Below are 144,179 nucleotides of genomic sequence, written 5' to 3'. Positions count from 1 at the left end.
CCGTGAGTCTTAATGCTTTTAGACCATGGAAGCTCAGTGTCCATACATGCAGATCTCCAGATCTGCATTAATCTGCTCTCATTATCCAGGCTTCCTTTCTGATTAGCCAGAGGTCAAAGAATCTGGACATGTATATGCTGACTATCTGGCCTACTTGACATGGTGGCAGGGCAGGGCAGCCTTCAGACCTAAGTTAGAGAAAGTCCCTCTCAATGTCCTCATGAACTTTGATCTTAGTGACAAATTTCAGGGTTCAGATCTACTAATTGGAGTGAGGTGGGATTCTTTAAAAAAGTCTCCCAGAGCAAATGAGTTTGCAGGAGAATCTGACACAACCACTCACATACAGAAAGACACAGAGAGATGGGCTGGAGTGGAGTGTGTGTGTGTGTGTGTGTGTGTGTGTGTGTGTATGTGTGTGTTGGGATTGGAGGGATAGCCTGGTGAAAGATACTTTCTCAGAGAAAGAAACATTTGTACAAGCATCAGAGGGATGACAAAGATGATGCAGCTTTTGTTTCTGAAAGATAAATGAGTCCTATGCATCCATAGGAGTGTTGTTCTTAAAAAAAAAAATGTGAAACTGAGAGGATATAAACTTCTAAATATCTGACATTGTTCCAAACATAGTTTGAATGCTCTTTTGAATGTTTCATTCTGAGCTGATGATGTATTCTTTTCAAATAGTCCTTATTATAACCAAGTTACAAGTTTTTTTAAAAGGAAAAATTAGATGCAAAAGCCTATGCTTGTCCTGTTTCTGTCTCTTAAGATTGGGATGAATTTGACCAAGTCACTTCCTTCTGTGTGCTTCAATTTCCCCATCTGTAAAGTTAGAATAAAATAGTATCAACCTCCTAGAGTCACTGGAAGAATTAAATAAATTAATATATTTAAAACTTTAAAGGCTTCAAACAGTGCTCATGATATAGTAAAATCAACAAACAAACCTCTGTAAAAAGTTAGCTAATATTAGAATTGAGATGGGGACTGCTGAAAAAATATGGGTAATTAAATTGAGCAGTACATTTTTTTGGTGCAAAACAATTAATGAGACATATGTCAGGAGTCACAGGCTGTTAGCATTTATGTGTCTGGGATTATCATCTACCACTTTCCCCACTATTTTCATCCAGAGCCTCTTCTCTTGCCAGACTTATAACATCATCTCAAGGGGTGAAAAAAGTTCTTGGGGGAAAGCACCTCCCAACTTTGTGAACTTACACTGAATACCCTTTTCAGAGTCATTCAGGAAACAGCGTTATGAGGTGTCCAGACATTTTTCCATTCTCCATAGATAATTAAATGATAACCTTAAAACTTAGCAGAAAACAAAATGTTTTTGTTTGTTTGTTTTTGTTGTTTTTTTTTTTTTTTTTGCTTTTCTTTAAGAGCTACTGCCAGTTAAATGACCCAATATTTTAAAGCCTATTTACTATGTAAAGAGGAGCCAAAGTCACAGTGCTCATTTTGTGTAGGGAAGGCAACAGAGTGTCTCTAAATTTAACAAAGCTTTGCTAGGACAAGGACTAATTCACAGATTTTTGGCTATCCAGGCTACTAAACACTCTTAGCAAATAAGAGCAATTTAAAACCAATGTAAAATCTCATATGCAGTCAGCTATTTTGTATATATGTACATACATATTTTAAAGAGAGAAGTAAAAATAAACAACTTAGATGAAATTTGGCTGGCGTTATAGTATACTCTAACTCAATCTCCTGCAGTAACAACTTCAAATCCAACCTATTAGAATAACATAAACAACAGCATTTTAACCCAATCAACTCAACTTGTCAATGAATGAGCTTGAGTCTCTTCTAGAAAATTTTAAGTACTTTCTCTTGCCCACCTGTACACATTCCCATGATTTGCATTTATTTGATTTTAATGTTTTTGTTTTGTTTCACTTCACTTTATATTTTTACTTTCTAATAGAGAAAGATGAGAAGTATGGAATGGGAAATTGCTCCAAATATGGCCCAAATCTCACTCCTTTTGCATAGCTCTACTCATAGATATACACAGTGGGAGAAACAATTGTTGAGGTCTACAGAAATTGATTCATGTTTTTGCTAAACCTTCCTCTTCCCTTCTTAAAAACTAATATGCAAAAATTTGGCAAAACAGTCTCTCACAAAATTTTTTTAAAATGCAATTTGGGCTCAAAACTACTGGGATCCAGATCGCTAAATTTAATGGTCTGTAGTATCCTTCATGAGAAGCGAAGTCAGTATCCTAGAGCCAAGCAAGGAAACAAGCTGTATAAATCAACACAGAAAGTAATTGCACTAATGACTTTTTCCAATTTAAAGGAATGTCAAAGGCAAACATATAAATGGGATGCAATCAATATGAATAATAATAAATAACTATCATGGGTACTGAACTTTTCATCAAGATTTTATTTTCATGTTCTGGCATATTCTAACATTTAAATAACTCTAAAACTTTTAAAATGTGTAAATATGGATGAATTAAAGTGCTTCTTTTTTGAAGGGGCAGGTGTTTAAAAGCTGAAAGAAGCACACACACACAAAGCACTAATTTGTCATGGCAGTTGATAAATTTTCCAAAAATAATTTCTTTAACAGTACTTGAAGATTGCACTTGTTTAATAAAGATATTAACCCTTGGGAAACTGATTCATTGAATTCGTATCTAGCCTGTCACTGTTTGAAGGAAGATGATAAAAAAGAAAAAAAAAATCCAGTATGCTATTAAGATGATGTCTTTCCAAAGTTTTATTATATTAACAAATAATATTTACAGAGAGTTATCAAAGACCGAAGATGCCACCTAAACACAGCATTTACATATCTGATGTTTACATTTACCCTTGTAAAATTCTAGGAGTTTAATATTGTTTCTGTGAGTTAGTTTCTTATAGAGTAGCTCAACATGGAGAAAATAGGAAAATAAATAGAGAACAAAGAATAAAATACTCTATTGCCTCCATGTTTCTTTCTTCCCTATGAAAATAAAGCAATGGAATTCAGTGCAAAAGAAGTAAACATAAGGAGGCCTGAATCTAAGTCTTGACTCTGCATTAATTGGTTATATAATTCTGAATGAGTAATGTAGTTTCTCTGGGTCTTATTTTAATTCTGTTCAATATGTGGGTTTGGAACATAACAATTATCTTTTCACGTTTTAATTATGAAATATTGTAAGAATATAGAAAAGTGTACCAAATGATATTACAATCATATATCTACTACATATATTTAACAAATGCTAATATTTTGTCATATGATTTGTACATCATAAAATTGATTTTTACCTTTACAATGTAAAGATTTTTAATAAATTTACAGAGTTGTATAACCATCACCAAAATCTGAGTTTCAAGTTCAGAGCGTTAAATCACCCCCTGACCCAAAATCTCTTAAATGACTTTCACAGCCAATCCCCCTTCCGAGATGTGCCAATTCTGGACATCTCATATAAAGAATCATACAGTAAGCAGTCTTTTGCATCTGTTTTTTTCCCCTTAGCACAGAAATCAGAAAACTGCAGCCCACAGGACAATCCTGCCTAACCCCCTTTTTTTATAAATAAAGTTGTGTTGACTACAGCCTTACCCATTCATTTATATAATATCTATGGCTATTTTCCCACTACAAGGTCAGAGTTGAATAGTTGTACCAGAAATTTTATGGACTCCAAAATTTAAAGACTTTATGATCTGTCCTTTTAGAGAAAAAGTCTATCCTAGGCTTAGCATGTCTTCAAGGTTCATCACTTTGTATCATATTTCAGTACTCCCTACCTTTTTGGTACTGAATAGCATTCTGTTGTATGCAAATAACACGTTTCCTTTATCCAGTCACCAGTTGATAGAATTGTTTCCAGTTCTTGGCTATTATAAATAATGCTGCTGTAAATATTTGAATATAAGGGGTTTTTTTTGGTGGATGTATGTTTTCACTTCCTTGAAAGATACCTAGGAGTGGAACTTATAGTCACATGATAAGTTTATATTTAACTTTTAGAGAAAAATCTCATACTGTCTTCCAAAGTAGGTAAACACTATTTTACTTCCTACCAGGGATATCTGAGGGTTACAATTTCTCCAGACCCTCACCAATACATGATGCTCCCTGTCTTTTTGATTTCAGCTATTCCAGTGAGTGTGAAGCGTTATATCATTGTAATTTTAATTTGTACTTCCTAATGACAAATAATGTGTAACATTTATTCATCAGCTTATTGACATTTTGTCTATCTTCCTCTGTGAAGTATTTACTCAATTGCCTATTCAAATTCAAATTCTGGACACAGTCTTTTATTGGATTAATGATTTGTAAATACTTTTTCCAGGTCTGGCTTATCTTTTTAACTCCTTAATGATGTCTTTTGAAGTGCAATTTTGAATTTTCATAGAGTTTAATTAATCTTTTTTTTAACGGATTGTGTTTAGGTCTTGTAGTTAAGAAATTTTTGCCTAACCCAAGGTCATGAAGATATTTTTCCAATATATTCTTCTAAGGTATTCATAGTGCTAGCTCTTGCATTAATTCTATTATTCACTATAATTTATATTTTGTGTATTATGTATTATATGTGTGTATTTTAGCATGCAAATATATAATTTACTCAGCAAAACTTGTTGAAAAGACTATCCTTTCTCCATTGAATTGCCTTGGTATCTATGTCAACTGTTAGTGTAAGAATTAATTTCTAGACTTTCTAGAATTCTAGACAAATAGAGGCTTTGTAGACATATAGAGAGGGATCTGCATATACATATATATATATATATATATATATATATATATATTATATATATATGTATATGCAGATGACACACTATCATGATTACTGTACCTTTATAGTAAGTTTTGAAATTGAGAAGTATAAGTCCTTCAAATCTGTTCTGTATGGTTTTAGCTACTTGGGGTCCTTTGTATTTACATGTAAATTTTAGGATCAACTTATCTATATATAAAGATAGCTAGATTAATTTTGGAAGACTCCTTATCTTGATAATGAGTCTTCAAATACATGAATATATTTGAAATCCATTCAAATCCATGAATGTGTTTCCATCCATTTAGACTTTAATTTCAATCAGCAAAAATTTATAGTTTTCAGAGTACAAGTCATACACTTCTTTCATTAAATTTATTCCTAAAGTTTTTAGTCTGATGTAATTGAAAATGGAATAACTTACTTTTGTTTTCTGATTGTTAATTGATTGAATATAGAAATACAATGTTGTATCATGTATTATGCATCCTTGCTAAACTTGGTTACTAGTTCTAATAGTTTTTTTTTTTTTTTTTTTTTGGCAGGGGGGTGATTGTTTCTGTGGATTGTCTAGGATTCTCAACATACTGAATAATGTCATCTGCATATAAAGACAGTTTTACTCCTTTCTGATCTAAATGCTCTTTATTTCTTTTTGTCTCCTGACTTTACAGCTAGAATTCTAGTACAGTGTTGAATAGAAGTGTCAAAAGTGAACATCTTTGCCTTGTTCCTATGTCACATGGAAAACATTCAGTCTTTCATTATTAACTGTGATGTTAGGTCTCCTATAGATGTCCTTTACCATGTTGAGAAAGTTCACTTCTATTTCTAATTCGTTGAGTTTTTTTATGACATTGTCAAATACTTTTCCTCTATCTATTGAGGTGATCTTGTTATTTTTTTTTTCTTTTTCTGTTAATATAATTCATTACATTAAATGATTTCCAGATGTTAAAAAAAAAACCTTTGTATTGTTTGAATAAATTCTTCTTGGCCATGGTATATAATCTTTTAGTATGTTGCTGCACTCAGTTTTCTATTATCATGTTGAAGATTTTCATGCCTGTATTGATGAGAGATATAGATCTGAGGTTCTTTTTTTAATACTTTGCCTGACTTTAGTATCAGTGTAATACTGACCTCATAGAATGAGATGTGAAGTGTTTTCTCATATTATATTTCTGGAAGAGTTTGAGAAAGGTTGTTATTATTTCATTTAAAAATATTTGGCAGAACTCATTACTGAAGCCAGCTGGGCCTGAGCTTTTATTTCTGAGAACATTTTAAATTATTATTTTATTTCATTACTTCAGACCATTCAGATTTTCTAATTCTTTTTCAGTTTTTGTTAATCTGTTTCTTTCTAGGAATTTGTTCATTTCATCTAAACTGTCTACTGTGTTGACATAAAACTGTCCATAGTATTCCTTTATAACCCTTTTAGTTTCTGTAGGGTTTGTAGCGATGTCCTCTTTTCATTCCTAATTTGGCAGTTTATTTTTTTTCCTTGTTCTGTCTGCTTAAATGTTATCACAATTTGTTTGATCTTCTCAAAAAACCAATATACAAAGTGTCCATTTTCCTACAGCCTTGTAAATAAGGATTGTTTCCCAATCTTTTAGATTTTGATATTTTAGATAATGTGAAAGTATTATCAATATGATTCAATATGCTTTTTTCTTACTATACATGAGGTTGAATATTTCACATGATTAAGAAATTTTCTTTCTTGTTCAGTGAACGGATTATATTGATATGTTTTCTCCACTTTATATTAGATTGTTGGCCACATTTTCCTTAATGTGTAGAAGTTTTGACATATAAAGATATAAGGCCTTTATTTGTAATAAACGTTGCAAATATTTTCTGCTTGTTTGTCCTTTTTCTTTGGACTTTGCATGGAGTGTTTTTCCATACAAAAGTTTTCCATTTAAAATATAAACAAATCTCTCTTTTTTATCTTCCTGTTTGACTCCTGTTTTCCTCTGTCTCAGATAATGATGTAATTCTCTCATTTTTTTTTCTAAAACTCCTATATTTTCATTTTTACATTTAAACTTCCAATTTATTTGAAATTTACATTGGTATATGGTGTGATATTTGACCATGATTTTACATATTATTCTAGGTAAGTATTCAATTTCCTTTTTTTATTTTTTTGGCTTTTTATTAGAGTATAATGACAGAATATTATATGTTTCAGATATACAACATAGTGATTTGATATTACTATGCATTACAAAATGATCACTATGATAACTTTAGTTACATCTGTCACCATACAAGGTTGATACATTATTATTGACTATATTCCCTATGCTGGACATTATATTCCCATGACTTATTTTATAACTGGAAGTTTGTACCTCTTAATCTCTCTCACCTATCATACTAAACTCCCCCATCCCTCCCCACCCCCGGCAACCATCAGTTTGTCCTCTGTACCTATGAGTATGTGTATGCTTCTATTTTGTTAGGTTTGCTCATTTGTTTTGTTTATTGTTTCCACATATAAGTGAAATAATATGGTATTTGTCTTTCTCTGTCTGTCTTATATCATTTAGTGTAATAACCTCTAGTTTCATTCATGTTGTCACAAATGGCAAGATTTCATTTTTTATGGGTAATATTCCATTGTGTGTGTGTGTGTGTGTGTGTGTGTCTGTGTGTGTGTATCTCACATCTTTATTCACTTACCTAGTGATGGGCACTTAGGTTTCTTCCATATCTTAGCTATTATAAATAATGTACTATGAACATTGGGGTGCACATAACTTTTTGGATTCGTGTTTCTGTTTTCTTCATAAAAATACTCCCCAGTGGAATTGCTGTATCACAAAGTAGTTTTATTTTTAATTTTCTGAGGAAATGTCATACTATTTTTCACAGTGACCATACCAATTTACATTCCCACTAACAGCACATGACTGTCTCCTTTCCCCCACATCCTTACTAACACATGTTATAGTTTTCTTTTTGGTAATAGCCACTCTGACAGGTGTGAGGTGATATAGCATTGTGATTTTGACTTGCATTTCTTTGATGATTAGCAATGTGGAATGTCTTTTCACATGTCTGTGGTCTCTGTGTGTCTTCTATGGAAAAATGTCTATTTAGGTCCTATGCCCACTTTTTTATCAGGTTGTATTTTTTTTAGATGTCAGTTTGTTGTATATTTTGGATATTAACCCCTTATGGGATAGATCATTGCAAACATTTTCTCCCTTTCAGTAGGCTGCTTCTGTATTTGTTAAGTTTCTTTTGCTATTCAAAGTTTTTATTTTGCTATGGTTCCATTTGTTTATTTTTGCTTGTTTTCCTTGCTTAAGGAGACAGATCCAAAAAAAAACTGCTAAGATTTTTGTCAGACAGTGTACTGCATAAGATTTCTTCTAGTTTTATGATTTCACATTATAGAGTTAAGTCTTTAATCCATTTTGAATTTATTTTTGTATATAGTGTGAGAAAATAGTCCAGATTGATTACTTTTCATGAAGATGTCTAGTTTTCCCAACACCATTTATTGAAGAAGCTGTCTTTTACCCTTTGTATATTCTTGCCCTGTTTGTCATAGGTTAACTGGACATATAAGTGTGGGTTTATTTCTGAGATTACTATTTGGTTCCATTGATCTATGTGTCGGTATCATACTGCATTTATTACTATAGTTTCGTGGTTTATTTTGAAATCAGACCACATGATACCCCCAGCTTTTTTCTTATTTCTTGAGATAGTTTTAATTATTCAGTGTCTTTTGTGTTTCATACAAATTTTATGTTTATTTGTTCTAGGTCTCAAAAAAATTCCAGTAGTATTTTGATATAGATTGCCTTAGGTGGAATGGTCATTTTAACATTATTAATTTTTCCAGTCCATGAATATAGTATCTTTTCATCTGTGTCATCTTCTATTTTTTTTTATCAGCGTCTTACAGTTTCAGAGTCTTTTATTTAGTTAGGTTTATTTCTAGGTATTTTATTCTTTTTGCTGTGATTGTAACTGGGATTGTTTCCTTAATTTCTCTTTCTGATAGTTTGTTGTTAATGTATAGAAGTGCAGATTTCTGTGTATTAATTTTGAACCCTGCATTGATGAGTTCTAATAGTTTTTTAGTTACGTCTTTAAGATACACTCTTATCATGTCATCTGCAAATAGAGACAGATTTATTTCTTCCTTTCCAATATGGGTTTCTCTTACTGTTTTTCTTGTCTATTTGCTGTGACTAGGGCTTCCAATACTGTGTTGAATAAAAATGATGAAAGTGGGCATCTTTGTCTTGTTCCTGATCTTAAAAGAATTGCTTTCAACTTTTTACTGTTGAGTATACTGTTGGCTCTGGGTTTGTCATATATGGCCTATATTATATTGAAGGATATTCCCTCTATACCCACTTTATTGAGAATTTGTTATAAACGGATGTTGCATTTTGTTGAAGAATTTTTTTCTGCATCTGTTAAGATGAGCATATGATTTTTATTCTTCAATTTGTTAATGTGGGGTATCACACTGATTGACCTGTGGATATTAAATGATCCTTGCATCCCTGAAACAAATCCCACTTTGATAATGGTGTATGATGCCTTCAATATATTGTTGAATTCAGTTTGCTAATATTATGTTGAAGATTTTTGTATATTTTATCATCAGTGATATTGACCTGTAATTTTTGTGTGTGTGATATCTTTGTCTGATGTTTTCACAGAATGAATTTGGAAGAGTTTCTTTCTTTTCATTTTATTTAAATTGTTTGAGAAGTATAGGAGTTAAATCTTCTTTAAATATTTTGTATAATTCACCAGCAAAGACACATGATCTTGGACGTTTATTGTTTTTTTGTTTTTATTACTGATTTTGTTTTTTTTTCTTTTTTTTTGCGGTATGCAGGCCTCTCACTGTTGTGGCCTCTCCTGTTGCAGAGCACAGGCTCTGGACGCGCAGGCCCTGCGGCCATGGCTCAGCTGCTCCGCGGCATGTGGGATCTTCCCAGACCAGGGCACGAACCTGTGTTCCCTGCATCGACAAGTGGACTTTCAACCACTGCGCCACCAGGGAAGCCCATTCTAGTATTTTTTTTTATTTAATTTATTGTATTCTTCAGCCCTGTTTGGTTCTTCTTTATATTTTCTCTTTGTTAAAAATTTCACTGTGGGCTTCCCTGGTGGCTCAGTGGTTGGGAGTCTGCCTGCCGATGCAAGGGACACAGGTTCGTGCCCCGGTCCGGGAGGATCCCACGTGCCACGGAGTGGCTCGGCCCATGAGCCATGGCCGCAGGGCCTGCGCATCCAGAGCCTGTGCTCTGCAACAGGAGTGTGGCAGTGAGAGGCCCATGTACTGCAAAAAAAAAAAAAAAAAAAATTCACTGTGTTAATCTATTCTTCTGTATCTTCATTGAACATCTTTATAATCACTACCTTGAATTGTTTATTGGGTAGATTGCTTATCTCCATGTTGCTTAGTTTTTCTTCTGGGTTTTGCCTTATTTCTTTATTTGGAACATATTCCTCTGTGTCCTAATTTTGCCTAATTTTCTGTGTTTATTTCTGTGTACTAGGTATGTTGGTTACATGTCCTGACTGTGAGGAAGTCGCCTCATGTAGGACATGTGCTGTTGAGCCCAGTTGCACACACTCCACCATGGTCACCAGAGCTCTATATTCCCCCTATGTGTGGACCCTCTGTTGAGGCAGCACCAATCCTATGGGGAAGCTGGTAGGTGGGGCTAACCCCCTGCTTAGTTGAAACTTCATCACATACAAAATTATTAAATTCACTCAAGTCTATTTCTATACATGGACTTTTTCTACTTCGCTGGCCTGGCTAATGATAGATGCATAATATTGCATCTTTGTGTATAATAGGGGCTCTATAATATATTTTAATTTTTAGCTGAACATATTGCTTTTTTAAGGAATTTTCTGACTATTCTGAGATTTATATCTATAAAGATAAATACAAATTTATATATGACCTTTATAATCAAGTTCTCTAATTGCAAAATAAATATTGGTATTTTTGTAGAGCTCAATCAAGGTTAACTCAAAAAGTAATTCAAAAAGAATTGACTTTTTGTGGTACTGTTGAGTCACAATATACAAAAACAAGCTTTTTTTCCATTTTTCTTAAATATAGTTTTGTTCGTTTCAACAGTGGTTTAAATTTTCCTTATATAAATGATGCACATTTTTTGTTAACTTTTTTTCCTAAATATTTTACTAAAATACTTTGGTGCTAAAATCTATAAGTGTATTGAACTTTGTCAAGTACTTTGTAAGAATTTATGGTAATCATTGATACTTTTTCTTCATAGATCTATTAATATGACACATTGTATTTTGGGGTTTCATAATATTTTAAAAATCTTAATATTTTTAATATTTAAAATATATTAATTTTTATTTTAATGTATTAATATTAAATTAATATTTTAATATTTAAAATTAATATTTAAAAATCTTAATATTAAAAATCATAATATTTAAAAATATTTTAAAAATCTCTATAATCAATATCAGTCTGTTAAAGTATATTATTTTTGTTGCATTATGTTTGCTTCTATTTTATTTAATATTTAAGAGAAAATATTGATATTTGAGATTTTTCATCAATTTTATTTTGTGTTCATTCTCAATGATATTTTTGTAACCATAGTATATTTGCTGTATATGAGAATTTTGAAGTTTTTATTATTTTTCTCCTCTTTGGATTATGTGACATTTATGGAATTGACAGAACTTCCCTGTAAAACTTTATATGCATCTTATTTATAGAAATACCATTCATAATATAGTTTCTCAAATCCTTTTCTGGTGTTTTTTTCCGTTTAGATTATCTCCACTGATGTTAATTTTGGTTAATTACATATTCCTAAAATAATTCATTTCATACAGATTTTCAAATGTATAAGTTGAATTGTGCAAAAGAGCTACAGAATTTTTTTGTAAAGAGTTCCCCTTTTGTATTTTATTCAAAATTTCTCTACTTTAATTTCAGTATTTTCTTTTTTATAACTTAAAGTAAAATTTTGTATTTTGTTGATTTTTAACAGTCAGCTTTTTATTTACTTATTAAATTTAAGTTTATATTTTTTTAGCTCATAATTTCTGCTTTTTTTTTTTTTTTTTTGCGGTATGCGGGCCTCTCACTGTTGTGGCCTCTCCCGGTGCAGAGGAACAGGCTCTGGACGTGCAGGCTCAACAGCCATGGCTCATAGGCGCAGCCGCTCTGCAGCACGTGGGATCTTCCTGGACTGGGGCACAAACCCGTGTCCCCTGCATTGGCAGGCAGACTCTCAACCACTGCACCACCAGGGAAACCCTCTGCTTTTGTTTTTATTGGCATATTTTTATTCTGCTTCCTTTGGTTATTTTGTTTCTTTTTTCCAGATATTTGAATTGGATATTTAATTTTCTTTTATTCATTGATACAGATATTTAATGTGAGGAATTTTCTTCTAAGCATTTTTTTAAGCAATATCCTGTAGATTGTAACATGGCCATTTTATTATCATTAGTTTCTAGAAATTCTGATCTGTTTTTATTTTCATTTTTATATAGTTCTAGAAAAAGATTGCTATCAATTACTATTTTTTTCTGATTACTATTTTTATTGTTTCAATTTTTCTGCTTTTTTGATGTTTTCCTTGTGCTCAAATATGTGGAGAAAAGTATTTGTGAATGTTTTTATACATAACACAGCAGAGGTGTACTTTCTATTTTGGGATTTCTATGTTTGATATATATTTAAAAGTTAACAGAGGATTTAATTAAATGGAAAATGATTTACTATAAGAAAAAAGATTGATATAATCCAAAACACTAAACAATTAGAGGCAAATAATCATAAAATGGTTTCAAGAGATACAGAAAATCCATTTGATAAAATTCAAATACTTTCATGTAAAGCAACACGTATCCCCCAACATAGCAGAAAACAAATTCTTGACATGGGAAACTATATTTACTGTTTTCAACCATTCCAGATAAAACTTGTTTAATCACTCCCATTTTTCTTTGTAATAAAAGAAAGCTGTAATAAAAGAAGCTGCACTCTATATTTTTGCATTTAATAGTATATATTTGATATAATGCCTTCATTAGTAAAAATGCTTAATGTCACTCTTACCTTTTACTTTGATCATTTAGATATAAAATTCATAATGGGAAGGTCACACAATTTTGAAGATTGATTCTAATGCAAATTATCTTGTCATTTAATTGTTATTCCTTTGTAAATAGTATATTTCTCTATCTGATACATAATACATTTTCAGGATTTCTTTTTTCTTTCTTGCTGTTTTTTTTTTTTTCCTTTGCAATTTTTATTTTATAATACCAATAATGGTGCATGAGGCAAAAACCCTTGGTATCTACCAAAATCTATTCTTCCTACTTTTAGAGAAATAATATGATAGCCAGGTACATGGATAGTCCATATTTCACAGCCATCCTTGTGGTTAAGTATGGCCAAGGGACAAATTTCTCTAGAATGGAGCAGATTTTAATAAAGTAGTCATGGTAGTGTACTTCATGGTGGTCATAGTTAATAATACTGTGTTGCATATTTGAAAGTTGCTAAAAGAATAGATCATAAAAATCCTCATCACAAGAGGAAAAAAATGTAATTATGTATGGGGACAGATGTTAACTAGACATTGTTGTAGGAAAAAAGAAAGAAAGAAAGAAAGGAAGGAAGGAAGGAAGGAAGGAAGGAAGGAAGGAAGGAAGGAAAGAAGGAAGAAAGGAAGGAAGGAAGAAAAAGAAAGAGAAGAAAAGAGAATACATATGTATTCATTACCTTTCCCATTCTACTATCTAGCTTTGGATGACAACAAGTTCAAGCAAACGTAGATCTACAGAATGGTAGGATTAAGAGTACATAAACTGCCACATAGAAGAGAGCCACTCATAAACCAAGATCACTCCCCTGGATGACTTTGTGAGGAAGAAATAAGTCTCAAAGAGTTTGAGCCATTGTATTTTAGGATATATTTATTGAACAATTTAATGTACCCTAACTAATAAATCATACTTTAAAGGAATTGTTTTCATTCATCCTAGTCAGAATTCAGTGTAATCCTTAATCTGTAATTCATGTTGTTCTACAATTTTCAAAAGTTGTAAACTACTATATTTTCAAATACCTCTCCATTATTCTCTCTAGTCTAATAAGCAAACATTTTTCGATAGTGCTGTGACAGTCTTAGCTTGACCATGTAGGGACAAGAAAACTCCCCTGCCCAACCTGGAGGAGGAGCTGATGATGGAAGTATGATGTCTATTCAAGAATGAGGAAGAAAGTGGTCTTTTCCTCCTTCAGTTATAAAGCAGTCAACCACTAAGTTCTTGGGGCTCAGCACCCTCCTGACAGCCTACTTTTAAACCTCACAAGCATCCTATTCTAATAAGTCAATTATCTATCACTTTGTTTCTCACTGAATGTTTTCTGCACTGAGACATAAAGGACTGGGCTCCTCAGAGCCCCCCTGAAATGACACCTATCAGTTTCAAACGTTCTGTGGACAGAATTGTCTCCCCTCAAATTTCTCTGTTGAAGTCCTGAACCTAGTACCTCAGAATGTGACTTTATTTGGAGATACAGCCTTTAAAGAGGTAATTAAGGTAAAATGAGGTCATATAGATGGCCCTAATCCAATATGGGACTGATGTCATTATAAGAAGAAGGATCAGGACACAGTCACTGTACTATATTTTTACTAAAGCTGTCATAACAAAATACTGCCAACTAGGGGGCTTAAACAATAGAAATTTATTTTTTTACAATTCTGGGGGTTAGAATTCCAAGATCAAGTTGTGGGCAGGTTTGGTTTATCCAGAGACCTCTCTTTTAGGCTTTCAGATAACCTCCTCTTTATGTCTGCATATGGTCTTCCCTCTGTGTACAAGGATCCTTGGTGTCCAAATTACCTCTTCTTAAAGGGACATCTCAGATTGGATTAGGACACTCTAATGGCCATATTTTAACTTAATAATCTTTTAAGCAATCTATCTTAAAAATGTCATCACATTCTAAAGTACTGGAGATTAGGACTTCACATATGGATTTTGGGGGGCTGCAATTCAACCAATAACAGTCATACACAGAGAGAAGACCATGTGAAAAAAATGAAGTAGATGGCCGCCTACACGCCAAAGAGAGAGACCTTAGATAAAACCAGCCCTAGCAACACCTTGATATTGGACTTCTAGCCTCCATACTGAGAAAATAAATATCTGTTGTCTAAGCCACCTAGTCTGTGTCACATTGTTATGGCAGCCACGACAGACTAATACAGGAAGGAAGTCAATACTGAGTGAAATCATAAGCAGATTACCATTATGAACAACTAGAGTTCAATATTACTGGGACCTCCCACCAACTGCCATAAAACATTTATTGAAGCTGCTCCCGTGTACTTTAGTCTCTTCATATATGTAGTATTTTCTGTGTGTGGTCTAGAGTCTGGATGCTGGAGTCAGGGAATGCCCTCAGGCAAAGAGCCACAAAGATTGCAATAAAAAATCATTCACATACAAATGAGTAGGAGGAGTGAGTGGAGAAGTGACAATGTAGGCTTCACCACTCTCCAAAAGTTTCATTAGTTTACCTGTCTGATGCACTGAGGTAAATAGTTAACAACTGCAAATCTGTCCTATAATTCTCACTTTATCTGTTTTTTTTTTTTTTATTTTGTTCATTACAAAAATAATGCAACTGACAAAGAAATTTGCTTCTTTCTGTGCCATGTAGAACTTTTATTAAAGTCAATAAAAAAAAAAATATATATATATATATATAATGTAAATATAATGATTAACCTTATTTTCATAAAAGAATGGATATGGTATCTAAATTTTAAAAATGGATAAACAAATTTACAATAAAAAAAATTCAAATATAACATAAAATAATCATGAGACATAGTATACCATGCATAGTATACTATGCATACCAATATACCAAGAATACACCTAGAATATATACAAAATATTAAGGGGCTCATTTTTTTTTTTACATCTTTAATGGGGTATAATTGCTTTACAATGGTGTGTTAGTTTCTGCTTTATAACAAAGTGAATCAGTTATACATATACATATGTTCCCATATGTCTTCCCTCTTGAATCTCCCTCCCTCGCACTCTCCCTATCCCACCTCTCCAGACTGTCACAAAGCACCAAGCTAATATCCCTGTGCCATGCGGATGCTTCCCACTAGCTATCTACCTTACTATGTTTGTTAGTGTGTATATGTCCATAACTCTCTCTCTCCCTGTCAAAGCTCACCCTTCCCCCTCTCCATATCCTCAAGTCCGTTCTCCAGTAGATCTGCGTCTTTATTCCTGTCTTACCCCTAGTTTCTTCATGACATTTTTTTTTCTCTTAAATTCCATATATATGTGTTAGCATACGGTATTTGTCTTTCTCTTTCTGACTTACTTCACTCTGTATGACAGACTCTAGGTCTATCCATCTCATTAAAAATAGCTCAATTCCGTTTCTTTTTAAGGCTGAGTAATATTCCATTGTATATATGTGCCACACCTTCTTTATCCATTCATCCGATGATGAGCACTTAGGTTGTTTCCATCTCCAGGCTATTGTAAATAGAGCTGCAATGAATATTTTGGTACATGACTCTTCTTGAATTTTGGTTTTCTCAGGGTATATGCCAAGTAGTGGGATTGCTGGGTCATAATGGTAATTCTATTTGTAGTTTTTTAAGGAACCTCCATACTGCTCTCCATAGTGGCTGAACCAATTCACATTCCCACCAGCATTGCAAGTGTCCCCTTTTCTCCACACCCTCTCCAGCATTTAGTGTTTCTAGATTTTATGATGATGGCCATTCTGACTAGTGTGAGATGATATCTCATTGTAGTTTTGATTTGCATTTCTCTAATGATTAATGATGTTGAGCATTCTTTCATGTGTTTGTTGGCATTCTGTATATCTTCTTTGGAGAAATCTCTATTTAGGTATTCTGCTCATTTTTGGATTGGGCTATTTGTTTTTTTGTTATTGAGCTGCATGAGCTGCTTGTAAATTTTGAAAATTAATCCTTTGTCAGTTGCTTCATTTGAAAATATTTTCTCCCATTCTGAGAGGTGTCTTTTGGTCTTGTTTATGATTTCCTTTGCTGTGCAAAAGCTTTGAAGTTTCATTAGGTCCCATTTGTTTATTTTTGTTTTTATTTCCATTACTCTAGGAGGTGGGTCAGAAAGGATCTTGCTGTGATTTATGTCATAGAGTGTTCTGCCTATGTTTTCCTCTAAGAGTTTGATAGTTTCTGGCCTTACATTTAGGTCTTTAATCCATTTTGAGCTTATTTTTGTGTATGGTGTTAGGGAGTGATCTAATCTTATACTTTCACAGGTACCTGTCCAGTTTTCCCAGCACCATTTATTGAAGAGGCTGTCCTTTCTCCACTGTACATTCCTGCCACCTTTATCAAAGATAAGGTGTCCATATGTGCGTGGGTTTATCTCTGGGCTTTCTATCCTGTTCCATTGATCTGTCTTTCTGTTTTTGTGCCAGTACCATACTGTCTTGATTACTGTTGCTTTGTAGTATAGTCTGAAGTCAGGGAACCTGATTCCTCCAGCTCCTTTTTTCGTTCTCAACATTGCTTTGGCTATTCGGGGTCTTTTGTGTTTCCTTACAAATTGCGAAAATTTTTGTTCTAGTTCTGTGAAAAATGACAGTGGTAGTTTGATAGGGATTGCATTGAATCTGTAGATTGCTTTGGATAGTAGAGTCATTTTCACAATGTTGATTCTTCCCATCCAAGAACATGGTATATCTCTCCATCTATTTGTATCATCTTTAATTTCTTTTATCAGTGTCTTATAATTTTCTGCATATAGGTCTTTCGTCTCCTTAGGTAGGTTTATTCCTAGATATTTTATTCTTTTTGTTGCAATGGTAAATGGGAGTGTTGTTTTGATTTCACTTTCAGATTTTTCATCATTAGTATATAGGAATGCCAGAGATTTCTGTGCATTAATTTTGTATCCTGCTACTTTACCAAATTCATTGATTAGCTCTAGTAGTTTTCTGGTAGCATCTTTAGGATTCTCTATGTATAGTATCATGTCATCTGCAAACAGTGACAGCTTTACTTCTTCTTTTCCAATTTGGATTCCTTTTATTTCCTTTTCTTCTCTGATTGCTGTGGCTAAAACTTCCAAAACTATGTTGAATAAGAGTGGTGAGAGTGGGCAACCTTGTCTTGTTCCTGATCTTAGTGGAAATGCTCTCAGTTTTTCACCATTGAGGGCAAAGTTGCTGTTTGTTTGTCATATATGGCCTTTATTATGTTGAGGAAAGTTCCCTCTATGCCTACTTTCTGGAGGGTTTTTTATCATAAATGGGTGTTGAATTTTGTCGAAAGCTTTCTCTGCATCTATTGAGATGATAATATGGTTTTTATCCTTCAATTTGTTAATATGGTTTATAACATTGATAGATTTGCGTATATTGAAGAATCCTTGCATTCCTGGAATAAACCCCACTTGATCATGATGTATGATCCTTTTAATGTGCTTTTGGATTCTGTTTGCTAGTATTTTGTTGAGGATTTTTGCATGTATGCTCATCAGTGATATTGGCCTGTAGTTTTCTTTCTTTGTGACATCCTTGTCTGGTTTTGGTATCAAGATGATGGTGGCCTCGTAGAAGGAATTTGGGAGTGTTTCCTCCCTCTGCTATATTTTGGAAGAGTTCGAGAATGTTAGGTGTTAGCTCTTCTCTAAACGTTTGATAGAATTCACCTGTGAAGCCATCTGGTCCTAGGCTTTTCTTTCTTGGATGATTTTGTTTCTAGGTATTTTTTTAAATTTCCTCTTTCTTTTCTTCAGTGGTCGCTTCCTTATTAAATAGCGTACTTTTTAGCCTCCATGTGTTTGTATATTTTACAGATCTTCCCCTGTAATTGATATCTAGTCTCATGGCGTTGTGGTCAGAAAAGATACTTGATACAATTACAATTTTCTTAAATTTACCAAGGCTTGATTTGTGACCCAAGATATGATCTATCCTGGAGAATGTTCCATGAGCACTTGAGAAAAATGTGTATTCTGTTATTTTTTGATGGAGTGTCCTATAAATATCAGTTAAGTCCATCTTGTTTAATGTATCATTTAAAGCTTGTGTTTCCTTATTTATTTTCAGTTTGGATGATCTCTCCATGGGTGAAAGCGGGGTGTTAAAGTCCCCTACTATGAATGTGTTACTGTCAATCTCCCCTTTTATGGCTGTTAGTATTTGCCTTATGTATTCAGGTGCTCCTATGTTGGGTGCATAAATATTTACAATTGTTATATTTTCTTCTTGGATCGATCCCTGGATCATTATGTAGTGACCTTCTTTGTCTCTTTTAATAGTCTTTATTTTAAAGTCTATTTTGTCTGATATGAGAATTGCTACTCCAGCTTTCTTTTGGTTTCCATTTGCATGGAATATCTTTTTCCATCCCCTTACTTTCAGTCTGTATGTGTCTCTAGGTCTGAAGTGGGTCTCGTAGACAGCATATATAAGGGTCTTGTTTTTGTATCCATTCAGCTAATCTGTGTCTTTTGGTGGGAGCATTTAGTCCATTTACATTTAAGGTAATTATCAATATGTATGTTCCTCTTCCCATTTTCTAAATTGTTTTGGGTTCGTTATTATAGGTCTTTTCCTTCTCTTGTGTTTCTTGTCTAGAGAAGTTCCTTTAGTATTTGTTGTAAAGCTGGTTTGGTGGTGCTGAACTCTCTCAGCTTTTGCTTGTCTGTAAAGGTTTTAATTTCTCCATCAAATCTGAATGAGATCCTTGCTGGGTAGAGTAGTCTTGGTTGCAGGTTTTTCTCCTTCATCACTTTCAGTATGTCCTGCCACTCCCTTCTGGCTTGTAGGGTTCTGCTGAGAGATCAGCTGTTAACCTCATGGGGATTCCCTTGTGTGTTATTTGTTGTTTTTCCCTTGCTGCTTTTAATATGCTTTCTTTGTATTTAATTTTTGATAGTTTGATTAATATGTGTCTTGGCGTATTTCTCCTTGTACTTATCCTGTATGGGACTCTCTGTGCTTCCTGGACTTGATTAACTATTTCCTTTCCCATATTAGGGAAGTTTTCAACTATAATCTCTTCAAATATTTTCTCAGTCCCTTTCTTTTGCTCTTCTTCTTCTGGAACCCCTATAATTCGAATGTTGGTGCATTTAATGTTGTCCCAGAGGTCTCTGAGACTGTCCTCAGTTCTTTTCATTCTTTTTTCTTTATTCTGCTCTGCAGTAGTTATTTCCACTATTTTATCTTCCAGGTCACTTATCCGTTCTTCTGTCTCAGTTATTCTGCTATTGATCCCATCTAGAGTACTTTTAATTTCATTTATTGCATTGTTCATCGTTGCTTGTTTCATCTTTATTTCTTCTAGGTCCTTGTTAACTGATTCTTGCATTTTGTCCATTCTATTTCCAAGATTTCGGATCATCCTTACTATCATTATTCTGAATTCTTTTTCAGGTAGACTGCCTATTTCCTCTTCATTTGTTAGGTCTCGTGCATTTTTATATTGCTCCTTCATCTGCTGTGTTTTTCTGTCTTCTCATTTTGCTTATCTTACTGTGTTTGGGGTCTCCTTTTTGCAGGCTGCAGGTTCGTAGCTCCCGTTGTTTTTGATGTCTGTCTCCAGTGGCTAAGGTTGTTTCAGGGGGTTGTGTAGGCTTCCTGGTGGAGGGGACTAGTGCCTGTGTTGTGGTGGATGAGGCTGGATCTTGTCTCTCTAGTGGGCAGGTTCACATCTGATGGTGTGTTTTGGGGTGTCTGTGGCCTTATTATGATTTTAGGCAGCCTCTCTGCTAATAGGTGGGGTTGTGTTCCTGTTTTGCTAGTTGTTTGGCATAGGTTGTCCAGCACTGTGGCTTGCTGGTCGTTGAGTGAAGCTGGGTGCTGGTGTTAAGATGGAGGTCTCTGGGAGATTTCGGCCGTTTAATATTATGTGGAGCTGGAAGGTCTCTTGTTGACCAGTGTCCTGAAGTTGGCTCTCCTACCTCAGAGGCAGAGCTCTGACTCCTGGCTGGAGCACGAAGAGCCTTTCATCCACACGGCTCAGAGTAAAAGGGAGAAAAAGTAGAGAGAATTAGTAGAAATATGAGGAAACAAAGAAGGAAAGGAGGAAAGGAAGGAAGGAAGAAAGAAGGAAAGAAAGGAGGGAGGGAGGGAGGAAGGAAGGAAGGAGGGAGGGAAAGAAGGAAAAAAGACAGAAAGAAAGAAGATACAGTAAAAATAAAATATAATATAATTATTGAATTAAGAAATATTTAGAAAAAAAAAAAGGGATGGATAGAACCTTAGGAGAAATGCTGGAAACAAAGCTATACAGAGAAAATCTTACACAGAAGCATACACATACACCCTCAGAAAAAGAGGTAAGGGGGAAAAATCATAAATCTTGCTCTCGGAGACCACCTCCTCAATTTGGGGTGATTCGTTGTCTAAAGGAGGGAAGGAAGGAAGGAAAGAAAGAAAGAACGAAGGTAAAGTATAATAAAGTTACTACAATTAAAATTAATTTTTAAGAAAAAAAATTATAAAAAAAACCCCATGGACGGATAGAGCCCTAGGACAAATGGTGGAAGCAAGACTCCAGACAAGATTTCACACAGAAGCATACATGTACACATTCACAAAAAGAGGAAAAGGGAAGAAAATCATAGATCTCTTTCCTAAAGTCCACCTCTTCAATTTGGGATCATTCTTTGTCTATTCAGCTATTCCACAGATGCAGGGTATATCAAGTTGATTGTGGAGCTTTAATCCGCTGCGTCTGAGGCTGCTGGGAGAGATTTCCCTTTCTCTTCTTTGTTCTCACAGCTCACAGGAGCTCAGCTTTGGATTTGGCCCTGCCTCTGCGTGTAGGTTGCTGGAGGGCGTCTGTTTTTTGCTCAGACAGGACGGGGTTAAAGGAGCCGCTGATTCGGGGGCTCCGGCTCACTGAGGCCGGGGGTGGGGGTGGGGGTGGGGGTGAGGGAGGGGCACTGCGTGCGGGGCGGGCCTGTGGCGGCAGAGGCCAGCGTGACGTTGCTCCAGCCTGAGGCCCACCGTGCGTTCTCCCGGGGAAGTTGTCCCTGGATCCCAGGAAACTGGCAGTGGCGGGCTGCACAGGCTCCGCGGAAGAGGGGTGTGGAGAGTGACCTGTGCTCGCACACAGGCCCCTTGGTGGCGGCAGCAGCAGCCTTAGCGTCTCCCGCCTGTCTCTGGGGTCCGCGCTTTTAGCCGCGGCTCGCGCCCGTCTCTGGAGTTCCTTTAAGCAGCGCTCTTAAACCCCTCTCCTCGCGCACCAGGAAACAAAGAGGGAAGAAAAAGTCTCTTGCCTCTTCGGCAGGTGCAGACTTTTCCCCAGACTCCCTCCCGGCTCGCCTTGGTGCACTAGTGCACTAACCCTTTCAGGCTATGTTCAAGCCGCCAACCCCAGTCCTCTCCCTGCGCTCCGTCCAAAATCGAAACCCGAGCCTCAGCTCGCAGCCCCTCCTCTCGGGCTGGTGAGTGTCGGTCGGCACCGATCCTCTGTGCGGGAATCTCCCCGGTTTGCCCTCCGCACCCGTCGCTGTGCACTCCTCTGTGGTCCCGAAGCTCCCCTCTCCACCTCCCGCAGTCTCCGCCCGCAAAGGGGCTTCCTAGTGTGTGTGGAAACTTTTCCTCCTTCACAGCTCCCTCCCGCTGGTGCAGGTGCCGTCCTTATTCTTTTGTCTCTGTTTTTTCTTTTTTTCTTTTGCCCTACCCAGGTACGTGGGGAGTTTCTTGCCTTTTGGGAGGTCTGAGGTCTTCTGCCAGCCTTCGGTAGGTGTTCTGTAGGAGTTGTTCCACGTGTAGATGTATTTCTGGTGTATCTGTGGGGAGGAATATGATCTCCGCGTCTTACTCTTCCGCCATCTTCAAGGTCCCCCCTGTGAGGGGCTCATTTAAAAATAACTGAACTCCTAAACATCTATTTAATAATAAAATAAAAAAAAAAATAGGTGACTGATGTGAATCCTCAATTGTAAGATTATAAGTATCTAGAAGATACTAGATTCATATTAATAAAATATATGACTAGAAACAGAATAGATACATGTATATATATAACTGGGTCACTTAGCTGTACACTTGAAACTAAGACAACATTGTTAATCAACTATATATTAATATAAAATAAAAAGTTAAAAAAGATATGACTAACCACATTTTTAAAAATAACTGAAGTTATGATTGACAATTTATACAGTTGTTGTCCAATATCAGGCAACATAACATCACAAATGATAAATAGAGACTGGTAAGGGCATTGACAAATCTCTAGGTACTTCCCATACAGTATACAATTTATGAACTATTTGTATTAATGTCATTTTACCCATGTAAATTTAACCTAGGGAAGGTTAAGCATATCTTTTAATTTGACAAATCCTTCTACTTAATTCATTAATAGTAACATATCAAATATTATTATTTTTAGCACCTCACTTTTTTTTTAAGATGCAAGAACATATTTTGTGATTATCCAGGAATACTCTGGAATCTCTAAAGGACAGTTTCAGATGCAAAGATATCTTTTAGGATTTTATTTGCAGGAGACAAAGTACCAAACATTGTCATGAGATTTGAACACTTGATTAATATAGGATCATGGGTTGCTGTGCAATACTACCCATTTAACCAAAGAGAGATAAGAAAATACTTACAAAAAAAAAAAAAAAAAAAGATGTAACTTTATTTTTAAAGAACCTTAATATTTCCTAAGTGAGAAAACTCTGTTTACTTAAATAATCAAGGATATAATAAAATAATTATAAAGCATAGAAAATTATTCTGTTAAGGCAGAGTCTTTGTTATCTAGGCAGATTACACAGAAGGTAAAGTACATCTTTTCAGTCTCTTTAAAGGGCAGACCAATATCCAAAATTATTTATTTATTTTAACAGAGAGAAAACCAAATTCTAGTTTTACTTAGTATAATATTTAATACTAATGGTCTTTTGCAAAGACTTATAAATAAACCCAGCAAATCCTAGCCAGTTTTGACCATAATAAGTAAAATTGTCTTTTCACAAACATGTATGCCTTTCTGTGTCTCTATACCTCCCTTACAATACAAAATTTCAAGGTGGCAAAACGTACATATTCTTCATCAAATAAAAATGTGCCCAAAATATATGTAAATTTCAACTTATGCTTAGCAATTAATGTTTCATTATTCTATTTTATCATACTTCTAAGTATTAACTGAATATCCATTAACTAACTCAATTTAGTATAAGTTCTTCAGTTGCCTAAAGATCTTCAAAACTATATTCAAGCTGACATATTATAAAACGTATTTGCTATTGAAATAAAATTTATCAGAATAATGATTCAATTTGCTCTCCAAATTTACAGCTTCAGTAATCTTAAACATTTAATAGAAGTAATATTAGCTTATTCAATCAGTAAACCTATATAAGTTTAGAGAGAATAAGCCAAAGCAGAAGAAATATCTTCTTGTATATTATACTGACAAATCAGAAAAGATACAGCTGCTTTTATTAAACCAAACATATTGGAGTAGTATCATTTGTCAAAAATTTGCCTAAATTATATAAACTTGAATTCTTAAACTAATATTTAGATATAAGAATAATTTCCATTTTTTACCTTAAAAGTAGTAGAGATTTAAGTTTTTCTGAAAAGTTTACAAATATTCAGTTATCATTAGTGCATATTTATTTCTACACTAATTACAATAGAACTCCTATAAAAAGTTATATAATTAAATTTGAGAATACCTTTACAGGTAGGAAAAATATTATATACTCACATGACAGGTAGAGGCCTTTCTGAGTTACAGACATAAATATACAGAGATATAAAAAGAAAGACCTATTATTTCTTTATTTTTTTATTTATTTTTATACAGTGGGTTCTTATTAGTCATCCATTTTATACACATCAGTGCATACATGTCAATCCCAATCACACCAACCCTCCCACCTCCCACTGCTTTTCCGCCTTGGTGTCCATACGTTTGTTCTCTACATCTCTGTCTCAATTTCTGCCTGTCAATCTGGTTCATCTGTACCATTTTTCTACATTCTACATATATACATTAATATATATTTGTTTTTCTTTTTCTGACTTATTTCACTCTGTATGACAGTCTCTAGATCCATCCATGTCTCTACAAATGAACAAATTTCATTCCTTTTTATGGCTGAGTAACACTCCATTATATATATGTACCACAACTTCTTTATCCATTCGACTGTTGATGGACATTTAGGTTGTTTCCATGAGCTGGCTATTGTAAATAGTGCTGCAATGAACATTACGGTGCATGTGACTTTTTGAATTATGGTTTTCTCTGGGTATATGCCCAGTAGTGGGATTGCTGGGCCATGTGGTAATTATATTTTTAGTTTTTTAAGGAACCTCCATACTATTCTCCATAGTGGCTGTAACAATTTACATTCCCACCAACAGTGCTAGAGGGTTCCCTTTTCTCCACATCCTCTCCAACATTTGTTGTTTGTATATTTTCTGATGATGCCCATTCTAACTGGTATGAGGTAATATCTCATTGTAGTTTTGATTTGCATTTCTCTAATAATTAGTGATGTTGAGCAGCTTTTCATGTGCTTCTTGTCCATCTGCATGTCTTCTGTGAAGAAAAGTCTATTTAGGTCTTTTGCCCATTTTTTGCTTGGGTTGTTTGTTTTTTTGATATTGAGCTGCATGAGCTGTTTATATATTTTGGAGATTAATTTTTTGTCCACTGATTCATTAGCAAATATTTTCTCCCATTCTGAGGGATGTCTTTTCAACTTCTTTATAGATTCCTTTGCTGTGCAAAAGCTTTTAAGTTTCATTAAGTCCTATTTGTTTATTTTTGTTTTTATTTCCATTACTATAGGAGGAGGGTCATAAAAGATATTGCTGTGATTTATGTCAAAGAGTGTTCTTCCTATGTTTTCCCCTAAGAGTTTGATAATGTCCTGTCTTACATTTAGGTCTCTAGTCTATTTTGAGTTTATTTTTTGTGTATGGTGTTAGGGAGTGTTCTAATTTCATTATTTTACATGTAGCTGTCCAGTTTTCCCAGCACCACTATTGAAGAGACTGTCTTTTCTCCATTGTATATCTTGTCTCCTTTGTCAAAGATTAGTTGACAATAGGTGTGTGGGTTTATATCTGGGCTCTCTATCTCGTTCCATTGATCTATAGATCTGTTTTTGTGCCAGTACCATATTGCCTTGATTACTGTAGCTTTGTAGTACAGTCTGAAGTTGGGGATTCTGATTCCTCCAGCTCCATTTTTTTCCCTTAAGGCTGCTTTGGCTATCCGGGGTCTTTTGTGTCTCCATACAGATTTTGAGATTTTTTGTACTAGTTCTGTAAAAGATGCCATTGGTAATTTGATAGGGATTGCATTGAATCTGTAGATTGCTTTGGGTAGTATAGCCATTTTCACAATATTGATTCTTACAATCCAAGAACATGGTATATCTCTCCATCTGTTGGTATCATCTTTAATTTCTTTCATCAGTATCTTATAGTTTGCTGCATAAAGGTCTTTTGTCTCCTGAGGTAGGTTTATTCCTAGGTATTTTCTTCTTTTTGTTGCAGTGGTAAATGCAAGTGTTTCCTTAATTTCTCTATCAGAATTTTCATTATTAATGTATAGGAATGCAAGAGATTTCTGTGCATTAATTTTGTATCCTGCAACTTTGCCAAATTCATTGAGTAGCTCTAGTAGTTTTGGTGTGGCATCTTTAGGATTATCTATGTATAGTATCATGTCATCTGCAGACAGTGACAGTTTTACTTATTCTTTTCCAATTTGTAGTACTTTTATTTCTTTTTCTTCTCTGATTGCTGTGGCTAGGACTTCCGAAACTATGTTGAATAATAGTGGTGAAAGTGGACATCCTTGTCTTGTTCCTGATCTTAGAGGAAATGCTTTCAGTTTTTCACCATTGAGAATGATGTCTGCTCTGGGTTTGTTGTATATGGCCTTTATTATGTTGAGGTACATTTGCTCTGTGTCCACTTTCTGGAGAGTATTTGCCATAAATGTTGAATTTTATCAGCAGCTTTTTCTGCATCTACTGAGATGATCACATGGTTTTTATTCTTCAGTTTGTTAATATGGTGTATCACATTGATTGATTTGCCTATATTGAAGAATCCTTGCATCCTTGGGATAAATCCCACTTGAGTATGGCGTATGATCCTTTTAGTGTGCTGTTGGATTCTGTTTGCTAGCATTTTGTTGAGGATTTTTGCATCTATATTCATCAGTGATATTGGTCTGTAATATTCTTTTTTTGTAGTATCTTTGTGTGGTTTTGGTATAAGGGTGATGGTGGCTTCACAGAATGAATTTGGGAGTGTTCCTTCCTCTGCAATTTTTTGGAGGAGTTTGAGAAGGATGGGTGTTAGCTCTTGAAGTGTTTCATAGAATTCACCTGTAAAGCCAACTGGTCCTGAACTTTCTTTGTTGGAAGATTTTTAATCACAGTTTTAATTTCATTAGTTGTGATTGATATGTTAATATTTTCTATTTATTCCTGGTTCAGTCTTGGAAGGTTATACTTCTCTAAGAATTTGTCTATTTCTTCCAGGTTGTCCATTTTATTGGCATAGAGTTGCTTGTAGTCATCTCTTAGGACGCTTTGTATTTCTGCAGTATCTGTTGTAACTTCTCCTTTTTCATTTCTAATTTTATGATTTGAGTCCTCTCCCTCTTTTTCTTGATGAGTGTGGCCAACGGTTTATCAATTTTGTGTATCTTCTCAAAGAACCAGCTTTTGGTTTTATTGATCTTTCCTATTGCTTTCTTTGTTTGTATTTCATTTATTTCTTCTCTGACCTTTATGATTTCTTTCTTTCTGCTAACTTTGGGTTTTGTTAGTTCTTCTTCTCTAATTGCTTTAGGTGCAAGTTTAAGTTGTTGATTTGAGATTTTTCTTGTTTCTTGAGGTAGACTTGCATAGCTAAAAACTTCCCTCTTAGAACTGCTTTTTCTGCATCACATATGTTTTGAATCATCGTGTTTTCATTGTCATTTTTCTCTAGGTATTTTTTTGATTTCCTCTTTGATTTCTTCAGTGATCTCTTGGTTATTTAGTATTGTTTAGCCTCCATATGTTTATGTTTTTACTTTTTTTTTTTCCCTGTAATTGATTTCTAATCTCATAGTGCTGTGGTCAGAGAAGATGCTTGATATGATTTCAATTTTCTTAAATTTATTGAGGTCACAAATCATTTGTGACCCAAGATGTGAACTATCCTGGAGAATGTCCCATGCACAGTTGAGAAGAAAGTGTAATCTGCTGCTTTTGGATGGATGTCCTATAAATATCAATTAAATCTATCTGGTCTATTGTGTCATCAAAAGCTTGTGTTTCCTTTTTACTTTTGTTTGGATGATCTGTCCATTGGTGCAAACAAAGTGTTAAAGTCCCCCACTATTATTGTGTTACTGTCGTTTTCCTCTTTTATAGCTGTTAGTAGTTGCCTTATGTATTGTTGTGCTCCTATGCTTGTTGCATATATATTTATAATTGTTATATCTTCTTCTTCGATTGATCCTTTGATCATTATGTAGTGTCCTTCCTTATCTCTTGTAACATTCTTTATTTTAAAGTCTATTTTATCTGATATGAATATCACTATTCCAGCTTTCTTTTGATTTCCATTTTCATGGAATATCTTTTTCCATCCCCTCCATTTCAGTCTGTATGTGTCCTTAGGTCTGAAGTTGACCTCTTGTAGACAGCATATATATGGCTTTGTTTTTGTATCCATTCAGCAAGCCTGTCTCTTTTGGTTGGGCATTAAATCCATTCATGTTTAAGGAAAGTATTGATATGAATGTTCCTATAACCATTTTCTTAATTGTTTTGGGTTTGGTTTTTAGAACCTTTTCTTCTCTTGTTTTTCCCACTTAGAGAAGTTCCTTTAGCATTTGTTGTAGAGCTGGTTCAGTGATGCTGAATTTTCTTAGCTTTTGCTTGTCTGTAATGCTTTTGATTTCTCTATTGTATCTGAATGAGATCCTTGCTGGGTAGAGTAATCTTGGTTGTAGATTCTTCCTTTTCATTACCTTAAGTATATCATGTCACTCCCTTCTGGCTTGTACATTTCCTGCTGAGAAATCAGCTGTCAACCTTATGAGAGTTCCTTGTATGTTATTTGTCATTTTTTCCTTGCTGCTTTCAACAATTTTTCTTTGTCTTTAATTTTTGCCAGTTTGGTTATTATGTGTCTTGGTGTGCTTCTCCTTGGGTTTATCCTGTATGGGACTCTCTGTGCTTCCTGGACTTGGGTGGCTATTTCCTTTCCCATGTTAAGGGAAGTTTTCATCTATAATCTCTTCAAATATTTCCTCGGGACCTTCTCTCTCTTTTCTCCTTCTGGGACCCCTATAATGCAAATGTTGTTGCATTTAATGTTGTCCCAGTGGTCTCTTAGGCTGTCTTCATTTATTTTCATTATTTTTTCTTTATTCCGTTCCACAGAAGTGAATTCCACCATTCTACTTCCTAGGTCACTTATCCTTTCTTCTGCCTCAGTTATTCTGCTACTGATTCCTTCTAGTGTAGTTTTGATTTCAGTCTTTGTATTGTTCATCTCTCTTTGTTTTTTGTTTAATTCTTCTAGATTTTTATTATACATTTCTTGTGTCTTCTCAGTCTTTGCCTCCATTCGTTTTCAAGGTCCTGGATCATCTTCACTATCATTATTCTGAATACTTTTTCTGGAAAGTTGCCTATCTCCACTTCCTTTAGTTGTTTCTCTGGGGGTTTATCTTGTTCCTTCATCTGGTACCTAGCCCTCTGTCTTTTCATCTTGTCTATACTTCTGTGAATGTGGTTATTGTTCCACAAACTGCAGGATTGTAGTTCTTGTTTCTGCTGTCTGCCCTCTGGTGGATGAGGCTGTCTAAGAGCTTTGTGAAAGTTTCCTGGTGGGAGGGACTGGTGGTGGGTAGAACTGGCTGTTTCTCTTGTGAGCAGAGTTCAGTAAAACTTTAATCTGCTTGTCTGCTGATGGGTGCGGCTGTGTTCCCTCCCTGTTGCTTGTTTGGCTTGATCCAACACTGGAGCCTACATGGACTCTTTGGTAGGGCTAATTGAGGACTCTAGGAGGGCTCACACCAAGGAGTACTTCCCAGAACTTCTACAGCCAGTGTCCTTGTCCTCACAGTGACACACACCCACCCCCCACCTCTGCAGGAGATCCTCCAACACCAGCAGGTAGGTCTGGTTCAGTCTCCTATGGGATCTCTGCTCCTTCCCCTGTGTCCCAATGAGCACACTACTTTGTGTGTGCCCTCCAAGAGAGGAGTCTCTGTTTCTCCCAGTCCTGTTGAAATCCTGTAATCAAACCCTGCTATCCTTCAAGGTCTGATTCTCTAGGAATTCCTCCTCCTGTTGCTGGACCCCCAGGTTCAGTAGTCTGACATGGGGCTCAGAACCTTCACTTCAGTAGGTGGATTTCTGTGGTATAAGTGTTCTCCAGTTTGTGAGTCACCCACCCAGAAGTTATGGGATTTCATTTTATTGTGATTGTGCCCCTCCTACCATACCATTGTGGCTTCTCCTTTGTCTTTGGAGGTGGGGTATCTTTTTTGTTGAGTTCCAGTGTCTTCCTGTCGATGATTGTTCAGCAGTTAGTTGTGATTCTGGTGTTCTCACAAGTAGGAGTGAGAGCTCACCATTCTACTCCACCATCTTGAACCAGTCTCCAAAGGCCTATTATTTTAATTCTAAAATTTAGCCATGGGTCAAACCTAAACACACAAAATCAGTTTTATCCATCCATATATACACTTCCGGATGGACATGAAATTCTTCATTTGTTTTAGCTCAAAATAAATATATAAACAAAAATATAACACTAAGAAACCAGATTCTCTGTCTTTCTCCCAACAAGTAGAATAATCTCTATAAACCAACAATCTATTTACAGATAGTGCAAAATGATTAGACAACAACAAGAAAAAGTACTGGTACTTGAAGGCAAGTGAGTAGTCGGAATCAAAATCAATTCCTCAACATGAAGCAGATGAAAGAAAATGTGAGGAACACAGGGTGCACAGCTGGATTCACAGTTGGATTCCCAGATCACCAGTCAAGAGACAAAGTAAAGGGACTCCAAGATGGCTCCTTACATGTGCTGAGTAAATAGTGATCTGAAGCCAAGTATCAAGGCTACCTGAATCATGCCACCAAATCAATGAGAGACAGATTACAGCAGACAATTAAGGAGATAATTTTATTCAGGCTATTACAATAGAGAGGATATTCATTCATTAGAAACTTTTCAAAGCAAAAGAAAATGGTCTTTATGAGATTCAGGAGGAAGAATAGAGATAGGTCTGATCTTTGAACATGTAAGAACAGGGCAGTCCTTTGCAGTTAGCCATTTCTTAGAGCACAAAATAGTGGAAGTACTCCTTAACTATTTTGCAGGTGTTTTCTCCTGGGGAAAAAAATGTTTATTAAGGAGTGCTCTTGAAATCAGCACCAGTTTCAGGGAAGAGAAGAATTCAGGATTAAGCGGAAAACTTGGCTCCTCCAATGAGAAGTTCTGAGGGTGTGATGCCCCCACAGATTTGTCTTGAGCTGGGTTGAGAAGCCAGGTCTATATGGCCCTATGTCCAGCCACTGGACATGGATCAGCCCAGGAAGGGAACATGAGTTCCCTTCCCAGAAGGATCTCAATAGTGCAGTGCAGTGTCAACAAGTATTTTCTCAAAATAACAGGTAGAATTTGGAGTCCTAGGATTTATTCAAGAGGTTCTAATGTAATCACTCTGTTCAGGTTCAAACTCTTATTTCCTTTGCCTGGTTTCTGAGTGTTGGAAACTGTAACTCTGAAGACTTGTCTATAGCTTATTGTAAATATTAGGCGTTCAGCTACTCTTTAATGTTTTTGCCTTGATTTCTCTCTTAAATTTTATCACCTTGGTATTTCTCTTTCTTTAGAGTTCAGCTTTAAGTTTGTGTTTCATTCATATTTATTTTATAGTGTCTTTCAGATCATTTTATTATGTTCCATTTATAGGGTTCTAAAACTCCTGGTTTCTGTACAGGTGCCATTAACACTTTTTGTATAGATGTGTATTTGTTGCCTGTGACTCATTTCCTGTATGGTCAGGAAGGTCTTTTCTTCATCAGTTCAGTCTACCAGGGTGATCAGTATTTCCTTAATTTAATAATTATCTTTGATATGTTATGATTTTAATTGTGAAATGCTGCTCAGATTTCCTTTTTTCAAAGGATTTCTTCAGAAGCAATGTGCCCTATAAATTTTAGGAGACACAGTATTTTTAGAGATTTTATTGATAAAGCCAGTATTAGAAACTGGTATGTTTGACCTTGACACATGCCTTTACTGCTAAATAGGAAATCTCTATAACATCAACATCAATTTTAAGTAAAAATCAGGGCAATATTTATCCCAAAACTTAGTCCCAAGTCATAATCACATTTATTATAATTTATTCTCTGTGTATACTGTTATGTGTGACACCTGTCTTTGCCAATAAAATCCATAATCCTGGAGAGCAGATAATGTACTTTCAATCTTCTTTGGCCTCAGCAAAACCCAAAAATATATGAGTATTTAGTCCTTATACAGTTACAGAAAGATATAGAGAGGAGAGTGGGAGAATGCCAGAGTAAGAGGTTGCCAGATTCATTGGCAAGCATCTTGGCAATGTCTTATCTGGGAAGGCAGCATGACACAGTATATTTTTAATCAAAGGGACGTGGGTTTTCATCTCAGCTCTCTTGTGTACTAGCTGTGTAACCTTGGGCAAGTACTTAAAGTTCCTTAACATTACTTTTTTTTTTTCACCTGATACATACAGTTAATAATAACACAACTCACAGAGGTTTTGTGAGTATTAAATGAGGTAATGAATATAAATCATTTTATACCATCCTGACAAAATTAAACTTTGTAAAAAATATTTTTAAAATGTTTCCTTCCCTTAAAGCATTTTTGCTCCATATCTGAATCAACTCAAATAATTTTTAAAATGCAGATTCTTTGACACTTCCCCATTTTGTATCAAAGTCTTTGTGGATTCAGCCTGGGGAATGTGCCACCCACCCAGCAAAGTTAAACCCCAGTTGTTTCAAAAACAGTGAGATCTAGAATAAAAGTTTTTCTTTTTCGGTTAAAAAGAAGAAAAAATAAAAAGCTGAAGAGAGAGACACAGAGAGAGAGAGAGAGAGAGATTGTGAGACAGTGTAAGCAGACACAGCAGAGGTCAGCAGGAAGCCCTTGACCAGTGATCATCCCCTGGGACTTGAAAGGATGATTAGCCTGATGAGCCCCTGCTGTTGCACGGCCCACTTGTTCAACAGCCCTGCCCAAGGCTGATGTGAGACCTCCAACAATCCCAGGATCAATTTGGAAATTAATATGATGGGTGCTCCAATGGACTTTAAACAATTGTGTTCCATTGTGCTATTTGGCCTTTTTAAAGAAATTATTTAGTGGGAAAAAAATATCTATGGATGAAAGACAGGAATAAATGACAGAAACTGCTTCAGAAAGAAAACCTAATTCTTTTCTGGAAGAAAAGAGAAGGAAGTTTTTATTTTTTTTTCTCCTTTGCAAATAATGGGAAACTGTCCAACACATTCTGTCTGGAAGTGATGTTGCTCTATGTGTCTGGCTTTTATAATATCCAGGGCAACATTTTCCATTATAGAATATCATTCTTTCTGAGCTCACCTCTTCCACAACTACTGCTTTCTAAATACTTGAGACTACAATATACCTAGCCCCATGGCTTTCCTTCAGGCTATAGTTGGTCAAAAAAATACAATACTTATATTAGGGTGCTACAGTCAAGCTGGGTCCCCAACCGTGTCTCTACAACAAAGGATAATGATTCCTAAAATCCAACATGAAAAGAAAAAGATTTCCAATTTCTAACACGTTAATGGCTGGTTCATAGATATTAAATAATTAAGTAACAAAGAATCGGATAACTTACTCAACACAAGGTTGCATCCAATGTTATTAAAAACTAGCTGACCTTCTTACTCTGAACAGAACTCAAGACAGGTGCAAATGAAAACTCAAAATGAACACAAAGAACCAGCTCTGTTCCTCGGGGCTCTGTCTTGCCTGATTAATCAGTGGGGGTCTGGCTTTCACTGACAGCTGCCAACAACCAGATAGCAGCACAAATCAGCCCGTTGCAAAGCAGAACAAGGGACAATGAGACTTCGGAGGCCAATTTCTTCTGAGCCAGTGGGCAGTGACAGTAAGTGTAGTTTTGACGCGCTGAGAGAAAAACAATTGTTTGCCCACCACCTACTCTACTCTCCAAATGTGTTTAGATAACTAATGAAAATGAGTCCAGAGGCTTCCCAAGGGCCAACATTTTGCACATCAGAGAAACACTATACAATTCAGATTGAAGTGACAAGTCCCCTCAGATGCACACAGCACTGCTGGAATAGGAGTAGAAGCTTACAGGTCAAGAGTAGCATGAATTCTTAATGCCCCAGGAGTCCAAGGACAGAATAACAGGGGCAGTTACATATTCAATTATTTATCAAGTTCATTTATAAAAATAAACCAAATATCTAGACTAGTTGGTGTATATGAGAGAGTAGCATGTATATCAATAAATAATATGAACAATTTAGCTCTCCACAAAGTTTTCCTCCCCTTATATCTTACAAATAAATCCTGACTCATCTGGCAACATACAATATCTGGTACCATATATTTCTGTTTTATGAATAGTGCCCTAAGACACAAATATAAGTAGAACAAAAACTCACCACCTATGAAGAAAACTTCTTTATTCTTCTAAATAAATTTTTAAATAACAATAACATGATAGCAGCTGCAATTTAATAGGTTCCCATCGACTATATTTCAAGTAATATAAAGAGAAAATATACCAATTCTATTATTTGCACATAATACACCCTTTCACACCCACTCACATATATTTTTAATCCTGATGATAATATTGTAAAGTAGGATTTAGTATCCTCATTTTACAGGTGGGGATTAAGAGATAAAATATTATGTCTAAAATCAAACATTAAGTAAGTAGCAAAGCTGAGATTAGATCCTACTTTATATTATTTAACCCAGTTTGGTTATCTTCAAATGTATGGGTCAAGAGAAGTGGGTCTTATAAAATTCTCTTAAATGTCCAATTTCTGAATCAAACATTATTCATCTTCTTTATTTAAAAATTATATATAAAAAATAATCTCTTTGCCTTTGGTTATGCAATCTATGAGATTTAACACTTGATCTGTTTTCTATTTTTGTTTGGCCTTTTCCAGAACATGATAGAAATAGAATCATGCAGTATGTAACATTTTGATACTGGATTCTTTTAGTCAACATAATGCCTTTGAGATTCATTCATGTTGTTACATGTATCAATGTCTCATTCCTTTTTTTTTTTTTTTATGGAACAGATTTATTGAGTTTCAAATACTATAAATTCCTTCATTTAACATATACAATTCAGTGATTTTTTATACAAGTTTTTGCATGAACATGAGTTTTAATTTCAGTTGGATATACACCTAAGTGTAGAATCCTGGGTCAAATCGTAAATGTTAAGTAAAACATTAAAAGAAACAACCAAACTGTTTTCCAAAGTGAATACACCATTTTTTTATTCCCACCAGCAATGTATGAGAATCCCAGTTACTTCTCATCCTTGTCAACATTTATATTGTCAGGGTTTCTTAACGCCATTCTAAAAGTGGCACAACATTGTGTTTCTTATTTGCAATTCCATAATGATAAATGTTGACCAACTTTTCATAGGTCCACTTGCCATTTTTATATATTTTTGGGTAAATGTCTTTCCAAACACTTTGCCCATTATTTTTACTTGGGCTGTTTATTTTTGTATTGTTGAGCTTTTTAAATATTTTGTATATTCTGAGTACAAGTCCATTGTCTGATATGAGATTTGCAAATATTTTCATCCGGTGTGTAGATGGTCTTTTCGTTCTCTTAACAAGATATTTGGCAAATGAAATTTTGTCTACTTTTAGTTTTAGAGAAGTTATTTTTTTCATTAATTTTTTAATGAATATTTATTCCTGTTTCATTGAGAGCTATTTATCTAACCCAAAGTTAGAAAGATTTTCTTGTTTCCTTAGAGTTTTATGTTTTATCTTTATATGTTTTTTCTATTATGACCTATTTTGAGCTGATTTTTTCATGAGTTTTGCATTATAATTTTTTTTTTTTATTTTTTGTATGGATGTCTGATTGTCCCAAAACAATAATCTTAAAAAGTCTTTCCTTCTCCATCAAATTGCCTCTGTGTTTGTCAAAAAAAAATTGACCATATTTGTGTGGGTGTAATTTTAGACGTCATTCTGTTTCATTGATTTATGTGTCTTGTTGCCAAAATGTTGCACTGTCTTGATTATAGAAGCTTTACAGAATAAAAATAGATAGTGTGAGTGCTCCTATTTTTTTTTTTAATATTTGGACTATTCTAATTCTTTTGCTTTACATAAAAAAATTTAATATGAGTTATGTATATCTGCAAAAATAGTCCTTATTATCTTCTTATCATCACCCACACCATCCTTTTAGATAACAGAATTAGAAACATCTGGAAACAACACTTTTCCTATTTTCTTTACTTATCAGTTGTAATATATCAGAAAAATATAATGTCCACTTTACTGTATTTCCCTCACTTAAACTACCTCATTCTTCCCTAGATCTAAATACTGTTGTCAATTTTCTATATATAATTTAGATTATTAATTGTCTATGCATTTATATACAGATGTATGTAGCATACACACACATACATAATCACACACTATCACATATATAAGTGTATTGTATTCTTCAGTACATTCTATGACATGGAGATCAAACCACATGAATAGACACACACATACACACCCACATATATACACTATATATATATATGTGTGTGTGTAAGTAGTATTTCTAAGTGTTTTAATCTGTTCTTTTTTGGTATTAAATAGAGAACATATTAAAAGAGAACATACTGGAGTTTCTATCTTCAGCCCCAGTAGGTAGAGACAGGAAAGAGAGTGACTCCCACCCTTACAGCAGAATGGAACCACAGTAAGTTCAAATTAAGACTTTTCCCCAAACCACTGAAAAACAACCATCCGTGTCCAAGATAAAAGGAGAGATCCTTCCTGAGGGTACTGAAGAGAGTCGAGGACTTCCTCATTTAGAGTAGATGTAGCCTAACACTAGTAAGAAAATTTTAGATAATAGATTTGAAAACTTGTGAAAGCACAATGTGGGTGAGCAGGAGAATGTAAAATATCTGGGGCCTATAAAGTGGGAGGGTCACACTGTCTTGCAGGCTTTTTCTGTAGGAACCCAACAGGGTCTGCAAAGAAAGGATCACAAAGAGCCCTAATGTGTTTATATGTCACAGACCTGGGGAAAGCAAAAGGCAATCAGGCTATAGGAGCAAGAAACTACACTTGGATTATTCTCAATATGCCCTACTGAACACAAGTTGCCATGTGCAGAGGAAAGGACACTGCTGTGATTAAGGCATTGGTAAATATTCTTTGCAGCTTGGAAAAGGCAACAGATGGAATATTTTCACTCCATTTGGGAGAAGGAAGGTTTTATACACTGTGTTCACTAGAAATATTCCTGCTAAAGCAGGCAACATGCTCACAATACCCACTATTCTTTAAAATTTTAGTAGATGCATTAATCAAATATAAAATAATTATAAACTAATAAATTGAGAAGGAAGAAATATAACCAGTTGGTATATGGGAGCTTGACCATACCAAGTCATACTGGTTGGCTAGAACCAAAGGTTAAATTTTTGGGAATTGTCTGAGCTGGTTGTTAAACACATGGGTAGCATGAAATTAACTGTGATGAGAATTGCATCATGGAATTTGACAAATCCTACAAATCAGGATTCTGTGTTTTCTTTTTTTTTTAATTTTCCTTACAGTCAATTGATAAAGTTTTGCCAGCATACCATGAGTAGAACTATCTTCATTTACAGATAATATAATAGTATAGTTAGAAAATCTAAGAAAATAAATGATAAATATACAGATGATAAGTGAATTAAGTTAGATAGCAAAATATAGAATTACCCTACAAAAATCAATAACCTTAATATGTAAGAACAATAATGAACTTAAAAATATGATGGAAGACAAAATGCCATTTACACCTACAAGAGTAAATGAAATATTTAGGAATAATAAAAACTGAAAAGTGAAGTAAAGTCTATATGAGGAAAACAAAACTACAGAAAGATGGAAATACAAACTTGAACAGAAGAAACCCATGCTCTTTCCTTGGATAGATTTTTCATTCTCCCAACCTTAATATCTACATTTAACACAAATTTAATAAAAATATCAAAACATTGTTTGTGTTTGGAGCTAGACAGAATGATTCTAGAGATTATATCAAAACATAAATCTGGAAGAATATCTAGGAAAGACCTGAAAAAGTACAGCAAGGAATAGAGGCTAACCTTGTTATATATTAACATATATTAAAAATTTCCTATAATTAAACCAGTGTGTTCCTGGAACATGAATTGACAGGCCAGTGGAACAGAACTACCAGTAGGTTCAAATATATATGAATTATTTGGTATGTACTAAAGTTTCAAATAAATTGGAGAAACATGTTTTTAGATAGTAGTATTGGAACAATTCTATAACCATTAAAAATTAATAAAATAAGATACACACCTCACACCGTACACAAGAATAAACTACACATGTATGTATAATTAAGGTTAAAAATAAAATGTGTAAATACCAGGAGAAAACATAGGGGAACTGTTTATAACCAAGATGTGGGGAAAGGCCTTTTAATTAAAAATCCACATTTAATTATTTTAATCATGAATTTAAGTACAAATCATTAAAAAATAATTTACCTGGAAATAAAACAATGTGAGTAAAGTGAAAAGATAAATGATAAACTGAGAGAAAATATTTACAATTTATATAATGAGTAAAGGGATAATATCTATAATACATAAAGAGTTAATAAAACCACAAGCCCTATAAAATAATGAGAAACAGGCATGCATATTTCACAGAAAAAAGATATACAAATTACCCTTAAACTTAGGAAAATACTGCACTCAAAAATAAAAGAAATATATACATATTATTAATAACATATGTAATATATAATGTAAAATATAATATGTATTATTAATTATTTCATTTATTGAATTGGCAGAAAGTAAAGAGCTTCAGAATATACTTTATCAAAAAGCTTATGGAGGGACTTCCCTGGTGGCACAGCAGTTAAGAATCTGCCTGCTAATGCAGGGGACATGGGTTTGAGCACTGGTCGGGGAACATCCCACATGCCGTGGAGCAACTAAGCCTGTGTGCCACACTACTGAGCCTGCACTATAGAGTCTGCGAGCCACAACTACTGAAGCCCAAGTGCCTGGAGCCCGTGATCTACAACAAGAGAAGCCACCACAGTGAGAAGCCTGCACACCGCAACAAAAGGTAGTCCCCATAGCCGCAACTAGAGAAAGACAGCGCATAGCAACAAAAACCAACGCAGCCAAAAAAAAAAAAAAAAAAAGCTTATGGAAAAAGAATCAGGCACTCAAATATTATTGGTAGAAGTACAAAATACTACAACTTTTATGGAGGGGGATTTTCAATATTTTAAAAAAACAACCTACGCATTTATATACTTATTTACCATTTGCCCCTACAAACTCATTTCTAGGAAATTATCTTGAGTATATAACTTAACAAATACAAAACAATGTAAGCACAAGTTTACTCATTGCTTAATATTATAACTTTTTCTATACTATAAATGTCCATTAATAAGTGTCCATTTAAATAAACTTTCATAATGGATACTAAAGAACTGTAACGTAGAATGGGAATGTTCCCTATGAAGTGATATGAAGTGATTTCCAGGTACATATGAATATATATAGAGAATACTACCTTCTTGTGTAAGAAAGAAAGGGAATTACATCAACAAAGATTATTTGGAGATAATATTGTATACTTGGTTATTTTTTGAAAAATAAATACAAAAAGAACAAAAAGTAGTTACCTATAAGAGGTAAGTAGTAACACAGTGGAAATAACATAGATGAAAGTAAATTTTTCTGAACATTCATTTTTGTAAAATTATGAATTTTACATAGTTATTTTATAGTTTTAAAAATATTATATAAAAAGGAAAAGAAATGCAAATTAAAACTAAATATAAACAGCACAAATGAAGAAAACAGTATTTCAGTTTCATAATATCTCCATACAGAAATAAAAATAATTCAAGTAATTAGTGAACACTGTCCTGTGATTATATGATTTCCTTTATATATTTTAAGGACAAAGAAATCTATGAAGAAATCTTCAATTTTACAAAAGTGCTTACTCTTGGTATTGGTAGTAAATTGAAACTATTTTGTGATTATTGTAGAAAAGATCAAATGAAAAAATAATATTATGAGGGATGATATTTTCACTATGATTGAAAAGAGAACTATGGCAAGAGGTAAGTGAGGAAGAGATCTGTGCTGATAGATTTGAATCAGTGATCTTGATATGAAATTACGATTTCAAAAATATCTACTTCTATTCACTAAAAGAGTCTACCAAGAGCAAGCCTAGCATCTATAGGTTCATTTCTAAGTGCCATTCTTCCCTAGAAGAAACCAGGGCTTCTTGGAAAAATGTCTGCTTCTATGTAAGAACTGGAAAAGTGTCAGAAAGCAGGGAAGTGCTCAGAAAATAGTGGGGACTTATCAAGAGAGGCAAACACTTCCTACATTTGTGACACTTGAACATTAAAAATAGTAATATTTATAACACAAAAAATATATCTAAAAAGGGATGTATGCATATGTATAACATCAAAAAGAAGGGATAAAAATAAGGAAAAATAAAGGAGGAGAGCTCTAATTTTCAAAAACTGACAATTAATATAAAGCAAAGGACCAACCAGAAAAATAATTGGGCAACACTTACCATCCCCTTGACCCATAAAATAATTGTTTCAGGCCTGACATATAGATACACACTAAAAACCAGTGGTTGTTTGGGAAGAGAACTTTAACACAGTCTCAAAGTATGACTCCACAGACCACTTTTAAATGACAAAGAACAATGGTATCATTACTCTAAGGTTGTCTGCCAGAAGCCACATTATAAGAACAGTCAATTTAAGTATCATCAGTATTTGGAAAAAACTGACATTACAGGCCTCCTAATGAGAAGGAAAGGGAAGTGTGTAACATCTATAAGGACTTTGTTTTAAAAATGTTTAACCTGATGTCAGCATGAAGAAACAATCATTTCAAACAAGTTAAGAATGTAGGACATTTTACTAGATAGTGGTCAGAATTCTTCAATAGATAGCAATATTTTGAAAAACAAAAATGGTTGGGGTACTGGTTGAGATATTGTGCACCTGGCAAATATATTCACCTTCCTAAATATACCAATCTCCCTAAGTAATCTATAAATTTAACTTAAGCCCAACTAAAACCAAATAACACAGAAACTATCAGGAAAAGTAGATAAAAATAAAAGAAAAACAATGCAGAATATATTAAAGGATTAACACCCAGGGAAAAAAATCTGAAAGTAGAGAATAATGAGTAGTGACTCTCTCATGTAATATTATAACATCTTAAAAATTAATTATTGTAACATAATTAAAATCAGTTGGTATTAGCAGAATAGGTAACAAAGAAAGAGATTAGAACACCTGAAAATATATAGACAACTATACACATACCTTCAAATACATATACACTTATCTGGTGGTACTGAATTCTCTTAACTTTTGCTTGTCTGTTAAGGTCTTAATTTCTCTGTCAAATCTGAATGAGATCCTTGCTGCATAGAATAATCTTGGTTGTAGGTGTTTCCCTTTCATCACTTTAAACCTGTCCTGCCACTCCCTTCTGGTTTGCAGAGTTTCTGCTGAAAGATCAGCTGTTAACCTTATAGGGATTCCCTTGTATGTTTTTTGTTGCTTTTCCCTTGCTGCTTTTAATAGTTTTTCTTTGTATTTAATTTTTGATAGTTTGATTAATATGTGTCTTGTTCTGTTTATCCTTAGATTTATCCTGTATGGGACTCTCTGTGCTTCCTGGACTTCATTGAATATTTCCTTTCGCATGTTAGGGGAGTTTTCAATTATAATCTCTTCAAATATTTTCTCACACTCTTTCTTTTTCTCTTCTTCTGGGACCCCTATAATTCGAATGTTGGTATGTTTAATGTTGTCCCAGAGTTTACTGAGATTTTACTCAATTCTTTTCAATCTCTATCTGCTCTGTGGTAGTTATTTCCACTATTTTATCTTACAGGTCACATCCATTTTTCTGCATCAGTTATTCTGCTACTGATGCATTCTAGAGAATTTTTAGTTTCATTTATTGTGTTGGTTATGATTGTTTGTTTGCACTTTAGTTCTTCTATGTCTTTGTTATATGTTTCCTGCATTTTCTCTCTTCTGTTTCCAAGATTTTAGATCATCTTTACTATCATTACTCTGAATTATTTTTCAGGTAGACTGCCTATTTCCTCTTCATTTGTTTGGTCTGGTGTGTTTTTACCTTGCTCCTTCATCTGCTGCATATTTCTTTGTCTTCCCATTTTACTTAACTATCTGTGTTCAGGTGTCTTCCTTTCACAGGCTGCAGGTTCATAGTTCTCATTGTTTTTGGTGTCTGCCCTCAGTGGGTAATGTTGTTTCAGTGGCTTATGCAGGCTTCTTGATTGAGGAGACTGGTGCTTGTGCTCTGGTGTGTGGGGCTGGATCTTGTCTTTCTGGTGGGCAGAAACATATTATGTGAACTTATTATGATTTTAGGCAACCTCTCTGCTAATGCGTAGGGTTGCATACCTGTCTTGCTAGTTGTTTGGCATGAGGCCTCCCGCACTGGAGTTTTCTGGCTGTTTGGTGGATCTAGGTCTTAGCTTTGAGACAGAGATCTCTGGGAGAGCTCTTGCTGATTGATATTACATAGCACCAGGAGGTCTCTGGTGGTCCAATGTCCTGAATTCTGCTTTCCTACCTCAGAGGCTCAGGCCTTACACCAGGCTGGATCCCCAAGATCCTGTCAGTCACACAGCTGCCTTGAGTCATGTGTACTCTGTCCAGATGATCTCAACCTCACACTCCTCTCTCAGGGCTGCCTCCTTGAAGTAGCACTCACTGTGGAAACTGGGCAAAATGCACAGCCCAAAGATGAAGGAGGAGCTGAGTACCTATGGAATTTTATAATGCTAATTAACCTCAATAAAATACAATTTTTTTTCTAATCTGGGTTTCAATTCCTAAGAGAGAATATTTATGCTTCACGTTCAATTTTCCCACAACCCCTCACTCCACAGTGTGAGGCACCGAGCTCTAGTTTTGAAACCTGAGCCCTTTTTGACCCATCAAAGATTGTGTTTAATTTCTCAGCCTTTCAATTTCCTTCCTTAGATATTGGACAATATTAAGAATCAGTGGTTTTAAGCACTTGTTTCTCCTTTCTAGATTTTCTTCATCTCCTAGATCTTGACCCTGTAATTCTTCACTATTTTGATAATTCTCCTGTGCCTTTAAATGTATCAATATATTTTAAAAAGCTATTTCATCATAGTTTTATGATTCTTAGTAAAAAGAGTGGTCCAGATTACTTATCCTACCATTACTGGAAACAGAATTTGACATACACAGTGTTAAAACATACATAATGTTATTTTTCTTCCTAAAGTGCTATTTGAGCGTTTCATTAACTAACTTTATCCTTTATCATATAATGCAACAACTCAAGTTTATCTCTATCTTGCCCCTCTCTTCTTCCATTTTAATCTAATGTTAATATTATCAGAAATTTTAGATGCAGACTTTATGGAAAAAATAATGGCAAAAGTGCTAATACTGTGCCAATTTTTCCCTATCTTCTTATAGTCAGTGTTACTGATAGAAAAATTAGTTGTGAATCCCTGTAACTTTATGGTAATACATTTTGTTTTTACTCTAATTATATATATATATATATATATATATATATATATATATATATATATTGTTTCTCTTTGAGCTTGAAGTTTTAAAATGTCACTATGATATAACTGTATGTGTTTTTCCTTATTATCACATGCTACTTGGAGGTCCCTGTTATTCTACTCACATCTTGATGAATTTCTTGGTAGTTTTCAGTTATTATTTCCTTCTTTTATTTCCTTGTGTATGTCTATTAGGTTAATGTTGGCATTGGAATATATATCCTTAGCCTTTTTTCATACTTTCCATTTCTCTATTTCTACTTGATTTATTTTTGTGGTGTCCTTTGATCTTGTCTTCTAGTTATTTAATTTGGACTTTGTTTTTTGTTCTTCTGTGCTACTCATTCATCAACTGAACAAGCCCATTGAGGTTTGTGTGTTGTGCTCCTCAACCCATCTATTCATTTTTTTCATAAGCAATAGTATCTTTGAATTATAAGGTATTAAGCTGTTTTTTTAATTACTTATTCTTGACTTGTATATCGTTTTCCCTATTCTTCCCTTTCTTACCACTCTATATCTTGTGTATCTGCCACACCTCATACTTAATTTTAATCATTTTATCTCCTTGCATGGTTGTTCATTTAGATCTTTTTCTTGGGCATAAACTTTTCTCTTTGAATGCACTGGTTGTTTTTAGATATCTTTTGATTCCTCTACAAGAGCTCATACATACACTTAAGGAATTCTTTAAGGATGTCATCATCCTCCTTTTGTGCAGTCCACTGGGGATATGGAACAAAATCCACTGTCAGGGCAAATGGTCCTAGCTGAGTTCTAGAACATTGGGGAAGGGATTGAATATGGTATCATGTAGATGCCTCCATTGACGGTATTTTAAGGTCAACTGTTTCTCATTTCTTCCAAGGAATCCCGTAACATAAGGCATAGCCCCAATGTTGTATCCCTAGCTCCTGCCAGACATCATGAAATCTTGTTGAAATTGATTTCTTTCAGGAATCAACTATACTTGGGGCCTGGTCAGCCTGATTGCAACCACTATGGGAATCCCTACCTCTGTTAATTGACCATCAGGCCAGTCATATCCATGACCTCTATTTCCTGTAGACATGAAATCTTTAGCTATGTTCCTGTCTTTACAACTCTTACTCTCCTGAAATGGCTTCAAGTGTCTAGGCTGTTCTATTTAACCAAATCCTGCCAGCTCAGTTTCTGTGTCTCTGATATTTCCAATCTTGTTCTGTTTCGACACATGATCCTTTCTTTGCCAAAATGCTTTTTGTCTTTTCCAGTATATAGGGAAAACATATAGCAGGTATTTAGCATGCTGTCTTGTACCTGAACTCAAACACCTAGGCTTTTCTGCTATGCATAGCTTAATTTATTCCCAAAAAGTTCTACATATTGCATATAAAATCCTGCACCTTCTTATTTATTATGAAATTGTGCCATTAGGCATATTCATATTTTTATGTAGTAAATATTTATAAAATGTCTGCCTGGTTTTCAATTTAGGGGCTGTATCCTGATTAATCTGACAAGTTCTTAATATACCAGTTAATAATTTCATTTTTCAGAAATGTAAAGAAATGATGGGAGAACTATGGTTCTAGCCCTAATTATGTATAATAAGGAGAAATAAGTTGGTGGAGTGGAGATGATAAGAACCTTGGGAGAAAGTTATGAAATCTTTTAGTCTCTGATAGCCAGACAGGAAATATAGATTTTACCCTAGACTTATGAAGATAAATTGCAAATCATTCAAATAAAAGGTAGGTAGTTTTACATGTATTTAATTTTAAAAACTCAAAAGAGTAACAAAATTCTCATAAAGAGATTTATACTTATGAGTATAAATTAAAAAAAAACATTTTTTAAATGACACTGGTAAGAAGAATTAATTGGGAGTAGCCTATGAGGACAATGAAGTTCCCCTGGCAAAAAAAAAAAAAAAAAAAAAAAAAAAAGGCTGATTTTTAAAGAGCAAGTGTTTCACATGACAAGAAGAAAAAGAGCAAAATAACTTTATAAGCAGGTATCATGTATCTGTCTGACATGTGCTGATATATGTCTGAATGATGTCCAAAGGGTTCAGTGAATAGTGTTGGATTAAACTCAAAATGAGATAAAGTTTGGAATAAAAACTCTTGGATCTTTAAAATTTGATCTTAAAGATATGCTCAGAACAAGAACATTTAAAATGTTCAGCAATCAAGAAAACACATAAAAGTATAAAATTAGTCAGAAAGATAAATATAAACTTAATTGCATAGGGTGAGATAAAAATTTCATTGAACATTTTTCTAAACATAGCTTTCAAATCACATTTTTAAAGCATATCTTTCTAAACTATATCTTACTTTGATCTCTATCCTTGATTTGTTTTGCATTTTATTTTTCACCTGAATTAGAATTTTTTTAATCTGGTGTATTTATTGAGAGATGACCTATTCATCTCTACGTATATTATAATATATTAGTTAGTATTTGATTATTCATATGTTTTTGTTAAAGTTTTCTTTTTGGAGAGGGCTCAGTGCTGAGAGATAGCGGGTGCACTTACAGAACAAGGGTGCTTTGATGATCATCAAAACTTGATGCTTATCAATGCATTGCCTCTACCTTTCCATTTTCACCTCTTCTTAATACAATGAATACTGAGATTTTTTTTTAACATCTTTATTGGGATATAATTGCTTTAAACTTGTGTGTTACTTTCTGCTTTATAACAAAGTGAATCAGTTATACATATACATATGTTCCCATATGTCTTCCCTCTTGCATCTCCCTCCCTCCCACTCTCCCTATCCCACCCCTCCAGGCTGTCACAAAGCACTGAGCTAACATCCCTGTGCCATGGGGCTGCTTCCCACTAGCTATCTACCTTACTACGTTTGTTAGTGTGTATATGTCCATGACTCTCTCTCGCCCTGTCAAAGCTCACCCTTCCCCCTCCCCATATCCTCAAGTCTGTTCTCCAGTAGGTCTGTGTCTTTATTCCTGTCTTACCCCTAGGTTCTTCATGACATTTTTTTTTCTTAAATTCCATATATATGTGTTAGCACATGGTATTTGTCTTTTTCTTTCTGACTTACTTCACTCTGTATGACAGACTCTAGGTCTATCCATCTCATTACAAATAGCTCAATTTCGTCTCTTTTAAGGCTGAGTAATATTCCATTGTATATATGTGCCACATCTTTTTTATCCATTCATCCGATGATGGGCACTTAGGTTGTTTCCATCTCTGGGCTATTGTAAATAGAGCTGCAATGAACATTTTGGTACATGACTCTTCTTGAATTTTGGTTTTCTCAGGGTATATGCCCAGTAGTGGGATTGCTGGGTCATAATGGTAATTCTATTTGTAGTTTTTTAAGGAACCTTCATACTGTTCTCCATAGTGGCTGAACCAATTCACATTCCCACCAGCAGTGCAAGAGTGTTCCCTTTTCTCCACACCCTCTCCAGCATTTATTGTTTCTAGATTTTTGATGATGGCCATTCTGACTGGTGTGAGATGATATCTCATTGTAGTTTTGATTTGCATTTCTCTAATGATTAATGATGTTGAGCATTCTTTCATGTGTTTGTTGGCATTCTGTATATCTTCTTTGGAGAAATGTCTATTTAGGTATTCTGCCCATTTTTGGATTGGGTTGTTTTTTTGTTATTGAGCTGCTTGTAAATTTTGGAGATTAATCCTTTGTCAGTTGCTTCATTTACAAATATTTTCTCCCATTCTGAGGGTTGTTTTTTGGTCTTGTTTATGGTTTCCTTTGCTTTACAAAGGCTTTGAAGTTTCATTAGGTCCTATTTGTTTATTTTTGTTTTTATTTCCATTACTCCAGGAGGTGGGTCAGAAAGGATCTTGCTGTGATTTATGTCATAGAGTGTTCTTCCTATGTTTTCCTCTAAGAGTTTGATAGTTTCTGGCCTTACATTTAGGTCTTTAATCCATTTTGAGCTTATTTTTGTGTATGGTGTTAGGGAGTGATCTAATCTCATACTTTTACATGTACCTGTCCAGTTTTCCCAGCACCATTTATTGAAGAGGCTGTCCTTTCTCCACTGTACATTCCTGCCACCTTTATCAAAGATAAGGTGTCCATATGTGTGTGGGTTTATCTCTGGGCTTTCTATCCTGTTCCATTGATCTATCTTTCTGTTTTTGTGCCAGTACCATACTGTCTTGATTACTGTAGCTTTGTAGTATAGTCTGAAGTCAGGGAGCCTGCTTCTTCCAGCTCCATTTTTTGTTCTCAAGATTGCTTTGGCTATTCGGGGTCTTTTGTGTTTCCGTACAAATTGCGAAATTTTTTGTTCTAGTTCTGTGAAAAATGCCAGTGGTAGTTTCATAGGGATTGCACTGAATCTGTAGATTGCTTTGGGTAGTAGAGTAATTTTCACAATGTTGATTCTTCCAATTCAAGAACATGGTATATCTCTCCATCTACTTGTATCATCTTTAATTTCTTTCATCAGTGTCTTATAATTTTCTGCATACAGGTCTTTTGTCTCCTTAGGTAGGTTTATTCCTAGATATTTTATTCTTTTTGTTGCAATGGTAAATGGGAGTGTTTTCTTGATTTCACTTTCAGATTTTTCATCATTAGTATATTGGAATGCCAGAGATTTCTGTGCATTAATTTTGTATCCTGCTACTTTACCAAATTCATTGATTAGGTCTAGTAGTTTTCTGGTAGCATCTTTAGGATTCTCTATGCATAGTATCATGTCATCTGCAAACAATGACAGCTTTATTTCTTCTTTTCTGATTTGGATTCCTTTTATTTCCTTTTCTTCTCTGATTGCTGTGGCTAAAACTTCCAAAACTATGTTGAATAAGAGTGGTGAGAGTGAACAACCTTGTCTTGTTCCTGATCTTAGTGGAAATGCTTTCAGATTTTCACCATTGAGGATGATGTTTGCTGTGGGCTTGTCATATATGGCCTTTATTATGTTGAGGAAAGTTCCCTCTATGCCTACTTTCTGGAGGGTTTTTTATCATAAATGGGTGTTGAATTTTGTCGAAAGCTTTCTCTGCATCTATTGAGATGATCATATGGTTTTTCTCCTTCAATTTGTTAATATGGTTTATCACATTGATAGATTTGCGTGTATTGAAGAATCCTTGCATTCCTGGAATAAACCCCACTTGATCATGATGTATGATCCTTTAAATTTGCTGTTGGATTCTGTTTGCTAGTATTTTGTTGACGATTTTTGCATGTATGCTCATCAGTGATATTGGCCTGTCGTTTTCTTTCTTTGTGACATCCTTGTCTGGTTTTGGTATCAGGGTGATGGCGGCCTCGTAGAAGGAATTTGGGAGTGGTCTTCCGTCTTCTATATTTTGGAAGAGTTTGAGAAAGATAGGTGTTAGCTCTTCTCTAAAAGTCTGATAGAATTCACCTGTGAAGCCATCTGGTCCTGGGCTTTTGTTTGTTGGAAGATTTTTAATCACAGTTTCAATTTCAGTGCTTGTGATTGTTCTGTTCATATTTTCTGTTTCTTCCTGGTTCAGTCTTGGCAGGTTGTGCATTTCTAAGAATTTGTCCATTTCTTCCAGATTGTCCCTTTTATTGGCATAGTGTTGCTTGTAGTAATCTCTCATGATTTTTTTTATTTCTGCAGTGTCAGTTGTTACTTCTGTTTTTTCATTTCTAGTTCTATTGATTTGAGTCTTCTCCCTTTTTTTCTTGATGAGTCTGGGTAGTGGTTTATCTATTTTGTTTATCTTCTCAAAGAACCAGCTTTTAGTTTTATTTATCTTTGCTATCGTTTCCTTCATTTCTTTTTCATTTATTTCTGATCTGATTTTTATGATTTCTTTCCTTCTGCTAGCTTTGGGGTATTTTTGTTCTTCTTTCTCTAATTGCTTGATGTGCAAGGTTAGGTTGTTTATTCGAGATGTTTCCTGCTTCTTAAGGTGGGCTTGTATTCCTATAAACGTCCCCCTTAGAACTGCTTTTGCTGCATCCCATAGGTTTTGGGTCGTTGTGTCTCCACTGTCATTTGTTTCTAGGTATTTTTTAATTTCCTCTTTGATTTCTTCAGTGATCACTTCATTATTAAGTAGTGTATTGTTTAGCCTCCATGTGTTTGCATTTTTTACAGATCTTTTCCTGTAACTGATATCTAGTCTCATGGCGTTGTGGTCAGAAAAGATACTTGATACAATTTCAATTTTCTTAAATGTAGAAAGGCATGATTTGTGACCCAAGATATGATCTATCCTGGAGAATGTTCCATGAGCACTTGAGAAAAATGTGTATTCTGTTGTTTTTGGATGGAGTGTCCTATAAATATCAATTAAGTCCATCTTGTTTACTGTATCATTTAAAGCTTGTGTTTCCTTATTTATTTTCAGTTTGGATGATCTCTCCATGGGTGAAAGCGGGGTGTTAAAGTCCCCTACTATGAATGTGTTACTGTCGATCTCCCCTTTTATAGCTGTTAGTATTTGCCTTATGTATTGAGGTGCTCCTATGTTGGGTGCATAAACATTTACAATTGTTATATCTTCTTCTTGGATCGATCCCTTGATCATTACGTAGTGTCCTTGTTTGTCTCTTCTAATAGTCCTTATTTTAAAGTCTACTTTTTCTGATATGAGACTTGCTATTCCAGCTTTCTTTTGGTTTCCATTTGCATGGAATATCTTTTTCCATCCCCTTACTTTCAGTCTGTATGTGTCTCTAGGTCTGAAGTGGGTCTCTTGTAGACAGCATATATAAGGGTCTTGTTTTTGTATCCTTCAGCCAATCTGTGTCTTTTGGTGGGAGCATTTATTCCATTTACATTTAAGGTAATTATCAATATGTATGTTCCTCTTCCCATTTTCTAAATTGTTTTGGGTTCGTTATTATAGGTCTTTTCCTTCTCTTGTGTTTCTTCTCTAGAGAAGTTCCTTTAGCATATGTTGTAAAGCTGTTTTGGTGGTGCTGAACTCTCTCAGCTTTAGCTTGTCTGTAAAGATTTTAATTTCTCCATCAAATATGAATGAAATCCTTGCTGGGTAGAGTAGGCTTGGTTGCAGGTTTTTCTCCTTCATCATTTTCAGTATGTCCTGCCACTCCCTTCTGGCTTGTAGTGTTTCTGCTGAGAGATCAGCTGTTAACCTTATGGGAATTCCCTTATGTGTTATTTGTTGTTTTTCCCTTGCTGCTTTTAATATGCTTTCTTTTTATTTAATTTTTGACAGTTTGATTAATATGTGTCTTGGCGTATTTCTCCTTGTACTTATCCTGTATGGGACTCTCTGTGCTTCCTGGACTTGATTAACTATTTCCTTTCCCATATTAGGGAAGTTTTCAACTTCCTAATCTCTTCAAATATTTTCTCAGTCCCTTTCTTTTTGTCTTCTTCTTCTGGAACCCCTATAATTCGAATGTTGGTGCGTTTAATGTTGTCCTAGAGGTCTCTGAGACTGCCCTCTGTTCTTTTCATTCTTTTTTCTTTATTCTGCTCTGCAGTAGTTATTACCACTACTTTATCTTCCAGGTCACTTATCCGTTCTTCTGCCTCAGTTATTCTGCTATTCATCCCTTCTAGGGTATTTTAAATTTCATGTATTGCGTTGTTCATCGTTGCTTGTTTCATCTTTATTTCCTCTAGGTCCTTGTTAACTGTTTCTTGCATTTTGTCCATTCTATTTCCAAGATTTTGGATCATCCTTACTGTCATCATTCTGAATTCTTTTTCAGGTAGACTGCCTATTTCCTCTTCATTTGTTAGGTCTGGTGCATTTTTATCTTGCTCCTTCATCTGCTGTGTGTTTTTCTGTCTTCTCATTTTGCTTATCTTACTGTGTTTGGGGTCTCCTTTTTTCAAGCTGCAGGTTCGTAGCTCCCGTTGTTTTTGATGTCTGTCTCCAGTGGCTAAGGTTGTTTCAGTGGGTTGTGTAGGCTTCCTGGTGGAGGGGACTAGTGCCTGTGTTGTGCTGGATGAGGCTGGATCTTGTCTCTCTAGTGGGCAGGTTCACGTCTGGTGGTGTGTTTTGTGGTGTCTGTGGCCTTATGATTTTAGGCCGCCTCTCTGCTAATGGGTGGGGTTGTGTTCCTGTTTTGCTAGTTGTTTGGCATAGATTGTCCAGCACTGTGGCTTGCTGGTCGTTGAGTGAAGCTGGGTGCTGGTGTTCAGATGGAGGTCTCTGGGAGATTTCCACCGTTTAATATTATGTGGAGCTGGGAGGTCTCTTGTTGACCAGTGACCTGAAGTTGGCTCTCCTACCTCAGAGGCAGAGCCCTGACTCCTGGCTGGAGCACCAAGAGCCTTTCATCCACACGGCTCAGAGTAAAAGGGAGAAAAAGTAGAGAGAATTAGTAGAAGTATGCGGAAAGAAAGAAGGAAAGGAGGAAAGGAAGGAAGGAAGAAAGAAGCAAAGAAGGAAATAAAGGAGGGAGGGAGGGAGGGAGGAAAGAAGGAAGGAAGGAGGGAAAGAAGGAAAAAAGAAAGAAGATACAGTAAAAATAAAATAAAGTATAATATAGTTATTGAATTAAAAAATATTTAGAAAAAAAAAAAAAGGGACGGATAGAACCTTAGGACAAATGTTGGAAGCAAAGCTATACAGAGAAAATCTTACACAGAAGCATACACATACACGTTCACAAAAAGAGGTAAAGGGGGAAAAATCATAAATCTTGCTCTCAGAGACCACCTCCTCAATTTGGGGTGATTCGTTGTCTAAAGGAGGGTAGGAAGGAAGGAAATAAAGAAAGAAAGAACGCAGGTAAAATATAATAAAGTTATTACAATTAAAATTAATTATTAAGAAAAAAAAAAAAACAAAACCATGGACGGATAGAGCCCTAGGACAAATGGTGGAAGCAAGACTATACAGACAAGATCTCACACAGAAGCATACACGTACACATTCACAAAAAGGGGAAAAGGGAAAAAAAATCATAGATCTTGCTCCTAAATTCTACCTCTTCAATTTGGGATCATTCCTTGTCTATTCAGGTATTCCACAGATGCAGGGTATATCAAGTTGATTGAGGATGTTTAATCCGCTGCCTCTGAGGCTGCTGGGAGAGATTTCCCCCTCTCTTCTTCGCTCTCACAGCTCACAGGAGCCCAGCCTTGGACTTGGCCCCGCCTTTGCGTGCAGGTCGCTGGAGGGCGTCGGCTCCTCGCCCAGACAGGACAGGGTTAAAGGAGCCACTGATTCGGGGGCTCCGGCTCACTCAGGCCGGGGGTGGGTGGGGGAGGGAGGGGCACTGCATGCGGGGCGGGCCTGTGGGGGCAGAGGCCGGTGTGACGTTGCTCCAGCCTGAGGCCCGCCGTGCGTTCTCCCGGGGAAGTTGTCCCTGGATCCCAGGAACCTGGCAGTGGCGGGCTGCACAGGCTCCGCGGAAGAGGGGTGTGGAGAGTGACCTGTGCTCGCACACAGGCCCCTTGGTGGCGGCAGCAGCAGCCTTAGCGTCTCCCGCCCACCTCTGGGGTCCGCGCCTTCAGACGCGGCTCGCACCCGTCTCTGGGGTTCGCGCTTTTAGCCGCGGCTCGCGGCCGTCTCTGGGGTTCACGCTTTTAGCCGCGGCTCGCGGCCGTCTCTGGGGTTCGCGCTTTTAGCCGCGGCTCGCGGCCGCCTCTGGGGTTCGCGCTTTTAGCCACGGCTCGCGCCTGTCTCTGGAGTTCCTTTAAGCAGTGCTCTTAAACCCCTCTCCTCGCTCACCAGGAAACAAAGAGGGAAGAAAAAGTCTCTTGCCTCTTCGGCAGGTGCAGACTTTTCCCCGGACTCCCTCCCGGCTAGCCGTGGTGCACTAATCCCTTCAGGCTATATTCAAGCCGCCAACCCCAGTCCTCTCCCTGCGCTCTGTCGGAAACCAAAACCCGAGCCTCAGCTCGCAGCCCCGCCCGCCCCGGCGGGTGAGCAGACAAGCCTCTCGGGCTGGTAAGTGCATGTCGGCACCGATCCTCTGTATGGGAATCTCCCCACTTTGCCCTCCGCACCCGTCGCTGTGCACTCCTCCGCGGTCCCGAAGCTCCCCCTCCGCCTCCCGCAGTCTCCGCCCGCAAAGGGGCTTCCTAGTGTGTGGAAACTTTTCCTCCTTCACAGCTCCCTCCCGCTGGTGCAGGTGCCGTCCTTATTCTTTTGTCTCTGTTTTTTCTTTTGCCCTACCCAGGTACGTGGAGAGTTTCTTGCCTTTTGGGAGGTCTGAGATCTTCTGCCAGCCTTCAGTAGGTGTTCTGTAGGAGTTGTTCCACGTGTAGATGTTTTTCTGGTATATCCGTGGGGAGAAAGGCGATCTCCGCGTCTTACTCTTCCGCCATCTTCAAGCCGTCCCCCAATACTGAGATTTTTAAGGGGCTGCGTCTTTACAACTGTAACAATGTATTTATGGTTTCACAGAATTCTATTTGGTCACATACTTGAGGAGCATTTATAACTTGGGACTGGAGACACAACCAATACATTTGGCTTTTCAATGTATTATAGAAAGAAATGTGCACAAAACTATTCCATAAGTTTGGTCGACTGGGCTCTCATTTAGGATTACTACAAGAAAAACTTTGCCATTAGTTAGGTGATCTGGTCAGAGCTTAGTTGAGATGTCTCTATAAGCAGAATCTTTATCCTCTCTTCCACCACATTATGGACATCTGGGAAAGCCAAACTTCAGGAAAGGTCTATTTCGTCAGTGATTCTTGCTCATAAAATATGAAATAAAATTTCCTTTCATGTCATCTTTTACCAAAAGTTCTGGAAACTTCCATGAGTCAAGGATTTGAAGAAAGGCATGTTAGGCTTCATGCATGACAATATTCTTTCTCTCTTGCCTGATTAAAATGAGAGAAAGAGAGAACCCTGAGGAATATATTTAATACATTTTACCTGACACTGCATAAATCTAGGAATATTTATATGCTAATCAAATCAGAATAGGAATTATTAGTGACTGGAGAGCCTCAACATGGCTGTTATTTTCCCATCAACATATGATAACAGCTCTGACGCTGAATTAAGGAGCTGAATATTATATAAGCCCCCAAAGGTTATAGTACATGACAGGTTTAAGCAATATTGAAATCTGAAAACACTGCCCCACCTATTACATATTTATTCGGTATTACAAATTGTAAATATTTAAAAATACACAAAGATACAGTGTGGGTAAATTCTTAATGTTTAATGAAATTATTCATGATATACAAAGAGTCGAATAGCTCAACAAATACCATGAAGGTTAATGCATGCAAATAAATCTGAAGAGTCCAGCAAAGAGAATAACACACTATGTCCTTTCCTAGGATGATCATGAAATGGAGTTAAAATAGCCTGATATTCATGGTTATAGGATATCTCTGGGGATAAAAGGAAGCAACTTTCACTGAAGACCTACTAGCAGCTAATTGAGATCCAATATCAGATCTCCATCTCACAGGCCGGAACTCATTGATTATTTGTACACTTCTCATTTTAATACCTTTTAAAGGTAGAAAACTGTTCCTGGTTAAAAATACATATATTTAGCTTGTCTTTTGGCAGTTTATCTTATCACCTATTAAGAGGTCAGCAGCTGGTCAGAAAGAGCTATGCTATGTAATATCAGATGAGCAAATAATGAGAAATTCAAGAAAAAGAGAACAAAAAGAGCTCATGTAATAGGCCCAGTAGGGACATTTTTATTTTGATATCCAGGGTTTCTAGTGTTATTATTTATAATGATCACAGATCATAATATCAGAGGTATAAATTTACACTTCCCATTTTTAACCCTGTAATACCCACACAAGAAAAGCTTGTCCACAGTGAATGGGTAAGCAGAAGAATTTCCTTATCAGACTCAATTTGCATCTACATTTAAAATGCATTTTTCAAGTTCCTATTGTCAGTATCAATAGCAGAATTGTTCTGATGTCTACAGAGCTTTAAAGAACTGAGACAGAAAAGAGGTGTAAATAAGGTTTCAGCTAATGTCCTATGAAAAGTACACAATTTATAACACAAAATGAAGATTATTAGAAAAAGTATCTGTTAATAGTAGAATGTTGCAACTATCTTTGGATAGTTTAATGGCTAGGATTTCATCTTTTCAATATCTATTCATCTATCCATCCACCTGTGTATTCTGACTATATATATATATAGTCAGAATTCTTATTTTTTTAATTGAAAAAGGAAACTAGATGCTTGTGTGAAACTCCACTTTCTTTCTAGAAGCAAAACAGTTACATTGGATTTGCATGCATTTTTCATGCTTTCTAAGAAGAAACATTCCATCGTATAATTTTTCAGTTAGGTGTTATGTTGCTTTTTAGTATATTGATTTTATTAAATAAATATCTTTGCTCTTAAAAGAAACATTATTGATTAGCAAAATTTTTCACTTAATTGGAGTAATAAGATTAATTTTTGAGTGTTAATTAGAAGGACTTACTTAGATTACATCAAATGGGTAAGATTTTATGATTTTTTTTTTTTTTTTTTTTTTTTTTTTTTTTTTTTGCAGTACACAGCCCTCTCACTGTTGTGGCCTCTCCTGTTGCAGAGCACAGGCTCCAGACGTGCAGGCTCAGCGACCATGGCTCATGGGCCCAGCCGCTCCACGGCATGTGGGATCTTCCCGGACCGGGTCACGAACCCGTGTCCCCTGCATCGGCAGGCGGACTCTCAACCACTGCGCCACCAGGGAAGCCCTTTATGAATCATTTGAGGCACAATTTTCTTATTAAAAGAGAGATAGAGACCTGGTTTTATGTAACAGATTTGATTGGTTTGGGAAAAATTATCTGTCATTTCCTGAAAAAACAATAAATTATTACATCACTTAGATTCTATTTAATATTTTTGAAATATTCTATTCATATTTTTGAGGTGGATTAGTGGGTGTTTAATTCAGATTTAATGGTTATTTGATTACTAGTACTTGTGTAGATATAAGTAGAAAGACCTATTTCCATCCTGTTCAATGATTTATTCTTCTCCCTATGTAACATGCAAACAAATAAACAGACACAAATAAATATATGCATAAAACTTTAAGGTTTGGTCTTAGGATCCAGGCAAATTTGAGTTTTAATTTACTTGCAGAAGTTACCGACAACAAGGAAGTCAATTTATGTAATCACTCAGAACCTTAGGTTACAGGTGAACAAAGTAGAGGTGACAATACTACCCAACTTATAAGGTCATCTTAACTCATTTCTAAAAAGTACAGGGCCTGGGTTCTAATAGTCATGCAATAAATGGTAGGCAACTATATGTGCTAATCTTCTGGTAATAATCAATACCTCTATTGACCAACCGATTTTGAAAATTCATCATACTGCTTGTTGACTCAGCAGCAATAAGTTGGTTTCACACATGCCAAGTGGAATGAATGAAGCAAGCAAGAATAAAAATCATTTTTGAAAAATCTCAAAGCCTTTTCTAAATCCTAAATATTCAAGCTAAAACCATTCTCTATAGTTAGATAAATACTCAGAATAAAGTTTTTATTAATGTTCCAAAGAGTAATCCTGTCATGTCCCAAACCTTTTCTGTACTGCTTCCCACTATACCTCATTACCAAGCATAATCTGAGGTAGAGAGGAAAAACTTTAAAACAATTTGTAGTATAAATTAATTGAACAGAGGATTTTTATTCAAGACTTACTCAACCAAGGATATGTTACATTTTTACTTAATATTCAGAATATATCAGAAAGAGATTAACGTCTAATTTTTTGTAGGACTCATAAATAAACAAGGAGAATGATTTAAAATTTCCAACTGGGACAACAACACCTATTAGAGAAATTTCTGCAAAGCTACCCCAGCATTCAAAATTCTTCACAATTTATATTTTACAAAATTTTTAATCCTTATCTCCTACCATTGTAGAAAAGCCACTGCATGTTATTTTATCAGAGCAACATACATTTCTTCTGTGACTTTTAGCCATATTTCACTTAATATTCAGAACACCATTCTTAACTCACATATATAAAAAAATGCTTTCATAATTCAAAGTCCAGATAAAATATCATTAGTTCTATAAAGACTTTCTAAGTTCCTGCTGAAAATTAATCACTTCCTCTTCTGTTATCCCATAGTCATTGGGTACCTATCACTAATGTGTCTATTTTGTGATCAGTTTGTTATAAACAGTTTTATTTATAATTTTCTTGGGACACAGCATGAACTCCTTTAAGATAGGACTTTGTTGATAAGTTCATGTTTGTACACCTTGTACTTAGCTGGTATTTAATTTTGGTTAATAAAGTCTGTTGATTTATTGAATTAGATTTAGAAAGAGTAGGCAAGCAGAAAAGAACAAAATATGAGATAATAGTTTAACATTTCACACTTCTAAGTACTGAACTCAAATTCTGGTTGCTTGCAGGATGTTTCAAATTCAACACTTTTCAATTAAATTGTGAGAGTTTTAGTGGGTAAATAACCATTCTATCATAATTTTCAGCAACAATCTGATGGGATTAAAATGTAAATCAGGGCATTCATCACACTTCCTCCTGTCGATGTCAAATATTCTACATCTCTAGATTTCTCAGAGTAATGGACATGTCCTTGTTGTCTTTCTCTTTACTGGAGACAAGTGTAGCTTTGCTCTGAAGAATATCCTCAGCAGTTGAATATCATTTAAATTAAAAACAGTGATGAAAGAAATGAGCAGAAATAAACAATGAGCATTTCATACACTAAAAACAGTGACATAAGGTGGAGAATAATGGAAAATGAAAAAAAAATAATGATAACTGGTTGACAGATTGCCATCACTTTACTCTCTGGGGTTTTGTCACAACCTTCAGTAGGGAGATAATATTGAACATCTGGTGGACAACCAGTGCGGAACCTCAATGAAGCTGAGCATGTGCAGTAGAAAAGGGATGAGTGTGGGGCTGTGGCTCGTCTCCTCACACATACCTAAGAAAATAGAATGAGCCAAGAAGAGCATTGAAATAAAAATAGTTGACTTCTAGGAAAACATTTGAGTTGTAATATACATAATATCCTCTGACCCCAAATAATATAAAAATCAACTGAAAAATATTACTCTTGTTTATGTCATATACCAGCTATCTGACCTTGGGCAACATTTAACCTTAATGAACCTAAGATTTCTCCCCTGTAAAATATGGAAAATAATAACTTTCAGTATGATTAGTTCTACTGTTGTAACAATTAAGATGATATTCATATCTGTACTCTGCAAACTGCTATATGAGGATATAGGTGCAATGTAAAGATAAGCATTGCTTTTTCTCTTATAACTATGTAATTAGCCACAGTTTTGTTTGAATTTATTTATTTATATGTTTATTGGTGTTCGAAGTATAGTCTCCTACATTAAACATTTTTTAGATTATTTACTGGCCTGACATGTCTTTGAATCAGTGACCTCAATTTGACTGCAGGTTTTGGTGATTGACATATCTGATCCCTTCTAGCTGCCATCTACCATCAGTTGTACACTGATAAACATTTAAAACTGACTCTCTGTCTCTTGGGGGGAAATACTGATATGTAGCATTTCCCAGTCTCTTTGGTGTGAATACTCTCACTGTGGCCTTCAAGCTGCCAACATGTATCACGTTGCAAAGTTGGAAGAGTTGTGCATAATCATCTCTCACCACTCTGCATAGTCAATATAAACTAATTTCTTCTAAGAGTCTGTGAAAATTTGAGAATATTTCTAGTTGCTTTATTAACTTGCTATCTTTCTCTGAACCAAACAGGGTTTTACTAGTAAATACTGAAAAGAGCAGTGGAAATTGGTAAAATAATAAATAATTCAATAGTACTGGTGCCAAGTTCCAAGAAATATGAAGATAGTTGTGTCTGGATTTCATTCAAACATAAACTGGGCTGAAGTTTGCTGAAACACCTAGAGCCAGATTTCCTGCTAAGAGCCCCAGTGAATAAAGACCCTTTGCTTTTGCTGCCCTGATTACTGTGTATCTCACCTTTCCTAATTAGAACAACCTGCCCAATGAGAAATCTGTTTCCAGGGCAAAAAACCCCAACCCTAATATTAACGTTGAGTGGTCCAAAAAGGACAGAGTTCTGTTTCATAGCTCAGCTGTTTTTCTCTGAGGTCCTCAGGAAACAGAACCTGGAGAGAGGGGCACCCTTCTCACCGAAGACAGGTCCTCCTGTACTGGAGCAGTGATGATCCTCATCTCTAGGCTGTTCTGTCTTGTAGGGTTCATTTTGTTTTCTGCCCAGTAACTCCCCCAAAATTAAATCTGACTCCCAGATGAAGATGAGAGTTTCCTATCCAGACTCCAAATATGTCTACTCCAGAACTTAGGCAGTGTCACCTTTGACTTCTATCATGGTCTCTTTTTACTATAAACCATGGAGTTCTTTCCTTCGTTCCCATTTGATATCTTTTTGCTCCATTTTCTTTTAAATCTTGGAAAAAATTTTTCATGAAATATATTCAAAAGACAATTGTTAAGGTTGATTCTAGCCTGGGTATATTCTCCCCAGTGCCTTCTTTCTGTGGTTCCTGTGCATTATATCATTTTCCCTGGAAGATGCCAGTACCTTAAATTCTTGAAGATACTGTGCTTTTGGAAGCTCCCCTTGTGATTGTTTTTCCTTTATAATCAGGGCAAATATAACTGAAATAACATGCATCCAGTGAGTATCTAGAACTTTCTTGATCTGACTTTTGAGTTCCTTCCTTTCCCAAGCTGAGCAACTCCACCTCTCCCACCATGAGCTCCTCTTAAATGCTGCATTGTGTTAGACACAGCAGAAAACAACACTAGACTACATTTCCCCCCTCAAGAGCAATTGAAAATTTGCTTTATGCAAGTAACATTTTGTGTTTAGGACTAATTGGCAAATGTATTCCCCAAATGATAACGCTAGTTCAGACTCTAGAGACTGGAGCAGAGGAATGGTATACCTTCTCCTGATTCCCAAATACTAAATGGCAATAGGCTTTACTGAAATAATTCTGCTCCATAGAAACTCTTCATTCTCACCTCCCAGAGAACAGAAATTGGAGATGAGTCATGCATGATCCAGCTCTGCCAAGAACACAACATACCACATCTTCTTTTATGGTTCTGAAATGAAACTAACACCTTGGTGGCAGATGCTAAAAATCATAACAGATGTAACTTGCATAGAAAAGTATCAATATCCCATTGAATTTACCCATCTCATGCTGAGAGATATGAAAGAAGATTGTGTTTTATTAGAACAACCAAGAATAAATATGACAGTTAAAGCTGCCAACTTTTAACTCCTTGTGTGTCTGCTTATTACCATAGATATGATGGAAAGATTTTACATCACTTTTCCTTCTAACTTATGCTCCCATGATTTTGCTTTAATCATTCAATACTTAATCATGTCTAACATATATTTAAGTTCTGAGACTTTGCAGCTTTATGATGTTTTCTCATTGGAACCTTGCAATAAGCCCTGTGGAGAAATTTGGCCAGGCACTAATATGGTCACTGTTTAACACAAAAGGGAGCCTAGGCTCATAATCCACCAATGGTAAATTTAAATTTTAAGCTTCTTTCTAGATGTTCAAATTATAAAATTTTTAGGTGCTTTAGGTGCTTACTTCTCTTTCTAACATATTCATCTTTCTTTCCACCCCCATGTTCAAGGTTTTTTTAAGCTATCTAGTATTGACTTAATTATTCTCCTACATGAAATTTTGCACATTCATTTGACTTTAACTCTGAGGCAATTTTATTCTCTGAAAACTGGTAAAATCCACGATATACACATCAAATGAAGAGGGCTCATGGGACAGCGAAAGTTGATGAGCTCTCAGAGAATCATGGGAAACTTGTAGTCATAAGAGTAGTGAGTCTTATGGGGGCATCTGGTCTTTCTTGACCAGATCTAATGAAAACCTAGAGTATGGGAAAAATAACAAGAAATGGAGAAGGATGTGTTTTCTCTAAAATACAATCATAAAATGTAATGTTTGTCTCCTCTATGGAGTAGAATGGAGAATAATGATAAATATTATTGAGAGGATGAACATTAAAAATGTTCATCCTCTCAATAATCAAAAAAAGAAAATTAAAACACCAATAAAATAACATTTATACCTTTCAAACTGATGATCTTTGGAGAAAAAGACTATGTCTAGTACCCCTCAGGCTGTGAAGAAAATTCACTACTAAAGAATCATGCATTTATTGATATAGATAAGAATTCTGACAAGAAAACATCTTCTACCTAGTAATTTCATATAGTAGATTTTTCAGTAAATATTTCCTGATTGGTTAATTATAGTACATTTCTATTTGTTGGCCATTTAGTCATTTCAGAAATATTTGTTGTTTGTGTGTCTTTGGGAAGATGATGCATACTCAAAACCATCAAATAATTATACAAAGTTATAAATATTAATGACATATACATAATATGTGTGATAGTATTCTAGGTTTTTAGAAGAGAAAAATAATCCCACAAGAACAAGTAGCCAGAACAGGCCTCTCAGAGTTTAGTGACATTTGCTGTGTCTTATGGATAAAACTTAAGGATATAGAGAGCAAGAAAGATGGAATTCTAGATGGAACATAGCTACTGGAGAAGGAATGTGGGAATATTTGATACCCAGTACACATTAATTTGAGTGACTGGACCATACAAATATGACACTGGATAGGAGATACAGAACCATTTCCTTCCGACTTACTCACGTACCATCACTATCCTACGTCTAACGTGTTTTTTATGAGATTTTTTAAAAAAACATGATAAAAACATGAGCATCTAGATTCTTCTAGTTTAGTTGATTTAGATCAGGACCTTGAGTAGTTTCATAAATAGAAAACTAATTCATTTTATTTTCAGTAATTGAATCTTATGTTCTAAATTAACTGAGTACCTTTTCATTCCATCTATTCTTAAACTAAAGATATACAGCAATTTCAGTGAGAGACTATTTGCATGGCCTGTTATTCCTAAAAGAGCTCAATGAGTTCAAAGTGACTATTGCCAACACATGTCATTTGTGTTTACGTTTACTTTCCATACTGGAATTGATTGTATTTAAACACAATCTTACGTAAAGTATGTCCCTTAATTCTCCCTTCAAATACACTTCAGATTAAGTGATAAATAAAATCCAGCTGCCCAATAGAATTAACCTTAGCTGGGGATAATACAGGACATGTCTGCTCCCCGGAAGAATGTGGCTATGAAGAGACATGCATTCTTCTCTGAAATTCTATTACCATAATTATCAGGGAGAAGCTTTTTGTTTCAAAGATTCAGAATTTTTAAATCAATATAGTTATATTTGTAGTTCATTTTGTTCTCTTATACTTTCTTAATCCTCCAAGTGACAGCCTCAGAAAATAATGGCAGAAGCTATATTGTATATAAAATAAGTCTATTCTTTACACTCCTAGGTACAGTATATTTTATGTTATCCTGGGATACAGACCCAATTCACTTTCATTTTTCATGAATTTCAAAAGCCTCCAGCTTGTTTACTAGTAGATTTTATATAATTTCTTCTCCTAGATAATTTCTTATCATCTGTCTAAGGAAATGGTATTCTTCAAGACAAGAGTGATCTCCTCCACCTACAACCAAATGCATTTTGGCCCCAGGATTGCTTAAAATACCTTTCCTTCTTGGACATTCTTTTTCCCCCCTTTATTTTAGTAAGGACTATCCATTCTCAGCTTAGACGTTTCTCTACTCTGCTGCATCCAATATTGATAGAATCTATTGTCTACAAATACTCAGATCTTCAGAGATATATGAGAACCATTTAATGTAGTAGTTTCAACTTTGCCATAGTAATGCCTTTTATCTATAATGTTATGAAACTTCTGAATTATCTTATATCTATTATATCTTGTTCTTGTATTCATGGGTAACTGTCATGTTATCTGCACTGATATCAAGACCTCACTTATTTCCCTTACTTCCTCAACTGCATGTCTGTGTTGTTTATGTGGAGATCTATCCATTTTTATGGCTTTCTTTCTTGTCCTGTCTGCTTATAATCCTGGAGACAGTAGATTTGTTCTCTTCTCTACCTGAGAAAACTCTGCAGGTTATTTATTGTTATATGACAAACTCAATGGCTTAATATTATGCCAGTACATTGTTTTATTAATGAATCTTATATTTGGGCAGGGTTCGGTGGAGATGGCTCATCTCTGCTTTACAGGACATCAGCTGTGCAGTTTGACTGAGGCTGAAGTATCAATTTCCAAATGGTTTACATGCATGCCTAGAAAGTTGGTGTTGGCTGTCAGCTGACATCTAGAATGGTGGTCTTTGTTCTTCTACAAAAGAGCTTCCCCAAGGGGCTGCTGAGCTTCCATGCAGCATAGAAGTTGTACTCCAAGTCTCATGATTTTAAAGAAAAGTTATCTGACCCTACATTCATAACATATCATGTGAGAGAGGATAACTACAGCAGACCCTTCCATTGAGTAAAGGAAGTATTAGGATATACATAAAAGTCATTGGCTTACAGCATTTTTGAATCATAGCTAGGTACATGCTGTCTGTTCATTGATTAGTTCTCAGTCTTATTCCCTGGAAATGATTCACCATGGCTTTGGCTTTTCATTCTGAATCACCCTTTACTTTCCATCAGAAATACTTCATTTTGGCAGCTAAGTGGTTTTATTAAGTTTCTTTTGTTGTAGAGAATTAGGCGCTCAAAAGATTTTTTTGTTCATTTCATCCTATTTCTGTACTTTTTAGTGCATGTTAGCTAATTACTTTAAAAAAATTAAGAGAGTTTCTATGAATCAAATAAAATCTATTCAAAGCTAATATTATCAAGATGGGCTCTTTTGGGCCCCAATTAGGCTACAGTGGAACAACTCCTTTAATATTCTTAGAAAACCTATTGCTTAACTACAAAACATGCCCTTACGAATATTAGATGTCCTATTAGTCATACCTTTAAATCTTTCTGAGGTCTAAAACAATAAGGTCTCATAGTCAATTCAGGGAAACCTTGAATGGCATTAGGCCATTCTATTCTGATAGTCCACTGTATTTGGTATTTGCCTAAAGCCATTTCTTACTTTGAGAATCTATTTTCTGGTAGAGACCAGAAATGAGAAACATTCTTATTTCCAACCCATCAACTCTTGGGTTCTTTATATTTCCTCTAAATTCTGCTCAATAACTTAATGAGTACTTAAATTCTTTTCTCATATTTTTATCTTAGGCAGCTGGAAAAATTCAGTTGGCAATTTCTTTGTCTTTTCCTGAAAATCTATCCAGTGAAATCTATCCATGACTTCATCAGGGCTCTCTGTTTCCTATGTTGCCATAGGCAATTGCCATGACAATCTTTTGACCACTTCAGAAAGGGGGACCTCTTTTCTCAAGCCTGCAGTGCACATAGTTTAGATTTGTGTACAGTGGCACTCTGTTTCCAGAAACAAAGTTTGTTTTAGTTGTCTATTGCTGAGTAAGAAGTAACCTCCAAACGTGATGACTTCAAATAATGATTTTATTTCATCTTATCATTCTGTGCCTCAGGAACATGTCAAGGCTCAGCTGATGTTAAACGGACAGCCAGGCTTAGCGCCAGAGCAGGGATGGCTGGAAAATTGGCTCATATGAGCCTCTCTCCTGCATGGAATCTCAGGGCTTTTCTCAGTATTCTGTTCAACTGAGTAGTTGGGTTTTACACTTGGTGGCTCAGGACTCTAAGATCAAGGAACAGGAAATTGAAGCTACCTGCTACTTAAAGACCGGACCCAGAAACTGACACAACATCACTTCTCTGTATTCTCTTGGTGAAACAGTCACAGAAACTGCCCAGATTCAAAAGCACAGACCGTCCATTTCTTAATGGGAGCAGTATCAAATAATGCATGGCTATCTTTAATCTACCACGGGGAATGTTCAAATAACAATATGATTTCTAGCACAGCCTTTTCAAATTGGATTGATTTAGCTTGTACAATCAGCCACAAACCTATAAATAAAGGTGGTGATCTGGGTTATACATTTACATATTGTTTATTGGAGAAGACTTGGAACATATTTTGATCCTTTGTTTTCTGTTTTTTCAAAAGATTGATATGATTTTGAGGAAAAGAAACATAACTCCTAGGTGGTACACTTGGATGTTTCTAATTTATTTGATTCTTGGATGTTTGCCAAAACATTTATCCTTAATACAACTTTTATTCTTTGTATGTTTCTCTTTGTAGCTGTCCATTAACTACAGGAAAATTTTCCCAAGAGCAGGAAGCTACTCTGAAGGTCCACGTTCATTTTCTCTGATCATTTCATTTTTTCGCTTTCACCTTCTATTAGTTTCTGCTAAAGCTGACAAACTTCATATGCTATTCTTCGTTGCAAGCTAAGATATCTTTCTATCTCTCCCTGAAAATTTTATCTGCTATCTCTTGCCTTGAAACCATCAAGCCTGCTGTTTTTATATCTTACTTGGTTTTCTTAATTTACCCATATTTATTCCCTAAAAGATAGCAGGATAAATTTTTCAATTTCCTCCAACTCTTTACAGATTTCACAACATTTACATTTGCAGTATACTAAAAAAACATATAGTTTTTCACTTCTAATGTCTTCTGATAAGGCTCCATTAACATTTACTCTCTGTTTCTTCTCATACTTGAGCCTGATAACTATGTAGCCAAGAAAAAAATTGTAAAGCATAAAATATTATTTTTGCCTTGTAAAAAAATAATTTGCCTGACCAAAACTTTATTTTCATATGTTATTTGTTTCTTTTTTGTCTTGAAATTTAGTTTATCAAATCTAGAAATTGTGTAGGATTCTTGACCAATTATAATCCAGAAATATACTTAGACTGGGCAAAAAACAAGACTATGACCTTCTCTGAACTCTGTCCTATTTGTAGAATAAAAGCAAAGAGCAGCCACAGAAATGTAGAAACACTGACAAAAAACCTGTGAAGTAAACCTCAACTCAAAAAAATTCTCTATTTGATACAGAAAGTCCTTTTTTTGTTAAATTTTTTTTCTAGTCTTCTATAGATTACTCCATTGTAATCTATAGTATAACATTGTCAAGGATCACAATAAACTGTTTTATGATTATTTCATTCAGGCTATGAGATTGGGACTAGAGAAAAAAAAAAAAAAGGCTAAACTGACCCTAAAATAAATATATGTCAAATTCCCTTTTAAGGATTGTTCTCATTGGACAATAATAGGCATGGAAAATGAAAAGGAAAGGTCACCGTTCCACCAGACTGTTTTATGTTATGTCTTTCCTCTGACAACACATACACACAACACACACAAGCACACAATTAAATTGTTTATGTTAAAGAATTTGGAATGTTTCTTTCATTGTCATCAACATTAGAAATTCCTTAAGCTATGCTAAATACACACTGTTGAATACTTGGGATACACTGCTGTCAGGATAAAAATTAAGACATATTTATTGAACATTTGCTGAGTGACCAACCTTGTGTTAGGCATGTTCATTTGTGTTATCCTTATTACAGCATGGCAATACCAGGCAGTTTGCCAAATAAATAATATAGACTATAAATGACAAAATCTATAGGAATTCAAAAGAAGTTCACCTTGATGAGTACTTAATCATAAAATACAGATTTTATAAGAAGAAAACTAAGCAATATGTTCATTTTACAAAATACTCAACTGAAGGGAATGACATTAGTTTGAACCCTAAAAAAGAACCCTGTTGGAGAACAAAGGGTATGTCTTACTTTTTGAAGCAAGACTAAATCCAAGAGAGATATTCTTCACATTATACCATACAAATTTTCCTTCTTCTGGAACCTAAGGGAGTTCTTCTCTCTCAGGTGAACCACTAAGACAATGGTCTTTGGAAGAAGACTATATAATCCTTGGGTAACAGTACTTGTCCAGAGATGGAAGACTGGGTGAGGTAACAAATTCAGCCTCTTGAGGGTTCTGAGTCATACCTTCATTTCTACCTATACACATTACTTTTGTGCACAGTCATAATTCTCATTTTTTATTATATAATGTACCTAAATTGGTTAATTTTTTACAGCTGCCATAGGCGCTAGAGCAAGAAAATTTTAATATACCACATTAGAACACATAAGGGAGTGGCAAACTATGGCCCACAAGTGAAACCTGATTGTTTTTATACAACCACAGGCTAATAATATTTTTTACATTTTTAGATGGTTGAAAAAAAAACAAACGAAAAATAATATTTCATGATGCTTGAGAATTTTATGAAGTTCAAATTTCAGTGCCTATAAATGAAGGGTTTTTGGGGGGGGAACAAGATCATGTTCATTTTTTACCTGTGGTTGATGGCTGCCTTTGTGTTACTACAGCAGAGTGGAGTAGTCGGGACTAAGCTATATGGTCCATAATGCCATATTTGCATATTTACTATCTGGTCCTTTACAGGAAAGTTTGCTGACCATTGTAATACATGTTCAAGAAATTCTTTCAGAATTAAAAATTCTCTTAAATTAATGTGCATTGTAAATCTGAAATAGTGGAAGGCCTTGATGAATTCTTCTTTGGACTTGGGTTGAGGGTGCTGTCAGGCACAGAACTAATCTTTGCACTTTGTGGACAGCATCTGCTGACAGTGACTTGAAATCAATATATTTTCCAATCAGATGAAAAAGGTGAAAAAATGGTTTAAAATATAGAGCAGACTGCTGTAAAAGTTTCCATTTGATTCTGTATACACTGACCAAATGGAAGGAATCAATGAGACTTGCAAATTCAGGGAAAGGAGATATTGTCAATAGTTTTGCAATAAATTTCCCACAAACGTTAATGTTGGTGGAAAACAATGATACTTACTTCTTTAGAAAAGCCTTTTATCTGCTAATTTCAAGACATTGCTTTAAAAAGCTTTAAAACTCTGCTCCTTTTAGTAGCATACTTTTATCCAGTGGCATAAACAGAATGCTTTCTTCTTAGTTCAGAATTTCTATTTCCATAGGTAGGTTGTCCCTGAAATTGTTCCTGATTCATCAATCCTTGATCTTTAGAATTATCTTAAGGTATTTCCAACAGGATTGAGGTTCTAACCTTAGCTTCCTGGAAAAAAAAATTTCCTATTGGCAAAGACGTCCATGAGATATCCAGATAGCAAATAGCCACCAAAGTCACTTTGGAATTTTCAACTGACATCGTATCAAGCAATTTTAAAAGGACAGGTTGGAAAATAGGACCCAGATAATATCAAGGTGACATTTTTAGTACAAAAAATGTAGTGTAATGAGTTTGTATCTTAACCATTTATGAAAAGAATGCTGTGATATACTTCAAACCTCTGAACAAATTCAAGAAAAGTAAGTCAGCCCAACTATTCTAAGCTAAATTAAACCACCACAATGTATCATTATAATGTGGAGATAGTGAGGGGTAATACAAGTCATCCACCATATTTCTGGCTTAATCATCTCAAACCAGGTGAATTACCTCTCAGTTACATCATCTTATCCCACCATCCATGTATTGTCTCCTGTTGTTTCTTGTGCCTGGAATTATTCACATTTTTCCTTTCTTGTAATAGCTAACAAAATGACTCTCAGACATTGGGGAACAGTTAAGGATTAGAAAAAACATTACCAAATGGTAAACTAAATAGACAATTGTTTAGTTCAGGTTCCTGGCACAAGTAGAAAGCACAGTAAATATAATCTTGAGTAAAAATTTTATAGTAAATATAAATAGAGGTAAGAAGACTAATTTAGATATGAGAAGGAATTGGAGAGGCTCACAGACTTGGTTCAGAAACATAATCAAGAAAGTGATGGAGAAAGCTACAGCAGAGACAAACTGACTTGAAGTTCACACATCAAGGGTACAGATTCTCCACTTATATTTGGAATCTAAAATATGACACAAATGAACTTATCTATGAAACAGACTCACAGACATAGAGAACAGACTTGTGGTTGCTAAGGAGGAGGGTGGTGGGGGGAAGGATGCATTGGGAGTTTGGGATTAGCAGATGCAAACAAGTATAAATAGGATGGATAAACAACAAGGTCCTACTGATTAGCACAGGGAACTATATTCAATATCTTGTGATAAACCATAATGGAAAGAATATGAAAAAGGATGAGTATATATATATATATATATATATATATATATATATATATATGAATAATTGAATCACTTTGTTTTACAGCAGAAATTAATACAACATTGTAAATCAATTATACTTGAATAAAATAAATTAAAAAAAAAAAAAAGAGTACAGATTTTCCCTATTTAACTTCCCTGTGTGGGCCTCTGAAATTCTAGTTAAAAAGTTTTGTTCAGATTCCTGCCACATACTTATGCTGAGGTACTTGGTAAACACTCAGTTTAAATATTTTCTTCTAGTAGTCTTGACAACTTTCTTTCCCCTGATATGTCACAAGATACTCTCACCTTCCAGGTGGCTGACAAACAGTGATGGGATAAACTTTATGCAGGAACTTCTTTTCAGTTTTGATAAAGAACATAGGGCTGCAGGAAGACTAACCTTATCACTTGGATATGGAAAACTATTTCCATTAGAATATTAAACTTAAATAAAAATATTTCTCATAGTTATTATTTAGTGGACCCAGTATAGTGATTTAGACATTCAATCACGTATCAAAGATGGTGAAGCAAAAGCATTTTATTGTCTGTTCTTTACTATCTACTCAAACTAACTATAACAGAGATGCCATTTGAGAACCTCCTTGTTGTGTCAAATTATAGTAAAAGCAATTCCACATTCCGTAAAGCTTTCAGAGTCTGACCCTTGTTTCTACTACATATAGGCTGAAGGAAGTGCCAGAGGGGTGGCTATGTTTTCAATAATGCTGCTGACCATGGATGACACTTTTTTATTCTATTTCTGGCTAACACTGCACTTCAAAATTTGAAACCCAGTCAACTACACTGGTTTACAAAAGCACACCAAAAGCCAAAATCTACTTACACCAAGCGTCCTGAGATGGTAACTTTATAATCAAGGGAAACCATCCTACTTGCTCTTCTTACCCTCTTTCATTCTCAACAAACTGCCTCTTCTTAACTCCTATTCCTAAAAGTACATTTCAAAGTACATAAGAGAAAGAAGAAACCTGTCAAAGAAGTAACATGATCTATCTGGCTTAAAACATTTTGAGCTTTGGGTTAAACCACACTACTAGGAAAAGGAAAAGAGAAAGAAAAGAAAACCAAACATATGTAAGAAAACAAAAGATATGGTCAAAATCTCAATCCATAAACAATGAATATTTACTTATGTAACAACATCTGAATTCATCAAGAGATATATGCTTCCACTGATTTTGAGAAAGATTCAGATTTATGTCAAATTCTAATAGTTCACTCTCCTAGTTTCTACTAACAACACTTTACTTAGTGTAGTGAGGTCTCTTTGACTCCTGTGAACTGGGGAAAACAAAATAATGCCTTAGAAGGAACTGAGATGGGTGAGATGGCCTGAGGATCACACAGCTGATAATCAGCAGAGCTAGAACCTAAACCAAGTTCCATCTGGCACTGTGTACACATTCTTTCCACTTAAAAAAGTCAGGTGTGAGTGTCATCTTTTAGTTTCTATTTAGGTTATTAATGCTTGAGTTCTCACATATAGAAAACTGAATTTTGTCTGCCTAATGTATAATTCTTTAGTTATCTACCTCCTTAGTGTTTAATTCTGCTTAACTCTTTAAAATTATATTAATAATAATGAGGAGGAGGATGGTGATAAGAAGTGACAATTATTAAGAACTTACTTAGTTCACATATTTTACAAAGATCCTAGAATCCATCTTTTTGTTTACTATATGATATAATAAAAGGTAGATACAACTATTGTCCCCCATTTTTTTTTTTTTTTTTTTTTTTTTTTTGCGGTACGCGGGCCTCTCACTGTTGTGGCCTCTCCCGTTGCGGAGCGCAGGCTCAGCGGCCATGGCTCACGTGCCCAGCTGCTCCGCGGCATGTGGGATCTTCCCGGACCGGGGCACGAACCCGTGTTCCCTGCATTGGCAGGCAGACTCTCAACCACTGCTCCACCAGTGAAGCCCTTGTCCCCCATTTTGCAGATGAGAAAAGTAAGCCTTACTATACAGATTATATATACTTTCAGGATCACACAGCCACTAAACGGCATAGCCACATTTTACGCTCAAGTCAACCTGACACAAAAAATCACCTTTCTTAACACTATGCTGTGCCTGTACTTACAGATAAATCTTCTTTATTCTCATGCAAATAACCATTCATCCTTCAGAGTACTATCCATTCAAGCTACCTAAAATTTACCTTGACATCTAATATCTCAATACCTTTAGTAGTTCCACAATGTTGAAAGACCTAAGGCCAAATTCTGTAGTTTTATTTCTAAGATATTCCACAATCTGGACTTGTGCTAACTTTCTCTTACTCTCTACTACCCCATTACATAACCCCTCTGATGGAGTTAAAATGGTCCTTCCACTGTTTTCCCTAAGGTACTGTGCACATTTTCATTCTGGCTGCTTTTGTATACATATCATATCTCATCTGGGATATTCTCTGTCCTCTTGTTTTAAATACAAAATAGTCTGATAATCTAGCCATATAATACTCTCCCTTCCAAGGAGTTTCATAGACTATTCTACCCTATTATTCTACCCCTGGAAATCACAGCATTTAATATCTCTGTTGCTTTTTTGTTCAACTTACCTTGTAGAGGCTTAGGATTTATAAACATCTTATAGTATTATTTAATTTTAAAAATATATAAAATTCAATTTCCTTCTCAGTTATAACTTGATGAGGGTGGGAACACTGCCTTATGTGCTAGACTTCTCTATAGCCTCTAGCACTGTGGCTCTTTGCTAGTGAATGCATTATAATTGTTTGTTGATTTAATTTTATGTATAGACTACGAGTTCAGAATTTGAACATAGAAAAACAATCATAGTTCCAAATTTGCATTGGTTAGACAAGAAATGTAACATTAAATTTGCTTAATTCTAGCAGTAAGTGAATTTTAGAAAGAAAAATGTGGTATTATGATTGTGATTTTATCATAATACTATGTTATTTGTCACAGGTGGCTTCTGAGATGGTTCAAATGATCCCTGATTCTGGGTATTCATGTCCTGTGCAATTCTCCACCCTTGAGTGTGGGATAGACATGGTTACTTACTTCTAATGAATAGAATGTGGTAAAAGTGATGTGATGCTACTTATGTGATTCAGCTATATAAGATTGGGACCTCCATTCTGCTGGTAGACTTGCTGTCTTGCTGGCTTTGATAAAACAAGCTGTCATGTTGTAGAAGCCCACATGGCAAGGAACTGAGGGCAACCTCTAGCCAATAGCCAGCAATGAACTGCAGCCCTGAGTCCAACAATCTACAAAGACCTGCGTCTTCCTAACAACCAGGTCAGTGAACTTGGGAGTAGATCGTTCTGCAGGTGATCAGCAGATGAGAGCCCAACCCCTGATAACAGTTTTGTGAGAGACCCTGAAGCAAAGGATTCAACTAATCATTTCCTGGACTCCTGCCCCACAGTAATAGAAATGATGCATGTAATGTTCTTTTAAGCTATTAAGTTTTGAGATATTTTATTCATTAAATAATTTTATTTCCTTCATGTACATTTACATGGTTTCATTTCCATAAAATCAATAACTGAGACTACATCTTGATTTGTTGCAGTCCATATTCTCTGCCTGAGCAAGAGTAGTCAGTCATGTATCCCAATTCTAAGAGTGAAAACTGACAAGAATTTGTACCTGTCTTATCTCATTTCAAAGTTACAACAATGCTGTGAGGTACACTGATAGGGGTGGGGGCAGATGTCTATATTATTGCCATTTTAGAAGATACCAACATTAATAAAGGTTAAGATGTGTAGAAAAGATTGGAGCATGTGTCAATTAAAATGAAAGTAAAAATATATCTTAAGGTCTTCACGTCATTGAGCAGTTGCCTCCTTCACAGATGTTTATGATTTCTCCTGCCCTTTTAATGGAAAAATTATGAAAAGAAAAGAGACTGTAATTGTATGCTTGTGTGTGTGTGTGTGTATCAGAAAGAGCATCAATACCATTTTGTTTGAGAATATTGTATTCCCCCCTCGGTGAAAGCACTCCATCCTCCACTTTCCAGGGAGCTGAAAGAATCAAACCATTTATGGCATCTAGGCTGGGTGAATTTGAGATCCCCACAAATAATTTGTCCTCCTGAGACTAGCTCAGCATCGTTACACATAAAGCCTGAAATACCTGCATCCTCCTTGGGCAACTGTACAAATTCATAGAGGACTTTGTGGTTTTCCCCAGCATTTGCTTTCACACATTTTTGTACCATGGAGCAAATATTTACCACAGAGAAAAATAACAATAATCTATTCTAACTGGTAAACACGCAATGCCAAGTTATAGCAGCTTTCTGGAGACTAAGTATGCTCAGTTAATAATGTGTGTGTGCATGTGTGTGTGGTATCATACACTTCATCAACAAAAGAGCATGACCTTGTATTTATGAGAAATGCCAGAAAATGTTTTAAAACTGAAAGAAATATTATAAGCAGCATACCTGTATATGAATGTGTTTACATACATATGTATGATTATATAAAAATATGTATGTATATCTAGCTTGTATTTTAATCAATAGTTTGTTAATCCAGACAGTATTCCTGGGGCTGATTATGATCAAGCAGTGAGAAGCTCTCCAGAACTAGCAAGGGCTCCATAAGTATTCAATATTCAGGGTCAGTGCTAGCATGGAGCTGGTTGTGTGAGACACACGCAGATGTGAGGTACTTCTTGGGTCCTGCACTAAAAAGGCTCAAGCCCACTATCATTATTCCCTTTCAGTGTTTTTCCTCAGGGGAAGCAGCACTCATTGTCTTGGAAAAACTGTTTCTAAAACAAAATCTACCTTCCCACCCCTTGCCCCTGATATTGTATAATGTATCATTCAGATTTTGTGCTTTGTTTTTTTTTCCTACATCTGTGCTTTCTACATTGGATCTTGCCCTAAACTCTTCATTCAGTGTCAGTCTTACCCCTCTCTCCAGGACTCAGGAGACTTTCAGAGGGGTACTGGAATCATACTTCAGAAGGAGCCTTGGCTGGTACTAAGAACAAGGGCCATTGTGCTGACTGAGAATTTTCTACTTTATACCCTACTCAGAAAGTTGTTAAAGTAATTAAATTCTGGATTAGATCTCCATTTCTTAATTTCTGTCTGAATCATCTTAATCCCTATAGTTATACCTTCATTTTATGGAAGAAATAGTTCCCTCAAACTCTCAGTTTTGGTAAATTGGCTCATATTTGTTTGTTCTGTGAAAATTAACTCTTTGGAATAATTTATCTTGGGAATTCTATTTAATGAACAATTATGTCCAACTTATTTTGTTTTTAACAACCAATGAAATAGGGGAATCTTGCTGCTATACAAATAAACCTCCAAAATATGCTAGATTAACATGGTAAAAGATAATCTCTGACTTAGGCAGGAGTCTGGTGCAGGTGTTTCTTGTCTACAGGTGGATTTCCTCTGGGCTGTGATCCAGAGGCCAAGGAGTCTTGTACCTTGTGGCTCCACCTTCTGTTATTAACTCATGGGTTCTGTGCTGAACGCCAGTTTGTGGTAGGTGTGAGAGACTGGGAAGAAAGCATGCCTGCATTCCGCTCCTAGTCACACAGCTCCCCCTGCGTGCAAGGGGGCTTGGAAATACCCCAGCTGGGCATCTGACCCCTGCCACAACTCACTATAAAAGGGAAAGTAAGGAGTTGGAAATATAAACATTTGGAGTTTACCTAGCTGTCTATAATTTCTCAAAATTTCTTCCTCTCTAACTTATTAAAATTTATCTTACGAAGACTAGTATACAATTGCACACTTTCTTATATCAGATTCTAACATTTGGGGGTGATTGGCTGTTTCTATAGAAAATTAAAAACAACTATGAGTCAAGGACCATGATTACTGTTACAGAATCACTCTAGGTACCTAATACAGTCCTGGGCTTGGTGAAGGCGCTTTCCATTCCTGATGGAGAAGTCCCATCCTATCAAATCCCTAGTATTTACATCATGCACCAGGGCTCAATGGCAAAATTGCAGCTCTGAATACATTATGGCTAACAAGTTATTCTATTCATTCTAACTAAAGAGTTACTTGGACTCTCCTCATAAACCTTAGGTTTACCCAGGGTAGGCTTCAGGTATTCACAGTTCCTAGAATTCCAAGTCTGAATTTGTCATAAACATTTGCTTACTTTTTTAAAAGTATCGGAATAGCACACAAAGTCTCTGTGCTTGTTGTAGTTGTGGTTTTGTCTTCTTTTGTCTTTTAATAAAATATCTGCATAAGTAGAACAAAAGGAAAATTTCTGAAATATGATGATAATGTTACTAACAGGTACACTTTGCATTTGTATAATGTTTGTAGAGTGTCTTTTACTTTTCAAAGCACTTCCATAGTGTTTATTATATTTAGTTTTAGTTTTGTTTTTTTTAAATTTCTATGTCAGTTTTACCTCAACTGCATTTTTCTTTTAAAATTTATTTAATTATGTATAGATTAATTATATTTAATTGTATTTAGTTTTTAAATTTATCTGGTGATATAGGAAGATAGGTATTATTATCTCTAATAAAGCATAAAGAAATTTTAGCCCAATGTGGACAAAGCAGTTTCTTGTATTAGTATAAATTAGCACTAACACTAGGACTCGAATGAATGTTTTGGGTTTCACAATCCACTTTTTAACAAAATGAAACAAATTGCAAGCTCTTTGAGAGGAGGCAAATTTCATTTTCAATTTTCATTACCTATTTGTACTTTGAAAAAAATTGTTTTAATTAAAGAACCTGTGTGCATGAAGCCAGTGGTATAAGTGATTAGAATTTAGCATGGCTTCTGCTTATTCAATTTTTACCTTTTCCCCTCATGAGCACATGGTGAAGACATCTCTCATTGTATTGCTTTAGCACTATCTCTTAACATACCATTTCTGCAGTTCCAAGGGTATAACTCAGAATTTTCTTGCTGAACCATAGGATGGTCCATAGGTTTTTCTTCTTGACCTGAATGCTAAGATCAGGGATGTGTCCTAAATATTTTAGTACCCTTTAGAACCTTGTTATGAGAGTATGGCCCAAATTCGGAAGTTTTCTCTTTTTTCAAATTGCAAGGATTTTTTGCTTAATGAATGTCATGTATTTACTGTTCCTTTGTGGAGTAAGACATATTTAATGTTTTAAATTTAAATTGTTTGAGTTTCAAGAGAATCTCAGCTTATAAATTAGTCTTCCAGGATTCAGTGGTCAAGGTTGTATTCCCTCAAGCTGCTCCCTTCACCATTTTAGAAGCAGTAGTTTTATTCTCCTATCAGCCTTCATTTTCCAAACTAAGAGTCCCTAACTCTTTAGTCTCTTCCTCTAAGGATATGCTACACACATAAATCAGGCTTCCAAGAAAGCTAAAGGAGGTAATTATTATTTACATTTTGGGCATTTAAAAACTTAAAGCTCAGAAGTGAGGATACTTAATTCTAGATACTTCACCAGATTATAAATTTTTCCTGGGAACACAGCTCCTTCTGTTTGTTTTATCTACATCTCTACTCCTTAAGATTCCAGTGATACAACCATTCAGGTAACATGACTCTAGGGCCCTGAATAAGAAATACATTAAGACCCATCAATTTACTAATCCCAATTCTGGTTTCTAGGTCTTTCTCTGTAAAAGACTTGTGTTATTATCTAAGGGATTACTTTACCAAAAGAAGGAGTCTGTTTAGATCACTGAGGTGAGAAATTTACTTTTACCTTCTATATTACAGAAGTATTTCTGTCTGAATGATATGGATCCATGTCTACCTCTCTTGAGTGATGTAGGTACAATCCAAGTATACTGCGAAAAATCAGCTGCCCCAAACGGAATGGTTTCCTATATGGTTTAGTTGCTACCAAAGGACAATGCAGAAGTCTTTTACAAGGTCTTTTTTAGACTTTAAATCAAATTTAAAACATCTTTTTTCTCCTTTGGCCTCAAAGTTATATTTTAATTACAGTGCAATAATTTGAGGAACATTGGTAATGGGGAAAACTTTTAGACCTTTTGTTCTTTAGTGCAGTCAAGGGAAACCTCATTAGAGAGGATTTTCTTAGTTAGCAGGGCTTCGAGGTTAATGAGCTGTGAGTGATAATATATAGTAGTAATCCCTCTTGGCAGTAACAGGTTGTATTTTATAAATTCCTTAATCTCAGTAGGAAAGGAGGTGATGGGAGAGGGTGAGAAGGAAACCAATTTAAGGGGCTTAGGGATGTTCTAAAAATCCCACTACTGGTATGAATCATAATTGAAAACTTCACATGTTCAAACCTGAAAAGCTAAAAGATGAGTGGATAGAAACATTTCTCCATAAACTGATTTCAGTGAAAAAATGGTGACTTGTGATTTTTCAAGCTGAACTGAATGAGGTTCCCTGATATTTGGCATCATCAGGGGCTAATTTCCTTTTCCTGTCACAAGAAGGAATCAACAAATTTTGGAGTCACAAATTTTGGATAAATCTGATAGAGATAAGAAATAGTAGGAGGATGAAAGTAGATGAGGGTGGTCTTAATAAGGAGACATCCTGAAATAAATGCAATTTGGGGGATAAAATGTATACAACTTAACTCCAAAGTATAGATTATTTCTCAAATGAAACTTTTTATCAAGTAGTCTTACTTTTAGTGATAGCACAGTGCTCTTTAAGAATCTATTTTAGCCCATCCCATTCAATATATTCTTTGTTGTTGGGGACACTCTAGAAATCAACTCAATTCATGCTGCAAGTTTAAAGAGATGAAACTGCCTTTCTAAGCAAGATTCAAAGCTCAGTTGGCTGAGCTACATGTCATCTTATTTGTGTGACATTAGACAACTTTATGCAAAGAAAGTAAAGGAGGGAAGGAAGAAAGAAGTTCCCTTTTTCCTCCTTTGCCAGTTTTGCCTTTATAGACTTGCATCCCAGAAATGCAAGTCTTTAAAGGCATCTACTGTTAACAAAATAAAGTTCAGAATCCTTGTTCTGACATTCAAGGTCATGCATGATTTGGCATTATCTAATCTTTCCATGTTATTTCCCATTTCTCTCCTCCACAAACTCTCTGTTAGAAACAAGCTGGAATACTCATTTTCTCTTAAACATGCAAAGCCTTTTTCTACCTTCGCTTAGCAGGACACTGCTGCATGGAATGTACTACTTCACTTCTAGTTATGTGCCTCGTTAAATGCTTCCTCAAGTATTTCAAGCCCCTGTTGAGGTTCTCCACTAAAAGAGAACTCTCTTTTGTTTATCTCTAAGGATGGGATAAGACAAGGAATCACTCTGAAATTTTCTTTGACCAGCTCATGGCCAAAGCACATGAAATATCAAGAACACATTAGATTGAAATGCATGTCTACTTTGTTTCACCCAGGGATAAACCAGGGAGTGTCAGGGCACCACAGGACTCTTCAGCCCTGCACTCTGGCTATTCTTTCTCATGTCCCTGGGTTGCAGGGACTGGGTCTAAGTGTGCTCTGCTTCTTTACCTTTGTAAGATCTGAATTTTAAACTCAGTTACTTGTATTCTATTCTCTACTTGAACTACCTCTTTTCTTTTCACCTACACATACCCTCTTTTATAATATTCAACAGTTTACATTAACTCTGATTTCCTATTTCTGTTTTGTCACATTGATTTGGGACCTTTGGTGATTTCAAAGACACTTAGGACTCACCTGTAATGACTACTTCAGTAGGAGTGAGGTTAATTACTTAGTTCTTTAATTTTACAACTTTTATTTTTGTTCTCAGTATTTCCCAGGTCAAGATCTAATTGATAGAATAAACATTGTTCCTTTAAAAGGAAAATTATAGGCCAATAGAAAAAAATATATAGACCATTTTTCTATGCTTTTCAATGAGATACAGTTTTAAAGATCAAAATCTGGGTGATTGGGGTGACTTGTGCCTTTTTACTCAGAATCATAATTTTGAGGTTTATATGCAAAAATAAATAACACTATCTATATAAATATTATAGCCTTGATTAAGAAATTTAAGTCCTTAAGAGGACATATTGGCAATGGGATAGAATTTTGTTACCATTGCAGTGATGTCCTTAAATAATTGTATTATTTTTCAATCTCTCTTAAATAAAGTAGTTACCTAGTGTTTTGTAAGCAAACTTGAAAAAATAAGGTCCAAAACTTTTCCTAGAGTTTAATGTTAATATGGTCTTATTTCTTAACGAGATCAGTTCTAAAATATTTTACTGAGAACTCTAAATAGCTGAGCACAGTGAAGGTTACACTCCACCAGAGCTCATTAGGCTGGGAAGTACAACATATATGAAGCTGCCAAACGACCCTAGAAATTGAGATGCTTTACCCATAACCTTTTTCTTCATATTTCTATATCTGGTGTCATACCTCTCCTCATAAATAAAACTTTTTAGATATACTACTTACAATCTATTTTTTTCTTTTATTCATGGTTTAAGTCCTAAGATTGATCTTGATATTCCCCTTACCTGAAATATAAGAAAAAATATGACTGGAAAAAAGAAGGATGCAAAGGCTGAGCCCACTGTGCTATATGCTCTGGGCCAAATGCTTCAGGTTTGTCCAGAGCCTTTTCTTTCTCCCTCCAGTGGAATAAATTGTTACCACTGTGGTTTCCTTAGAAATAGGTAACATCAACCTTTAACAATTCCTGAAATTAATCCATTGCTAGACTCTATTGTATTTACTTTTCCCAAATTACTAACATTAATAATCTGTCCTCAAATTCCACTTGGACTAACTCCACCAAGTTTTCTGGATTAATTCTTATTTAATTTAATTTATTTATATTTAAAAATACTGCAAACACTATATATAATGAACTGTTAATGTAGAAATCATTTGAGTTTTGTTTGATTCAATCTTCTCATTTACTGAGTGTTCACTATGTTCAAACCATCTGCCAGGTACTGTGCAGAGGTAAAGGCAATGATAATTGTAATGATTATTCCTAAAAAAAACCCCAAACAAACAAGCAAACTAGATGTGGTCATGAGTCTAGGTTTTAGAGAAGCTTCCTCATTCCCATGTTCTACTCACACCAATCCATAATCCATTCCTATCGTCACACCCTCCAAAATATATTTCTAGTCCTGTTACTTCTCTACAGCTCCACCACTGCCATACTCATTCAAACCACTATCATCCTTTACCTGGACAAAAGAAATAGCCTTGTGAATGTCCTTCCTCCCCCAACACCTGCCTACCAATCCTTGTAATACATTTGTCCAAAAGCAGCCAGATTCATTTTTAGAAATTTCAAATTAGATCATGTTCCTCTACTGCCTTAAATTTTCCCAATGAATTAAAATAAAATCCCAAATCATTTATCTGTTTTCTTGCTTTTTCTCATAACACTACCAGTCAGTTAAGGCAGTGCCGCCTGGGATCAGCATCACTCTAGGTCAGAATCACTGGGATGGAACCCAGGAACTGGCATATTAACAATTCCTCCTAGGTGATTCTGATGCATGCTAGAATTTGGGCTTATTGACCCACAGCCCTTTTCTCCTTGCTGTGTTTTTCCCAACACTACATAATTTATTTCTGATCTTTGAACCTGGGAATACAATTCTATTGTCAGGACCTATAACCCTTTATCTGCCTGGAAGGTACCTACTCTTGACCTTTGCATGGATTTCTCCTAGTCAGTCAGGTTCCTGTAAAATACTATCCCTTCAGAGATGTTCCCCTGACCACACCACTCAATGTTGTCCTACTAATCCCTTTCTCCCATGTTAAATTTAATTTTCCTAATAGTGATCATTACTATTTTAACTTATTTGTTTGTGTATCTATCATGATAATAGACTGAAACTGAAGTCCTAAGACAATAAATGCTTTATTCTAAAGCAGGGTGCAAGGCTGGCCACAGGACTAGTAAAAGGAGGATAGAAAAAAACAAAACAAAACTATTTGGTATGCTTGCAGAATCATTCAACTCCAGTGTATAAAAGAAGTTTGAGATGCCTGGAAAAGCACTGTATAATAGAAAGATTAAGTGAGGAGGTGGCTGATGTGCTCTGGGTCTCACCCTCTTCCTTGGGTAAGGATGGGCATGTTTTCCTCATCATCTCAAATGACAACAGAAGACCTCAAAGAATTGAGAATTACCATATGTAGAACACTGGACTTGTGTCTGAGAGAATCTCAAGTGTGAGAGATGGGCTTGTTACCTGTTCTGGCAGTGAAAGGGTGGAAAAGTAGTTGGATACCTTGCGTGATCTGTGCTCCTAGACTTGAAGAGGAAAAACAGGTATGGTAAGCATCTCTCTTAGGCCGCATGGTGTACACTTAAATACCACCCTAAAGTTCTTCCAGAAAGGCAAAAAAATCTCATAGAAAGAAGTAGAAGGTCCTCATGGATGGCCTTAGGCTAAAGAGGGTGTTCTGAGCAACCAACTGTAGGAGAGAGAATCAACCACATAAATGGAATGACAGGTCTCCCAGGAGCCCACTTGAACAAATCAGTTTTACCAACCTGCCCAGACACAGAGAGTGGGCCTATCTCACATTATTAGTCAAGTAAGGACTCCACTCACCTACTTGCTTCTCCTTTCTTAGCTCTGAGCCTGAAAAGATCAGCATAAGTCAAAGTTAACAAACTGGAAAATGAATAAGCTATTTGTAAGCCAGGGACATGCAGATGCCAGCCATGCTACTCTTCGTGCATTGCAAAGGTTTTGTCTATAGCCTGCTGGGCTAGGAAAGAGGAGTAACTATAACACTGAGTAAAATGTAAGGTTTTGATTCTTACTGTATCTGGACTTATTAATTGTCTATATATGTTTTCTATATATATGATAATGCTGTATGCAAACAGAAAATTTTAGTAGTTCTTGTAGTTCTTTTTCTTGCCTATTTGCTCTGGCTAAGACTTCTAGTACTACATTGAATAGACATGGTGAGAGTGAGTATCCTGATCTTGTTCTTAAAGGAAAGGCTTTTAACTTTCACTGCTGAGTATGATATTAGTTGTGATTTTGCCATATATAACCTTTATTATGTTATGATACAGACCTCCTATACCTAATTTGAGAGAGTTTTATCATAAAAAGGAAATTGAACTTTGTCAAATGCTTTTTTTTATTGTTATTTTATTTATTTATTTATTTTAAACATCTTTATTAGAGTATAATTGCTTTACAATGGTGTGTCAGTTTCTGCTTTATAGCAAAGTGAATCAGCTATACATATACATATGTCTCCATATCTCTTCCCTCTTGCATCTCCCTCCCTCCCACCCTCCCTACCCCACCCCTCTAGGTGGTCACAAACCACCGAGCTGATCTCCCTGTGCTATGTGGCTGCTTCCCACTAGCTATCTATTTTACGTTTGGTAGTGTATATATGTCCATGCCACTCTCTCACTTTGTCCCAGCTTACCCTTCCCTCTCCCTGTATCTTCAAGTCCATTCTCTAGAAGGTCTGCATCTTTATTCCCATCTTGCCCCTAGGTTCTTCTGACCATTTTCTTTTTTTTTTCTTTTTTTTTTTTAGATTTCATATATATTTGTTAGTATACGGTATTTGTTTTTCTCTTTCTGACTTGCTTCACTCTGTATGACAGTCTCTAGGTCTATTCACCTCACTACAAATAACTCAGTTTCATTCATTTTTATGGCTGAGTAATATTCCATGTATATATGTGCCATATTTTCTTTATCCATTCATCTCTTGATGGACATTTAGGTTGCTTCCATGTCCTGGCTATTTTCAATAGAGCTGCAATGAACATTTTGGTACAGGACTTTTTTTGAATTATGGTTTTCTCATGGTATATGCCCAGTAGTGGGATTGCTGGGTCATATGGTAGCTCTATTTGTAATTTTTAAGGAACCTCAATACTGTTCTGCATAGTGGCTGTATCAATTTACATTCCCATCAACAGTACAAGAGTGTTCCCTTTTCTCCACATCCTCTCCAGCATTTATTGTTTGTAGATTTTTTGATGATGGCCACTCTGACCAGTGTGAGATGATATCTCATTGCAGTTATGGAATCAGGCTCCCTGACTTCAGACTATACTACAAAGGTACTGTAATCAAGACAGTATGGTACTGGCACAAAAACAGAAATATAGATTAATGGAACAGGATAGAAAGCCCAGAGATAAACCCATGCACGTATGGTCACCTTATCTTTGATAAAGGAGACAAGAATATACAGTGGAGAAAAGACAGCCTCTTCAATAAGTGGTGCTGGGAAAACTGGATAGCTACATGTAAAAGAATGAAATTAGAACACTCCCTAATGCCATGCACAAAAATAAACTCAAAATGGATTAAAGACCTGAATATAAGGCCAGACACCCTCAAACTCTTAGAGGAAAACATAAGCAGAACACTCTATGACATAAATCACAGCAAGATCCTTTTTGACCCACCTCCTAGAGAAATGGAAATAAAAGCAAAAATAAACAAATGGGACCTAATGAAACTTAAAGGCTTTTGCACAGCAAAGGAAACCATAAATAGGATGAAAAGACAACCCTCAGAATGGGAGTAAATATTTACAAATGAAGCAACTGACATAAGATTAATCTCCAAAACATACAAGCAACTCATTCAGCTCAATATCAAAAAAACAAACAACCCAATCCAAAAATGGGCAGAAGACCTAAATAGACATTTCTCCAAAGAAGATGTACAGATTGCCAATGAACACATGAAAGAATGCTCAACGTCATTAATCATTAGAGAAATGCAAATGTCAAATGCTTTTTCAACATCAATAGAAATGATCACATGATTTTTGTCCTTTATTCTGTTAATGTGGTATAAAACATTTATTCATTTGCATATATGGAAACATCTTTGGATCCCAGGAATAAATCCCACTTGATCAAGTTGTAGGATCCTTCTAGTGTGCTCCTGAGTTTAGTTTGCTAGTATTTTGTTGAAGATTTTTGCATCTATGTTCATCAGAAATATTGGCTGGTAATTTTCTTTTATGTAGTGTTCCTGTCTGGGTGTATATCCAAAATAAATAAAATCAGTATCTCAAAGAGATATCTACACTCCCACATTCATTGTAGCATTATTCACAATATGCAAGATAAGGGAACAACTTAAATGTCATTCAATGAATGAGTGGATAAAAATGTGATACACACACACACACACACACACATTCACTGGAATATTATTCAGTCAAAAAAGCTACTGAAATTCTGCCATTTGCAACAACATGGATGAAAATGGAGGACATTATGATGAGTGAAAATCAAACAGAAAAAGACAAATACTGTATGGTATCACATGTGTGGAATATTAAAAAAATTTAAGTCAATTTTATAGAAACAGAGAATAGAATGGTGGTTGCCAGGAGCTGTGGGGAGGAAGTAGAGAGATGTAGATCAAAGAGAACACACTTTCAGTTTAAGTAAGTTCTGAGGTTCTAATGTACAGCATGGTGACTATAGTTAGTAATACAGTATCATATACTTGAAATTTGCTGAGAGGAAACCTCAAGAATTCTCACCAAAAAAGTAAAATAAAAAAGAGTTAATTATGTGAGGTGATGGGTGTGTTCATTATCTTGATCTTGTTAATCATTCCACAATGTATATGTACATCAAATCATCATGTTTTACACTAAATATATACAATTATATGTCAATTATTCTTCAATAAAATTGGAAAAAAATTTTAGTTATCTAAAAGGGGAACTTTTATTACTGAAAATCACCCCCACATCATGGGAATTTACATACTTTTTACCAGGAGTATGAGAATACATTTAAAGAGATACAGGGAGACAGACAATAAATGTATTTTCCAATTACACTGTTATTAGAACTTGTTCAACATACAGGTTGCACTTACTTCCTGCTCAGCCATAAGCACCAAGAAACAGGGATCTTATTATTGTTCACTGAAGTATTCCTAACATAAGATCAAAGCTGGTATCAAAGACTGCTAGTCACTTAATGAAATGAATATCTGTGAATGAATCAATAATTGAAAGAACAAATCCACAAGCAAAGAAATAAATACAATTGGTAGATTGGTGTTTAAGTCATGACTCTGCCATTTACATCACTGAGTGATAATTACTAAACCTCAGTCAATTTCTAAATAAATAAATAGATAAATAAATAAATAAACAAAAGCACCTACCTCTGAGGCAATTGTACAAATGAAATAAAATAATGCACATAAAATGTTTAGTATAGTGTCTGATCCATAATCATTATTATGATTATATTACTTTATTTTAGGAAGCAAGACATATATATGTGTAATATTACATTAAAATACAAAAACAATTAATCTCTTAGTGATTAAAAGGTCATGAAGGATTCAAGTTCTGAAGCTTTAAAAGTGGACAGGATTTATAGAACTGTAGAGGAGCTGAGGGGTCAGGAGTGCAGAGTCAAGAAGGAGACAGGAGGAACATTCCAAGTGTCTGGGCCCTGCTGGGTAAACACTATCAGCATTCATCCCTTTATCCCCACACAGCTAAATTAACTCATCAGCCTCCTAAATGATCTTAATGTCAGCCTTTACCTTTTTATTTTCCTCAAAATACTGCTTTGATGATGGCATTCCCATACCAAAAAATTAACGAAAAAAGCAAAAACAGAAACAAAAAATATCCAATCAAAAATGCCCCACAGAAATTCTATACAGAATAAAGTTGCAAATCTTTACATTGGTGGTTTAGGCCCATTGTTAAATGTCAGAATGTCTGGTTTCAAGTCATATTACTCCTCAGCAAGAACTTTCTTCAAGCCATATTCTTCTCTTTACTGCCCCTTGTCTGTATAACAAACATTTAACACCTGAAGTTTTTATTCATTTTGAATTCTTTCCAGGGAAAGCCCCTCTCCACTCTCAGCCTGCCTCCCCCCACCTCCTTCTTCAGAATCCAGCTCAAGCTGACCATCCTGGGTTCACTCTCTCCTTCTGAAAAGCCATCCTTCTACTTGGTCTTAAAGCCTTTCTGTCCATTTATCACATGCCTTAGTACCACCTGCTTACTGTGCTCTCATATAATCTCATAATTATATGAGATTCTATTTCATATCAATACTCTGTTGACAGATACTCTATTTTTTACTTCTGTTCATCCTTCTCAGTAACTAATAGAATATTGTGTACATGATCTGTTTCATAGAATTGTGCTGTGATGTGCACATTGTGTGTCCTGATGGCTAAGGGTATTGCCAGCATTAAAGTTGTCACTACTTCTTATCAAGTGAACAGATATGACCCCCTGAAACTGTGGATCACCTTGAAGAAAACCAAGGGAGACACATGCTCGACAATAACCCCAGTCTCAGTCAGCAGCATCAACTTCAACTATTAAGACTTATTATGCTCAGTCAATATTGAGAATATCTATTTGTGGCTAGTTGAAAAGAAGTCAAGCACTTTTTGAATGTTTCTTTATATTTACTTGGCTTCTGGTACAGGGAAATAATAGGAGTTGGAAGAAAGAAGAAAAATTTGTATTGGTCACATAACCCCAAATAGGCTCTAAGATAGACAAAAATAGATAAAGAGGGGTTCAGATCATTTGTGCTATTTAGAATGAATTGTTTAAATATCTCCGATAGAACCAGTTGAAATAAATTTGGAAATAAAGGGTAATATTACCACAGTCATATTGGTGACAAGAGAGCTAAAACAATAAGGAATAAATAACTAACTGGTAATATTTTAAAGGGTAACCAATGCTCACTAGCAGCTGCAGTAAGACATTAAGTAATAGAGCACAGTAATGTTAACTGCTCTCCTGGTAAGAGTAGTAAGTGAAATAAACCCCAGCATCCGGGGTATCATTAATCTATAGTGAATAATGGCAGTGGTAGTGTAAGGAGATTAAAAAGGGCATTGTAAACATTTGTAGCTGTATAATATACAAATTAAAAATGTGAGAATGCTTGCAGCTGCATAATCTACAAATTAAAAAGTGTAATAGCATGGCATTAATTACTGGCTGATCAATTTCCCCATAATTGCTAGCATGTATATGAACAATTATAAGTCCAAAATGTTATTTGAGAAAGAGACATTGACCTTGGAACTGTAAAGAATGATACTCTGTTATAAGGTAATACTAGATCCTATCAAATTCTGTTCCAGTATTTGTAGCAGCTGCCAGCTCAGTGCAGGGTTGTAATCACTGCACTATTTCTTTCGATTATGGAGCCAGAGGGGTTACACATTGTTGTCTCTTTTTGAACAGAAACACCCAGTGACCTTCAACCTTCTGAAAATGGGACCATCAGGCTTCATTTCCAAGTTCAAAAAGTTTTAATAAAAATGAAATAGCAGGAGATAATGTACTTTACCCTTCTAAGCCAATGAAACAGTTTGAAAAGTTAGAAAGACACACTTCGTTCAGTGTGGACATTCCAACTGGGATTATGGCTGTAGATCTAAACATTTCCAGACCAGCTATTTTCAAGTTGACAGCTAATAGTAAGTAACCAGAGACTCAAATCTTTGATTGACGTTGGAAGCCAGAACACTTACCTCCATTCTCTAGCCCTCCTTAATGGCAGATGACACAGCAAAGCAGTGTTCTTGTTGACAGTTTGCTGCGACGGTGACCAATAAAAAAAGTGAGCTGAGATTCAGCACAGCAGTTGCTACATCAGATGTGTGGCTTCAGCCAGAGGGAGCTCTGTTAGTGCCATTCTTGACACTGAATTACAACCTCATGTCCAGGAGTTACCAGCATTCTCAGTCTCCTTCATTCACTTGCTAAATGTGACAATCTGGATTTTTCTCACTACTCTTCTCTCATTTTTTTTAAAACAGATCTTTATTGGAGTATAATTGCTTCACAATACTGTGTTAGTTTCTGTTGTACAACAAAGTGAATCAACCATATGCATACATATAACCCCATATCCCTTCCCTCTTGTGCCTTCCTCCCACCCTCCCCATCCCACCCCTCTGAGTCGTCACAAAGCACCGAGCTGATCCTCCTGTACTATGCTGCTGCTTCCCACTAGCTAACTATTTTACATTTGGTAGTGTATATATGTCGATGCTACTCTCACTTCACCCTAGTTTCCCCTCAACCCGTGTCTTCAAGTCCATTCTCTATGTCTACATCTTTATTCCTGCCCTGCCACTATGTTCATCAGTAACTTTTTTTTTTTTTTTTAGACTGAAACTGTCTTCCTCAAGATCACACTAACTATCTGCCTAATGGACATTTTTCACACCTAACTTCATCTCATCTTGTGGGACTGGACTTGGCTGACCACTCCTTGCATTCAGAAACTCCTTTTTTAGGCTTTGTTGACCATCTTTCATAGCTGCCTGAGTTTTCTCTGCGTTGCTGACTTCAGTGATAGTAACAGTATCAACCTCATTCCTTTTTTCTTTCTTTCTCTCCATTCTTTCCCAGTGCAGTTCCTTTTATTCTAGTATTTCTCAGAGCTAAATCTTTGCTTCAGACCTCTTCTCTGGGCTTCACAGTCTACAGCCAAAACCCTACTCAGCATGAGGAAAGGGAGGGCTCATGCTTTCATACCAGCCATAGACTTAAAAGTACCCCTCCTGTTCTGCTAACTGTGACTGGTACCAGAGTTCCACTCCATTTTTCAGACTCCCAAACCCCTGATGCAAGTCAGCCATCATGGACTGTTTATATCAACCTCTAATTTTTTCTGGAATCTTTCTCTGTTACTTTCTTTCACTGTTACTCTCTTCTTTGTTTTTTTCCCCAAGATTTTTATCATAGTTTCATAATTTTTTTCCTCTTCCATTTTAAGTACTGCCCCCAAAACACATCTTTCACCTCATTTTCTGCAGGGTCATCCACAGTCATTAACTGGCCCACTTGTAACTTTTCAATTACTTTGTATTTTTACTGAGTAAACTTAAGCCTTTCATCATGACCCCTTCCACAACCAGGTCCCAGCTTAAGTCTGCAAATGCATGTGCCACGGCTTTCTGCTCTTGCATGTTTTCTTTAATAACAATTAAACACAGTACATGCTTTAAACAAGTCCAGCTTTATTAAACTTCAAGGCCTTGAAAATACTGTTCCCTCTGCCTAGATTCCCACTCCCTCCCTTGTTACCTTAAGGAGTTTCTCATTATCATTTTTCAAGGATCGATTTAGGATAGCCCTCTCTTATTTCCTTATTCCCACAGATACTTCCATTCCACACCTCTCAAAGTGTGCTGTTTGTCTAAATGGCTGTTCCCCATCTCCTGTGTCTTTGTAAATGTGCATCCTATCAGAACACCTGACATGTAGTAGGTGCTCAGTAATTTATACTTTATGAATTGTATTGAAGTTGGTCAAACCAAAAGAAGTGCTTGAAAATTGGAAATAAAAAGGTAGACAAAGAACTGCTCCATTGGGGGTACTTTGCTAATGGTAAAGCAGTTGCAGTGAAGATAACAACAACAATATTAGCAATATCAAATGTTAATACTAGTCATAGTGTAACTAGCAATAGTAACACAAATGCTAATCACTTCCTATGTACCAGATATTGTGTAATTTGGGGGTGGTGGTGCTTGAATTATCCCATTTGACCTTAACAGATAAGGTAACTGAAACTTAAAGAGTTAAAAGAAAAAACACCTTTCAGAATCACACAGAAAGTGGTGAAGCTGGGATTCAGTCCATGGCTGTCTGATTCCAGAGTTCATTCTATTAACCATTAATTATCACACCTCCCTGATGTCCCTCTTCCCAGTCCTACTTAAATTATATTTTCATTGAACAGCTCATTTTTTTAAAATTGAAAATACCAAACTTATGTGTTATTTTGGATTTATTTAAACCCAGAACATTTACCTCTGTATAGTCATACTCTTAGCCTGCAGATTTTCTTTGTAAAAAAAAATCTTAAATACTTTAAGTTTTCATTTGAAATATTTTAAACAATCACATATCACACGTACACATCAAACAAATTTTCAGATAATACCAGTTCCTTCTCCCAAAGTAATATTCATCAATTTCTCCACTTAACTGTTCATTCTATTCAATACAATTATGGAGATTTGAAATACACAATAGATATTGATTCAGTCTCTCACATAGAGACCATTTTAAAATAAGAACTTGGGAGAACATTTTGAGTGAAACTATTTACATAAAAAAAAAATTCTGACATATAGCTTGAGTTTGGCCTTAAAAGAAGACAAAAACATATAAAATTAAAGAAGTAACTATTGTTAGGAAATTTTAATAGACTCTTTTGTGCTAATCAAAATAATTAGTATTTATATTATTCCTTTGGAATCTCACTATAGAACTCTTCACTAAATAAAGGAATTCAGTAGTTTAAAAAACTGATTAGCATTTATATTATTACAGGGGCAACACACTAGAACATTATTTCCTATGTATTAGAATTCATAGTTATGAAAGCTAATATTTCTACTACATTGCTGGAAATTTGTGTAAATTTACTAACCATGGAAAGGAATTCACTAAGGAGGTCATGGGACTGGACCTACAGAAGAACAAAAAACAAACAGAAAGAAACAAAAATGAGAGGTGAGTGATCTTCAAGTATCAAAATGAATTTGTATTAGGTGTCCTATCCATAGGGTAGGCAGTCAGTAACCCCTCATAATGGCTCCAGAGCATACTCCCCTGGGATCAACCTCATGCTCTTGCTTCTGCCCTGGAGAAACTGAGACTGCTAGCAAATCTGAAAGTGTAGGAGGAAGAATGTCAGACTTCTAGCTCTCTACTGGCTTCTCCATGGGAAATATTTTTTTAAAAAAAATCTCAAATTTAGAAAAATAATGGGTTGTTTAAAAATATCATCAGGTAATCTGGTTATTATTGTAATTAAATAATTTTCACAAAAGTCTGTTTCCATGAATAAACCAACCTAGTATGAGTGATGCAGCACAGATACAACTTGCATCAAGAATGTGACAGTTCTTCATTTCCATGGCATCACTGTTTTGTTTTGGTTTGATTTTGAGGGAATTAGAAACACTGACAAACCTCTCTACAACTCTACAATGTTCCTCAGTAACTCTCTATGTCCCCTTCCATTATTCAGGTCACTAGGGAAAGCTCCAGCCTGTTCCTCTTCACCTGACCCTAACCAGCTCAGATGTAATGAGGAGGTTCACGGACAAGAATGGATCAGGGTCAAGGTCCCTTATTGGGATAAGGTATCAAGTCATGGTCTGTTTCTCTTTCAGGGTTCCATCCTCTGGGTCCCTCTTCAACTGTCCAACAGCAGGCAAATGTGGAATGAGCCTCAACCTCTTCTGGCAAGAGGGGTTGGTCCAGCTGATAAAGATCTGGGAGAGGCAACTTAGAGCTATCTACACTAGGCTCATGACAAACTTCTTTTTTTGTAAAAGTCTTCTCTTCCTCTCTTTATCACTTTTTATTTTTTAAAAATACTATATATAAAATAGGTAACTAATAAAAACCTACTGTAGAGCAAAGGGAACTCTACTCAATACTCTTTAATGACCTATATGGGAAAAGAATCTAAAAAGGAGCAGATATATGTCCATGTATAACTGATTCACTTTGCTGTACACCTGAAACTAACACAATATTGTAAATCAACTATGTTCCAATAAAAATTTTTAAAAACAATACTATAATGTTCCACTTGCATCATGACAAAGAAGTGCCCTCTAGTTACCCATTAACAGTCAAATCCTCCTCCAACATTAACCTTAACAAACCATGTGTGATACAGTCTTCCTTTCCTTCCTCCATTTTTTTTTTTTTTTGCCTTTATTCTTTCTAGACCACCATAATATGTTCCTGAGTTACAAAAATTACCTCTCCATTGCCTTTCATCATCTGCTTCTACCAATTTAATCCCCACATTGCAGCAAGGTAGAACCATTTAAAATACATGTGATCATGTCATATCACTGTTTTATTCCCTATCTTAATGACATCTTCTATACTTTTAAAATTCTAGATTCAATATTTCTTCTTAATCTGGCCCTTCTCTGCACCTCTTCCATGAATTTCTTATTAACTTTTCCCTTTGACTGCTGAATACCAGCCTTATGGAATGTCTTTCATTATCTCAGTTTGGTTACATTCTCTCTGAATCATCTGTCTCTTGCACATGCCAACTACTCTTTAAGGAACATGCTTCTTTCTCTTCTTTTTTCATCTGGATGATTCCTCATCTTACTCGACCCCTACTTCTCAGCTTCAATGTTATTTCCTCAAGAAATCTTACTCTCATCCTCCAAGTTCTTGTTATGTGCCCCTTCAACTGGCCCTCATAAGACCTCGTACTTCTCCTGACATAGCATTCATCACATCCCATATTCTAAGTGTCTGTTTATATGTGTGTTTTCTTCATTATGCTGTAAACTTTAAGGGCAGGACTGTGACTGGCCTGTTCATAACTCCATCCCCAAAGTCTAGTACAGTTGCTGAAACAAGGTAAGTGCTTAATAAATGTTTGTTGAATGCATTAATGGGGAAAACATTTTCTCTGGATCACAAAGGGAACCAGGGAACATAACAGGACAATAAACTGTGGGCAAACAAGTGGAGTTAAAGCATTGATAGGATTGATAATGGAGGAAAAAGTTAAGCTTTTTCCCACAACTATATTTTTCTATATGCTAGTATTAATTACATATGTGGTGAGTATACCTTATAATAAAGATCTCTATTATATCACATTCTATATCATCATTTCAAAATGATGAGTAAAAGCATACTGTATGCCGTGAAAAATGATCCTAAACTGGTTGCAACCCATTTCCTATTATGGAGGAGTATCCTTAGTAAAGCTTCACTTCTCAACTGCAGATATATTTGTGCCAGGTTGGAGCAAAATGAAACCCACACATCCCTAAAACTGTGAAACCAGTCCTCACCCTAAATGTGAGTTAATAAAGTTAGAAAGACTTTCAGTTCAGAATACAGAACACCTCATCGCACATTTCATATTCCATATTCCTAGACTAAGTTATTAGAGATGCGTACACCATTTGCTGTTGCTTTATGACATTGGCAAATTTTCTAAATGTTTTTTAAAATGTGTGAAATGTGTTCTTTTCAAGGACGTGAAAGTGAACTGAGGCCAAGTGGCAGTGGGTGTGTTAGCTATAAATCTATTCAATTCATAAATATATGCATATTGAATTTTTCATCACTAAGTTGACTATAAAATATCTACCCTGTTGAATGTGTTATTTGTAATGTGAAAAGTTCACACTTCTAAAGAACCATAAGTTTGCCTTCATATTTTGTTCTGTGACATGTAAAAATGAGTTTATTTTTCCTAAAACATAAAAACTAGACTTTTGTGAATAAAACACTGCATGACTAAGAGCTAGATTACAAAATATCTTGACTATTAAAGAATAGATATTAGTATAGCATTTTGTGTCCATTGTAAAGATTACTTTTCCCAACATACTTAGAGTATATCAATTTTTTGTTCTGTTAATCTTCTGAATAATGGAGCAGACATGGCAATTAATTTTTCAAAAAATTAATTTAGAATTATCTATTTGGGCTTTATACATTATATATACACTCTCCATTATACATATCTATTGAATTTTTGTAATTTATAATGTTTAGACATTTAGTGGATGAACTGTTCTACCATGGTTGTCACTTGACACCTTATAAAAAGAAAGAAAAAACACTCTTACTTCAGTTGAGCATGTCTCATAGAAGCTTTCTCCTCTTAAGTAAGTAAAAGGATAAAACATCAGTGAGAACAGCACTGTCCTTTGGAGAAAGGACCTTGCCTCTAGGTTTTTGTAATCTACAACTGATTTAATAAGATTTATTCTTTTTATGATTTATGAAACACTACTTGTATTTGAGAAATAACTCAGAATTATTCTAGACAGGATATGAAGAATGAATCTTTTCAGCATATAAAAGGAACTTATTCTGCTATTCTTTTAGGCAAAGAAATAAGATTGCTAATCTTATACACTGTTCCCCTGCAGATGGTACTGATCAGATCTAGTTCCTGTGGATGAAATGTGAATTTTATGCCTTTACTACAGTAAAAGGATTAAACTGGAACGTTAAAAGGAGTATGTATTCCTAGGTAAATGGAAAACTGTTTGACTTCACTCTGAACTGCAGTACTTGCTGGAAGCATTCATTTTTCATAGTTGGCTATGAAAAATAAGACTCAAATGCATAAATTGCAGCAGATGCTTCCTTAACTTACCCTAGTGAAATAATTTTGATGAGTGGTTATGAATTTGTAAGTAATGTTTACTTCTGAAATGGCTTTTGGAATAATTGCTTTTGGAACTTTACTTCTTTACTTCTGAAATGGCTTTTGGAATAATTGCTTTTGGAACTATTTGAGGCATTTTGAATTGTATCTGTTTTTATTGTAATATGGAATTGTACTGCCATTTTATGAAGTGGCATCTTTCTGAGGCATGGAAGTTCTGAATACATTTGTTATCCATCATGAGGAAACCAGATAAGTAAATATTACAACTATAATTGAAATTCTTCTTTTTCACATGAATAAATGAAAACTATTTTGAATCTGAAGGCAGAAATATCTATCTGCAGACTGACAAATTGTGTATTTGTTTGGTTTGAAAAAAATGGTGTCTGGTTTCTATAGTATGACTGAGGGAAATGTCTGTCTCCTGCATTACAGAGCTTCTGAAATATAGGAGCTCTCTCTTTGGTGAAGGTGGAAGAGACCAACTGAATGGACCATAAAGAAAAAGATCCTTTATCTATGTAATTACTATTGAATGGAATAAGTCCACACACAGTATTTCCGTCTGAAATACTGTGTCTTAACTATATTGCTACATCCCCAAATCCCCCTAAGTTTTCTAATTATTTCCCTAAGCATTTATTGAGCACATAATTATTGTTAAGATCCTTTGAGCACTGAGAATTTATAATGACATGATTAATTTGCCTTTAACATAATCTCCAAACATTGATCATATTAAGTAATATTTTTCTTATGTGGTTCAACCTAAAGATGTAGGACCTGGATTTCTCAGTGGCTAAATCAGTACAACTGACCTTTGAAGAGAAAATTATCTCATGGAAAACTGGTCAACCAATTCAAAAGAACAACCAGGACTTTAGCTTCTGGCCTTTACCTGAGGTTAAAAGAGATTTTCTGGGAGGCCACCATGAAGTTAATTATGCAGTAAAGATTATATTGGGGAGAATGACTTGTTCTTGTTGAGGATTGTTTGGACGATATATAGAACATGTTATACAATGTAGACAAATTTGTTTGTCAGATAAAACATGGATAGGAAGGTGATTGGTTGCAGGGATATTTAGAGTGAACGTAACAAGTTTGAAGGCAGACAGAGAGACCACCTATACCAGTGCTTCTCAAACTTTAATGTGGATACTCTTTGGGGGAATCTTGATAAAATCCAAACTCTTATTCAGGAGTTGGACCCAAGGATCTGCATTTCTAACCTGTTCCCATGTGTTATTAGTGATACTGGCCCATTCAGCACACTTGAAGAAAGTGAGATGTTACAAAGAACTTGAAATCCATGTACAGTATCTTCACCAGCACAGTGAATAGGGCAAAATAATGTGTTAATAAGTAAGTCTGACAAAGTAAAAACAATGTTCCATTTTCTTTGCTACAATTCCAATATCTGTTCACAAAGTTCATCTCTGTGTACTGATGCCAATATCAAATCCCACTTCTTCAAGGGCAATGGCATTATTATTTTACTTTCTCTTAGGCATGGCTTTTTTCATTCATACAAAAAAAGGAGATGAAAAATGTCATTGTTATTTTCCAAAGAGGGATCAAAGAAATTATTACAGACTATAGATCAGTAAGAATGATCTAACTTCCAGACATAATTCTAGAATAATTATTGAAGGGCTGGCTTGTAAGTGCCTAAGTCACAAAAGGAGGACTTCCTGAGAATTTACTAAACACAAGTCATATCCCAATAGCCTAGCTTCTTTGGCAGTGGACATAACAAGTCTAGATTTCCACAAGACATTCGACAATGTCTCTCTCATTAAATTTAAGAATAAAGGAAATTTGTTTTTACTAATTATTATTTGAAAAATCATATCAAAATGAGGGTGATTAATTGGTTAGACTGGATAGAAGTTTCTAGAGTTAGACTAATGGGTTATGTATGTTTCTTTTTACTTAACATTTTATTAATGTATTTGATAATAATTATAATAAAAAAGACATTAGCATCAAAAATTGTATATAGCATTGAGCTGTGAGAGATAGCAAAGTTATTAACAGGTGCTGTGGATATACTGATACATACAGTTGATTGATGTTTTAATAGCTACAATAAGTCATATATTAAACCTATATATAAATAACAGCAATTAATGCTTTTATTTACAGTTCTTATCTTGAAGTCAACAGCAAAGTTTAAATACATTAACTCATATAACCAAATGCATAATTTTATGAGGAAAAAATTATCAGATTCTCAGAGGAGTTTTTTACCTCTAAAAGTTAAGAATCATTCTTAAATAGTCCAAGATATGAAGACAGAGAGGAGAGCTGAGATGTGTTCCATCAAAGAGGTGGGGCTGGAGTTTGTCCATGTGAAGGAATTGATGGACAAATGGGCAAGTGACAGTGCTTGTTTAGATTAGTTAAAAATGAAAGGAATATAACAAGGAAAGGTGTAGGATCAAAATGTGCATGGCTTCTGTAGCAACATGCAAGAGTCTACCCATGAGGAGATGCAAATATTGTGTTGAACTGAGTCAAAACAATGCAACCTGAAAAATTATAACATTGTCACATGTTTAATTTCATTTTTTAAATCTCAGAGCTTTTTCCTGTTTATTAACTATTTTCAAAATGCAGTTAATAATTTTCTAAAAACCCATAATACAAATCTTTAATAAAAGAATGGGAATCTAAGTGAATAAATGACACAGGATACTTTTTTTTTTTCTTTTTGAAGAGGTACCAGTTACTCAGAGCAAGAGGATTCCTGGGTACCTTAGTCTCCAGGTCGAAGGCAAGGATGTGGATTTCAGGAACCTCTTGCCTCACAGTCCTGCAAACCTGGAGACTCCATTGCTCTGGCTGTACTTGCTTGAACTTTTTACTTACTTCCAACTGCTCTCCATATCCTCACTGGACCTGACTTGGCTTTCCTTGGTTGAATGTTTTAATAAAATGTAAATGGAATTAGGAGGACTGTGAGTATGTGTGTGTGTGTGTGTGTGTGTGTGTGTGTGTGTGTGTGTGTGTGTGACTTCTAAGTGAGGTACATCCTCCAAGTCACAGCTGGCCCATTAGAAAAAAGAAATATAGTAAAATGAGTAAAATATATTCTCATTCACAATTTCCTAGAGGCCCCTTGGTTGTTAATTGAAACTTTTGCCTACTTTATTGAACAGTAAAAGTGGCAGCAACTACTCCCAGGTGTCCTTCAGAATTAAAAAGAGGATAAAGGGTTCCTGGCAAAGGTGACAGAAATTAATACAGTGAACCCAGCTATCAAACATTCTGATATGTGAATTGCCTGATATTTTTATAATGCTGTCTTATGATTGGAAATGTTATCGCTTCTATTGAATCAATAGAAAATGTTAAAGCTCCACAGAACCCCAATTACAAACTAAAGCTGGAAGGTTAACATCTGGGAGCAGCAGAGATAGAAACAATCTCTATTGTCATACCTTCCTGACAAGTAAATGTCAGAAACATAACGCCTTTGCCTGGTCTCAGCATGGAGCACATGTAAAAGAGTGATTGTAAGGCTGCCTCAAGTCAAATCGCCTGTCATCTCAGCTTTGACACGGAATTATTTTTGTTTTATGAATCTATTAACCTTGAACTATCAGGATTTGTTTTAATGTTACAGGCTGAATGACCTAAATGTTCTTCTCTCACTAAGAGGGGATCTGTGAGAGGAGAGAGCAGGTGGCCAGAGTTGGAGCTGGTCTTTTGGGAAGGCAGAGTGAATGTGACTGGAAGGACCACCTTCCTCCCAAATGGCGATGCTTTGCTTTGAAGTCCATTACAAGGGTATTCCTGTGTGTTTTAAACAGTTGCCCTTTTCCTCAGAGTCTCCTGTGGAAATGTGAGCATCATACATCATGGAGAGATCACATATGATTATTGATCGTATGATTATCACACAATCTATTTGGAAGACATACTTGGCACAGTCAGTATGGGAGGGGCAGAGGAAAAAGATAACCTCTGTTTCTTACAGTGGAAGATAAGGCAAAGAGTGATTAAGTAACTTGACTTTGACCTGAATCCTGATGTCATCTCATTTCTCATCTCTTTTCACTCTTGTTAGACCTTGCATATTAAATGCTTTGCATCTCACACATTACCTTTGGTATCATCCTTTAAAGAATATCCATTTCAGGTTCATTTCAACATTACACTAGATAAGGCAAGTTGGACAGTTTTGTGACTGGTTTCAGAACTTCTGTTCTAGTGCTTTGTGTGTGTCTGTGTGTCTGTGTGTGTGTGTTTGCTTAATCCCAAGGCAACTTCAGTTTCATCTAACACATGGCCCCAAATTATGAAGTAATTATTTTTCTTGTATTGTTTTATTCAGTGTTGTGTATCTGAGTCTGGGCTCTAGAAATCCTACTTTGCCCTTGATTCAATATTTCATGTACCCAAAAGCACATTTTGAGCATAATTTGCTCAAATCTTATTGTCCCAGATGAGCTTGTTCCTTTTTGATGTCCAGCTTCTTCAGCTGGACTTCTAGGCTGGATGTAGCTCAGTTTTCCTAAGAAGGTAACGCAGTGAAAGGTTTTATCTGAACCGTGGTCTGTCTTCAACATAAACTCTTTACAGTGATCAGAAAACTTCTGAGTCTTCCTATCTGCATTCTCATCCACCTTTCCATAAGGCCAATTTTCTGCATTTCTAAAATTTTGAATTCTCAACTAATTTGCAAAGAGAGGTGACTAACATACTTTGCCTTTCCTGGTTCAGAATCCTGGCTCTATTCAGTTCCTGAAGTTTCCTTCATGACTTATCTGGGCACGTATTCATGGCCACTCTCCTGTTCCCATCAATCACAAACTCTGAGCATGGGGTCCCGGGGCACATAATCATTCTCTTAGATAGTAAGTCTTTCTATGTTGTATACTATGTGCCAGTAACTACTATCAGAATTTAAGACCTGTAACCTCATGGACTTTCCATAAGAATCTTATAAGATAGAAAGTCTTATGTTCTTCATTTTATAAATGAAAAAACTGAAGTTCAGAGATGTGTAGCCTGAAGTCTTAGAGTTAATAATTAGTAGAATTGGAATTGAACCCAATTTGCTTTTAATCTCTGCTGCACAACCACCCCACCAGCTACCGAAGGAGCTAAAGTTTAAAAAAAGAAGAAGAAAAAATATTTATTTGAACACCTATCATAAACTAGACACTGTGAATATTTAATATAAATATTTTATTTCATCCTCACAAAAAACATATATTATAAGGACTCAACAATGAGGGAAAGTAACTTGCACAAGGACATACAGTTGCTAAAACGCTGACTCCAAACTCCAAGTATATATAACACTTGATGCTGTACTCACTAGTGATCCTGTGGCATAGAGAGTATGCAGTGAAGAATATAGGGTTTTCATCCTAAAAATTGGAGGAGTAACCAAAGCCATACAGTCTATCCCAATGAGCCCTGTTCCTGGACACCAACATTTTCCTGTAACCCTTTCCATTTCCAGAATCATTATCTATATCATCACTTCATTTTAATAAACTTCTTTTGCCAGAAGTTACTATATTTATAGCAGGAATGAACATTGTATGGTCAGATAAGGAAGATTTAAGACAATAGCTTTGAGAATGAAATAATGCCATTTGCAGCAACATGGATGGACTTAGAGATGATCATACTAAGTGAAGTAAGTCAGACAGAGAAAGACAAATACCATATGACATAATTTATATGAGTAATCTAAAAGAAATGATTTAAATTAACTTATTTACAAAAGAGAAACAGACTCACAGACATCAAAAACAAACTTATGGATATCAAAGGGGAAAGGGAGGAAGGGATAAATTAGGAGTTTGGGATTAACAGATGAACACTACTAAATATAAAATAGGTAAACAACAAGGACCTACTCTATAGCACAGGGAACTATATTCAATATCTTGTAATAATCTATAATGGAAAACAATCTGAAAAAGAATATGTATATATATGTATATATATATATATATACATATATATATATATATATATATATATATATATATATATGAATCACTTTTCTGTACACCTGAAACTTAACACAACATTGTAGATCAACTATACTTCAATTAAAAAAAAGACAATAACTTTGAAAAATACGGCACCTCAAAGTCAAATTAGGTATGTGTTTAGTAAGCTCAAATTTATAAAAACAGGTTTCAGTATTCATGTTGCGGCTGTATATTTTAGAGTCTTGATTGCCCTATAATCAGACCTCATGTTTATATTTATTTCTTTCCTTTGTGAGAACATCAGCTTTTGTGAACTGTTTCAGATTAGCTCAATTCTGAAAGCAAGGTGGCTGACCCCAACTTCTATTAAACCATAGCAACAGAAAAATCAAATTGTAGTAAGTGACTTCATTTTTCTATAAGTAACTATAAAAATACTGTCCACCAGTTTGGAAAAGTACTGTCTTGGTGAAATAATGCTTGTGGCCAAGAATTGAATAGTTACTGTAACACTCATTTGACAAAATTCTCTTTCAAGTAGAAAAAGTTTACATTGAAGGAAACTAGAGAACAAGATTTGATCATGACAGTATTTCTCTGTTTCAGGCCAGAGGACATTTAAAAAGATGTGTACTGCAAGAATGATTGAATGAGTGTGTCAACAGATAAGGCAATTTTAGCATACGATGATGGGGCTAAATGTAAAAAGACACAATATTACTCATATCACAAAGCTCTAATTCACATTTATGCCAGCAGTCCTGTGCACCAAATTGCTTATTTTCTTTGTTATATTCTGGAGCCTTAGGATCAAAGAACTTTAAGTCTTGCAGACAAGTTTAAGAAAACCCAAACGGTTTGAGAATTGTTACCCATGGAGGTGACACTGATATAAGAGCATTGCTCATTTGCTTTCTCTCTTCTATTGTAACTCAAAAAGAGCACTAATCATTGTAAGATAAAGTATTATCAGATAATTGAGTTAAAATCCATTGTTTATGTTCAGGTTATATAAAATATATACAAGTACAAATGTACATATATGGGGTGTGTGTGTGTGTGTGTGTGTGTGTGTGTGTATATATATACATACATATACATAGAGAGAGAGACAGAGAGACAGAGATAGAAAGAATCAACCAAAGTATATATTACCATATGTCTAGCATTGTACAAGGGTCAGTGAGGTAGGAGATGTAGGAAAGTTCATCACTTAGACTCAACTGTCCACAGAACTCGCTTTTAATTAGAAGACAATTACATGCACATGAAATCAAAAAAAAGGAAAAATAATACAGAGCTGCATATTATATTCAGTAACATAGACTTATTATTTCAGAAACTCAAAAATCCCTGATACAAAGACTTGGAAAAGAACAGAGAGGTGTGGAGTAAAAGCCCTGCCAATTACATACATTTATGTATTAAGAAAATATTTATCAGTAACTGCTGCAAAAAGTGAGGGAGACTTAAAAAATTAATACAGCACAATCTCTTTCCTTAAAGAGCTTACAGTTTAGTGGGAGAGATGGACAAGTAACAAATATCCAGTGCCCAATACAACCATGTGCCCATGGTTGTAAGCACAAATTGCTGTTTGTATTATTCAATTTACAAACAAACTTTGTGCTAGCTTTATCTGCTCTACAGGTGGACATTATGTTTGCAAGAAATAAGCAACAACAATAAAATGATAAAATAGGAGAATAGGGATTTTGCAGTGCTGCTTCTACTATTGAGACTTCTAGCCTTCAAGTAATATCCTCATGCAAAAATTTAAGAAAAATCTAACTTCTGTATTAAAAGAAACAACAAAAAATAATTCTTTACTTAATGCCTTGCTAATCTTTATATGACAATATAATACCCAAGAAATGAGTGATTGGATAGATGAATAAATGATCCCTTTCTCTTTGAAGACATAACCTCATAATAGTTAATGTTACTAAGGTTCATTCCATAATAATTTCATTTTTCTTTTCAATTTTTCACAATGTAATTTAAACATCATATCTGCTTGTTTTCTCTGGGTAAGATTTTTGAGAACAAATTCTACTCTATGCCATTTGTAATCTTATTCATACCATAAAATAATACTGTGTATATAATAATTGCAACCTATCTCCTGAGAAAACACACACACTAAATATCTTGATATATCAAGGATTAAGATGGATCTAGGTATGAAACCAAGTTTCACCAAACACAAAACTGTGATTGTGACCAAGAGATGGCCCAAACTTCAGTTTTTTCATCTGTTAGATGAGGGATATGCTATCTACCCAATAAGGATTTTGTGAAAATTACATAGAATGACATCTGTAAAAAGCCCATAAGAATGCTTTGTCCAAGAAATGCCAGACCTATTTCTTTGGTATCCCAAACACTCATACACACACATGTAACGAAAGAGGTGTTGCATTCAGGGTCAGTACCCACTGACACACATGGTGTGAGATGCTCAATCCAGGGGCACTGCACACATAGAACAGAAGATGAGTGATGCCCTTTGAAACTGGGGAAAGTAATTACCTGAATAGGGTCTGTTGGGTTCTGAATTATTGAAATCAACAATGGTCATTATTCCATTCAAATGGTGGAATTGGGGCTTGGTCTAGTGATATGAATAAATATCAATCTGGTACATGACTGGATACTATGTATACAATATATAAAGCCCATTGATGGTAAAATCATACACCACATGTAATATCAGTGCTATGTACTATAGTATTTTAGAATAAAATATCTATTTTGGCCAATTTTTTTCATAATTTTCTTTATGTTCTATCCCTTTGGCAATTACACGTAAACTACTTCTCTGTGCTTTATGTTTTACTATTTTCTCATTATTTCTAAATATATGTTATATATGTATATATATTACTTTCTCTGTACCTTTCTTTATGTCATTCTTCTGATAAGTATATTCTTCCACATCTTCTCTGCTCTTCTGAACTCTTCCAGGCTTTGAGAGACAAACTTATTTCCAAATTCCAGTCTCATCAGGGGGCCTTCTTTCTTCTTCCCTGGGCAGCTTTAGAACTCAACATCCATACCTTATTGAATTCTTGAACAACAATTCAAGGTAGACCATTTATTTTATTTTTATACATCTGGTTGTCCAACTTTACAACTGTTACAATCTGCTTCACAACATGGACCACAAATACAGTTCAAGCACTTTAATATTTCTAATTAAGATTTTATTTCTCTCAAGAGTTCCTAACAAGAATGTGTTCTCTTTATTGAGTCTCAGCCACCCTACGTCCCCATAACCCAATCCTGAAGGTAGAGTAGGGACTGAGTCTAATAAGACTACCTCCAACATTGCTTCTTACTCTCACATGATGTGACAGTTAAAGAGTGACCCTTAAGAGCTGGGTCTTGCAGCAATATCTCCCTGACTGGTTTAGTTTATTGTGTAGGCAATGGGTTTCCTTAAGGAAAAAGATCCAGTGCCTCCAGACTAAGTTTCATCAACAATGCACTATTGTCAAACTCTCTATGTATTACAGGCCCGTGTGTACCCCCATTCTGTTCTGTTACAAGACAATCACAAAATAATGGGTTAGTTTTAGTTACCCTTCTTTACCACATTTGGCCTGGTTTAGCCAAAAGGACTGGCTAGGAGATAACTTCCAGTCTCAGCCACTTCCCTGACTGGAACCAGCTTTCCTCCCAGTACCTCCTATACCTTTACCTTAAGCCAAGGTCTAGAATCAACTTCTTGATTTTCAGGGCAATTTATACAAGAGTTTCATGGTCTTTTTCTTCTACAAACTTTGGGGGAAGTCACCCTGTCCAGTGGCTAGGTCTTCTTCAAATCTTGGGCATTAGGAATCAAAAATCTTCACTTCTAGAACACCTTTAGGAAAATGAAACTCTTTGGGCAAAATTATTCACCTTTTTTGCAAAGCAGTTTCATTTACCATGAGTCTCAGAGAGTGGAAACACTCATTGAGTCATGAAATATATATATTTTTAAAGATTATCTTTAAACAGTGGAAGCCTACCCATTTTACAGTAAAAGAATCTGATTATTCATACAACCCTTTCATTTTAAAAAAAAGAAAAGCTAAAAGAGAACAAGCAAATAAAAACAACAAAAGAAGAAAAACATATATCTTCTCTTCCTAACTAAAGGCAATTATCTTAAGTATCTTCTTTGTATCTTTAGAAATTAGCACTGCATTTGCACATAATATTCATCAGGATATAAAAGCATATAAGCATCAAAATTAGGTATGGGAGGAAACTTAGAGACAGAAAACTTGAAATCAGACATGAGCTGTGACTAGCTCAAGGTCATCACACTAGTTTGTATCAATAGAGTAAACATATTTCATTGATTATGATAATATCCAGTTTAAATATTGTTTTGTTAAACTGTGAAGACCTCAAAGAGGAGGACCTCGACATCAACTTCCCTTAACTTTCCTATAGTAGTTAATCCAAGCATATATAGAGTGGACACGCAGTGGGTTATTTCACAAGTTTATGTTGAAAGAATGAAGGAAAACGTGAAATTTTTATATTTTGTTCCATTTCTTCCCACGCAATTTCTACATGTCATCTTGAAAATATAGACTGAGCTTAATATGAAACATTACAACTGGATTATATGGATCATACTTTGTAAATTATTTCTTACTCTTTGACAATCTAGATAAAGTAAAATGCTAGTGGCAGGCAGAAAAATTATGACATGTAAAATTTATTTTCTATCTATTGTTGTCATATTTATTGCCATTTTCAATGAATGTACTTATTTTGAAATAGCTTACACCATTTCCATATGAATCATTGCTGAAACTCAAGAAAAACAGCTAGTGTCATTCAAGAATGGCCCCATGTATAAATGAAGAAAGAAAAGTATGCCATTAGCTATCTTTCTCTGTTCCCTTTTCATGCTCCTTTAATCCTTCCAGAAATATCCCTTTGTCCACACTTAATGCTTGTTTAATGCTTATTGGCTACCTGAAAACCAATTCACTTGAACATGTTCCTTCCACCATGAAGCAACTGAGGTAATCTCAAGTCAAAACAGAACCTCCTGCTCCACTGTTCTACCAAACCAGAATGTAAGACATGCAGAAGTTTCTTCCATTGAAAACTCTCATTTATATATATATATATATATCCAGATTCAAGAATGCATGTGAAGAATTATTTGTGGATGGAAGACACCTGAAAATTCTAGAGACTCTATAACCATTTGAAAAAATGATTTTTTTTTGTATTATAGGGGTAACTGTGTCTATATCCCAGTGGTTTTAAACTTTAACAATTACCAAAACTGTGCTCACTCTTAAAACATGAATAATATTCCTATGATTGAAAGCAACCAAGGTTTATAGTAACTTTAAGGGCTATTAAGCAAGTTCCTATATGAATCCAGAGAGTGAATTGTTTAAGCATTTAGAATGTGCTGATGATAAAGGGATTCATAAAATTTGTTGTGCTGATATTATATTGATGGATGTTTGAATATAAGGTGAGTTATTAACCAGAGGCAAGTGAAATTAATGTTTAAGTGTTATATGTGTAATTGAAAGTGAATTTTCTTGGCAAAATGGGGGGCACAATGAAAGAGAAGAATGAGTGCGTTCAAATCAAGATAATAACACAGATAAATCCATTTGCAATGCCAGTATAAGTAACCAAATTTTACACAAAGCCAAGAAGTTTAACCCCTAAAGAAATGTAGTCCAAAAATATTTGAAGTGTTATATAGATTTGTAGTATTTCAGTAGATGACACTCAGTTCTGCTTCTTAATTAGATCTATGCAGTCATCTTTCTTCCTCCTTTTCACCATGTATTTTTCAATGTTTTTGCAGCCCGTTGCCTCCTTGCTTGCCTCCTTTTCCTGCTGCATTATCAGTAAAACTACTGGATGAGTTATTTACATTCTCTTTGGATGCTGTCCTAATTATTGAAAAACTAGAGTTCTGCAACAAACCGCAGCAGTTTGTTTAGAGTTTGGACTCTAGAGGCTTATCCATTTGCTCCACAGAATAAACTTGGACCTAATAATGGTTGGAAAGTTGAGACACAAAGACACATGGGCACATTTCTGATTCTCCTCTTCTGTTACTTTCCTCCAGCCCTGCTGCCTTTTCTGCAAAACTACACTTCATCACAGTACCAGGGCATAAAGTGGAGAGGAAATGCTCATCTGCCAATACATATCCAAAAGAGACCTCTCACCTGTACTTTCTAGTAATGCTGTGAACATCCATCATTCACATTTTCTAAGCAGTTTTATATTACTAACCTGGTCACCTAATCTGTGCATGTAGGTATACATGCTTTTTCTCCTTTACTTCTACTCTTATCTTTATCGATACAAAAATGAACTTTAAAGGTGCAGAGGATATTTTTTTCCCTGTTCATATTTCATGCTCAAATAATCTGATATGAATATATATATATATGTATATTTACATATACATATATATATGAAGATTAAGGAACTATTTTTGACTATTTTGAGCAAGATTTAATAAGCATGGTAATGCTGAGGTGGTGTTGTTTTTATGGTTGGTTAGTTAGTTAAAGCCAAACAAGCCTATACTAGAGGGAAGAAGAAAACCTCTTCTAATACTTCAAGAAAACAAGGTAACTTCAAAACATGTTAGAGAGAAAGCATATGGATCTCTCCCACAACAAAGTTTTATTCACATTTTATGCTGTAGGAAAAATTTGAGACCAGGAAATGGAAAGTTGTTCAGCATCTAATCTGCTTAAACTCTCCAAATTAAAAACAAACATAAAAAATAAATGTTGACAATACTATATTATAGGACCATTGACAAAAAGTTTTTAAATCCTGAAGAGAAAGATATTTTTCTTAAAAAAGATTAATAACTGAAGAAGAGAAAATGTCAAACAACAATTATATCACTTCCACTTTATACAAATTTATCCCCTGTTGAAACAAAATATAAAGAAACAAAAAAAAGTGGATATTGGGAATTAGAAAGGCTGTATTGTTGTTTTATTATATTGAAATTCTATAGTATATTATTAAATAGATAATTGATGAATTCATTTGGATATGTTATGGCAAACTGTCCTTGCAAACATTTTCTAAGGTACATTGTTAGAAACAGTGAATTCCTTAGATCTAAGTTGTATTGCTTTTGTATAACTTCTCCCAATGTCTCACGTAACATCCTTATTGTTAAGTGGGAAAATGTGAGTTATATGACAGAACCAATATGTAGATTCATAATTAGTGAAAAACTTACTCCAGCTTCTCTCCCATTTAAAATGTCATAAATAGGGCTTCCCTGGTAGCGCAGTGGTTGAGAGTCCGCCTGCCGATTCAGGGGACGCCAGTTCGTGCCCCGGTCCGGGAGGATGCCACATGCTGCAGAGCGGCTGGGCCCGTGGGCCGTGGCCGCTGAGCCTGCGTGGCCGGAGCCTGTGCTCCGCAACGGGAGAGGCCGCGACAGTGAGAGGCCCGCGTACAAAAAATAATAATAATAATGTCATAAATAGGTCTTTACCAACCTAAGAGTTACTACAGTTCTGCCCTTTGCCTTGCAAAACAAAGATACATCAAAAATTTAAATAAAAATATCAAAGGTTTATTTATCAAAATTGTGGTTATACAAACTATAAGAAAAATAAATAATGCCATAGATGATTTTAAATTCAAAATTGTTCTCCTGACTGAGTTATTAATGCATCATCAATAACATACCATAAAATTGGAATAAATTTCATAGTTTTTAATTTAGCTCCAAAAAGATTGATTTTTAAAGTTTTGGGTAGTGAAAACTGGTTTAAAAGCTGTCATGTAGAAAGATCTGAGATTTTTAGCTCACAGCCAACGAATAGGAAACCATATTGTAATGCAATTGAACTTAGACTTCATTAATGTATGGTTTTGTTGACGTAATGAGAAGTCATTGTTCTGCTGCATTTTGCATAGATCATATCACCTCTGAAGCTCATGCCTCACTAGTGGTTCTGCATTTTAGGGAAGCACTGGCAAAATGAAGAGTCGGAGTCAGAGGAAGTTGGTCAATATTGCAAACTGTCTAGAAATTATATTGCTCTAATTACTATCAAAGACACTGGGTATATTCAGCCTGAAGATTAAACTAAGGGTCATTAACATAAAAAATAACACTGACAAAAAGAAAGGCAAAATGTTTTATTTCTTCTCTTCCAAACAACTTATCTTAAACCATTGCAAGGGATTTACAAGGATTCTGGATTTGACTCAAATGAGTTTTCAACAATTGAAGAGTTTGTCCTCTGTATGATGCAGCACGGAACTACTCTTACTGAGATATTCAAGCAAAGATAGAATATATATATATATATGTGTGTATGTGTGTGTGTGTGTGGAAAGAGTTATGAAGGAATGTTGCTCTGGTGAAGGGTTGTATGAGAAGACTTCCATGGTCCTTTTTAGTTCAAAATTATATGATTTTACCTATGCATTGAACATAAATGGTACATGCTTGTTGTGAACAGGTGATGAAGAAGTACCCCAGATATCAGGAAAAATGGAAAATTGCCCTTTGCCTTCAGTATTTTTGTCCCACCATTTATATACTGTTTGTAACACACTATGATAAACTGACTTAAAGAAAATAAACTTTCTATAGGTAACGTTAATTGATTTTATGTAATTATTCATCAAATAAACCATTTTTACATTTATAGAAATTGCATTGACAGAATTAATACTCTTTTCTTTTTTTAAAAAAAATTGATCTCTATTTTCATTTATTAAACAATTAAAAATTTTAAATTAATGTAATGGAACATTAATTATCATTTGCATCACCTACATAAATAGTAATAATTATACACACGTATCCCCACATACACATAGTAGAAGAGAGATTGACTGTTACAGTTTTTATTAAGGGCCATTTTTCCAACTGGATTGTCACTCTGGAAATGACTATATTGACAACTCAGAATTGGTGTGGCCTTGTTTTCTGTCTGGAAAACTTTAAGAAGAAACAGAAAAGGGGGCATCAGCAACCTGCTATGATCTGGCACAAAAAACATGCTGATGAATTTGAATTCTGTGGTGCTCAATTTTGCATATTCAAACTACTTTAATGTAAGTGTCTTACTAAGTATTTGGGACAGTTGTATACTCTCAACACCTGCTATTTGTGAAGGACTGAAAAGAACAACTATTGGCTTTTATGAATCATGGAAGAGTAGTTAAAATGCAGTTGGTTTTTCAAGATGTTTGAGAGCAAACACTCCAGTGTCTCATGGAGGTTGAGTGGCAGCACAGGTTGTGGCACAGGCAGCAGTTTCAGCAACAGAAGGACCAAGATGATGTTCCAGCTGCACCACTTAATATTTGTGAGGCTTTGAAAAGGCCCTCTATGAATCTCAGCTTCCTCAGCTAGAGTCTCAGAATAGCTTTTCTTCTTTAACTATCACCCAGAGTTATTTTGAGGATCAAAAAACAAAAAAGAAACTTTTTTTGTGGGAGGCTTATTAAAAGACAGAATAGAGTAAGGCATTATCATCCTCAGTGCACATGTGCTTTGCTTCATAATATCTTAGATTCATTTGTTTGTCTTTTGGTCTCTTAAAAGTTCAAAATTTATATTGAGCCATTTACAATGGCTCAGAAATTGCTTATTTTCAGGAACTAGAAAAGGCATAACTCTTAGAAGTCACAAGAAAATAGACATGTGATGGGGTAGAAAAGGAGGTGGCCAAGCTCTTCTGGCAGCTGGAGAAAAACTGCCTGTATTTGTACTACGTGAATGTGGTAAACCAGTAAATGCAAAGAGAAACATCTGCTTCATGCTTAAGATAACATTTTGAGTTGATTAGCAAGATTAAATCTTGCTCCAAATTGACAAACTTTCAAAACCTCATCCTCAGTCTTTTCTAAGCAACCCAACAACCTCTTGTCCTTAAATAGCTTTATTTCTAGAGTTTAATAGTCACTTGGGGTAAAATTATCTGGTCAAGAACAGAGCTTATCATGACTATGTCTGGTCTAAAGTTAACAAGGCCTAATGTATACTTTACAAAAAGAACTAACAGAAAAGGCGAAAGGGAATCAATAACCCACAACCTTTCCCTCTAAGTGACTTTAAGTAGTGACTCTGGAAGGTTCCATTTTTTCTAAATTGGTATTTGTAGAGTAGGTTTCATGAAAAGACTCAGAATTAAGAATGTCCACTGAAAGCTGTGCTAACTCTTTAACCTAACCTAGTTAAGAACTATTTGTGGGTAACGAAACTGTGACATAATGAGTGGTAGACTGAGAGATGAGGAAAGTATAGAATAATTTTCAACAGACACTGACTTTAAAAAAATTCTGATTTCTCTGGCATATTTCAGTGAAGAAGCCTTCTCATTTTTCTATATTTCTGTATCCATCATTATTCATGTTTATTCTATGCAAGGCAGAATGACCTTAAACAGAGTGGGGAAAAGTACCATATTTTTACTAGCAAAACTGAGAATAAAAACCCTTTAATTAAAAGAATAGGCTGTGCTGGTAATAAATTTAGTCAGACTAACTTGTTCTTCTGCCTGAAGATCACCAGGCAAGCCTGTACAGGCACCTTTGCAGGCTTGAGGGTCATGCCAAAGCTGGTTTCCATCAGATAACTTGTTTTAAGATCTCTTCAACATGGGACTGAAGAAGCAAATTTAAGGTCAACTGCTGTTGTTATAGTTACAACAAACTCCAATGTGTATCATAATGGCTTTGTTTGGAAATAATAGAATAGAGTCAATCATGGTTTGAAGCAGTTGATTGTAGAATTATTTTCACTGCAGATGTTTTATTGGTATTATCTTTATTAGCTTCATCACCTTCTCATCATAGTTGTCAAGTTCTTGCTACACACTGAGCTATTAGAGATAGAAAGAAGAGTTAAGTCCCATCCTCTGCCTCTGAAAAGTCATTTTGAAGGGATAGCACATATGCATAGAAGACCCAGTAATGATTCTATATAGAATGGTATCAAACAAAATGCACAGGAGTTTATGGAAGAAACATCATTGGGAGCTAAAGAGAACAATGGACAAGCCTAAATTCATTCATTTATTCATCTGCTCAACAATGTTTTATTTTATTGGTTAGAAATATATTTGTCTGAAATTAATGGAAAATGTAAGATTGGTTAAAATAAATAGTTTTCACTGTTGTTGTTATTATTCTTCCATAATAAGAACAAATGGCAGGTCTAGCTATGCCATCAAGGACACAGATCATTTTTATCAGTAGTCACATTCTAAGTGTGTTGGATTCTGCTCCATGACTACTACCTCTCGTTTATTCGATATTGCTATAGCTCCAGGTAGTACATCTGCAATCAAGGTAGAGTGAGGTAATAGGGGCATGAAATAGTAAATCGCCAAAAGTGTTGGAAGAGAATGGAGTAAGGAAGGTAGGAAGACGGGGGTGGGGGGGGGGGGGGGGGAGAAGAGATAAAAAGAGAAGATAAAGAAGTTATATAAAGGGAGTTAAAAGATAATTATTTCAGATAGGTGAGGCAGTGTAAGCAAACGATTAGATGGAGAATGATAATGCTTTGCTTTGAATAAAAATTAGCAGCACAACAGGAATGTCTATTATAGGATATCAATTTAGCTAAAATTATTTATATATTCTGCTTAATAAAAGTGGCACATCTGGGCTTCCCTAGTGGAGCAGTGGTTGAGAGTGTGTCTGCCGATGCAGGGGACACGGGTTCGTGTCCCGGTCCGGGAGGATCCCACATGCCGCGGAGCAGCTGGGCCCGTGAGCCATGGCCGCTGGGCCTGCGCGTCCGGAGCCTGTGCTCCGCAGCGGGAGAGGCCACAACAGTGAGAGGCCCACGTACCACAAAAAAAAAAAAAAAAAGTGGCACATCTGTGATCTCAATTACCAGTTGAACGGTGTCAGGCAAAGATGAAAATAAAATGAAGTGACCTATCATGAGAATAAACCACACCCAAGGAGTTCTTAGAATTTGATTTAAGAACAGAATCGGGAGCCGCAGGCAGGCAGGCAGCAGTTAGAAACAGGTAGGTTTCAAGATTCAAAGTAAATAATCATATCAGAATATACTCTTATTGATTAGAAATACTAAAGTCTCAGAGGTCAAGCCAATGCACGTGGGTGAAGAGTGGTCGGGAATCTGATGGAAATTTGCCACAATGAAAAGAGTTTAAGAATAAGTCATCTTAAGTTTAAGAGTTCAAGAATAAGTCACCTACTCAAAAATATATATATTTAAACCGCTAGTCTGTAGGTGAATGTAAGAGCAGCACATTGACCTGACTGGAACTGTACTAAGTACAGTTGTGACATGGACAGATTCTAATATCACTTATAAACTATTGTCAGCAAAACAGTACTCTCTAGGTTTTTGTTTGTTTGTTTTTTAATTTGGAGCCAGATAATATATGTTTGATCTAAATACACTTTCAAATGGATCTAACTATTCTCCACCCCTGTACCTTATCTTATTTTGGACAAATCTTCTTGGCTCACTTTATTCATTACATTTATCAAATCTGCTAGAAATCCTGTGACATAGATGTATATATTAAGGGCTGTATAATATCAGTTCAACTCAACCATACCTAATAACTCACCAGGGCCTAGTATTACTTTTCTCTGTTCTTTAGAGATGCACTGACTTTTCATCTAGTCATTTCTTACAATCTGTTAGAAATTGAGGGTGGTAAAAATGTGTATTAATTTTGTTCAAGGATGTTTTCCTTAGTCATTCCAGTCTTTCCTGACTCCAAAAGACACACACACACACACACACACACACACACACACACACGCACGCACATTTTATTGCTACTCTTGCACTGTAAGCAGGCCATTTTTCATTATCTATGCAAAGTCTTAGACTACTTAACCGTAAAAGTCCACTGCAGGTCATCTTCTGGACTTCAAAAGAAATCCACTTCATTGCCTCTATAAAATGACTTTTCTATACTGTATCAGAATACCCTCCATGGTGGTTTGCCTGCTCTGAGATTCCATCCTGTCAGTAAGCACCATTTTATACTGACATATCCAGTGGAGGTTACAGATTTTCTATAATCACATAGATATGATCCCTAAGATAGAAAGAACTATGAGAACTATGTGAGTTTTATTATTGTAATTATATTTCTGTTAATTATTTAGTAGTGTATGTTCATGTGTTTATTTTACTATGATTCTAGACACCTCAAGAAAATCCCTAGGAAAAAAAAAGTTTTAATAAAAGCATGGGGCTGTCAAGTGTGTCTGTTTCCCTTCCTGTTGATTGCCTACATATGGGTGAAAAATATTAGCCCTCTTGCTGGAAATTAGCTTGTCTTTACATGATAAATTAAAGTAGGAAAAAAAAATTAAGGAAACAAAGAACTAAGTGAAAGTTAGAGATAGGAGCATCCTCCATTCCAGTTCTAGAAAACTGGGGATTCAGCACATTCCATTCAATCTCACATATTTACTGAAGACCAACTCAGAGTCTAAAACTTCTAAAAGTTTAATTTGGGTTACAGAGGAGGAAGTTTAGAAAGGGTTTTTTACTTCTTAGAAAAATTTTTATTCTTGAAAAAATAATATTGTTCTTGTAGTCAAATACATACAGCTGATTCACTTCACTGTACAGCAGAAACTAATACAACACTGTAAAGCAATTATAATCCAAAAAAAAATGACATGCAAATGGCATATTTCTCTAAAGAAACTGCCTCTGTAGCTTCACAGAGCTCATTTAGGATTATCTGCCATCTCTGTATTGGCCAATTACATTAACAAACACTTGAGGTTAAGATCCACATTCTGCTTTGTACTGCCCCTTTGTATACAAACATAGTTAAAGTTAACTCAAACAGAAATAAATAAGATTTGAGTTTTCTGCTTTATTGTCATGTCAACTTCTGGTTTAAACATTTCAACCAAGATTTTTTTCTTGAGTGAGAATCAGCCCACTAAAGTAGAGTAAATATTTTCTTCATATTTTTTTTTCTTTTTCTTTCATTTAATCCCTTCTCTCTCAATAAAAAGATTTTGTCTTTCTGTTGCCCTGTCACAATGCTCCTAAATAGCTACAAGAGGTAACTCATTGTAAAACTTGTTCTCACTGATGATGTGACAATAGTGCATGGACAGCCTAAGATGACAGCACAGGTTTCCTAAAATCATGCATCATAGTAGGTAAGTTGTTCACAGTTATTCTGATGTGTTAATTAAATGCCTTTATATCCTGAGCCAATTAAAAACAAACAATCCACTTATAATAGAAACAGAGCATTAGGTGAAATGAAAAGTTCCTCAAGAAATGGTGACTAATAGAAATTATGTCCTCCTTTCGGCCAGCCCAACAAAAATTGCCTTACTGAGTCATTTTTGACTTGAAATAGTTTCCTTTTCTTGGTCTATAAAGCCATGAGTGCAGATTTGTGTTTCTTATGGTTGCCATGAATTTGGAAGCTGTCACTGCATCTGGGAGGGCCAGTTGTGACTTTGCAGGACCATATTTAAAAATATAACCAGAGGCAAGAATTCCTCTAGAATTAGTGAGGTGTGTTTTAGGTTCTGACAGAGAGGTAAGCTCAGGACTTAAAGCAGTAACCAAACTTTTCAGGATCACAGAAGCAAAATTACCTTTATTTACTTGTCTAGGAAAGAACAGGAAGGGAATAGAGAACTAGAAAAGCTTCTTACCATATTTCACTATGCTGGTAGAGCTCTCAAGAAAAAAATAAACCAAAAATCAATGTTAAATATAAGCCATGATTATACATAAAAATTACATATTTATTTCCCTGAATAAATGATATTAGGCCAATGTTTTCATTCACTCTATAGTTCCATTTTTGTTTCATGTTACCAAAGAAATTGTTTCTCTTGGGAGGTCACTCTTTACCCTATTTTCTGCCTGAGACTAGTCAAATAGGAACAGACATTTCCTAGAGTTATTGAGAGAGGAGATATCAAAAACATTATACATGTATCTCTATCTTTGCTTTAGGGATCTAGGCATACACATGGAATAATTGTTAATTCATGGATTCCAAGTAGCATGCTCAGTTAATCAGAATGCCATAGAAAAGGCTGCATTTAACACCAGCCTACAATTTAACTCTCCAATATTAACGTGCAATCCTGTATGTCACTTAAGCTGGCTTCTATAGTTTTCTCATTTCATAGTATCATATTTATCGTGTGCTTCAGCTTACGCAAAGCCCTAACTGCAAAGTATCCTATCACATATATCTATCTCTATTTTAATGCATCGTCTCTACTAAATTCCCATTTTTTTCAATGCAAAAATGATAAATATTTTTTCTTCTAAAAGGTCAGTTGGTTTGCCCAAAATAATTTTTTGAATAAACTTGAATATACACTTTACAGCTTATACCAACATTAAACAAAATATTTTAAATATTGAAATACAAAACACAAACCATAGAAAGCTAGAAAGAAATGAATATATCCGTGTATACAATCTTAGGATGAAGAAGAACTTATTTAATCAATGACACAAAAATAGATACTGTAAAGATAGGATTGTATAGTATTTAAAAAATACTCTCAAAAAAAATACTCTCAGAGGTCAAACCATTCTAATTCATTCTAGTTCTGTCTCTATTACTGACAAACTATATAACTTTGGACAAATTACTTAACCTTTCTAAACCATCTGCCTGCTGCTACCTGGGAATAAAAGGACTTCCATCATAAAGTTCTTAGGAGACAATGAGTGTAAAGCACTTCACAGAGTGTTTGGCTAACAAAAAACCTTTGTAAATATAATTACCATTACATTTATAAGTGAAACACTGGATACATTTGACTATGTGCCCAAACAGAGAAAACTAACTTGCAAGCAATGAGTAAATGTACATGGCTGCCAGTGAGTTAACATTTTTCAATATAGAAAACTTAGTAATCAATTTAAAAATTTGAATATCCACTTAAAAGATTCAAGGAAAAGAGTAGACAAAACACAAAAGAAGGTATATAAACTTTCAGTATTCTTGAAGTATTATTCAATCTTCAGGTTGTTCACTGGTAATCAAAGAATTAAGTTATGAGAACAAATCAGTTCCAGCAATCAGTTTGGCAAATATTTACATTTTCAAGTCACAAAAACAATTGTGGTAAGTGCTTAGGCAAACTGTACTTTTAAAAGATACAGATAGACATATAAATTGGTAGGTATGTTCTGGTGAATAATGATATATTTTCTTACTTGCACATTTCCTTTTATTAATAGTTTAAATGTTTCTTTAATAGAAAATTTATTTGAAAAATTAAGAAAAAACTATATACCTATACCTTTGTGGAATACATAGGTATGGCATATATATATATATATATATATATATATATATATAATATTTTTCAATATAATTGACTATTACTTGAGAGAACAAATTTTAAGAGCTACAAAATACTTTATAGTATGGGTATATTATCAATAGAATATATGTAACCACAATTATTTTGTTGTCCATTTTAGTATGATTACAAAATTCCATCATCAACATAATGCTACCAAGGAAAGAATAAAAGACCTTGAAGGATTGTTTTGTTTGTGGGAAGCCAGTCAGAGAAGGGGTAGAAAAGGCAGAAAAGTGAAGAGAAGGGAAAGAAAACTGTTCTAAACAATTATTTTTGCAAAGTTTTATTATGTATGTGTGTATTTATTTATTATTGCCACTTTTTAAAATTAGACATATCTTTAAGATGCCCTGGGAGAGAAGAGTGATTATGTCTTGGAAGGAAGGTTAAGAAGGAACACCTGAAAAAATTAAGAGGAAGGAAGGAAACATTTGAAGCCTGAGCAATATGACAGAAACAGCATCCCCACAGATGAAGACCAAGGACCAGGCCTGTGCTGGTGGGAGGCAGAATTTTGAAGCAGAATTCGTGTTACAAAATGTCCTGCAATATGCCCTGTTATTCATGGATTGAATTCCCTTTCTCTGCGTGCATGCTTCCAGAAGTATTTGCCTGAATACAATAAGTATCTTGTGCCAAGGATGGTTTGGGTTCATCTTAGAGAAGTGTAGACACAAAGAGAATACACTATTATGGGAGATAGTGACTTGAGTGAGAAGAGTTCATCAGAAACAGAGATGTGAATGAAAGAAGACCTTAGGACCACAATCCCCTGGGAGTTAAAGAAATCATAGGGATTTCCATAGTTCATAGGATGTGATTAAAAGATTGCTGTATACCCAGATAGCTATTACCTAAATTATTCAGGCAGGGCTCAGACATCTTAAGAGTGTTGAGATTATTTCCAGGCAAGAAAACACCTGATCAACTAATAAACAACTAACTGCTAACTTCCAAACAAGGCAGAATGTAGTAAGTTCTACATACTGGTGAACAGAAGGTGGCCAAAATACTAACAAGAATACCCACCCCCTTTTCCTAGATCAACTTTGACAATAGAAAGAAATTTTGATAGAAAAGAAAGCAGACCCAGGAACTATACCAGCTTGAAGATGCTGTCAGCCAGATGGATGGGCTGACAATAGCACTTCAAGGACAGGCTTATGCCTGCAGGAACAACCCTAGGTTCAAGTGAATGTGGCTTAAAACAGCTTTGTTAGCTTTGGTCTGAAGAGTAAAGACTGGAAAGGTAACCGAGGGAGTATATAGCAACCCCATCCCTGAGGATCTTTCAAAACAGGGATGATTTAGGAAATTTTAAAATTAAAGCATAGAATCAAGTCTTGCATTACACAGTATTAAAACAACAGGCAACATTCATAGAGGTAACCACATTCACCGAAATGTATGCAAAATGGATCTTTCATCCCTGTAAGAGAGGAGAGGAGAGTGGAGGAGGATAGGAATACCAGAACATGAGGGCACAGGAAATTTCAAGGGACCACAAAGATGGGTCACCCCGTGTGGTATCAACATGACAGGTGGAAAGTTTGCTGTCATTGAATCCAGTCTCAGCTCTGCTATAAACTGTAGCTATTTATTTTGCCTTATTAATTCTCTGAAGTTAATTATATTTTTAATTTTTGCCAAAGACCTTAAGGAATATTTCATTCCAAAATTTTGTTTTCACATCGAATCTAAGGGTAGTGCATAGTGTATAACACCATCAATTTCCAACATTTTATACATACACACACACATATACATATATTTGATTTCTGTTCTTGGAGCAGTGGGTTTGCTCCTGTACCTTTAAGCCATTGAACAAGTGAAATCACCTAAGGGAATTTAAGGTATGAGATACCTTAAATGGAAATGATATACCCATTGCAGTGCAATGGTGAGAATTAAAGGATAAGTAAGGTATCTAGAAAAACCAGTTGTTCAGTTAATGGAAGCTAATACAGAGTGTGAAATAATGAACGTGTATGCAGAAAGACAAATTTTAGGGCCTTCCATGTCGTTTCTGCAGGAGACAGAATAACTTTCTGAGGTTACTTTCAGCTCTGTGATCCTCTGTTTTTCAGAAAAGAAGGCCAAAAGGAACCTATTTTTCCCTTTACAAAGACAAAGTAATGCATACTTTAAAATAGGAGTTTTTAGGACTTGCAAAACATAGAACAACAAAAGAAAATATCTTCATCATTTAAGACCTAACGCTCTACCCACAAAAGTCAAACCAGCATGATTTTTTTCTCGTATTAATCTTGGAAGATTCAGATTAAAAAAAAAAAGAAAAAAAGAAAACAATCATCAATATATTGCTTTGCTTTAGAGCTGTAATCATTTTGGCCTTCCCCTGAGCTCTCCTTAGCTGCTCCCAGCACTGCTACCTGTTGGCTCTTTCTTGCCTTTTGTTGCAGTTCTTTCTTCTCCATATCCTGGCGTTTGTCTGAGACCTCCCACAATCTTACTTGGCTTCTTTCTCTTCAATCCCTGATTTTGTTTGGACTGCAGATATTCTATGTTTATTTTACCTCAAATTCCCTTAGCTGATTTAATCTGTTCAATGGCTTAAAGGTACAGGAGCAAACCCACTGCTCCAAGAACAGAAATCAAATATATGTATGTGTGTGTGTGTGTGTGTGTGTGTGTGTGTGTGTGTATGTATAAAATGTTGGAAATTGATGGTGTTATACACTATGTATTACCCTTAGATTTGAAGTGAAAATAAAATTTTTGAATGAAATATTCCTTGAGTTCTTTGGCAAAAATTAAAAAATAAAAAAAATCTGTCTGCTGAACTAAAATCATTAATGTTCCAATAGTCAAATTCCCCCCTTCATTTATGTGACTATAAGTACCTAGCTGTCGAGATCCTCTGTAACCTTAGTTTGTCATAAGTAACCTCGCTCTTTCCCTTATGCATTCCTTCTTTTTTTAGTCAGGCCAGTATTCTCAATGAATCCTCTAGAAAGCAAGGTTAATTTCTGTTTTATGCCTATCCTTACTGTATCACTTTTTTTTCTGAATTGTCCTTATGGCTTTCCATTTACCCACTCTTACACATTTTACACACTGTACTTCAGGTCACACAGCCTCCAGAAAACTTCTGCAGGACAGCCAACCTAAAGTTACTTGTCCTTAGCTGACCTCACACAGCACCATATGCTCATGATGATTCCCTTACACTGGCATATTATCTGCTTCGGCATAAAGATAGGTTTTCTATCTGATAAGAAGCTAGAAGTGAGTGAATACAATCTCCTACTCACAGTAGCATAAGCATGACATTGGCATCATAAAAAACTGGAATTGAGTCCATCATGTCCACTGACTGTGTTTTCTTGGATAAGTTATTTAAAATTTTCTGATTCTTCTCACTTATGGAATGGTAATAACACCATAAGACAGAATTGTCTTGAAATATAGAAATAATATATGTTTTGTGCTCAAGTAGTTGATTAAGAAATGGCAATGATTTATATCAATATACTTGCGATCTGAGGCCCCATGGTGTCTGCAACATTACCCTAAGAAAGGTATCCATTGTACTCATGGTGTTGTCTGATATAAGCTAGCCAATACAGAGTAAATCTTTGGGTAAAATCAAATACGCTGTTGCTTCTACCCCTCTGTTTCTTATACTTTGCCCAAATGTAGTTCATGTTCCTGAACTTTCTCTTGAATAGTTCAGGGTATCTCCTCAATGGAACAAATTGTTCAGACCCTGTTGCTTTTCTATTACTCTTCCAACAGAAATGCCTTATCACTATTATACAGCCTGTTTTATCAGCCTGTCAGGCTGAAAGAATGGTCCTCAACTTGGGGATGTATAAAGAATTTCTAAGAGGTAAAAGACGTGGATAGATTTAAGAGAATTAATTTCCAGATCCTTACTGTGGTATACAGAACCTCAACTACTTGTGATGTAGCTACTCCTTTCCTATCTGCATTTCACAGTCATAATCTGGTTCATTGACAAAAGGAAACCCAGAAGAGCACTAAAAAAAGGGCAATTAGATCATGTCTTTAATAGGGTACTGTAATTGCTTTTTTTTTTTTTTTTTTTTTTTTGGTACAATGTGTGTATAGTTCTTTATCAATTTGTCACAGGTCTAGATTCTTAAAACCACCTCTGAAACCAAGATACAGAACTTCTCCATTAACACAAAGATCTCCCACATGCTAGCCTTTTATACTCACCTCCTGCCTGACCATCCCTAACCCCTTCACCACTACTAATCTAATTTTCATCTCAAAAATTTTGTCATTTCAGGATAATAATGTATAAGTTCCATCCAAATTGTTGCATGTATGAATACTTCATTCTTTTTGTATTGTTTTATATTCCATAGTATGGATGTACTATGGTTTGTTTAACCATCACCTATTAAACAGTATTTTAGCTATCTTATAATTTTATTTATTATTCTATATTTTTATTGGAGTAAAAGTGCTTTATAATGTTGTGCTAGTTTCAGCTGTACAATGAAGTGAATCAGCTATATGCATACATATATCCCCTTCCTCATGGACCTCCTCACCCTGTCCCACCTCCCACCCCATCTAGATCATCATAGAACATGGAGCTGAGCTCCCTGTTGATACAGCAGTTCCCATTAGCTACCTATTTTACACATGGTAGTGTATTTATGTCACATCTAATCCCCCAATTTGTCCCACCACATGTGTCCACATGTCCATTCTCTATGCCTATGTCTCTATTCCTGCCCTACAAATAGGTTCATCTGTACCATTTTTCTAAATTCCACATATATGCATTAATTCATCATATTTGTTTTTCTCTTTCTGGCTTACTTCACTCTGCATGACAGTCTATAGGTCCATCCACACTTCTACAAATGACCCAATTTCATTCCTTTTTTATGGCTGAGTAATATTCCATTGTATATATGTACCACATCTTCTTTATCCATTCATCTATCCTTGGACATTTAGGTTGTGTCCATGTTCTGGCTATTGTAAACAGTGCTGCAGTGAACATTGGGGTACATGTGTCCTTTTGTATTATGGTTGTCTCAGAGTATATGCCTAGTAGTGGGATTTCTGGGTCCTATGGTAGTTCTATTTTTAGTTCTTTGAGGAACCTCCATACTGTTCTCCATAGTTGCTGTATCAATTTATATTCCTACAAGCAGTGCAAAAATGTTCCCTTTTCTTCACACCCTCTCCAGCATTTATTGTTTGTAGATTTTTTGATGATGGCCATTCTGACCGGTGTGAGGTGATACCTCACTGTAGTTTTGATTTGCATTTCTCTAATGATTAGTGATGTTGAGCATCCTTTCATGTGTTTGTTGGCAATCTGTATATCTTCTATAGAGAAATGTCTCTTTAGGTTTTCTGCCCATTTTTGGATTGGGTTGTTTGTTTTTTTGATATAGAGCTGCATGAGCTGCTTGTATATTTTAGAAATTAATCCTTTGTCAGTTGCTTCATTGGCAAATATTTTCTCCCATTCTAAGGGTTGTCTTTTCATCTTGTTTATGATTTCCTTTGCTGTGCAAAAGCTTTTAAGTTTCATTTGGTCCCATTTGTTTATATTTGGTTTTATTTCCATTAATCTAGGAGGTGGGTCAAAAAGAATCTTGTTGTGATTTATGTCATAGAGTGTTCTGCCTATGTTTTCTGCTAAGAGTTTTATAGTGTCTGGCCTTATATTTAGGTCTTTAATCCATTTTGAGTTTATTTTTGTGTAAGGTGTTAAGGAGTGTTCTAATTTCATTCTTTTACATGTAGCTGTCCAGTATTCCCAGCACCATGTATTGAAGAAGCTGTCTTTTCTCCATTGTATATCCTGGCCTCCTTTATCAAAAACAAGGTGTCCATATGTGTGTGGGTTTGTCTTTGGGCTTTCTCTCTGTTCCATTGATCTATATTTCTGTTATTCTGCCAGTACCATACTGTCTTGGTTACTGTAGCTTTGTAGTATAGTCTGAATTCAGGGAGTCTGATTCCTCCAGCTATGTTTTTCTTTCTCAAGGTTGCTTTGTGTATTCAGTGTCTTTTGTGTTTCCGTACAAATTTTGTAACTTTTTGTTCTAGTTCTGTGAAAAATGCCAGTGGTAGTTTGTGATTGCATTGAATCTCTAGATTGCTTTAGGTAGTATAGTCATTTTCACAATATTAATTTTTCCAATCCAAGAACATGATATATCTCTCCATCTGTTTGTGTCATCTTTAATTTCTTTCATCCGTTTCTTACAGTTTGGTTCAGTGAGTTGTGTAGGCTTCCTGGTGGAGGAGACTGGTGCCTGTGTTCTGGTGGATGAGGCTGGATCATGTCTTTCTGGTGGGCATGACTGTGTCCGGTGGTGTGTTTTTGCATGTCTGTGAACTTATTATGATTTTAGTCAGCCTCTTTGCTAATGGGTGGGGTTGTGTTCTTGTCTTGTTAGTTATTTGGCATAGGGTGTCTAGCACTGTAGCTTGCTGGTTGTTGAGTGGAGCTGGTTCTTAGAGTTGAGATGGAGATTTGTGGGAGAGCTTCTGACATTTGATATTACGTGGGGCTGGGAGGTCTCAGGTAGACCAATGTCCTGAACTCTGTTCTCCCACCACAGAGGCTCAGGCCTGACACCTGGCTGGAGCATCAAGACCCTGTCAGCCACAGGGCTCAGAAGAAAAGGGAGAAAAAGAAAAGAAAGAAAGAAAGAAAGAAAGAAAGAAAGAAAGAAAGAAAGAAAGAAAGGAAGGAAGGAAGGAAGGAAGGAAGGAAGGAAGGAAGAAAGAAAGAAAGGAAGGAAGGAAGGAAGGAAGGAAGGAAGGAAGGAAGGAAAGAAGGAAAGAAGGAAGGAAGGAAGAATAAAATATAATAAAAATATTAATATAAAAAATAAAAATATAATTAAAAATTTAAAAAACAATAAAGTAGTCAAAAACAAAAAATGGAAAGAAAGAAAGAAGAGAGCATCCAAATAAAAAACAAGCCCACTACTGATAACAAGCACTAAAAACTGCTGGAAAAAAAAAAGAAATAAAACGGATAGACAGAACCCTAGGGTAAATGGTAAAAACAAAGCTATACAGGCAAAATTATACAAATAAACATACACACTCACAAAAAGAGAAAAAGGAAATGAATATATATATATATATATATATATATATTTAAAAAAAGGAAGAGAGTAACCAAGTCAATAAGCAAATCTATCAATAATAATAAACTCTAAATACTAAGCTAATGATAAAACCAGAAACAAATTAGATGCAGAAAGCAAACCCCAAGTCTACAGATGTTCCCAAAGTCCACTGCCTCAATTTTGGGATGATTCATTGTCTAGTCAGGTATTGCATAGATTCTGTAGATGTGGGATACATCAAGTTGATTGTGGAAATTTAATCCGCTGCTCTTGGGGCTGCTGGGAGAAATTTCCCTTTCTCTTTTCTGTTTGCACAGCTCCTGGGGTTCAGCTTTGGATTTGGCCTGACCTCTGCGTGTAGGTCACCTGACGGTGTCTGTTCTTCCCTCAGACAGGATGGGGTTAAAGTAACAGTTTATTAGGGGACTCTGGCACACTCAAGCAGGCAGGAGGGAGGAGTACGGAATGTGGGGCAAGCCTGCAGTGGCGGAGGCTGGAGTGACGTTGCAAAGGCCTGAGGTGTGTTGTGTGTTCTCCCAGGGCAGTTGTCCCTGAATCACGGGACACTTGTAGTGGCAGGCTGTATACATTCTTGGGAGGAGTGGTGTGGATAGCTACCTGTGCTTGCACACAGGATTCTTGGTGGCTGCAGCAGCAGCCTTAGCATCTCATACCCATCTCTGGTGCCTGCACTGATAGCCATGGCTCATGCCTGTCTCTGAAGCTCATTTTGGTGGTGCTCTGAATCCCCTCTCATCGTGCATCTGGAAACAATGGTCTATTGCTCTTAGGCAGTTCCAGACTTTTCCCTGGACTACCTCCTGGCTAGTTGTGGCACACTAGCACCCTTCACTGTGTTCACATAGCCAACCCCAGTCCTCTCCCTGGGATCTGACTTTCGAAGTTGGAGCCTCAGCTCCCAGCCCTCACCCACCCCAGTGGGTGAGAAGACAAGCCTCTCAGGCTGGTGAATACTCGTCGGCAGTGATCCTCTGTGTGGAAATCTCTCTGCTTTGCCCTCTGCACCCATTAACACCCTCTCCTCCGTGGCTCTGAAGCTTCCTCCCCGCCACCCCCTGTCTCCACCAGTGAAGGGGCTTCCTAGTGTGTGGAAACTTTTCCTCCTTCACAGCTCCCTTCCAGAGGTGCAGGTCCTGTCCCTATTCTTTTGTTTCTGTTTTTTTCTTTTTTCCTTTGCCCTGCCCAGGTACTTGGGGGTGTTTCTTGCCTTTTGGGAAGTCTGAGGTCTTCTGCCATCATTCAGTAGGTGTTCTGTAGGAGTTGTTCCACGTGCAGATGTATTTCTGATGTATTTGTGGGGAGGAAGGTGATCTCCACGTCTTACTCCTCCACCATCTTGAAGGTCTCTCCTGAAACACAAGCTTTAAATGACACAATAGACTAGATAGATTTAATTGATATTTTTAGGACATTCCACCAGAAAGTGGCAGAATACACTTTCTTCTCAAGTGCACATGGAACATTCTCCAGAATAGATCACACCTTAGGTCACAAATCAAGCCTTGGAGAATTTAAGAAAATTGAAATCTCTTCAAGCATCTTTTCTGACCACAGCACTATGAGATTGGAAAACAATTACAGGAAAAAAACTGTAAAAAACAGAAATACATGGAGGCTAAACAGTGCACTACTAAATAATCGAGAGATCACTGAGGATATCAAAGAAGAAATTTTTAAAAAATTCATAAAAACAAATCACAATGAAAACATGATGGCCCCAAACCTGTGGGATGCATGAGAGAAGTTTATAGCAATTCAATCTCACCTCAAGAAACAAGAAAAGTCTCAAGTACACAATCCAACCTTACACCTACAGCAACTAGAAGAAGAAGAACAAAGAAAACCCAAAGATGATAGATGGAAAGAAATCATAAAGATCAGAGCAGAAATAAATGAAATAGAAATGAAGAAAACAATGGCAAAGATCAATAAAACTAAAAGTTGCTTCTTTGAGAAGATAAACAATTTTGATAAACCTTTAGCCAGACTCATCAGGAAAAATAGAGAGGACATAAATCAGTAAAATTAGAAATTAAATAGAAGAAATCACAACTGACACTGCAGAAATACAAAGGATTATAAGAGACTACTACAAACAACTATATGCCAATAAAATGGACAACCACGAAGAAATGGACAAATTCTTAGAAAGGTACAATTTTCCAAGACTGAACCAGGAAGAATTAGAAAATATAAACTGACCTATCACAAATAATGTAATTGAAACTGTAATTGCTCTTTTATTTTAGTTGTCTAATGCCATGAAACATATTATCCCCAAACCTAGTGGTTTAAACCAACAACATATGTATATATATATATATATATATATATATATATATATATATATATATTTTTTTTTTTTTTTTTTTTTTTTTATTTTTTTTACTTCTTATGATCATTTATACATTGTCTTTCTGCCTGTCTTGGTTGAGCTCACTCATGGTGCTATAATCAGCTGATGGTTTGGCAAGGGTGGTGCTCGGTGTAGATCCTAGGAGGGCTGGGCTCACCCTCTCATGTAGTTTCAGAGTTGCTTTCCCCATATTCTCCTAAGAAATCAGTAGTCTAATTGGGGCTTCCTAACTTGGTGATGGAAGTGTTTGAAAAAGGCAATGATAGAAAATCTAAGTCCTTTCAAGACTTAGTCCTGCAAGTTGCCTACACTTCACCTTCATTTCATGGTCAATGCAAGTCACTGAGCCAACATATACCCAAGAGGAGGAAATTAGACTCTACCTTTTAATGGGATGAGATACAAAGTCACACTGCAGAGGGGCTGCAGGATGGGAGGGAAGATTGTGATCATCATTTCAAACCATTCACCACATGCCTCCCAACATCTTATTAAATGATGTTTTCAAATAGTATATTACTTTTTTAATGAAAATTTATTTATAAAAAATTATGTTACATTTGTACAGCAAAGTGAATGCTGTCAGCCACCAGAAGCTGAAACAGTGAAGGAACAGGTTCTCCAATAAGACCTCCAGAGAGCATGCAACCCTATTGATGCCTTGATTTCAGCTCAGTGATACTGACTTTTGGCTTCTGGCCTCCAGAGCTACAAGAGAATAAATCTGTGTTTTAAACCAAAAGTTTTGTGTAAACTTGTTACAGCAACCGTGAGAAACTAATACATCAGACACTTTGAATGATAGCAACAGCAATAATTTCCAAAAAAAGAAAACGTTTAAAAAGTTTGTGTAAATGTATTTTTAGAAAGTTCTATTACTCCAGCATACAATGTAAATAAAAACATATCTTCGTATGAAAATAAAATTATATTACATTTATGCTTTGATAGTATCTAATAATAATCATCGTAACATGTTCTGTAAGTAGTATTTTAAAATTTAGAGCTCTTTGGTTAAAAAAATATTTTAAAAATTCAATTTATGTACATAATTTGTTTCAAAAATATGTTGTTGATCAATAAAATATCAATCAATAATAACATATGTACTATTTTTAAAAAATACAATTCTGCAAGGGAAGAGGAGTGGAAATGTGATTTTAAAAAGTTAAAGGATGGATATAAAGTTTCCAACTATAGAATCATAACTAATTCATAAACCATGTTAAATAAACACTGGTGGGTATTAAACTACTTTGTCATTGTATTTCATTGGAAATCTTTAATAGTTTTATTTAAAAGTATTATTACCTACAGTGCACCAGAATTTATATTCATTTTAACTACATTTATAATAAAAAAAAAACAGAAGCCAACTTAAAGTATTCTTTTAAGGAGTACATAACCAAATTAATGTGAACATTCCTTTGCCAGAACACATTACCAATTATACTAAATTTATTCCAATGCTTTTAGGTCACCCTAACACACATAGGTAGCCATTGTTTTTCAACATTCAGGAAGTCTGGTTTTCTTCTGCAGCTACCTAGCATACTAATTTATTTGTATAGTATAATTCAATCATTAGACAATAATCATGTTTCTTTCTCCTCCAACTCATCTCTTTATTCCTGAGATTTTTAACCTTTTTATGCCATGAATTCCATTAACAGCTGGGTGAAGGCTATGACTCATTCCCAGAATAATAATTTTAAGTGATAAAATAAAATATATAAGATTATACAAGAAACCAATTACATTAAAATTCAGTTACAATATATTATAAAATCTAAATTTGTGATGAGTTCTGTGTATGATTGTCTCACATAGAACAAAATTCAGCAACAATTCAAATAACTACTATAATTTTGAGTGAAATCTCAAGGTATCTGTGGCAACAGTAATGCAATGTGAAAATATCTGTGGTACCTATTGTTGACAGCCTGAGTTAACAATACTGTTAATAATACTGTGGTTTGAAATGGGACCTAATGAAACTTCAAAGCTTTTGCACAGCAAAGGAAATCATAATCAAGACCAAAAGACAACCCTCAGAATGGGAGAAAACATTTGCAAATGAAGCAACTGACAAAGGATTAATCTCCAAAATTTACAAGCAGCTCATGCAGCTCAATAACAAAAAAACAAACAACCCCATCCAAAAATGGGCAGAAGACCTAAACAGACATTTCTCCAAAGAAGATATACAGAATGCCAACAAACACATGAAAGAATGCTCAACATCATTAATCATTAGAGAAATGCAAATCAAAACTACAATGAGATATCATCTCACACCAGTCAGAATGGCCATCATCAAAAAATCTAGAAACAATAAATGCTGGAGAGGGTGTGGAGAAAAGGGGACACTCTTGCACTGCTGGTGGGAATGTGAATTGGTTCAGCCACTATGGAGAACAGTATGGAGGTTCCTTAAAAAACTACAAAGAGAATTACCATATGACCCAGCAATCCCACTACTGGGCATATACCCTGAGAAAACCAAAATTCAAAAAGAGTCATGTACCAAAATGTTCATTGCAGCTCTATTTACAATAGCCCGGAGATGGAAAGAACCTAAGCACCCATCATCGGACGAATGGATAAAGAAGATGTAGCACATATACACAATGGAATATTACTCAGCCTTAAAAACAAATGAAACTGAGTTATTTGTAATGAGATGGATAGACCTAGAGTCTGTCATACAGAGTGAAGTAAGTCAGAAAGAAAAAGACAAATACCGTATGCTAACACATATATACGGAATTTAAGGAAAAAAAATGTCATGAAGAACCTAGGGGTAAGACAGGAATAAAGACACAGACCTACTGGAGAACGGACTTGAGGATATGGGGAGGGGGAAGGGTGAGCTTTGACAGGGCGAGAGAGAGTCATGGACATATACACACTAACAAACGTAGTAAGGTAGATAGCTAGGGGGAAGCAGCCACAAGGCACAGGGATATTAGCTCGGGGCTTTGGGACAGCCTGGAGGGGTGGGATGGGGAGAGTGGGAGGGAGGGAGACGCAAGAGGGAAGACATATGGGAACATATGTATATGTATAGCTGATTCACTTTGTTATAAAGCAGAAACTAACACACCATTGTAAAGCAATTATACCCCAATAAAGATGTTTAAAAAAATAATAATAATAATACTGTGGTTTGTAGCCTACATTCACAATTGAAGTAAACACTAAATTTTATTTAGAAGTTAATGAAGAGAAAGATGCAATTTTTCCCCATTCAAATTCATAACCCACTGAAATTTACACATGAATCTTTTAGGAGGTTTTTGGACTCCAGGTTGAGTCTCACAGGATTAATGTGTTTAGTTTTTATCTCCTCAACTAAACTGGGACATTTCTTCAGAAGCCCAGTGAACATATAGGTAAGAACACTGTTCATAGGAGATGCTGAATGTATATTTAGAGAAATAGTTAATGAACTACTAAAGTTCAAGGTCACTTGCCCTATATTTCAAAAGTATGAAATACCTGAGCTCAGACTCAATTTTTAGGTCTGACACTAAATTGTGTTCTCATGCATTGTGTTATGCTATATGACAGTCATCAATCTATTTAACGAAATACCTATTCATGCTTTAAAAATATTAACTATATTCCTACTACAAGCCAGGTATATACTAAGTGTTCAACATAAACATCTGCCTAATTATTGATCCACTTATCTTGCTCTCTGTCACCTATAGATATGTTTATACTATTCTCTGTGTTGTTATACTGCTTGTTTTTCATGGATTTTACTTCTTGACACCAACAGAACATATTTATCTGAAACTCTCATCATATTTCTGGGATATGTTCATGGAATGCCTTGTCCCAGAATGAAGGCATAACTCTGTTAGTACTTTTAGGCCTATAAGTATGTTTTCATTTTTTATGTATTATCACATGTTCATTAGATGATGAATTAAATAGCCTCTCCAAGAAAAAAAAAATTAAGATCAAGAATGGAATGTTAACTAAAGCTGAAAATAACATACTGTCCTCAGCATAAAATAAGGCACCTGAGATTCCACATTCCCTAGAACATGCATTGTGTAAGCATTCATTCAAACAAATATTGAGTGCCTACTTCCTACTATTTTCTGTAACTGAACGTAACTAAGTTGTAACATACGTGAATCTTCATTGCTGAAAGTGGCATTCCATTGTGAACAAAATTTTCATATGTGTGAAAGCTAAATTTTGTCACATAAAAATATAAACTACAATCCAGATCTGAGTTTAGTGGTCTGACCTACTAAATTTGCCACTAAAATAACAGTAGATATTCAGATAGACTCTCCCTTTATATTCAACCCTGAGTTTAAGATTATTCTCAGAATGTCAAAGTCATCTGTCTGATACTTGGCCTTTATATCTAAATTGGTCTTACATTTAATCTAACCCACATCTATTTGTTTCCTGTAAATTCCCTCTTTAAGCCCCTAGGTGGAGAGAAAAAATATGCTTAATGACTCTTCTTTAAATATAAATAACAAATACCACTTACTGCTCTTCTTTGAAGAATTAAAATTGATTTTCTCCTTCTGGATGAGAGACTACCTGGCTTGGGTTAGCACACAGTGGCTCCTATCACAAGTGATGCTGCAAAATTTGCTCTGAAGAAAACAAAGGGTGGCTATGACTGAGATAATTTGTCAAGCATTGCACAAAGTGTACAACCTCTGACAAACTAATCATGTTGGAAGGGTTTGCTTTGTAGATCCAAGAAAGTTTTTCCAAAACTCTTTTGTTTTCAGGCTGCAATAGGCAAGAAAGTCCTAGAAAACTTTAGAACAACATGAGCCAACATTGAAAATGGTGACTGAAGTCTACAGTGAAGAATACTTACCTTACTGCTAACAGGATGACTCATCTGTAGGAGGTGCAGTTCTTTCTTCTGTTCTCATTAGCTCTAGGATCTGGGGCTAAGCATCCCTGTGTCTCAGTAGTAAATTTGCCAAAGGAAACAAGACACAAGGTCAAAGGACCATCTTGGCCCCTGGGTTTTGCAAGACCTTTGTTTTTGCAAAAGCCCTTTTGAAATGGACTAAGAGTTCCTATCCTGTCAAAGGAGAATAATATTCCAATTGACAACTTCTAGGATCAAGAACACTTCTCAAATGATCAATCCTATGTCCCTTCCTTTTATCTCATATAGTCTCATAAGTCTCTAATTCCATGTGGAGTTAAAAACTGCAACATATTAAACATTTGGACATTTGGGCACTTGATGAATTGTTCTTCTAAAACTTTTCCTTTTTTTTTTAAAATGTCAATAACTTAGTCCTATAATATCCAACATGTGAAAGGGAATAGCATTTACATTGTTACGTGAAAAGCACAACCAAATATTGTACTTTGCTGCAGTGCCTAACATTTGGGGAAGGTTTTTATCACTCAGTACAAATACATTTTAATTGTTTCCTGAGCAAAGACCTCCCAACCAAGCTCTTTGTCTGGGTATGCACTGTTGTATTCTTGAAGTATTAATTCCTGGCAAACAGTGCACCCACCTGGCCCCAAAGAAAAATTACATAACAATGAGCATGCATTCAGCCTCAGAGCTATGAGTTGCACTTGCTACCTCGCCACATTTACTGCAGTGCACGATCTGTGGATGACAAATGGTGTCTCTCTCTACCAGACCATGAAGCAAAAGTATCCAAGTATTACTAAGTGTCCTCTTTCTCCTTCTTATTCTTTTTTATTTTTCTCTTTTGATATTAGGAATGATTACACTCAATTACCTCATTTTGCAGATGAGAAAATTGAGACTCAGAATGGCTAGGAAGAGGCAGAAGAGAGCCAGAATGGAAACCAAAACTTAAAGACAACTTTGATCTCAAAGTATTGGAGGATGGTCAGAGCAACTTCTTTTCAGGCTCTATTAGAGTCAATAACATCTTGATTAAAAAAACTCATTCCTTTCATCCTATAATAGACACTATAGAAATGCAGCAGATTTTCAGAAAAGAAAGACCATCCCCTATAGATATTTGGAAAGGAGATTCATTCTTTAATTTCCAAATTAGATAATATTATTGTCATGGAAATTCCCCCATCTCTATACTACACATTTAAGGGACCCCTTCACACCATTAATGACTCTATAAATACAAGACTAAAGACATTAAAAGAAATTTCCCTTGAATTACATTTTCATTGAGATATAAGAGTTTCATATATATATATATATATATATATATATATATATATATTCCTTTATACTATAGATAGATTGACTCTCCAACTTTCATCAACCTTTATCTCTTATTTGACAAGAATTTTTATACTGGTCAGGTTATTTTTGACACATATGCACACACATAAGTATGTGTGCATAAACACATACACACTTACATATACACACACATATACAGAAGGCTCATTTTATATCAAAAATCCAAAATACCATCAAATTGATTCTAGTTTTTAAAAATTTTCTAAAATTTATATTTTCTGTATAAAATCCACCTACTTAGTAGACCTCTTTACTGGCTCTTTATTTTGTCACTATCACTAAAAACAGCTTTATTTAATCTATCTGTTTCATAGAGAGCTTTCTTGACCAAGTTTTCTTTTTCAAAATAAGAAGAATTGAAGGATCATCTTCCTAGCAAAGTTCTTATGGCCAGACAATAGTGGTTGATGAAGATACTCTCTAGACTTCTTTCATGGTACAGTTCCCCAGCCAGACAGTCTGGCTAAAAGACAAAGCATTCTTAAACAACTGATGATTGTAGCTACTATGTTGTCCTACAACCTCAAAGGGAATGAAATTGAAACTTGCTTTCAGCCCTAAATTAGATTTAAGGTGGGATAGGAACAATTCTCACATATCTCTGAACACACAAGGACACGATCAGGAGTAATGAGCAAACCGAGACTGTGAGCCATGTAAGGAGGGGAACAGAGTCAGGGCTGTAAACATGGCTTCATATTATTCAGAGGACAATTTAAATGTTCATTCATTTTGGTTATAGCAGTAAGTGCTGCTGCTACAGCTGAAAGTCAGATAATTCTGCTTCCAAAAACTTTCCAGTGTAAGAGGAGATGCCAACAAGTTTGAATTAAAAATACAAGAGGGAAAACGGGGCAAATGTTTAGTATTTTACAAAATAAAATTGTAAGACCTATCAGGAAGTGGTATAAATATGATATAGTTTGCTCTGTTTGTCTACAGTATTTATTCTTTCCTGAAGTCTTGTCCTTATGCTCTTTCAATTTTAATTTAGATTCCCTCATGTCTCCTCAAAATATCCTTTAATCCAAAGCTCAAAGTTATTTTTTATTATTAACTCTCCTCTTATTTAATTGACATGTATAGGATACTGCCAAAATATTTACTTGTCAACATTCCCAGTGAATTTTAATTTTACAGTAGGTGCTTATGATTACATGAATTACGATTGGATTCTTTTATCATGTTTTGTTTTTGTTTTTCTTATTCCATACAGTTTTAAAAGCCTACACTTCATGCGAGCTACCATAGAGTTATACCCATTGTAAGCATCCAAGGAATCTATGGATACCAATAAAGATTAGATGAGTAGGCACAAAGCTTATGAAAAGGTAAATCCATATTCAACTTGCATTTCTGTTTGAGCTCTTGCTTTAGCTGATGTTCAAGAATAAAAGGTTAGGGCTTCCCTGGTGGTGAAGTGGTTGAGAGTCTGCCTGCCGACACAGGAGACACTGGTTTGTGCCCCGGTCCGGGAAGATCCCACATGCCGTGGAGCGCCTAGGCTCGTGAGCCATGGCTGCTGAACCTGCGTGTCCAGAGCCTGTGCTCTGCAACGGGAGAGGCCACAACAGTGAGAGGCCTGTATACCAAAAAAAAAAAAAAAAAAAGAAAAGAATAAAAGGTTAAATAAACACAAAAAAAAAAAACAGGAAAGGAAAAGCTTTCTCAATATTTTCAACTTTTTCAAGAATAACTTGTTTCACTTCACTGTAGTTTGAAAACATGTCATTTTGTGAGATTGATCCAATGCTGGGATAAAGAATATGTTCTGAAAATCTCTTTTAGAAAGATTTATAATATTAACCTCAGGCTACTTTAAGTCCCCGTCGATCTTTATGAAAACAGCCAAGAGATCCATCCATTTGTTTTCTGAACAGTAGAAAGTCTCTGTTACCTTTTGTCAACCATGATTGAACAAATGACTTTGGGTCAAAGTGATTCAGTTGTGAAATGCCTGGGGTCCTGCCAGCCCCCTGGAATAGACTCAAAAAGCAGTCACTTTGGACCTGAGATGCCCATTGTAGCCAGGGGCTAAGTAGTCCTACTCAATTTTTCTGGGACTAACACCATTATGAACCATTTTAAACCCAGGATTAATAGGAAGCAGTGCAGTGGCCACGTGTTGACACATGGCTAGCATGACTGGTCAGAAACTGAAGTTTCTATCAAACTATTCAGTCTGGCTTTTCATTATTGTTTTCCTTTTATGCAACTAATTAATTATGTGATAAGTTCAGTAAAAGATTCCCTTTCTTGATTATTCCTTATTCTCCTAAAGGTGCCAGAGATCTGTCCAAGACATGGAACTAGAATAACAGACTCACTGTTTAGCTAATAGGAGGTTAGGATCTAATACCTATTACTCCTACTCTACAGTCTTGTTCAAACCCAAATCCTTTATGACATCACTATTGCCAAAGAACTTCTTCTGCCAAGATTTCACCCATGTGGGCATTCCTCTTTCCTTAAACAAGTTTATTGTGTTTAAAGAATCGTTAATGGTCCACATTTATATAGAGAACCTGCTTCCTCCTGATGTTTGTTCTAAATCCTTGCCCTCTTCATCACCACCATCACTCCTCAGGGCACACACACATACACCTATACACACACCTCATTCTGGTTCCACTCCAGCAGCCTAGTCAATTCAGGATTGTTTATGAATCTGAAGCTTCTTTCCCTGCCTTGATGCTATCTTCATTTAACCTTCATTGCTAAGGTATCTGTATGAGTTGGTTCCAAGTCTATCTAATATATGCTAATGATGAAACTATTATCTCAAGATATGGTTAGTTTGATAATTTTCTTAATGCACTGTATATTAATTCCTGGCTTCAGGAAGTTCACAGTCTGGTTTTGGCATTTGTCTTTGGGTGCCCTTGAGTATATTTTTCTTTGACTATATTACACCTGGATTTGTTGTGCATTTTTAATTCGGGGCTCAGAGAAGACAAGAAGCTTGCCTAATTATCTTGCTCTGCAGAGAATCATTCATATATTAGTACTTAACAAATCTTTTCTCCTGTTGCTACTGATGATGATTAATAGTGTTCTTCTCCAGCATTTTCCAAACCCTTACAAAATACATTAATTATTTCCAAAAGGACCCAGGAAGGAAAGGAAATACCACCACTGACATTTAAGAGATGAGAAAAATGAAGTTCTGTGTATTTAGGTGCATGATCCAAAAATTTACTATAAGTAAGAAACAAAATCAAAGAAAAAGAACTTGACTATCTCTTCTTCCAGCTCCTAAAATTTCCAATTCAACTTAATTCAATTTAACAATGTAATGAGTCTTTAGATATAGTATTTTGTTAGGTGCTGTGGAAGGAATGAGAAAATATGGTCTGATCTCCTACCTCAAGGAAGAAAAAGAAGATAAGATACACAGATAAGTAACAATTAGACAGCAGTTTATTTTAATTTAAAGTAAATTTAGGCAATACTACTCTATGAAATAAATAGTGCTAGGATAGATTCTTTGCTTGGAAGTACTCAAAATGTGCCAAAAAATAGTAGGAAAACTGGAATATTTTTTTCAGTTTGTAATAGATCTTCTTATTTAAATGCTAAAGAGGGCACATAAAATGTAACAGCTCAGTTTAGTAAGAGACAGACATCTGAAAAGGTTTTGGAGGAAAGGCGGCAATTGTGGACTTTGTGACATTATTCTGGTGACAAACTACAGATAGATAGGGAAAGGAATAGAAATAAAGATAAGTCATTGAGGAAGGGGTGTCAAGTCTAGAGTGGGAATATGAGTTAAGAAGCTATTGTAAAGTCAAGATGAGAATGAAGGGGGCCTAAATTATAGGAGTAGTAATGGGATTAAAGAAAAGCTAATGAATGGACCGATAAATCAGAGGTAAATAAATGCAAAGAGAGAGGACAAAGAGAACCAAAATTCACCAGAGATTTCCTTCAGGCAATAATGAATTGCCAGGTAAATTGTGCTTTATGAGGTCAAGAAGAAGGTAGAGTTGTTGGGAAAGGTCTGGAATGAAGTCAGACTTAAGCTTGGTTTTGAATGATGCTTAAGGTAGATGTGTGGGATCTTTTATGATCTTCCTCAGTATTTCCTTGGCACCAGAAGTAAAGTTTGTTTTTCCCTATTTTCACTGACCTTGTCTTCTTATTACCTGAAGAGTCTTGCTGATTATCTTCAAATTTAACTCAGTTTCTTGTCTGTCTAAGAAATTTAATTTCTTAATGTTTTGATATTTTTCATCTTTTCTTACTCAAAACATCTCCCAAGATAATAATTAAAAGTTTTTACCCTCTCCTATATTCAAAATTTTTCTAAAATTTGGTATCTTTTGTGAAGCTTTTCATAAGTAACTGATAGAAATAGGTTTCTGGTATTTTCTGAATGTTTAATAAGAGTTAGACAATGTTCCAAGCTCTTTAGCAGTATTAGCTCATTTCATCCTCACAATATAGCTCACTGAAGTATGGAGTATTAATAATTCCAGTTGAAAAATGAGAAAGCTAAGTAACTTTCCCAAGGTTTTACAGGTAGTATGTGACAGGCTGAACTTATAAACACTAGAATACACTCTTTTTCTAACAACTCCACACCTTAAATCAGAAAAATCCTTTTATCATCACAATCAGGTTTTGTTTGTGATAACTATAAATCATTACTCTCTAAACATGGACTTTGATGAGAGATGATTGGTGTGGGAGTACAGTTCCACAAAATAAGTGGGAAGTTGAATGTCCATTCTTTGAAATGGTTAAGAATCAAAAAATTCTGAAAGAACACTAAGCAAGAACTGGAAACAAACAAACAAAAAATACCCAACAGACAAAAAAAAAACCCACACAATTAGGACAATCATTTAACTACTGGAATAGGTTGGTAAGAAATCATCAACTAACGATCCTTCAGACATGAATTACCTTGAGTCATTCCCCAAACTTTCCATGATTTTTCTTGGGATTCAAATTATCTGGCAAGATGACTAAAACTTAGTCACTGTATTGTTATTTTATTAAACTACATATTAAAAAAATAAAGCTAATTAAATTACACACAGTGTAGAATAGCAGTCATAGGTGAAATTTTTAAAAATACATGAAACAGATTAAAAATGAAAATGTATTATGTAGAATCAAAACATGTAGGGCTTCCCTGGTGGCACAGTGGTTGAGAGTCCGCCTGCCGATGCAGGGGACACAAGTTCGTGCCCCGATCCGGGAAGATCCCACATGCTGCGGAACGTCTAGGCCCATGAGCCATGGCCACTGAGCCTGTGCATCCGGAGCCTGTGCTCTGCAATGGGAGAGGCCACAACAGTGAGAGGTCCGCGTACCACAAAAACAAAAAACAAACAAACAAAAAAAAAACATGTAGAATGCAGCTAAAACAAACATTTATGATGCAGTGCTTAATTTATAAATCAGTGCTTAAATCAATAATATAAGCACCCACATTAATAATTTTTAAAAAGGAGAACAATATGAACCCAGAGCAAGCAAAAGAAAAAGAAATAATAAAGAACACAAGTCAATGACATTAAAAACAAAAACAATAGAGAAAATAAATAAAATTAAAAGCTCATTCTTTGAAAAATCAATAAAATTGACAATCCTTTAGCAAGACTAACAAAAGAGAGTAAATATAAATTACCAATAGCATGAATTAAGTAATGGCCATCTCTATAGAACACAAAAGCACAAAAAAGTTAAAAAAAGAATATTATGAATAAGGCTAATCACATAAATTTAACAATTTAGATGAAATAGACCAATTCCATGAAAAGCACAAACTACCAGAACTCATCTAATATAAAATAGGTAAATCTATAACTATTGAAGAAGTAGAAATTACAATTAAACCACTCTTAAAAGGGAAATCTCAAGGCCCAGAGTTTTTCACTGGAGAATTCTACCAAACTTTTAAGGAAGAATCAACAGTAATTGTACACAATCTCTTCCAAAAAAGGGAATAGAGGGGAGACTATCAAACTTAACTTTATGACTGTCAAATAGAATTTTATCATTCTAATACCAAAATGAAAAACAGAAAATTAAAAAAATAAGACAACTACAGTTCATTATCCCTCATGAACATAGGTACAAAAATGCTTAACAAAATATTATTATATTTAATGCAGTGAAAAATCAGAACCAAGTGGAGTTTGTTTCAGGGATGCAAGACTGAGTCAATATTCAAAAGACAATTTAGCTTATCAATAAGCTAAATTAATATATATATATATTATATATATATATATATATATATATATAATATATATATATATATACACACTAGAAGCCCTAGCCATTGCAATAAAGCAAGAAAAACAAATAAAATCATATAGATTGTAGAGGAAGAAATAAAATACACTATTTACAGTTGACATGATGGTTTGTATAGAATAACCCAAAATATTTTAAAAAATCAATATCAACTCTAGAACTAGTAAATGAGTGCTGCAAGCTCATAGGATACTACGTTAACATAGAAAAATCAACCGTATTTCTGTAAACTAGCAATGAAAATGTGGAAACCAAAATAAAATAAAATTCTATTTTAATTACTCCAAATAAAACACAGATTTAACAAAATGTAATCAGTACTTATGCTTAAAACTAAAAGTCCCTGAAGAAAGAAATCAAATAAATGGAGAAGTACTATGATTGGAAAACTAAACAGTAAATATGACAATTCTTGACAACTTAACCTATAAGTTTACTTATATTACTTATAAGTAATTCTTATCAAAATCCCAGCAAGGAGGAGACGGGGGAAGATGGCGGAAGAGTAAGGCGTGGAGATCGCCTTCCTCCTCACGGATACACCAGAAATACATCTACACGTGGAACAACTCCTACAGAACACCTACTGAAGGCTGGCAGAAGACCTCAGAGCTCCCAAAAGGCAAGAAACTCCCCACGTACCTGGGTAGGGCAAAAGAAAAAACAGAGACAAAAGAATAAGGACGGCACCTGCACCAGTGGGAGGGAGCTGTGAAGGAGGAAAAGTTTCCACACACTAGGAAGCCCCTCCGCGGGCAGAGACTGCGGGAGGCGGAGGGGGGAGCTTCGGGACCGCGGAGTGGTGCACAGCGACGGGTGTGGAGGGCAAAGCGGGGAGATTCCTGCACAGACGATCGGTGCCGACCGGCGCTCACCAACCCGAGAGGCTTCTCTGCTCACCCGCCGGGGTGGGCGGGGCTGCGAGCTGAGGCTCGGGTTTCGGTTTTGGACGGAGCGCAGGGAGAGGACTGGGGTTGGCAGCTTGAGCATAGCCTGAAGGGGTTGGTGCGCCACGACTAGCCGGGAGGGAGTTCGGGGAAAAGCCCGCACCGGCCGAAGAGGCAGGAGACTTTTTCTTCCCTCTTTGTTTCCTGGTGCGCGAGGAGAGGGGTTTAAGAGCGCTGCTTAAAGGAACTCCAGAGATGGGCGCGAGCCGCGGCTAAAAGCGCGAACCCCAGAGACGGGCGCGAACCGCGGCTGAGGGCGCGAGCCCCCGAGTCGGGCGCGAGCCGAGGCGGGAAGCGCGAGCCCCAGAGACGGGCGCGAGCCGCGGCTGAAACCGCGGACCCCAGAGACGGGCGGGAGACGCTGGGGCTGCTGCTGCCGCCACCAGGGGAGCTGTGTGCGAGCACAGGTCACTCTCTGCGCCCCTCTTCCGCGGAGCCTGTGCAGGCCGCCACTGCCAGGTTCCCGGGATCCAGGGACAACTTCCCCGGGAGTACGCACGGCGGGTCTCAGGCTGGTGCAGCGTCACGCCGGCCTCTGCCGCAGCGTCACGCCGCCTCTGCCGCCGCAGGCCCGCCCCGCACGCAGTGCCCCTCCTTCCCCCATCCCCCAACCCCCGGCCTGAGTGAGCCGGAGCTCCCGAATCAGCGGCTCCTTTAACCCCGTCCTGTCTGAGCAAAAAAACAGACGCCCTCCAGTGATCTGTGCGCAGGGGCAGGGCCGGGTACAAAGCTGAGCTCCTGTGAGCTATGAGAGCAGGGAGGAGAGGGGGAGGTCTCTCCCGGCAGCCGCGGAGGCGGCGGATTGAAGCTCCACGATCAACTTGATGTGCCCTGCATTGTGGAATACCTGAATAGACAGGGAGTGATCCCAAATTGAAGAGGGGGAATTTAGGAGCGAGATCTGTGATTTTTTTCCCTTTTCCTCTTTTTGTGAATGTGTGCGTGTATGCTTCTCTGTGAGATCTTGTCTGTATACTCTTACTTCCACCATTTGTCCTAGGGTTCTATCCGTCCATGGTTTTTTTTTTAAAAAAAAAAAATTTTTTTTTCTTAATAATTAATTTTAATTGTAATAACTTTATTGAACTTTACCTTCGTTCTTTCTTTCTTTCTTTCCTTCCCTCCTTCCCTCCTTTAGACAGCGAATCACCCCAGGTTGAGGGGGTGGTCTCTGGGAGCAGGATTTATGATTTTTCCCCCTTTGCCTCTCTTTGTGAACGTGTATGTGTATGCTTCTGTGTAAGATTTTCTCTGTATAGCTTTGCTTCCAACATTTGTCCTAGGGCTCTATCCGTCCATGGTTTTTTAAAAAAAAAATTTTTTTTTTCTTAATAATTAATTTTAATTGTAATAACTTTATTGTACTTTACCTTCATTCTTTCTTTCTTTCTTTCCTTCCTTCCTTCCCTCCTTTAGACAGCGAATCACCCCAGGTTGAGGAGGTGGTCTCTGGGAGCAGGATTTATGATTTTTCCCCCTTTGCCTCTCTTTGTGAACGTGTATGTGTATGCTTCTGTGTAAGATTTTCTCTGTATAGCTTTGTTTCCAACATTTGTCCTAGGATTCTATCCGTTCTTTTTTTTTTTTCTTTCTTTCTAAATATTTTTTAGTACAATAACTATATTATACTTTATTTTATTTTTACTGTATCTTCTTTCTTTCTGTCTTTTTTCCTTCTTTCCCTCCTTCCTTCCTCCCTTCCTCCCTCCCTCCCTCCCTCCTTTCTTTCCTTCTTTGCTTCTTTCTTCCTTCCTTCCTTTCCTCCTTTCCCTCTTTCTTTCCTCATACTTCTACTAATTCTCTCTACATTTTCTCCTTCTTTCCCTCCTTCCTCCCTCCCTCCCTCCTTTCTTTCCTTCTTTGTTTCTTTCTTCCTTCCTTCATTTCCTCCTTTCCCTCTTTCTTTCCTCATACTTCTACTAATTCTCTCTACATTTTCTCCTTCTTTCCCTCCTTCCTTCCTTCCTTCCTTCCTCCCTCCCTCCCTCCTTTCTTTCCTTCTTTGCTTCTTTCTTCCTTCCTTCCTTTCTTCCTTTCCTTCTTTCTTTCCTCATACTTCTAATAATTCTCTCTACTTTTCCTCCCTTTTATTCTGAGCCGTGTGGATGAAAGGCTCTTGGTGCTCCAGCCCAGGAGGCAGGGCTCTGCCTCTGAGGTAGGAGAGCCAACTTCAGGACACTGGTCAACAAGAGACCTCCCAGCTCCACATAATATTAAATGGCAGAAATCTCCCAGAGACCTCCATCTTAACACCAGCACCCAGCTTCACTCAAAGACCAGCAAGCCACAGTGCTGGACAACCTATGCCAAACAACTAGCAAAACAGGAACACAACCCCACCCATTAGCAGAGAGGCTGCCTTAAATCATAACAAGGCCACAGACACCCCAAAACACACCACCAGACGTGAACCTGCCCACTAGAGAGACAAGATCCAGCCTCATCCAGCACAACACAGGCACTAGTCCCCTCCACCAGGAAGCCTACACAACCCGCTGAAACAACCTTAGCCACTGGAGACAGACATCAAAAACAACAGGAACTACGAACGTGCAGCCTGCAAAAAGGAGACCCCAAACACAGTAAGATAAGCAAAATGAGAAGACAGAAAAACACACAGCAGATGAAGGAGCAAGATAAAAACCCACCAGACCTAACAAATGAAGAGGAAATAGGCAATCTACCTGAAAAAGAATTCAGAATGATGATAGTAAGGATGATCCGAAATCTTGGAAGTAGAATGGACAAAATGCAAGAAACAGTTAACAAGGACCTACAAGAACTAAAGATGAAACAAGCAACGATGAACAACGCAATAAATGAAATTAAAAGTACTCTAGATAGGATCAATAGCAGAATAACGGAGGCAGAAGAACGGATAAGTGACCTGGAAGATAAAGTAGTGGAAATAACTACTGCAGAGCAGAATAAAGAAAAAAGAATGAAAAGAACTGAGGACAGTCTCAGAGAGCTCTGGGACAACATTAAATGCACCAACATTCGAATTATAGGGGTTCCAGAAGAAGAAGAAAAAAAGAAAGGGACTGAGAAAATATTTGAAGAGATTATAGTTGAAAACTTCCCTAATATGGGAAAGGAAATAGTTAATCAAGTCCAGGAAGCACAGAGAGTCCCATACAGGATAAATACAAGGAGAAATACACCAAGACACATATTAATCAAACTATCAAAAATTAAATACAAAGAAAGCATATTAAAAGCAGCAAGGGAAAAACAACAAATAACACACAAGGGAATCCCCATAAGGTTAACAGCTGATCTCTCAGCAGAAACCCTACAAGCCAGAAGGGAGTGGCAGGACATACTGAAAGTGATGAAGGAGAAAAACCTGCAACCAAGCCTACTCTACCCAGCAAGGATCTCATTCAGATTTGATGGAGAAATTAAAACCTTTACAGACAAGCAAAAGCTGAGAGAGTTCAGCACCACCAAACCAGCTTTACAACAAATGCTAAAGGAACTTCTCTAGATAAGAAATGCAAAAGAAGGAAACGACCTATAATAACGAACCCAAAACAATATAGAAAATGGGAATAGGAACATACATATCGATAATTACCTTAAATGTAAATGGACTAAATGCTCCCACCAAAAGACACAGATTGGCTGAATGGATACAAAAACAAGACCCTTATATATGCTGTCTACAAGAGACCCACCTCAGAACTAGAGACACATACAGACTGAAAGTAAGGGGATGGAAAAAGATATTCCATGCAAATGGAAACCAAAAGAAAGCTGGAGTAGCAATTCTCATATCAGACAAAATAGACTTTAAAATAAGGACTATTAAAAGGGATAAAGAAGGACACTACATAATGATCAAGGGATCGATACAAGAAGAAGATATAACAATTGTAAATATTTATGCACCCAACATAGGAGCACCACAATACGTAAGGCAAATACTAACAGCCATAAAAGGGGAAATT

Source organism: Phocoena phocoena, chromosome 13, assembly GCF_963924675.1.
Source record: "Phocoena phocoena chromosome 13, mPhoPho1.1, whole genome shotgun sequence".
Taxonomy (NCBI): Eukaryota; Metazoa; Chordata; class Mammalia; order Artiodactyla; family Phocoenidae; genus Phocoena; species Phocoena phocoena.
This window is presented reverse-complemented; position numbering follows the sequence as displayed.